Genomic DNA, 108,162 nt, shown 5'->3' with positions numbered 1-108,162 from the left:
GGATGGTCCAGCAGTTTTTGTGCAGTTCACATTACAAAGAGAAACTTTTCCTCAGAAGATGTAGAGCTATAGATGTGACAGCCTGCTTCACTCTGAAACTTAACGATGAGCAGAAGGCATAGAAGAGTTCCACTTTAAAACAGCCTTGCTAATCCTTACTTAGCACTTGGTCCTAAAATAACATCACTCTTCCTGTGGAATTGGGAGAACTGGAGTTAAATAAATGCAGGAACCACAAGACATGAAGGTAGAAGCAGCTGGTTCTATTGCTGGTGTTTCTCCTGCTAACACCTAGCTGTCTGGAGTAAAAATGCATGGGACTGTGTGTGAGCCTCTAGAAAAATTAGTTGCTTTATGGCCTAATTCCTGGAAATCTGATAAATAGGGCAGGAAAGGGTGAGATTAAGAAGACTGGTAGCACTAATGAGATTTAAGAAGAAGCAGCTTTTCCAGGTACCCTGCAGTTTTAATCTCCTGAGTTCATCCACTCAGGATTTTCTCCTTATGTATTTGGGCCATGTTGAGCCCAGCTTCGTCACGGGGCCACACGGAGGTCCTGAAGGTCCATGGCCAGGGGAAGCATGGCATGGTGGTGGCCTGGAAGGCTTAAGGAGCAGTGGAGAGCACAGAGAGCCAGGGGACTTTGCTCTGCCGTTGAAGACGGTGGTAGGGTCAGCAATTCCCCAAAATAAGTTCTGAAGGACCTTCACCACCATCGCTATTCAGGCTGCTGTTCTTCCATCTGCTGCATCCTCACGGTGTGGATGAACCCAGGGGTTACATGAAGATAAAGGGACAGGACTGAGCAACATCATCAGCCCAAAAAAAGCTCCTTCAGTGGAGGTAAGAGCCTGAAAAATTAAAAAGCTTATGAAAAGCACTACCATAGTCTTATCTCCTAACAAGCATTTTTTGTTAGGATATTTTTATTATATTTTTATCTCCAAATATATCTCTTCTTTGCCCTGAAATATCACTATGGTTTTGCTTTCTTTTGGGTATGGAGGTGCAAAGCATTCAGCATCAGTTTGCTCTGCTAACACCTGGCAAAAGACTGATCAGCTGGGCAGATGCTGCTCTGGCTTCAGTGTCTTCAGCTCAGAGTTCACCAGCTTATCTCAAGCACAAAATCCTCACCCAGTGTTCCAGTCAATGTCCTAGACCTGCCAAAAACTGGGAATAAAGGCAAGCAAGGATCTGCTGGAGCCCTGCCACCAGCAAGTCCAGCCTTGGAGATTATGAGTCCGTAAAGGAAATGCCTGCAAGGGACTGGTGCTGTACAAACCCTCTCCAAAGGGAGAGCAGGGCAGGTCAGCCTTGAACCCAGCGAGTTTTGCCTCTGTTTGTGTCAGGAAGATAAACCCAGAGCAAAAATGCCACAAACAAGGATTAGGGATGGTGTCCCTGCCCAGCTGCCAGCCACATCATGGAGTATTTTGCTGGGAAATACGTAGGTATTTCCTATGGAGGAGGATTCTCCTACCCTAAGTCCTCCCCACCTTGGGACATTTGTCCTCTCACAACACACTGCCTTGGCAGCATGAGGGGCCAATGTGTGTCCCCATCATGTCCCCATCCCACACAGCACACTTGCCCAAGGAACAGCTGAACTTTCAGAGCAGGGACTCATGCAGGCAGCAATGTCCCCACAAGATTTATCATAGAAATGGCACAGTTCACAGCAGTTCCAGGAATGATAAGGGAGGTGGGGGGAGAGAGAAGTGACCTGAACTGATCCGGGGGATCCAGGGGAGAGCAGCATCTGCTTTTTTCAACAAGTAGTATCTCACTAAAAATCAGAAATGTCAGTCCCTGGAGCCACACAGGATGGACTGAGGAGTAAGAAAGCAACCCTGGCCAGCTCCATGCCCCACCACAAGAGACCAGAAACTCCTCCAGCCTCTCAATGCACAGCATGTCCAAGAATAAAGATGTCCACAGCTTCACATCAAGCCTCAGAGGATGAGACCGCAGGGGAAGGGGCAGGCTGGGAGGTCCTCTTGCCATCTCCCAGCCTAAAGCCTTTGACACACAGCTCTGACACACAAAAAACAGGGAGAGCATCAGCTCTCCCTGAAGTGTTGGTGTGGGGAGACTCGGTAGAGGCATGGTGAAAATGGGGAGCAGCAGGTTTTGCAAGCCTCCATGGAAACCTGGGCCTGGCCCTGCTCTTGCATCTCAGGACATGCCCTTCACTAACACTCCTCAGGCTGCTTGGGCTGATCAGAGCTGGTTTTAAACACAATTGCTCCCAGGAAATGGTGCTGTCCCTTCCCAAAGACAGGAGCAGCTGTGGATAATGGTGGAAAGTGCAACCAGTTTCTTCTGGCGTGTGCAACCCACCAGACACAAAATGTACACCAAGAGTCAAAACATAAACTCAAAAAATCACCTCATGCATGCCAAATTGCCAGGCAAGTCCTCCCAAGTCCTGGGGCTCTATGAGGGGCTCTGAGCATCATTCCTGGGAAAGCCACATCCCTCGGGTGGGCAGGAGGGGACATCAGGCTGATACATCAATGGCTGAGTGTGGGGAGCCAGCCCCCCAGCAGACATACAGGCTGTGTTGAGTGGATGGAGGGACCTTTTACATCATCCTCAAGGCAGCTGGGGGGACAAACTCTGCCTCTGACAGCTGTTGCTGCAGCAGCTCCACTGCCTGCTCTCCCACAGCAGGATTGGCTGCTGCTGGACCTGGTAGATCCTCGTCTAAAGGGAGAAGGGACAGTCCTCACTCTTCTTTCATAGTTTGTGACTGTCCTTTAAGAAATGGCACTTTGCCCATTCCTAGCAGAAATCAGGGGATTGTAGCACATCCAGGAGGAAACACCTTCAGGTACCCTGAGAGGCCAAGGGACTTCCAGAGGGCAAAATCATGCAAGGACCAAGTGAGTAAGAGGTGTGATAAAACACGCCTTGGCCAAGTTTTTCTGTGTCCAAGAAATGTAATGCGGCAAATGGTGAGGGAGAATCATGACAGATCTCCGGAGTGAAGCACTTCAGAGTTTTTTTCTCTTGAGCACACAGGCAGCTGTTCTGTGCTGCCTCCTCCTCCTTTTTGGTCTGAACCTGGAGGTCTGTGTTAGCCCCTGCCCTGATGGTTCCTCCCTCCAGAGTGATGGGGACACCCTGCTGCTCCTGAGTGGGGATGTTGCAGCAAGGTCCCTCACTATCCCAGGGTAATAAACCACCTTTCAGGGAACTGAGCAGCCAAAGAGTTTAGTGGGGATTCAGAGTTGCTGTCCCATTTTGGACTAGCAAAGATGTTTCCCACCACTCAGGCTCTTAAAATTGTGCTGTACACCATGTCTCCCAGCCTGGGCCACGGTGCTCATGCTGCAGCTTTGTTCACCAAGGAGCATCTCAGGTAACACTTGTCATCACCAGGGTAGGTCCAGAGAACTCGTTGGGTGCTTCTTATCCTTCTCATGGTGGATGGCACGGGCAAGGAGACACAAGCTGGCTAGTGGGACCCACCATCAATGAGACTTCCCTTGCCCAGCACCAGTGGTGGCATTGCCTAAAGCTCCCACACCCACTCAGGACCACCCAACCCACTCCCCCTGTGCAAGGGGAGACCTGAACTGGTTGGTGCCTGCTCTGGGGACACCACCATCTTTCTGTGCCCCAGCATGACCACTGACCTTGTGCTGGTCCTTCCTGGGTTGGGACCTGCCTGGTGGATTCCTCATGGTGCAAAAGAGATGGGACAATTTACAGTGTCCCTGGGCTGGGCTGCTCCCAAAGCCTGGGGGGCTTCAGAGTGACAACAATACACGAAAGCCTTAAGGTAGAGGTGGGGGTTAGAGGCTGATGTGTTTAGAAAATGTGAGGAATAGAAAAAAGCAGCAGATTCTTCCCATCTAGGGACTCACTGTTCATGCAGCCACAAGGCTGGGGAATGAAAGGGAGTGGGACTGAGAGAGCAGTTTGCCCCCCAGTTCAGTGTCCCCCTGTGCCAGTCAAGACTCACTCACCTGTCCACCTTTGAGCATTTCAGCTTTCCACCGTTGAGAAAAGAGAGAACTCTACCTGCCCACTGCCCTCCAGGGCACGATCTGGGCACACCTGAGCCCTGGACACCACTACAGCTGCACACATGGACAGCACAACCGTGACCTTGACTGCCAGAAGAGATCTTAGCCCCAGATTTATGCAGGCTAGTGGTTTCAGGGCACAAGGTGTGGGATGAGGGATGAGCTGGGGCTCACTTCACCCCTGACTGCATTCACAGGGGAGGAGCCTCTGCCCAGCAGCCTCTCTCAACCCTGCCAGCCACTGTGGGACAGTGCCCCTTCTCCTTTACCAGGCTTAACCAGTCTGCCAGAGCAGACCTGGCCCAGCACAAAGTCCCACCACACCTGGGAAAAGCACAAGGGTGTCAGTGAGCATTAGGGACCCATGTTGGGATGGGAGCAGAGGGCTCACACATAACCCATGGCCTGGGGGAATACATTTGCCTTACAAGGCAGCTGCAACTTATAAATGTGAGAGGAGCAAAGCTGGAGGTGGAGTGATCACAAGGGAACAGACACAGCGGGACACCAAATTCCATGTCAGGGTGATCTCCTTATCCCCACCCGTGTGCCTCGGCTGCCTTCAGCGTGCACCCTCCAAAAGAAACACAAAAAGTTCCTTTTTACCTTGCTCGTAGAAAAAGAACATGAAAGGAAAGGACTCTTCGGTGTAGCTACCGGGAGAGGGCATCACAGCCCCAGGAATGAGGAAGGATCAAGCAAGCCTGGCCAGCTCCCTGTTCAAGCTACAGAACCTCTTCAAAGATGAGCTTGAGAACCAAAACTTGGAAGCCACCTGGGTGCTGATAGAAAATGAGGGACCGAGTCAAAGCATCCTCTGCACAGGGAGCTGCAGTGCTCCTGCAGATGTGATAAAGAACCTCCTCTCTGTTGCACCTGCCAGTGTATTGCTTCTCTACTGCTTATACCCTCATTTAATTCCCAAATAAACTAATATTGTGCAGTTATACAGAGGATAACTGCTCCCACTAGGACTTAGCTGCCAGTTTGCTGTGTCTGGCTCAGACCCGAAGTTGTGTTTTCCCCAAAGCTTTTTGCTGTCTTTCCTCCCCTGTTCCCCCTCCATAGATCAGCTGATCATCGTCACCTTTTGTCCAGCTCCAAAATTATTTATCTGACCCCCCAGCTATTAAGGTATTAACTAAGCCTTCAATAATTATTTCCTTTTAAATTTGATTATTAATTTACCTTCAAGGAAAGCTGCCTTGGGCTCTGAGGAGTCCTCAGACAAGTTATACTTCACTGAAATCAACATCAACCATTTTTTAAAGCCTTGCCATCATTCATTGTCCAACATCTCCCATTCCCATCCACTGCTGGGCAACACAACCAAGCTTATTTCAACGGAAGAAGCTTCCAAGACAGAGATTTCTCCCCAGAAATCATAGATAATGGTATCTAGTTAGAATACACTATGTCTCCTTTAAGGGGAAGGAGGTAGAGCCACCAGACACCAATCCAGTAGTATTTTTAGGGGCATTTTAGGGGGGATTTACATGAGCAAAGTTTGCCTGGTACACTGCTTTGTGAAGTTTTGGAGGAAGAGTTTCAGTTCAACCTGGAGAACAGAAGACTCTGTGGAGACTTTAGAGCACCTTCTGGTACCTAAAGGGGCTGTAAGAGAGACAGAGAGGGACTTTTGTCAAGGGCATGGAATGACAGGACAATGGGAAATGGCTTCAAAATGAGAGAAGTTTTAGATTGAATATTGGGATGAAATTCTTCACTGTGAGGGTGGTGAGGCACTGGCAGAGGTTGTCCAGTGAAGCTGTGGATGTTCCATTCTGGAAGTGTTCTAGGCCAAGTTGGATGGGGCTCTGGGTAACCTGGTCTAGTGGAAGGTGTCCCTGCCCAAGGCAGGGGGGTTGGAACCAGAGAATCTTTTAGGTCATTCCAACCCAAGCCATTCTACGATTCTGTGAAGGGGAGGTGGTGTTGGTGCAGTCAGATTTCTTTTCTCTAATGGAACAAGGACATCCAACACGGGATGCTACCACATCACGGCAAAGAGAATTACCTCAAATCCCTGCCAGTTCAGCTGCAGCGTTTCTCTTGCTCAAACGATGGGGCCCTCATCTTTGTAAAACATAACTCAATGGGTATCTCCTCTGGCTTTCCTGAAAAAGAGCTGATGGAAAGAATCTTCAGCTCCAGCATCTCTTCTAGGCAGAGGGGATTTTATGGAGTATACATTGATTTCCTTATTCTGGTTGGTCAAGTCCCCCATTCAAGGTGTTCCGTTTTCTCTCAGTGACTTCTCTAAAACCCATCTCAGCACACCTAGCTGACTCACAGGAGCTTGTCAGAGCTTCTCACTGCTCCTCACCCCCACATTCCACAGGTGCTCAGGAAGTCCTCTCAGCACCAGGTTGGGCTTCTCAGACTTCAGAGTAAAACACCCTTGTCAGATGATACCCAGGAAGTATGATGAACTCCTGCTCTTGTCATCAGCCTTATCATACCAATCCTGAAAGAAAAAGTGATGCTGGGAAGGTGGGTGCACATACTCTTCTTAAACCCACCCCTGATTTTCTCCTCCATATCAGGAGCCTCAGACACCAAACTTTATCTGCAGAGAAAACAACCATCCAAGCTTCCTTCTCTTCTGTGGTGAAGATCCTGTGGTGTAGATCCTGCTTCCAGCCTGCTTTCCAGAACATTAACTATGTCAAACCTGTTAAAATAAGTGGTGAAAGTCACACTTTCTGCAACAGCTTTTAGTGTAGTCACTTCGCTCTATCAAATAAGATCTGAATAATCTAAAACAGGTCAGAGAAACACAAGCCCTTCTTCAAGCATCCCCCTTCATTTCTACTATCACTGCAAGGATCATTGAAACAGCAAGTCAAGCAGAACCAAATAATTAATCAAGGTCTTATTTAAGGTTTCAGTTTTTATTTTTAAAATGTCTGAGCTGACCTGACACATTAAACAAACCCAGCAGTACAGTACAGGAGTTATGCCAAGGCAGCATGGGGAGAAGTACATTATCCAGCAGATTTTAAAACTGCAACAGCCTCTGTATTTCCAGGTGGGACACAACACAAAGACATCTACCAACAGTGGAGAGCTGCAGTCAGAAATCAGTAGGTGCAGAGTAAAAAGCCTTCTTTACAAACACGAGACTGAAGCTGGGCAACTGCTGACGTGATCCCAAAGCAGAGCTGATCTCAAAGACAAGACACTGGTGCTGCAAGGCAGGAGGGAACGAGCTGCTTGTCATCCACAGAAGCCTGTGTTAAATTAGTTTCTGCTGTTTCACACATTCAGGAAATCTGGCCCCTCTCTTCAGTTCCTTGGCACATCAAGGCCATCTCCTCCATTCTAGCTCCACTTTTCCTTTTCAGCTGAATTTTGTAATTTTTCGTGAACCTCCTGGATTAGCTCCAGCTCTTAGCACAGGCTGTGACTCAGAGCCATATTGCTACTCCTCTCTCTACTTTCAGCGCCTTTTCCCTTCCCAGACTCCTTTCTGCTCTCCTCCTTCAGAGATGCTGCTGCCTTGAGATGCAGCAGGCTGCTGGGGCACTCCCTGAATTTCCTCAGCAACTGTGCAACTGAAGTTTTAACCTTTGCTGCATCCTACCCTTTGGACCAACTCTGTCTCCCACCACTCACTGTAGGCTCCACTCTGGCAGCAAGTTTCTGTCCAGCTCCCATCTGTACAGCAGCTTTGTTGCTATTGGCCATTCCCCATCAAAGCTGGCAGCTGCTTCTCCAAGATCCCACCTTTGCCACCGTGAGTTGTCATTAGCAACAAACTATGAGATGCTACAGTATTCATTATACATATGCTCCATCCAGTTGGGCTTATGACCCCAAAATACATTTGCAGGCTCTCTATTACAGCAGAAATAAGAAGCCATTAAAAAGTCTTACCGCTTTGTAATCAGCAGATAATCTGTTCACCTTTAACAATTTCAACACTGAGGATGTTGTCATTCACCAGATAAATAGACTATGCTCTTAATTAAGAGTGGGCTTCAAACAAGTATTATTCTTGGAAACTGGTCAGAACCAATTTTGCTGTCAAAAAAGGAAGGGTGGGCTCTAAGAAAGGAGGCACCGACTACAGACCATTGCAATCCTTTCTCACACAGAACTCTGCTGCAAACGTGCCCTACTTACACCGACCTGCAGCATTTAGAGAGATACATCGGGATACTAACAGAGATCTCAGCTAAGAAGAGCCAGACTTTTATACACCTCACAGTCCTGACCAAGCAACATTCTCAGTACTTTTTCAAAACCAACCCCCTGAAAAGGGGCATCAAGTTGGCAACAAAACACTGCAGCAACTCCAGCTGCTTTGCAAAACAGTGTCTTTTGTGTCGATGTGGTGTCTACCCACCAAACCTCTTCTCAAGCCTTAGCCAGATCGTTTAAGTCAAGTAAGTGTCTCCATGGAAACCTCCTTTCTCAAGGAGCCTCCTTTCCTGGAGAAATCCCTGCACCCCTTTTGTTTAAAAGGGGAAGGCAGTTTGGTAGGAGCATAATGCCTGTCTGGAGAAGTGCCTGTAGCAACAAATCAGTCAGATTTTTGTTCTTTAAACACACATCCACTAAATGAAGACATTTCAGGGACGGCTAAAGGTGTGCTACTGCTGCTGCAGCCAGCCAGTTCTGCTGTACCCTCCCATCCCTATCCTGGCTCTTCACTCTCAGCCTCGCAGAACCACGAAATATCCTTAGCTGGAAGGGATCTGCAAGGATCATTGAGTCCAGCTTCTTGCCCTGAACAGGACAACTCCAAGAATGACATCATGTGCCTGACAGTGTTGCCCAGATAACCCACCTTCTCACATGGTCTCCATACCCCTCTCATGCAAAAACTCTTGGACCCAAATAAAATTTGGTTTGTTTAGAAAACCTCTAAACCCTAAAAATGCTAATAGCTAAAGTAATGCAAATCAATGCCCACTCTTAAAACACAGGAAAAGTCCTATTGAAGATACCAGTTGATACTTAAATAAGATAATCTGTGTTTAAGAAAATAAGATGTCTTTTAGCCTCTCTCTCCACCAAGCCCATTGTAAACTGTAGGATATTAAATTATTTCTGGTATAAGATTGCTTCAGATCCCTCAAAAAAAAATCAATTTTCTGAAAGTTTTCTGAAACTTAATGTTCTAATATGGAGGAGAGAACTTTAATATTAGCAGGCAAATTAATAATTAAGGGCTGTGATTAAAAACGGTTTCAACTCAGGGAAATCAGTTAATAAGAGAAAGTTAGGAGGGAAAAAAAGGCATCAAAAAAGTTGTCAAGTTGTAGTCACTTTCAAGTAACAGCAGGGACAAGATATTCTCGGAAAAATAAGCCCTGAATATTAGATTTTAAGTCAGAAAGTCACTATTTAAGAGCCCTCTGTAGACAGGAGTGTGCCGTAGACAGGAAGGGCTCTTCAAAAGCTAATGGAGGAGCTGGTTCTGGGCAACTCACACACAAAAGGAGAGGAAAGAATGCATTTCAGAACAACAAAATAAACCCATTCTCCTAAGATTAGGCTCATTACACTTTTTTTCAAAGGATTTTCTGAGAACACAAAAATATGATGTGTCTGGTAACTGGAAACTAGGTCCAGGCACACTGTAGCAGTCGCCTCCTTTTCCCACCCACCCAACACGAGTGGGGACAAAACAGCCTGGGACAAGATGACACACAAGCATAGGCACAGTCTTGCAGCTTTTCCCAGCAGAAGGAAAGGCTTTTGGCAACACTCCTCTCCAGCAGCCAACAGAAACCAGGCAGGACCAAATCAATGTAGAAGCCGACGAGACAGAAGCACATTGTAAAAGGAGGGATAAATAGTCACTGTAGATCCCTTTCCATTATGCAATAGAGGATCCAGAAGAGCAGCTTAAAAGACATAAAAATAACCTTTTCTATCTTGTTTGGGGAAGTTTAGCAGAAATCTTGCTGCAGGAAAATAAACTCCTGTGCATGCTCACAGATAGGGCACATCTGCATTAAGGTTCTCATCTCAATGAGATGCAGAGTGGGGAAGGGAATCAAAGAGAAGTCAGAGACATTAAACACATTGTGGATCAAATTGAACCCTGCCTTGTCTGAAAAATAGTCAATTGCCAAATCTGACAGTCAAATGAGATTTCAGATCAGGAGAGAGCTAGACACTAACTCTATTCCTCCCACATATGCCATCCTGAGTCTTCCAGAGGGAATACAAAGTCCTTTTCAAAGAGAATTATTTAAACATAGTGGCCTTCTATTCCACTATCTCCATCTAAGCTCCAAGCAGATGAGCTCATCAATAGATCATATCCCTTTCCAGGTTGCCAGCTGTACTGTTTTGCCCAAGGAACTCATCCTTGGATATAAGCTTTGTGAGAGGAAACCTAACAATTCTGGGAGATTAAATATACATACACAAAGGGAGAGAGGTTGCAAATTTGGGCAATAGATTTCACCCCTCAGCCTTTTGTCAAACAGTGACCACCCTGGAACACAAAGGATGGGAGAAGGCCCCTCAGAAGCAAAAGAACTCACAAAGCACCTATACCCACTAAAGCTGGTGTAACAGCTGTCATAAACTGTGGAGCCAATCAGAAAAATATATTTAATCAAAGCCCAGGTCCAGGGAGGAAAGGGCTGAGCCAGCAGCAGGTCTCAACAAGATGGAATGAATTTCTGTCCAACACAGAGATGAGAGGTTGCTCCAGAATAGGTTTGAACTCCCCCCATATGTGACCAAAGCAGTACAGAGAAAGCAGCTCTCACAGTTACAATGCACATTTTTTGTATCGATTTTCTCTATGTGTAAAGTTACACCCTTGGGAAACACTCACTGTCCCCAAAGGGCTGCAGAAGAAGGGGTAAGAAACAAGGTTAAATTACTTCATCCAACACATTCAAGAACCTGGTGACCATACGAGCAATGACAGACTTGTTTGGTGAGTGAATTCTCCAGTTCTCCTCTAGCCCCAGGTTCAGAAATGCAGCAGTCGCTTTATTAAAAATCAGTATACAGTTGAACATAAGCCCAGTGTTTACAACCAATCCCTCTTCTAGTAGTTCCAGGTTTCCTGTTGTTTTACAGAATATTGGCAACCCAAGGAATCAGTAGCATAAAGAAACCATTTAAAAAAAATTTGTGTCCCCACATCTCCATGGAGAAAGCAGCATCCATTACCAGTTTGTTTTCCATTGGACTTGCTCTAAGAAACAAGTTTTCAACGTATTTTGTGGGCAAATCTTGTCTTTACAATAGTAATTGCTCTGTTTGTTAATCACACAGGGCAGCATCTCTAAAAAGCCTCACAGCACTGATAAAATAACCTTAAGAGTTCCCTGTCATTTATTTCCTAGAACAACAAAAAAATATTCAAGATTTGTTTAACTAGTAGAGTTGCCACTAAAGGGGGAAGGGAGGACAGTTCATACAATTTGGCAAAGAGACCATCCATGAATTAAGTTCTTCAGTGGCTGCAGGAAGCACACAGAGGCTTTGTCCATGCTTCCTCGAAGCATCCAGCAGTGCTGCAGGAGGGATGCACCTTCACCTCCTTGTTCCCCTCTCAGCTGACAGCTGTTCATATTGCTGCTGCCTGCTTCCTTCCCTCCTCGAGTCATCCAAAGCACAGAGAAGCCTCTGTGGTGTAATAGCAGCTTGGCAGAAGCAGGCAAAATGCAGCCAGCAAAAGATTTAATTTATTAAGATAAACATGGTCTAAGGCTCCACATTATTTTTAAAAATAAACACCATAAGAAATAAGAGAACAAACTGGCTTCACTACTTGTAGGTCAGGGTCAGACGCTCTCAGAAAGATCTTCTCACCCATACAAAATGTTCTTCCCCTCTCGTCCCCACCACGAGGATGGAAGTACAGTTCACCCTGTAAGATCAGCCACATCCCTGTTGTGTGCCCTTCCACGTACAGTGAACGATGCCCCTGCCACCCTTCAGGGCAAGTCAAAGTTTTAAGAACACCCCTGTGAAGAAGGAGCAGAAGGGGAGAAGGGCAAATAATTCAGTCTCTGAAATGAACATCTAAAAGTCTTGACATGATGACTCTTGTTGATTTCACCGCTTTAATGGTTGTTCTTGGCTGCCTCTTTAGCTGCAATAATCAGAGGAGTGAGACTGGATAGAGGTTTTGCAATTTTCAAGAACTGGTGCTAGGACAAAACAAAAGAAAAAATGGTTAGATTTTTCAGAACATGCCCCAGAAGCAGCTAGTCTAAACATTTTAACCTAAACCCATATGAAATCTAAGAAACTACTCTAGTCTCTGAACACATGAATCCAGAAGCTCTGTTATTGCGACAAAATTTTGGGGATTGCCTGAAGTAATTAAGAGATTTGCACCCAACACATGCTAAATTATCTAATGTTTGCATATGCTCGAGATCAAACAAAACTCAGAGAATTCCCCGTGGGAATTAAAAGTTGCAAAATCTATAGTGAAATCCAGTGTGAAAAAAGGTGTATTAAAAACCAACCTGTGTGATTCAGACACAAGGCACAGGGCTCCATGCAGGAAACACCTCTCATTTCCCTGTTGTCACAGGTCTGGAGAAAGCATTGCCTTTGCTTTCTACAAGATATCATAAATTTGCAAAGCAGCTGAAATTTAGGAGAGCAGCACAGAGCTTGCAACACAGCACCATTCAGCCTCCTATACAGGTGCTCTTCTTTAAATAAAACAATATTGATTATCAAAAGTCCACAAGCTGTTCTGAAAACAAAAAGCAACTATAACCTGCAAGACTTCTGAGCATCAGAAGGGATCAATCCCTCAAGGCAACATGCTTCAGGATGGAAAAAAAAAAAACAAAAAAAAAACCAAAATGTAAAAACTCAGAAGCCACAAGGCAGTTAAGAACAGGTTGAAGTGTTACAGCCAGAATGTTCTCCTGCTCCAAGGAACAGGACATAACTTCTTTCTGATATTTTAGGAATGAAAAGTCCAGAAGAAAAAATAATCTTTCAACTACTAGCATACTGTCAGACATTTATGTTTCCTTATAATCTGGAAGGCAGCAACACATCCAAGTCTGAGCCTAGTACACAAATTAGTGGAGAGAAAGGAAAACAAAAAATGGAAACTGTCAGATACATAAGGTCTGAGTGTTCCTGATCACAGATATATTTTATAAAGACTTACATATTCCACCCTCATGGCAAATTTTGACAAAAAGAACACACAAACCACTCCTCTCATCCATGTTGGTAAAAATCCTGGCAGCTTGAGCCTCAACTTTCACTGGGAGTTCAGACTAAGACACCAGGTTTTCAGTGAAATATCTAATTATAGGGTGGTGAAGTTGCCCAAGAAGCTGTGGATGTCCCATCCCTGGAACTGTTCAAGAGCAGGTTGGATGGAGCTTTGAGCGGCCTGGTCTAGTGAAAGGTGTTCCTGCCCATGGCAGAGGAAGTGGATGGAACCAGAGGATCTTCAAGGTCTCTTCCAATCCAAGCCACTCTATAATTAAGATATCTCACAAGCTTTGTTCCATCCTCTCTGTAAGGAGTCGTATCAGGCAAAATGTGGTAAAAGTGAACTGCTCCAGTTAATTGAAGCCATGAATATTTCAAAGAGCTTCATGATCCCTCCTCCCAAAAGGAGACAGCCAGAATATCAGATAGCTAGAAGCCTTCCTGCTGTCCACATTGGAACAAGCATGACAAGATTGTGACAACACACAGGTGTCATGGCCAGCCACGTGAAGAAACCATGGGAATCAGGAGGCTCAGCATCTGGCAGGCCTGGGATGCAGCTATTTTTTGAGGTTGGACACAGAACATGCTGCACAGCTGCTGCCAGTAGCCAGTACTGGAAAGGGAGCAATCTGTTATCACTTTATTATAGATTTATGTTTGAGAGCTGTGGTTTTCAGTTGCTTTTTTTCTCCTGAGAGGTTACCTTAGCTGTGCTTGTGCTTTCAGCTGATGCAGTATTTAAGACCTCAAAGAAGATCTCATCACTAAGCCTGGCCTCACTCAGGATTGTGTGATTACACTATTCCAGTCTTGTTCCCCATCACCTACCTGTAGCAGCTCTTTTGCAGAACCTCTCTTTTCCACGTCCATTTCAAGACAGCGATTTAAGAAGTCTCGGAATATGGGTGAAAGCTTTTCTGGATTCTGCAGTTCCGGAGTTCCATTAGTAGCAATGAGATACAGGGCCTGAGACAAAAACAAGCACCCAGGAAACAGGAGGTTATGAAGATTAGATCCCATCTCTGGATTAGAGACACCCATTTCTCCACTCCCTCCCCACAGTTCAATGGGGAGGAAAAAACCCCACCTTATCAGGGTCACTAATCAATGCCTACATTTCAGCCAACAGAATAGTTGCCAGCCCTTTATTGTTTTACCAATCCTTTATTGTTTTACCCTCGTAATCTGGGTTTGGATCCTATAGCCCTCTCAAGGGATTACAAGGACAAAAACAACATTCCTGAAACAGGGACAAAACAGACCCTGTTTACATAGGGAAGTTAATTGGCAGGACTCTACCATTACTCCTCTACTGACTATATCCTCATGGGAAGGTAACCCTGACTAAATAGATTTTTTTTCTGTTGGTACTTTGCCTGAGTGCACAAGGCCTAAAGCATCAACATATTTAAGATGCAGCTGGCTTCTTACAAAAGATGACCAACAGACCCTTTGGCATCTTCTAACATCCTGCAGAAAAAAGCAGTTTTGCTACTGCTTGGGGATAAAGCATTCACACATCCTCCTCTGAGAATCAAGAGACTCAACATTCATCCGTTTCATGATTTCATGTGACAAACTTCTTGGATGAATTTTCAAAAGAAGCAGAATTCTGTCAGAGACTTGTTAATATACAGGCCTTTTGAGCACATCACTCAACACGTCCCATGGGAGCAGTCTGATAGCCTGGGAATTGGTATAAATTAAGTTAAATGAGGCCAAAGTATTATTACTTTAACTTAACACTGTTTTATTTCTTATAAAACATATTCTTATATTTCTTCTTGGCTGCTGCACTTCTGTCCCAAAAATCACTTCCATTGCAAGAGATGGGGAAAAAAAAAAAGAGAATTTTTCTAGATCACTCCAACCCATGTAACTAGGGAAAAAACCATAAACCTAGCTTATATTAAGATCAGTGATGTCCTACATGCTGACAGCATATCTCCATTTGTTAATAATTAAACAAAGGAAAGACATCAGGAGGTTTAAACCCTGTCTAAAGGGTTTTCTTCTAATTTTACTTAGAGTGTGCAAAGAGGAACAATTTGCCCATAAGAAAAAGCTCCTACTAGAATAGAATTGAATAGAATCAGAAACATAGAATTGTTTTGGGTTGAAAGAGACCTTAAATATCACCCAGTTCCAGTAGCCCTGCCATGGGCAGGGAACCTTCCACTTCACCACGTTGCTCAGAGGAGAATTCTCTCATTCACAGGGTAGAAAGTTTCAAGACATGACTGCTTTGTAGCCTTAAGGCAGAACCTCTGCCTCTATTAGCATCCCAGAAAGTGGAAAGTCATGAATGTGCATGATCTAACTCATAGAACCCACACCTCTGCTACCCAGAGCAAACCATGGCTTTTAACTAAGACTATCTCAGTGTTCTCACTATGGCATCTAAGGAGACCACAGAATTGTTTGAATTAGATGGAGCTGCAGGTGAAGAAACCACACCAGAGGATTCACATGAGCTCAGTTTCACCACCAGCTTAGTGAAGACCTGAGGAGAAAAGCAGGGTTACTTACTCTCAGAGGGTTCTCATTGAGGTAGGGGGGCTCTCCTTCAATCATCTCGATGGCCATGATCCCCAAAGACCAGATATCCACTTTGGGCCCGTAAGCTTTCCGTGTCACCACCTCAGGTGCCATCCAGTACGGGGTGCCCACCATGGTGCTGCGTTTGCTCTGCTCAGGAGTGATCTGGGCACAGAAGCCAAAGTCAGCTGGAAAATTAAAATAGGGTGGAGGGAAAAGACATAGGAATCAGAAGGTTTCTCCAAAAACAACCCTTACTGACACCAGAGCTACACTACACTTTAGCCTGCTGCACTGTCTGGTGTGCTGCTGCTGCAACTGTGACAGGAGGAATGGTTTTGTGGCTAATGCAGAAGATGGTGCTTAGAGCAAAGCTTCTAAACCTGGCTCTGAGGTCATGAGGATTCTGGAGCTGCTGACTTGTCTGTGTGAAAGATGGGGATCAGGAAATAACCACACACAGAAGTTAAGACACAACTGTGCTGCAGCATTGCACAAATGTTACATGCTATGTAATGTATGGTCTAAAGACCATCCCTGGGTATGTGAAAACAGGAATTAATGCAAGTATGACCTCCCCCAGACCACACACTCTACTGTCTGGTGATACTTTCAGTCCAAGGGGTATTATTTCCCCTGTAGACATGTCATCCCTCAAACAGCATATATTTTATAGAGCAAAGAGTGTTCAGAATAAATTTCAAGTACCCACATTTATATTGATTGTTTTCTTTGAACGGAGAGAAAGATGCAGGGCCTTCACACAAAGATTGCTGCACCCTATGTCTTATTTGTATTTGGCTCACCAAAAGAAAACTAAATCTGTTCTTGTGAGCCCAGCAGAATCAACACAGCAAGATGCACCGCCCATTCTGACCCGCTACTGCATTACAGGTCTAATTTTAGGCAGAATGATGAAAATTAAACTGATTCCTAGCTGAGTTTTCATCAAGGGTAAATACCAGGAAAGGACATATGGTTCATAAACAGGGCAAATTTCCAGCAGAGCCAACAAGCAGCTCAGATCCAGAAGGTTACTGCATCATATCCACAGGGATTTCTCCAACTTTAAACTACAGTCCAGTACCAGCACACTGTGCTCAAAGAAGTTTTTCCATAAGAATAGAGCACTTTGGCCCCCATCAGTTATTCCTTGCTAATACTCCTAAGATGTGGCTCTATCAAAGTGCAGCTATAGTTTAAAAAGCAATTATCTGCAAAAAACCCCCACCTTCTTACTCAGCATATCGGCGCTCTGAGAATTTTGAGTCATATCTGCTGTCGCTGCTGACAAAAATAGATTTATTTATGCCTGTTGGGCACTAGCCAACAGAACTGAGAGGAAGAAAAAGGGAGCACCATTCTGTTAAAGCCATAGGTGGAAGATGATAATTCACTGGTTTCCAGGCTTATCTCTGCATGGACAATGACAAGCACAACTGCTACCTTAGCTCCCAAGGGACAGAACAGTCTCAAGATTTTCATTACTAGTGATACCGCAAGGAGGAAGCAACATTTAGGCTCTAGTCTGGTTTAGCATTGTAAGATTAAAAGATTTTTAGTTACACAGCTTGCAATTCTCCCTCCACTTCCCCTGTCCCTTGAGTACCTGTAGTATTTTCCAGATTGAAGAGGTTGTTCATAAATAAAGACTTCTAGCCTTACATGTTCCAACTCAGCTTTCTAGACTGGAGTAGCATTAAAATACTGTTATTTTAGTTCACATAAACAGATGGCCCAAAGCTAAACGAAGCCCAAGCCTCACTTCAAGTCTGGTTCACAAGAATTTGTGTTTGCCAATCTCCATTAAAAAAAATGCCACAGATATATCTACACTAGCATTTCTACAGCCTGTTCATCATGACAGCATCAAGCACCTCAAACACCCATCTCCCTAGAGTGCCTGGCCCAGAGCAGATAACTGGCACAGGTTGATAAGTCATCAGCAGTAATGTTCCCTGCATACTTAGTTTGACAGAGCCATCCATTCCCAGCAGGATGTTGTCACTCTTGATGTCTCTGTGAATAACTTGGTTTGAATGGAGGAATTCCAGGGCTTGGAGACACTGAAAAATAATTGAGATAATCTTACTGTGCATGAAATGATTTACCAGTCACAATTAGCCAACTAAAGGACTCAAACAGACTGTGCATTTTTGGTAGTAAGGGTGCAGTGTGTTAGGACCTTTCATATATTCAGTATGTGTAGGGCCACAGAGAGATGTCACAATGGGATCAGCAGCTCTAGGAGGACAAGTTAATCCTGAAAGACTTGAAGTACAGACAAAACCAAGAGGATCCCACCCCCATTTTCCGCTCTAGTTCCTCCTTCTGGGGTGAAACATCTTGTACTAGAATTGTGTGCTGCAACCTCACAAGCGAAATCCATCCTCTAAAAGAATGACTGTCACAGTACAGAAGCTGGAAACATTTCCACAGAGTCTTTGACAGGTTGTGGAAAGCCCATGTCCCATTCCCAACCAGAGCTCCCTGTGAGCGCGAGCGCTGCCTCACCTCCCGGCACACGGCGGCGATCTGTCCCTCGTCCATGCAGGTCTCCGTCACGACATCCGTTAGGGAGCCTCCTGCCAAGTACTCCATCACCACCCACAGCTCTTCTCCTACAAGGTAACTGAAGAGCCCAAGCCAGATTTCAAAATCAGAATGCACAGGGTTTTAAAGCTCTCTTACAAGTACAATAAAAACAAGAGCTGCATTTAGCAGCACTGAGGAACCACAAACTCCTGGTGCTTTCTGTGCACGGGAGCATTCAATCACAACCCGAATGACAAAAGAGAAGAAGGTGGAGGAGAGATATAACGGAAGAGCTGGCTGTGAGTTTGCTGTCCATAAACACGAGGCTGAGTTTTTCTCCCATGGAAAGGATGCAGACTAAGATGGAGACTGGACCTTACAACTGCTCCTGGTGCTGGGAGAGAAGGCAAAGAGCTGCTACTCAAGGATGGTGTCCAAGCCTTCAACCCAGATATTTGGCACACTGCAATGGCTTCTGAGGGCTTTTGCATTGGAAGAGGTGGGCTGGGGGCTGCTTTGTTATTCCTGGCATCCTGCTGTCCTAAGCGAGTGACTGCTTTGCCTCAGCCCAGGGACAGCTCTGGGGGACACAAAAGAGGTCTACCCGCAGTCAATCACAAAAGAACACTTCTTTTTAAAGCATCTTGCATTTGAAAATCACCTCAATCTTTTCCATATTATCAAACTAGTCTGTGATTTGGTTTGAAAATTTCATAATCATTCACAACAGCAAAGGAGTAGAACTTACTGGATGAAAAAGCAATTCTAAAGACTTAAAATAAAAAAAAGAAACCCCCAGAAGGCAGGTCTTTTCTAAAAAAGGCCCTTAGGAAGATGAAGAGTAGACAGCTGAGATGAGAGTGGCTTTTCTCAGTCATTTGGGATATTCCTCTCTGTTGTGTGTGTGTGTACTCATGTCTAAAAGTAGAAGACAGGAGACGAAGCCTTCTGCAATAACTCATTAAAAACAAACCAAAAATAATTTTAAAAACCCAAAAATAATGAAAAACCCCCACAAAAACAAAAAACCACCAACCATTTCTGCCCCTTTTTGGACCCATCAACAGAAACCTCCATGACAAATACATCAGGATGACACATTCCCAAGGAAGGAATAATCAGTTTGAAAACCCACCTTTTCAAATATCCTCTCATATTTGAAATGAGTGGACAGATGAGTCAAAAGTGAAAGAGCAGAGAAACTAATTAAAAGCTTCCTCTGGCATTAGAGTTCATTAAGGATACATTTGCTTTGCTATGAAACACTGATATCCCATCCTACTGAGGAATGAATTTTCCAGGAGCCAAATGCAAGAGCTGGGATAGGTACCAGGGAACAATTAAGTAGAAAGCAATAGTAAAGGAGAAAAAAGCCATTAAACTTGTCAAGAAAAGTAGACAGAGATGAGTGAGACATCACAGGAGTGAGAAAGGTGTGGAGTTTACCCCCAAAGGACACACTGCTGTTGATGAAAAAAATCCCCCTAAATAGTACTAATGGTCTCAGCTACACCTGGATGATAGCAGTGTTACAGTTATGGACACTTTTTAATTCCAGAGATAAAGTAGACGTCTTGTTTTGCTGTTGCTAAAGACTATGTAGGGAAGTGCCATCTGTAGATTCTTCCAGGATGCAAAACCCAAGGGCACAGGGCTGTGTTCCTGCAGCAGAGAGGTCCCAAACTGCACTACAGAATAGAAGCTGATGCACTGGTATTTTGTTTTCCCAGCACTACAGACCCCAGCAACAGCGGTACCACCTGCAGAGCAGCCCCTCTGAGTGAGAGAGGAGCAGCAAGACTGCTCTTAGAAGCACTCCTGCTGACTATGGGTCATTTACTTTCTGTTGGGCTCTGAAAGCCCAACTCCACCCACACTCTTCCTTCCTGAACCCTATGTCATAGCTATTTCTTCACTTTTGGCAAATCAAGCTCTCTGCAGATTTTATCATCCCCCTCACGACAGATCACCCACCACGGACATCACGAGGTTTCCCTTCATTGCCAGTAACACACTCTGCAGCCCAAATGCACTTGACTGTAAGAATAAGGGCAGAATGGGCTCTTTGCATGGCAATCTTGGGTTCCACATGCTGAGAGCAAGCTGGTTTCTCTCTGCAGCCAAAACAGATGGAGTGAGCCAAGAACCACACTGTGAAACCAAAGCTGAGCCATGAGCAGCCACAAACATGTGCCAAGACCCTGGCAATGAAAAAATTGATAGATTTTACATAAAACACAGGGAGGTGAAATTAACAGTGTCTCCCTGACAGCTGCCACCAAAGGAATGTCATTTCAGGGTGGTACTTTCTTGAGGATCTTTCCACTCTTTTGCTAGCTTTAGTCACCGAGCTGCCCACTGTAGGCATGAGTCAAACCCACTCTCTCAGCAGTTCTAGAGACACCACCAGGAAGTCCACACACCTACACGCTGCTCTGATGCGACATCAGGCACAGCATGGTGTCACATATTGTCACCCAGTCACCTTCCAAAGCAAGCTGGCAGTAAGAAAAACCTGAGGAAAATCTTTCGAAGAAGGAGATGGTCTACACCTTTCTCTTCATCCATCTGTAGGAATAGGTAGTGTCTGATCCCATAAGGTGTTCTTCAGCCTCTACTTAGTTACCTTAGGATACCTTGTTCACCAAGCCCTCTGTATCACAAATATACATTCTTTAGTGATAAAACTGATGGAATTCAGAGTTGCCCAGAAGTGCAAGTTCATTCACTACAGAATTTTGCACGAGTAACATGCTTTCTACATGCAAACGTGAATGTAGCCTGGAAAGAAACTGGTGTCTTCTTGTAGCAGGACTGTCTTACATCTTCAGCTTTATTCACTGACCATCCATCCCTACTACAGTTTGGGGCTGGGGTAACAAAAGCTACCACTTATTTGGGGGGTTCATTAAGTTAAGAAGTTCTTCAGAATAAAACTCAAGGGTAGGAGTTTGCTTTGCCTGGCTCTGGGCATCTGATGTCTGTGTTTAGATGGCTGAGTTTAGAAGCAGGGCTCTGAGGGCCTCTTTCATGCAGCAGAAAGGAACTGGCACCCCCAGCAGGTAACTCAGCACAAGTGGCTGTTCGTACAGAAGACTAGTGTCACTGTCTTCAGAGCCAGCTGCTTCTAAATCCAGCTCCCAAGTACAGCTGAATTAGGCTGTCCCACTGTCTTAAATATCACAGCACACCTTTGTGCACTGGCCACTATGACTGCAGAAGAAAAGCTGCTTAACCACAAGCAAGTAGGCCATGCAGTTAACAGAGGACAAAGCACAGGAAACCCCTGCATAAGGGCAGGAGCTGAGAGCACTGGTTTATGCCAGTGACTACCCTGCAAGTCCCTGCATTAGGGACTCAGAAGGAGAGACACCATAACAGAACCACAAAGCAGAAACCAGGACCCAGAGTGACCAGCACATCCTTCCTCCACCTCCTTCAGCAGGAGGCAGAAGAAGCCAGCAAGTGGCATCCAAATATTAGCTTAATCCAGCACTTGGGAAGCACAGGCCTGTTAGGCTGGGCAGGAGGGACACAAGCAACAGGATCCTGCAGCTGCAGAGCTGAAGTAGCATAATCGGCAAAAGAACCCCCATGCTCATCCCAGTTTCTGTTCTGTCCATGTGTACCACTCAAACAAAAGCTAATCCCTATGAAAAAGATTAGTGAAAATGGAGGACAAAAGCAGCAGCTTTTTTTGCTGAAAGTTTGAACAAAAAACAGCAGGACACTGAGCTATCCTGCAGCTGGAATGCACTGGCTAGACAAGACAAGTGCATGCACACAGCAATGCTCTCTAATGAGAAGAGCATGTCTCTCAAACAGTTTTGCCAAAACAAAGCCTCTAATGAGCCAAAGGAAAATAACAGTTCTAGCCCAGATGCAACTCACAACCCCTTGTTTCATTTTACACTGGTAGAATTCTTCTACTCTCTCTAGGAAAGAGGGTGTGTGCCCAGCATCAGTTCCCTGCACACACACCTCTGTCATAAAAATTTCAGGAGCAGACTTTCTGTCTCCTCAACCAAGTAGCTGTTTACGGCTATGCATGGGACACAGCACCAAAATTTCAGCAGAGCAACTGTTGCAGTTTATATAAGTACCACCTTTTTGGGGTAAGACATTAAAAGCCTGCAAAAGAAACCTATCAATGAAACAGCCGATTAGATTTTGACATACACACAGCAAAAAAGTGTGCAAATCCTTTCTCAAATTTCCAGGGATTCTAGGTCACATCCCTTCATTGTATCTTCCAAAAAACCCAAGCTGCCAAGATTAAAGTCTGCAGCTCATCTTATCCAAGCAGTCTTTACCCATATAATAAGGCAAACCTGTGGTTCATCAGAACTAGTACATTCAGATGTTGAGTGCAGCAGGCTGACAATTGTGCTGCAGCTCAAATGGAACGAGCTATAGTTTTAACAAGTGAGTGACACCTGCTTGACACAATGCAGCACCCTGGTGTTGACAGTGAATTCAAACCACCATGGAATGCTTTTGCCTGCTGGGCTTTCGGCATCATGGAATGATAGAATGCTTTGGGTTCAGAGTGACCTTAAAGACCACCTTGTCCCAAACCCCTGCCATGGGCAGGGACACCTTCCTTTACACCGGGCTGCTCAGAATCTCACTCAACCTGGCCTTCAACACTGCCAGGGCAGCTACATCTCCTCTGGGCATCCTGTGCCAGTGTCTCAGAGTAAAGAATTTCTTCATTATACCTAACTTAAATCTACCCTCTTTTATCTGAAAACTTTGTTCCTTCTTATTCTATCACTATCTGCCTTAAAAGTCACTCTCCCTCTTTTTTAAAAGTCCCCTAAAGTACTGCAAGGCTGTGTTGAGGTCTGCCCTGAGCTCATGTTATGTGTCACATGTCATTCACCCTCATTGTTGTTATGCTCCTGTGCAAAAACCTCAGTGGACAGTTACAGGAACAAGAATACATCTAACCCTGGAAGCAGAGGAGTTCTGCTCCTCTGGCAGCAGAACACCAGCACTGCAGAATCAAAAAGGGAAAGGAAAAGAGAAAGGGAAAGAGAAAGAAGAGGAAAGCAAATAGAAATAATACATTTCAAACTGTTTATTTTTCCCCTTTATTAACACAAAATAAATAAGCAGGAAGTTTATTGTGTCAAAATTAGCAAAGGAGAGAGATGAAAAATGGAGTCCTGACAGGACCTTAGCTGCCAGCATCTCTAAAGAGAGCCTAGACATCCCATTAACATTGGTTCAGATACCTGTTTCTTCTCATTCTGGAGAATGAGGCCACCCACACACCCACAATGCCACATGCACCAAGCAATGCAAGGTTGTCCTACACTTGCATTAAGCTGAGCCAGAAGCCCTTAAGAAGTGTGACAAGGAAGTGTTTCCCTTTGTGAGCCCTTCAAATAATGACATACCTGTCCAAGTAGTTGACAATGTTGGAGTTTTTGTTTTCCCTCATCACAAGGATCTCATTAATAATCAGCTCTTTTTTGGGCTGCTGCTGCAAATTCATCTGTTTGATTGCAACCTGCAGTGAAAAGAGATGAAGTAAAGCATTATTGCAGGAATTTCTGAAATTTGTTTTGGTGTTTTTTTCCCTGCTCCCATGCAAATTTTGGCTTCTAGAAATCTAAAGTAGGATGGGTGAATAACACAACCATGCTTAGTACTTCAAGACAGTAACCATTTCTTTTGTGACAACAAGACCTGGGGGAGAGAAGCATCAATAAAGATAGATAAAAGGCTAAAAATAAATGAATTTGAGTCAGCTTTATGTCCAGTCATGCCTGAACAGCAACAGGGATGGATTTGTCAGCTGCAGCCTTTCGGTTCAGTACCTTTCTTCTTGTTTTAGGAGACCTGCTCTGCATGTATGCATGCAAAAAGCAGGAAGGTTACAACATGTTTTGAATGCTTGTATTCAAGTTTCCACACTACCAGTACTCTCTGAGAGCACCTGGCCCTCAGAAGAGCCTTCAAATCAGTAAATCTACTCAGCACAGCTGGAGGCAGAGATAATTCATAGAGGTTACGACTCCAGTGTCTTTGGTACCATATTTAGGCAATTGGAATGAGGTGAAACTATGCCTTTACAAAACTGCTACATGCAGAGAAAGAGGCCTGGGTGAATGGACCAGAGCCAGCAACTACAGTGACTCACAAAAACAAGGACTGAAAAAAAACAAACCACAGAGTGCCAATATAGATAGATACAATTAGCATTTTGATAGTATAGCAGGGAAGACTATACAAAAGTCCCAACACATGAGAAGGCAAGAGCAGACAGACATGCTGGTTTTCCACAGTACTCACAAGGGCTGCCAAACAGTACTTAAAAGAAGACAAAAACAAAAACCCCATGCTGGTCTTTGTACAAGACCAGAGAGAAGAATGAAAGATGAAGAAGTGAGGGAAGGCATTTCATGCAGATAAAGAAATTCCCAGTGTTTCCTTGCACTGAGCTCCTGAGTTCATTGCATTCATAGAAAGGAACAAGCAACAACATGACAAAGTTACAGCAATCCCAAATGCAGATTTAAAAATTCAGGGCCTGATGACACTAGTGTAAGAGAAATGCTTTAAAAGTCTGTTGTAATACAAGAGTTCAAATTTTCATATGGGAGTCACCCAAGGGGTCGAGAAAGAAAGCAGAAAACCATCAAAGGACTTCCCCCTCCTATAAAATTTCTCAATGCTTCAAAATAAATATAAGAACCTTTCCTTAAAGGCTGCAGTTGAACTGTATTAATTCTTCATTAATTAATTGAAAAACGAGGTGAAGGAATTTCAGCAAAAAGCACAATAATTAAATTTACTGGTGAATAACTCTTACACTGTACAAACGCAAAGTAGACACACATTGCTGCAGACCTCCATAAATATATCTGGAATCACACAAATTTTCATCTTTTTAAAAATCCTCCATCTAGAAATAAAGGTTTCCACAGATGCTGCATATCCACCACTATTAGTTTATTATGAAGGCAATAAGCATGCCACTTTTTATTATTGTGAGGGAAAAAAAGAAAAGACAGGCATTCCTTGTCTCACAATTCAAGGGCAGAAATTAAGTGGGCAAAGGGGAGGACAGGAACTATTTTTCTGCAAGTTAAGTAGTATAAGTGTAGGAAGCAAAGGAGAAGAGGGCAAATAAAAGAGTTTGTATGGAGACAGGCAGCAGTCTTGAGGAAGAATAGAGAAACTTTTATTGAAGAACTGCCCAGACCAAACATTTGCTTCTAGCCTTTACAGTCACAGAAAGAATCTTTATAAATCTGAAATTATTCTGGAATCAAAACTTGTGAAGTCATTTTTTCCAGTTCTCTGCTTAGACCACTCAACCATGTATCATTAGTAAGTAAATAAAGACCTCATTAAAAATAAGATGTCATGAATCCCTGAAAGACAGTCTTTATTTTGTAGCATCAACTTGAACTTTTGGGACACAATCCAAAATCCACTGCTGTGGTACTCTGGCAGCACTTACCTCCTGTCCTGTAGCTACATCTATTGCTGTGTAAACTGTACCTGAGGCTCTAAACAAAACAGAGGAAAGAAAAAACAAAATCATTTATTAGTCTCTCAAAGTAAAAGTGAGAGCTTAACACATGCCCCTTCCCACTTGTCTCTCTAAAGTGCTCTCAATCCCATTCCTTTACATGCAATAATTCCAGTGGTAAACATCATCTGAAATATTTCTGAGACAAGGCTGTTGCTGGGGCAGAAGCCAGAGGATTTATGGAGAGAAAAGCTCCTAACAAGGGACACTGTGGTCGTCCAAAGCCTTGCTGCTAAACCCGCAATCTGTAGGACTGAGTTTATTCCATTTCAAGTGGCGCGACCACACTACCCTGGCTTGCAGAATGCCCAACATGGTAACAGAGCAACAGGATCAGCTAAAGTAAAAAAATAGGGCATTTGTAGTGAGGAGAACAGGAGTTTGAGCCTCAGCACATAGACCTGACTGCAGATCTGTGTTTTGCCTCAGTACAGTCTCTCCCACAGCTTCTACCTTCCCCCCTACCTTGCTTAGAGGAGCACAGCACACACCTTGAGAAGACCTTTAGAAGTAAATCTTTAAGTTGAAGAAAGTCTTGCAAGTCTCTCCCTGCTTGTAGCTGTATTTATCAACCTGATTACCTAATGGCATAATTTCTTACAACACAATTGCACAAAAATCCAGTCCCTGTCACTTTGCCAGGAACAGGAGAAGATTGGGGAGAATGTGGAACCCAGCAAAACAACCAAAAACAAGAAATCAAATAAACAACCAAACAAAATAAACTTTCCAAAGTATACCAAACAGCCTTTCCAGCAAGCTAACTCAGCCTAGTTTTGGTGAATTCCTCTTAGCATAAGGAAATGAAAGGTTTAGGACAGAGAAGAAACATATACTAACCCCTGCCCAATCTTCTCAAAATTCGTGTACTTCTTTTTTGGATCGCCCACACTCACGATACTTCCTACAAAAAAAAAAAATTTAAAAAACCAAGAGGATTTTCTTCAAGTCCTTTTTTCATACAGCTACAAAAACTAGCTGCAAGAACAGCTCCATTGACCACAGCAGGCTGTGTCTCATGAACCACTCATCAGAAACCCAGAGGCACAGGGACACCAAGGAAGTCTTCAGTTACTTGTGCACATACCAGCTGCAGCACTCCCCTGTATTGGAACCGCGCTTCAGAAATGATGGGACACAGACATTAAGAACATTTATCCTTCACTGGCAGTCATTACCAGGTGCAGGATGGGAATACACAGGCCAAACACATGGAAAAATAATTATTTGTTGGAAACCTGCTATTTAAAGTCACTCCCAGCTTCAACACCCTGGATGACCCAAGATTCTCCTGCACTGCAATGTCTCTGAATTTGGAGGCTGGGCTCTCAATCATCTTGGAGGCAATAGTCTGTTATAAAACTGGTCAAAGATCTCCTTACACCATGACAATTTTTAGCAGAAAAAAAAGTATTTATGATGTTTTGGTACGAGCACAACCACAACCATTTACTGACCCAGTGACTGAGCTGCAAAACTCAGGAGAGAAGGTAGAGACTGTTCAAAGCCAAACTTCCCCTGGCCTGTCCTGAACAACGCTCAGCTGCTCTTCCAGGAACTGGACACCCAGCACAGGTTTTAGCAGCAGTTACCAGCATCCCTCCAGTTTTGGAGAGCAACCTGAGACCATCTCAGTTCATTCTCCCAAAACCAAAAGAAAGTCTGTCACTGCCTTCCTCAAAGGGAAAAGCACTTTGCCTGATGTTCCACAGCACGGGGCTGCAAGTGGCTGCAAACTTTAACTGATATTGACAACTCCCCTACAGCAGGCAGGAATAACACCCTTTTTAGGGTGAAGGAACCAGAGCCAGCAATTTCTAGAGCTCAGCTGGGAGCCAGTCTCCTCTCGAACAGCACCAGGGTGGTTATAGGATCAAGGGATGCAGAGCTGCATCCGAGTTGGTGTTTGCAAGTCACCCAAGCTGGTGACATATGGTGCTATCTCACAGGGTCTGGGGCTGAGCCTTAACAGATGTATATTGGCAAAAAAACTGCTCATGGTCATTAAGCCAAGAAATCCAGTAGCAAGCAGAGCAAGAGCAGGCTATTTTCAGACACCACTGGAAAGCAGCCAAATCCAGAGGGTTTAGGACAGACAGAGGTAGAGGTAGGGAATATCGCCCATGTTTGGAGAGGAGGGCAGGAAGAGAAATCTGGCTTTACAAAACCCACTCTACAATTACAGAAGCAATGCTGTCTGCCCTCAGGACTGGTATTTCTGTACAAATATTCAGAAATTCTCCCTCAAAGCCTAGCACAAGCTACAAGCTCAGACTGCAAATGTTTCCCCAAGGCAAAGACTGGACAGAATGCTGTGGTGACAAGCAGCAGTTGCCAGTTTTGCAGTTTAATGCTGTTAACTCTAAAATGGGGGGTAGAGGTGTTTCCTACCTTCCAAAGAGTCAGGTGAGTATTCGTTAATATTTGCACCAATGCTGTGTTTCTGCTGAGAGGCAAAGATTGAGCAGCCTCCTTTTAACCTCTGCACGCATTTAGCACACATTTAGTACATGTAAATACAGTTTTGCTTTACAGTTTTAATTATTTTAGTAACATGTCAAACTAAAATGTCAAAAGGCTGCTTGTCTGCACAAGTACAGCTCCATTGCCCTCAGTGAAAAGACATTTTTACTTAGATTAAGACTAAAGATTAAAACTTCATAACATTTTTCTGACTAGCCCACATATAGAAGCTGACACCTGGAGCAAACATGGTGTTAGAAGGTACATCTGCTTCCCAACACTCCCAAAAGTAGCACTTGCATTTCTCTGCATGACTGAAGCGGGTGTATTTTTATTAGACTATCACTTTTTTTCTGCCACAGTTGCTGCTTGCCCTACCTGGTCACAAAAATGTCTTGAATCCTTAATGTAACAGATCCTGCTAATTGAGTGAGTGAAGTTTTGAAACAATGGGTCTGAGTTTTCCAATAGTAAGCAGTCCCAGTTACTAAACCATCAAGTCAATTTAGGATTTATTTAGAGACATGAGTTACTCAGATACCATTTTAATGTTTTTTAAAAAATTTAAAATTATATCCTCAGATGAAGTGTTCATCTAAGTACTGGACTCTTATTCCTAAAATACTGACAAATATACCTGCAAACCAAAGAGGCCAGCCTTAGCACAGAGGTGCTAACACAATTTAAGTCAACTGACAAACAAGGCATGGATGTAACTAATACAGGATTAGTAGTTCAAAGAATTAGAAATGTTCTACTCTAATAAAACCTGGCCCAGGCTGAGGACAGCAATCAATTGCATGAAAGAGCTGGTTCAGCTGTTGAAATATGCCACAGCACAACACAAAACCACCAGGAAGCAGAGTGAAGACTTGTACTGAAGGTTCTCATGTTAAAGACACGAGAACACAACTGAGAGACTTGCTGAATTTTTCTCAGGGAAAAAACAACCAATTTGGCTACCCACAAAATGTTAAAGCACTTAAAAATAACCAAGTCACTTTACACCATGATACCGTGGAAGGAAAACTTGGGGATGCATTAATTTTCTCTCCATCTTTTAGACACCTTATGTCTAACATGGCAATATAATCATTCATGCTTCAGAGCTACAGAATAAGATGTGGAATGATCTCAGACTTCATCGTTAAATAGATGTTATTTATTCAGGGCTTGTTTTGCAGAACCTGAGGAACTATAACTCCCTGGGGACTTCACCCAGTATCACAGGTACTCAGCTTAAATTCAAGCTCACCCCTTACATCTGCCCCCAATTCTGTGTTGTGACTGTGTGCTCCTGTTTTCGGTAAGGGATTGCAAAATGGGGAAACATTTCAGCTTATTGGCATTCTGAGAAACCAACACAGCAGGACCTGGAATTTAACTGTTTTAAAGAACAAGGACATACTTAATTTTTCCAGTATCTCTTCATCTGACATTTTTGGCTTTTTCTTTTGCTTCTCTGTGTTCCTGACCAGCATGTCGGGTGCTGTGGTGCTGTTTTCCGAGGGAGAAGAGATAGGAGAGGTGGCCACATCTCTGGTAGGCGGAGGAAGAGGGTCTATCACCGAGCGGGTGTATATCTAATTTTGTTGAGAAAAACACACAAGTCAGGTGAAGATTTAAACACTTCTATTGTTGTCAGGGCTGCATTTCTATAGCTGCTTTGTTAGCAACTAACACCACTAATCAAGGGCTTGTGCCCTCCCTGCACAACTAGGCAAGTGACAACACTGAGGTACTCTGCCAGAAGAATGGCTCCCACTGCCTCCCTCCTGCTCCCAAGAAGGGCTCAGCATCAAGCCATACAGAGGGACAGAGAGTCACAGGCAAGGTCTGACTGTGACTGCAGCAGTGCAGGCTGAAAAAAGAATTTGTGCTCACAGATTTGGTGTGTTCAGGTCGCGGAGCTATCACAGGGGGCGGCGCTGCATCATCTTCATCATCCTCATCCTCAGACACTGAGGGCACTGCAGGGCTCTCAGAGACAGCCTTCACATTCTGCATGGAGTTGCACAAATAGCAAAAATCAAAACTCAATCACATGTTATAAACAAAATCACAAACACTGGATTAAGCTCCTAACAGAGATTGCAATTGAGCAAGTGCAGAAAAACAATAATCAGAACAGGCTGGTGAGTTAGAGTGAATTAGAAAAATTCAAAACCCAAGGTTTCTGGGTCTTCATGAGAACTGGATATGCAGTCCAGCACTGCCTGACAACTGTTCAGACAGAGCTCCTTATCTGCCTGCGTGCAGCAATCCTCTTCTCAAGGACCTGAGGAGACTTGGGCTCTCTCACTGCTTTCCCAGCATCCACACAGCTGACCAGCAAGTTTTGGGACACCCAAATTTGGAAATATCTGTCCCTATTTATACTGTCTCTTAGGGTTTTTTGCTTGTTTCAAACCCTGACCATTCAGTATGAAGATTTCAGACTTTAAATGCTAGAGTTTGCATCAAACTCTTAATGCTTTCTCCAAAAATTAGGAGGTAAAGTTAACATTGCCTCTGGTACGGTGATTGAGAATTAATTAATTAATGTGAGATTTTGGAATCAGAATCTGGCAAAATCTTTTCAAATATCTTTTTAAATTACTTCCTAACATAAAAAATTATGGAAAAATAGAAACTTATTTTGTTTAAAAACAGTTTTATATGTGGTTAAAAATTATCTGGAATTTTCTGCAATACTGTGATTAGGAATGAAAGTAGTTTTAAACATATACATTTGAAACTCAATTTGAATTTCATTACATACTTTACTCTATAAACATTTCAGAATAAATTTGGTGAGGTCCTCAACTCAGTAGACCAGTTCTGTTTGCACATCATCACTTCTGTAAGAGTGGCAGGGGAAAAGTATTAGAAGTCCTCAGAAAGAGGGGGAAAGCAACACAGTATTTTGCTGAGCCTAAAACACTTGAAGTCACCATCATCCTGACAAATAATTGCCAAAATGCACTTGATATAACACAAAAAGCCTAGCTTGTTAAAAGCAACAAGGAAACCCTGTGTTCTGGGAGCTTCCTGAATATCCCCAAAATTAAAGATTACTCAATGCCCTCCCTCAGGCTATCTCAGTAGACTGGTAACTACTTCTTTTGTCAGGATTTACTTAAAAATCCAACCTCAGATATTGAAACTTCTGAGGACCGACACACGTGTAATAATGAACAATGTCAGAAACATTTTCCTTTTCTTTTTAGAGAGTCCTAAATTATCAGATCTGAATAAGCTGCCTTTGGATGGGAGCATAATAAGCCAGTTCTAGGTAATGACATGGCCATGAGAAAGCAAGAGATGAAGGAATTATGGGGTTTTATGGACCATCTTAAACTGGAAGTTTTTTTCTTCCATCTCACAGGCATGTACAGAAATTTACCATGTCTCTTAACAAAGCAATTAGAAGTGGTGCCTGCCCCAGCAAGGGCTGAGTAAAGGTCAAGCAGAGAGGAGGAGAACCTCTTATTTCCTGTTCTATTAGAGATTAGTCTGGTTAATCAACATTAGCTTTGGTAAATCAGACCTTGCAGGTTAGTAAATAAACATCATTGTATCACAGATGTTTATAAAGACATAAAACCTGACAGCAGAGTGGCTATCAAATTTTAGGTATAGAAAAAACAAACTTCTATGCAAACAGAGCTATTTCTACTAATTAATTCACTAACTTCCATTCATTAATTCATTATTCACTAATAATCCTACTTCCGTCTGCTTTATTCCCCATCAGCTAAAAAAAAAAGTGAAGGAGCCTGCCTGCTTTTATAAATATGTACTGGCTATACAAATATATATAGTTCAGATTTTAAAACACTAAGCAAACTACAAGTTTACATGTAATTGAGTATTTTTTGCGGCTTTTTGAATCCCCAAACTCAAGACACAATGTGAGGCTTACCAATGTATTAGATGAATTGTAATCCTCTGCTGATTTATCTGAAAGACAGACAATAATGCCATTAAAAATGAGTTATAAATGCAGCAGCAGTGGGGAGAGAAGAACGGGACAAACTCTCTTTAGAAAAGGCAGGAAAAAAGGCTGCTCCCAGACTTAGTTCCCTAACTCCAGCTTCCCAGAACCAGCTGAACCCTGGAAGATGTAGGAACAGAGGGTAAATAAATGCAGACAAATGCAGGAGTCACAACAAATCCCTGCAGCAGGAGGGTGGAATTGCCCAGAGCAAAACCTGAATGAATATTGTCCTCCATCCATGTGCACAAAATATTATCAGTGGACTAAGTCCCCAGCAGAGGCACTGCAGCTGATTCCCAACTGCGAAATGTTCAGTCTCAGCCACCTAAACTTCCTGGAATAGTACAGAGGACCTCACAAGCCAATGACGGGCTTCTCATTTGACTATCCAGGCACATATGGGGAATATTTGTGCTTTTATCCCTGCTTGGAGCCTTCCTAATTAGTACCAGATCTGGTGACATGGCTCTATCCCCCTAAAAGAACCAATGTAGGGGTTAATATTTAGAAAGGGAAGGAGCTGCAGTTGAAAGGAAAAGGAGTGGTGCTCGCATATGTTCTTCAGAGGGCAGATAATCTATAGAAAGAGGCAGAAAACCTTGGCAGTTTTGACTTTTAGAGGAATCCAGCCAGCAATTTTCAAGCATCCAGGCAGCTGAGGTGTATTCCTCAACCATGGCACAAGGGAGCAGAGAGACTCATCCCCCAAGTACACAAAAAGCAACGTCCACACCCGCCCTGCAAACTGAAACTGGTGCAAAATTTAGCTGCCTGTTTACTCCAAGGACTTCCATCAGGGTGATCCCAGCCCCAGTAGTCTGGGATCTGCCTTCCAGATGCTGGCTGTGAGCATCAGAAAAAGTATGTGTTTGGGAGGCTCAGCCAGTTGACTGACCTCCTCTTTTGCAGCTATGCTAGGCATCCAGATTAACAGAACAGCATTTTAAAAGAAGGGTTCTTGAGCAGCCAGAGAATCTCATTCACATTTTCCTTGAAAAGAGAGACCTATTTGTTGATTAAACAAAAAGAAACCCCACATGCCCTGACCACGGTGAGTAGGACAAAGCAGCCACATGAGACCATCACCAGGTACCTGTGAAACTCATGTACTTCTGGCTGTTGGAGATCTTCTTGGAGTTATAAAACTCCAACACATCCAGAACTGCCTGGGGGTTCTTCTTCTGCTCTGACTTGGTGATGTTGGAAGTCTGCAGCAGACGTGCCCATTGCTCCGGCATTCCCTGTGGGAAGAGGCACCTTGTTGACACATGGTTGGCCTAACATGCACAAAACATAAACCCACTGTCACAGTTCTGCCCCAGCTCTTGGAGTTACACAGTACTGTGAGGGACATAGGGACAAAAGAGGACAGAAAGGGAGAGGAAAGAAAAAGGTGGTGAATGTGTGCCTCCCTAGCCTCTGCCTGTGTTACAAAGCACACTTGGGCATGCAAACGTCACTCTGCTCTTGGGTCTCTAAGTGACTCTCAGGTCCTTTGCAGACCAAAATTCAAAACCAAGAGAGGAGAAGACCCAATTGCTGCAGTTTGGGAAAAGCCTCAAGAAAAAAACATAACACAAAATCCTTTATGCACAGGTATTCACATACTTAGACAAAGACTACAGAAGTAACATATGCTGCATAGCCTCCAGCACAATGGACATGCAACGCTCATTTGGGTCTTCTGGTAGCACTAGAGTTCTCTGGTAAGAGCAGTGTGGTGCCCATTGTAACCAGAGCTGGGAAAGCAGAGGTGTTAACTTCACATCAGAACCTCAGAATTTCATTATAGGGACATAATTTCTGCCAGAAAATAAACACACCTGGAGAACAGCCAGACTTGTGCCTTTCCTCACTAGCAGGGATAACAGTTTGTACGGACAAAGTGGCAGAGATTGGGATCCATGAGCAATGAAGTTATCCTCCCTGTTCAAAAGGATGGCTGGATACAGCCATTACCCCACTAGCACATGTGGGGTAACCTGGGCAAGTCTAGAGGCTGCCATATGCAAAACACACATGTACACATGATTCAGGGTAGGGAAATATTACAGACAGGTAGAAACAAACAAACAAACAACTCAAGTTCACAACCAACTTCTGCTGCTAGGAAATACTATCTCATAACCAAAATAAGAATGAAAAGATGATGACGATGATGGTGAAATACAACTCTGTCTTTACAGCATTTTGCATGTCAATGACTGAAAAAACCCACCACACATAAAAGCATCTGACATTTAGCCTTAGGGCAGCACATACATGTTCTGGCCTAAGTAGCTGTACACAGCTGTGTGCTTCCCAAAGGAAAACCCTCAGAGCCCCACCTGGGGGACACAGACTGTGCTATAGACCTCTTTCAGCTCTAGTGGAGGGAGGGAAGAGAGGAGAGATATACCATGTTTAGCTGACCACAACAACCAAAAAACCAGAAAGGAAAAGTTTGCTGGCAACCTGAGCTCCTGGGATGTGCCAAGTTTGACAGTCTCTCAGCATGAATTAGTGGGTAACCTCTGCAGACGTGTTTCAAATGAGATCAAAATAGATGATGGTAATAGCTCTTCCAGCATTAATATATAAAAGATTAATGGGCCCTGGCTCCTCCTAGCAATAAGCTAAACCACACAGTTCTCTTTTTCCTCCAGATTCACTTACTGTGAATTCTCCTGTGACTGCATCAAACCCCACATGAATAGTGTGTTCAAAGTCTGAAGGAAGGGAGATCTCCGGCCGCTCTTTCTCTTTCTTCTTATTGGCTGCAAGAGACAAAAACAACAACAATAAAAAAATATCCATACATGCATCAAGAACTGAAATCTCCCCAACAGCTTCAAATTCATCTACATAATCACCCCCCACTTTTGCTAGTCATAGGATTTCAATCTGAAGCAGACAAATAGCAAGTTTAAAAACTTTCTTTCCACACTTAAGAGCAGCCACAATGAAAGAACTACAGAAATAAAAGTCAAGCACAAAAGAAGGAAACTGATATTTTCAGTATGTAAATTATCAACTAGTAGACTAACAGCATGAGGGCTGTTTACCTAAAATATTCACTCAAACTTACACAGGTCAGAGTCAAAAGCTCTACAGTGGCAGTAAGTGGAAGCCAGTCAGTTTTGAACACATTTCCTTATTTGTTGCTTTAAGCAACTTAAATACATATATATATGTGTGTGTGTGTGTATATTATGTGCTTTTAAATATACACTTGTCTCTCATACAAAGCCAGGGACAAAATTAACTACAAATACTGCTTAGAAATTGCTTCCTTCATCCTATTTTCTCAAAAGTTTATGAAGAAACCTAAATATAATGTAGGATTCTGCTATAAAATCTTATGAGTGAAAGCACTTCTATTTTTTTTTTGCTGACAAAATGAACTACAGATGTTTTTAATAACCAGCTTTGAAGACATGAGCAAGATGGCAGAATCTGGCAGGTGAGGAGCTGAAATCATAAAAGAAACAGGGAAGGAAATAGATCAAAGTAGGTGCACCCTGCAAATTTTAAACTGAGGTCTTCACACAAGATTATCATTATGTACTGGATTAAGTTCATCCATATTCATTATGCATTAAGGACTCCACCTTCCTTTTAGTATTTATTGTATTCAAGAAATTGAGATTAGTTTAAGCAAGAACCACATTCTAGTCAGCTTTGCTGCTGCTTATAGTTATGCTGCTTATAGTGGAGCCAGGAGAAGGTGAGCAAACCACTTACATTTCCCAGCTGCTCCCCTTTTTTATCCAATGCCAAACAGAATTTGTTTTGTGGCTGACATTCCCCAGTGCACTTTTGGCAACATAAATGCCAAACCCCAGGTATTTGAGAAGCCTGCAAGGCTAACACACAGCGTAGCAATTCTTTAAGACACTGCTGTGGTTGGCTGTGTAGAGAGGCTCAGGGCTGGCCCCAAAGGACTGAATCCCATTTCCTTCAGTGCCAGCTCCGGCACTGTTCTCTGTATCATTACAGAGCTACAGTTGTACAGAGCAATTTTGGAGAAAGAAAAGGATCAGATGCTCCATTTGGGACACAAAGATGGAACAGATTGTTTTTGATCCCTCTTTCAAACAAAGGGAACGGGGGAAGCTGAGTCACAGAGGAGCAACAGAGTTGCCAAGGGGAAAAGAGCCGTGCTGGAGGAGCCATCCCTGAGAAGGGAGTGAGGAGGAGACAGGAGCAGCTGCTGGCTAACAGATGGTGAGCATCTGCAGCACAGAGACTGCTGCATGCACTAGCACTGGATGGAAAGCAAGAGGCAAAGAGGTGCAGGGAGTGCCATCAGAGCCACCATATTCCACAGGTCTGCCTACAGGATCAGTCCACTCTTCCAAGCCAAAGACTGAGGTGCCATCTCAGCCTAGAAGCCCATTGCTCAGGTGAGGAAGAAGAGGACACCTCTACCAGCATCAGAGTGCAAGAGTTCTGCATGGACAACGAACACCCACACACGGTCCAGGGTGGCTGCCACAGCAGAGTTGAACATATTCCTAAAAAAGCTTAAGGGCATTGAGTTGTTATCCAGAAGTCTTAGGTGTTTTTTTGTCTAACACATCTAAAAGCCTAAACATTAGTAAACCATGATACAACAGCATCCCATAAATTGGGATGAGTCCCCTGAGCCCAAGAAAATTCAAAAAATTCACAAGTCCTGCTAAGAGCAACAAGTCACACAGGCTCTGCCTCCCATTGGGCAGGACCCACCCAGTATTAAGCCAACAGGTTTTTTAAATACCAGGTTTGTGGTTTAGGCTTGGGCAGAGGAAATCGGGACTACAAATTACTTCCTAAATTTTGCAGGCAGAGCATAACACCTCCAGAGCTGTCTGGCAAGGGCTACAGCTCAATGGAAGTGTGCAAACATGCATGAGGCCCTGGACTTATGCCCCTTTGTATCCTTTACACAACACCTCTGCCCTGTACAGGGCTAGCACAGATTTGCTCAAAATTACTTTCCTCTAACTGAGTGGAAACCAACTTCCCTTTTAGTTCAGCCAAACTGAACACCCAAAATTATCTCAGGCACAAACCAAAGTGTCTGAACACTGAAGAATTTCCCTGCATTTAGGCAGCATGATGCACTAGGAATTTAGCTGCCATCATGAGACTAGAAGAAGTTCTCATAAGACAGAAATCAACCAATTTGAAGGTGACAGCATTAAAATGAATTTTTTGCTCAACAGGAATTAGAGGACAGAAGCAACCATTCTCGTTTGGGCAGGTGTATTGCAACAGAAGGCTCTGCTGGGCTTGGCTAAACAAAAATCTCTCATGTCTTGAAGCATCTGCCATGTTGGCCAATCTTCAGTAAACATAGGCAGCTTCAGATCAGTCGCAGTCTGTCTGCTAAATTTCCCCAAACCTTCATTTTTCTCCTTGTTTGTAGTTCTCCTTCATAATCCAATTCAAACCAGCATTTCAGGTTCTACTTCTTTTACTCTTTCACAAGTTTCAGGTGATTTCTTTGATCTCTGAAACAGTTGATCCTGGAGATTTAAAAATCCATCTCCCTTAAGTAAGCCAACACAAAAATTCTGCCACTTTTTTAGGATTCATACTCATAATTACAAGTTCTAACCCAGACCTAGCAGACTTTTAACACTGAGTTCACAGGTTTCTGGACTCCAAGTTCAAAACCCCACATTTGTAAAACAATCCAAAATTGCGAAAAGTATCAGATAAGAATAATACTAATGAATGCCATATTCATTTTGTAGAAAATGATCCACCACCATGCTTATTTAAATTAGTGAAGTTATCATTTCAGTTAGTATTTTCACTAATAAAAATTAAGAGGCAGCCTCCCTCCTGAAGCCCAGGGAGTTGAAGATATTTAGTCTTGGCTTTAGTTACAAAGTGCTTAGAAACCATTGCAATACAGAAAAAGCTGATGTATTACGAAGAGGAACTCCAAAAAATAGGTCAGATATAAAAAGAAACCAGCACATATTAAGGGATGAATTCTTTTTTTTTTTTTTTGCATCACTTCAAAAGATTCATATGAGAGATTTTTTTAAAATATCCTCATCCTAAGAATTAGAATTTCATGTACAGTTCACAGTTCCTATCTCTTTTTCCATCTGTTACAGTCCCTTGAACATGAAAAACTTCAGCGCTCAAGAAATACACAAGAGTTTTTAGTTACAGATTGTTCTTAAAAGCAAGTAGATAATGCCTGACCCAGACATCAGAACACAGTAAATGGCCACAAGGCAAAATATGACAGGTCTAGTAAGAGATTGCACCTTAATCTTGTATAATCCAAATTATTTGATGTTTAAAACAACAAAACAAGCAAAAGACCTCCCTCTCCTCTCTACCAATTGCCAATGTGAAACGACCAAGACAGATGCGCAGGAAACAAACACACTTCTTCTAAAACCTCAACCATCACTAAGCATCAAGTGCTTGACTGTGTTCAAGCAGAGCAACATTCAGACAGGTTTATTAGAAGACATAAAACACTCTACTTTTATCTCCTGGCAAAATAGATCGGTAAAATCGATCCTTCCTCTTCTTTTCTTCTGGATTGGGAGGCAGAGGTTTTGAGCCATGGTTTAAAGTCCCAGGATCTTTGCTTCCTGATCCAATCATAGTGCTGGTATTTCTCATTGGAGGGGCAGGTGGTTTGTCTTCTGTTTCAACTCCATTGTTAGACATCTTCAGTTGGGGAGGCCGTTACTGGGAATTGGAAAAGAAAACAAGTTAGAAGCTGCAATTGTTTATTTAGTGTAGACTAGAACTACACACTATCAAGTAAATCACAAGCAGATATTTGCAGATGGACCTGCAACCTCAGTCCAACCAGTAACCCAGCACTACTGTGTTCACCATTAACCATATGCCCAAGTGCCACTTCCACAGGCTTTTTGAACACTTCCAGGGATAATGATAGCAACACAAACCCAGCACAGAAATTGTGTCAGCACAAATTCTACTCAGGATCCAAGATTTTTTTTCTTTTTTTTCTGTTCATAAGACTGTGTTCAAGCATTTGAGTTATTGATCACTGAGAAAAGCCTGTTTCTGGATACAATCAATTCTCACAAAAACCATGGAGCAGAAGTGCAGAGTGGGAAGGTAGATATGAGGTAGCAAAGGATAAGGATAATTGAGAGGAGCCAACAAGCTGCTGAGCTAATAATACCTCTCAGATCCATGCCAGTTCTCCTAAAAACTATCTCAGAAGGTTTGCATCAGTCTCCAGCACAGCACAATACAGAGACTAAAGTTTGTACTCAGAGTTTTGATACAAATGCTCAGGCTCCTTTGCTAAAAAGCTGCTGAGTGGGTTCAGAGGCAGAGGTGGCCAGGAAGCCCTGAGCTGTACCCACGTCACCTCAGATGCAGCAGCATGGCCCTCGGTTGTGCCAAGCCAGCCCTGGCCTTTCTGCAGAAGCAGCACACTTCAGGAGCAACTCCAACTACCAGGAAGTTGATTGCATTTTGTTCTGATGGGAGGGTCAAATAAAACTAGATCCCAAACACACACTTAAATCCATAAGTAAATAATCCCTGCTGTGCAGATTTAAAGACGGAAGCTTGGGAACAGGGTAATAGATTATTCTGCAACAACTAGCTTGTTCCACCCAAATGAGATCAGCATTACTCCAGGCACAGCCCGGCTGCAGCAAGATCCTTCTGGAAACTGGAATTCATCTGCACTATGTTTTCTTTCAAGAGTAAGTTGGGAGTTAACTGCTGAATAAAGACCAAAGTGGGAACAGCTTCTGTTTGGGTGGAAAAAGCAATTCAACAGCTTTACCAATTTCACAGGCAGTAAGGGAAGATGTTTCACTCAGGGAGAATTACAGGGTGGCAGAAAGTCAGAAGCTGTTTGCTCTCTGCAAGTAAGAAGTCTAACTACAAAGCTGAGATCACTGCTGACTGCCAGGGAGCCGCTTTCCATAGGCTGGACTCTGTGTGACACTGAGTCACACTCCAAACAGATCCCACCAGCACAGTCCTACGGCCACACAGCACCCAGCCAGCCTTCAGAGTCTTCTTCAGCCAAGCTACTGATCCTCAGCGTAACTGGCAAGATTTGGACCCAGAGCACACTGCTCTCACTGCTGTGGGGAGCTAAGGCAGGCAAACACTGCCCACAGAAGTCACCCAGCAGCAATGTGCCAGGTTTTGCCAAGAGCAGTGTTTCCTTGCCACCAGCCTGCCAAGCCATGGCTGGCCTGCGGCTCCACCTTTGCTTCCACTTGACTGATTCCCGGTTTCTTCACAGTCACCCTTAAATGGGAGGGCTGGCAGTGTTGTACAGCCTGTAAGGATTTGGGCAAGTCTTCACACACAGGGAATTTTGTAAAAGGTCTGACCCTAGCCCCGTTTTCCTTCCATTACAGCCATGCAATGGAATATTAAATGACAGACTAGCGTTTGGGGATTGATTTCAATGGTTCTGGCATTTGGGAGGGGTGGGGGGAAATTATCTGTGCACTTGTCTGGGCGCGTCCTCACATGTGCCCTGTGCATGTCCCACCACACACCATTCAGCCTCATGCCATTCTTGGGTATAAAACGCAACACAACTGACAGCTGGAGTGCCAGCCATGAGGTGGTTGGTGCAAATGAACACTCTCCCTGCCTAAGCAGTGGAAAAAAATCTAAGCTAAAACCCAACCAAAATTTTTGGCAGCCACTGCTGCGCAAGTATCCTGTGAAACATGAAGATACCGAGGCCTTCCTGGTAGGATTTGCACATCACAGTGTCAGTGGCTGGAACTGAACTGGCACAAACCAGTTGAAACAACAAAAGCAACAGTGTCCCATAAGAGATTAATTCTCCGCTTTGATTTTATGTAACTACAAGAAAGCAAATTGCCAGGAAGGCGCTAGGAATATACTGCAGACAGGGAAGCAGAAGGAAAAGGAATGTTAGCAGCCTTGTGCCTGCCAAACAGACCTCCCCAGGAGTGGCACATCTGCTGCTCTAACACCCTGGTTTACCCCACAGGGGTTTGAATAAAGGTGCATCCAAAGATTCCCCCATCAGCCAGACTTCCTGGAGCTGCAGGCATGGCTGGGATGGAGACTGACTCATTTCTGGGTCCCTCTCCTACTGAGCAGAGAGGTCAGTACACCTGCTGCCAGAGGCACAAAACTAAGCAGGGGACTAAGAGTATTTTACTAAGAGTAAAGTTTACTAAGTTAGGGCTGGATGAGACTATAATAGAGTAGTATGTGGCTCCAGGCTAGAGAGAAAGAAGTGAGAAGACGAATTAAAAAAAAAAAAACAACACCTAGATTACAGGCAGAGGCTGGTCAAGTGTTGGGGGAAAGAAAAAGAACATAAGGAAAAACCTCCAAAAAAAGAGTGTAAGAAAAATCTCTGGGTGTCAAGCATCCTCCCTCTCAGTTCCACCACTGCAAAACCCCAGGGACATCTGCTCTCAGTTTCTTCAATATAAGAAAGTTTTTCAAAATCCCTCAGTTAGAAAGGATAGTGCACAAGTGAATTACTCTTTTACCGCAGGGATGGAAACTGGCAGTACAAGCTCTTGTTTATCTTACATTATTTCCTGAAAGAGCAAGTTACTGCTGAGAAGTTACATGGTTTTACAAACAATATTGTTTCACGCCTATTTGATAACTGCACCTTTGCTGTAGGCAAAGCCTATAGTACAGCTCCCATTTCCCTCCATCACTTACGCTCACAGACCTTTCTCTTCATCAAAGTCTTGTGTTTGGAGTTACATGAGTTGTTTGGAGATGAGGGGTTTGAGAGATCCCTTGATCTACAAAACTAAGAGACTTACTCTACAGAAGTTATCCGCCGTAATAGCAGCACTAGAATGTTCCCCAAAGCCCTGTGCCACTATATATTTAAAGGGAAAACCAAAAACCTGCTTAAGTGAATCCTCCCACTGCAATACAGAGGTCAAATGCGACATTGTTATACTTTCAGCTTCTATTGCTTCAAAGTAGGCAGATGAAACCCCCTCCTGTCAGAATTATACCCCCAAGTCAGAGCTGCGAACCCAGAGCCATGCCAAGTGGTTACAGAAGTAGCCATCTCCCTCACTGCAGCCCAGCTGGTTAAGCAAATTCTCTTTTTCCTAAAATAATCTCCTGCTAATTCACATGTAAGCAGGCTTTAAACAAACCCCCTCATGCAGGCGCTGCTCAAATTCAGAGCACCAGGCAATCACTTCCCCAGCCGGCAGAACATCAGTGCTAGGCCACTGAAATGAGTCACTCTGCTCGGCACAGTCCATTCCAACAGGAATGCAAAGCATCACTGCACCACTGAGTTATTTCCTTCTTCACACCAGCACGACTCTGCCTTGAGAAACCCATCTTAGGTTTCCACGGTGTGATTAAGTGAACAGTGGAAGCAATGAAACAGCACATGAACTTTTCAACCAGAGTCAGATGAGGGAATACATTTTAGCTGCAGACACAATTATTCTCAACTACTATATATATTAAAATACCAGCACTCAAACCAAACTCCACAGACACCACAAGGAAGGCATAGCTGTAATGTAGGACTATTGTTTCTGCAGACATTTGGGAGTATTGAAAGTTTGAATTGTTTCAGCACACAGCAATCATGAAAAGTTTTATTACATACTGCAATCTGTGACTGCTGCAGTCAGGTTATGGTTGTCTTTAATGCACCCCCGTCCCTTCCCATCAACTTTTGCAGCCCATTAGCTACATATCATTGTCCCAGACCCAACAGAGTCCAACAGCAAACCTGACAAACTCTCCTTTGACTCCTACAAAACACTTCTGCAGTCAGGAAAAAGACAGGCAGAAGACAGAACAAGCAGAAGAATTGAACAGAAGACAGCACCCACAGGTGCCCAGAGTGGCATCCAAAAGCTCAGAGTACATTCACACATGCAAAGATCCATGCAGGTCTGACGATCTTTGTTAAGATGATATAACACAAAAGACAATCACAGAATCATTAAGGTTGAAAAAGACTTCTAAGATCAAGTCTGAGCATTAACTCAGCACCATCGTGTTAACCCTGAATCACACTCTCAAGTGCTACATGTCTTGAGAATCATGAAGTTTATGCCTAAACTACAGGCATAAACTGCAGTACAGGCACAGCCCCCTGAGACATTCACCTCACACAGGGACACAGAGGTAGGTGGGACATTCTGACCCTACTGAAGCACACACACAAGCAGAAAAAAAGAGACAACAAAGACCCACAATGTATGTCATTTTTCCTTCCCCTTAAGCATATCATTTCAAACCTGCTGCTCCACACTGAACTCTAAGTTTCTATCAAGCTTCTTGTGTTCTCTTTGCATTCCTTACCAAGACAGACAGATGACTGATTGCTAAAACAGAAAGCAATTAAAAAGTCAGAAAGGCTGAAACCTACGCTACAGTAGATGCCATACAGATAACTATGTCCAATGCATACTAATTGCAGGAGTCAACATGAAAACTCATAAAAGAGCCATCTATAATTCATGCAGTCTGGCAAGAGAGTAGCTGTAAGTTACTCACTACAACTTACAGATGAATAAACTATATTAAACAAAACGGGGAGGAGGAAGATGCTCAGCAACTGCTCTTTCCTCTCTGCCTACTCCCAGAAGGAAATCTCACATTTTTCCAAGACACTAGTATACTTTGTTGGCAGGGTGAGGAAAGGGGGTCTTGCCCACAAAAAAAAGAGAGTCTTAACCTTTAATTGAGTTGATCCCGATTAGAATAAGTGTTTTACCCCTGCACCAGTAACCCTGCATCTTTCCACCCCATGTGTACAAATTGCCTGTGCACAGACACAGTTAAAATCTCCTCCTTCCCCCTCACTCTGCCCTGGTGAGAAAGAGCACAGGCTGTGCCCTGCTCTGCTCAAATACATTGCAAGCAGCAGATTCTCTCCCTGTGTGTCACGCTTCCATGCAAATCCCAGCAGAAAAAGTAACATCAGAGTTTACCAGCTGGGTTTCCACACAGAATGAAAAGACAGTCATTCGTTTTTTATTGCTTTACGTGGGACTAAGTCTCAAACACCAGTCTCACACTGAAGGAAAGGCACCCCACGCATTCCACCTGAAAATGAGGCAAGAGGTGTCCTCTTCCTCCACCCAACAGCAGATGGGACCTGGAACACATGCTATCACAAAAAAGGCAGCTGCAACACACACACCCCGAGGGAGGACAGACCGATCACTGAATTTAGAGGTGATTAAAAAAACCCTCAGAAACTGTAGCATGGAGCTATCTCCCCAACCAGTTACTGCACATCTGAGCTCTGTGTAAATGTGCCAATTAAACCAAAAAAGCCGGCAAAGCACCATCCCAGACCTGACATTTACATGTGAACTACAACAAAAACAAAACAAAAATATAAACAAACAAACAACAAAAACCCAACAAACTAAACAGCAGGTTTGCATAAAGTTCAAATAAATAATTACAAAACAGCAGTGTTTGCTGATGTCTTTTTAGAACTTACCTGTTAGACCCCAGCAGCTGCTGCCAACACCTAAAGATGCAGATGAAATTGCTCAATTAAATGAAAGTATAATCGCTCAACATCAGTACACACATAGAAGAGAATGCATCCACTGCTACAGCACGGGTGGGTGAGTGGGTGTGAGCAGGGGGAAGGGAGACACTCTCATGGCAGATGGCCAACTACCAGTTGCAGTCTTGCTCCACTGCCAGCTTTATTTCCATAGTGCCAGACAAAGGATGACTGACCACTTAAAACTCAACAGGAAAAGCTGGACAATTCCATGGCTTGGAATTTTAAAAGCCAAAAGTCTGGACAGTCCTTTCAAAAAAAAATCCTTTAATTCAACTCCAACAGTTTGGGCTAAATGCAAGAACTGCTTGGTGGGATTCCCTAGTGCAGATTTTGCAGAAGGATGTGGACATCACTACAGTGGGCAGAAGAGCTGCAAAATCTCTCCCTGGGATCCATGCTAACCCATCTTACTGCACAGATATGCTTCTAAAGAAGAACAGACTAATTATAACCACTCGATTCCTAGCAACAGAGTTCTCCTTTCATTCAAGTTAAGGAAGCTTCTTTCTGTTTTGTTTGAAAGAATCAAGGCCCAGTGTTCATCAGCTTCCACTGTGTGGGTCCATGCACGACCACTGTGACGGTAACCCAGGCACACTGAGGGTTTCAGCAGTGCTGAGGCAGGTCAAGCCCTTTTCACCACATTAGGCTTGAATCCAAAACCACAGAGAGGGAATGCCAGCTTAAATTGCCGTGTTTAGACTTGGCTTCAGCTGTTGCACAAATAAATGGCCATGTCAAACAATAACCATTCCACAACCAATGCCAGCTACACCCAAGTACCTGGAACACATGATGAATTGCCCTTACTTGTATTCCAGTACTCAGGCTTGGAGAACTGCTGGGAGATCGGCTCTGGCTGACCCCATCCCTGGGCAGCAGCCTCCTCATTTTGACCAAGCATTTACCCACTTCTAACAGCACTTTTAAACAGCCCAAGAGAAATAAATTGCATCCATATTCTAGGGGAAAAAAAAAATAAATCCAAGCTGTGACAGAAAGCACCAAGAGTATCATTTTTAAAAGCCCTCAGCCCACAAATCATCCTCCTTGTTTCCTCATCTCCAGAAGTGCTGCCTCCCCTCCCCCAGCTACATGCCTGAACAAGCAAGTTGGCTGTTGCAGATGTCAGAACAGGCTCCCTTTTCCAGCACAGCACAGAGCAGCCTTGGCTCCGGTTCTGCTTTTGCTCACAGGAGGGCAGGGCTTCCAACCACACAAGTCAAAGTAGTCGCTGGAGTCGGAACTTGCTGAGCAGGGTGGGAAAAATAAAGGCCTCTTATGTTAAAGTATATCCAAAGCTCATATAAGCAGGTTTCCTGGAGGAAATCTGTGCTCCAGAGGAAATGACTAGATGAGGCATAAAGAGAATATATTAATGCACACAGTTAAACCCACCCCCACTACTCTTGCCTAAGTTACTTGGCTCAGAGTCCTAACTACACATTAACAGCAACAGCAACTGAGAGCAGCCGAATCATTAATCATTCTTCCATTCAAAAGTTTCCAATGCAGAAGATGGACATAGAGCACAGGGCTCAGAATTAAGCCCTGCTATCTCTTAATGTGGAATAAGTCCCAGTCCAACGTAGTCACACTTTAAATACATGCTAGCATTTGCAAAAACTGTACCTTTTTAAATGCAGAAATCTGTCATTTAGCAATGGAGGTGGGGGTAAGAAATATATAAGATGATGGGAACATTGTCAGATTGAGTCAGCAACATCCCATGGGCACAGAGGACACTGCAATGCAGTGGTTAGCAAAAAGCCATAGTACATAAAAAGATGAAAGTTTACATTAACCTGTAAAAGCTGAGTTTTTTTGAGGTGAGAAAACACTAAGACACAGAGACCTCTGCAAGGAGGAAACCAATGTTCTTAAGAGCAAAACTCATTGAACTCCTTTGTTGCTGGGAAAGTAAAGAGCAAGAAGACAAACCAATTATCGTTAGTGAATGAAGCCACCCAAGACCCTCAATTAGACTGAGGGGAAGATGCCACAACAGTTCAGTGCTAATTGGAAATGCAAACATTTATCATCAGAGTAGTTCTTGCTCCTGTGTATAGCTCCATTGTGTTCATTGCAGCTAATGACAGTAGGAAGCCCAGTGCTCCATAGTATTTATGTAATGACTGGCAAAGCTGTCACATTCCCTTAATTGCTAGTCAGGATTTTCATACTGGCAGTAGTTTTCAATTAAATAAAATCACAAAGACTGGTTCGGTTTCATGCTGCTTTGTTAAAAGTTTTGGTTCTTCAAAGCTGGGGAAAGAGGGAGAGTGACTAGTTCTCCAAAGACAGGATAAGCTCTGCATCAAATATGAGAGGTTTCTGTAGACAAACTGAATTTAGAGTCAAGCACCATCAAGTACCCAGTGCTGCAAGAGCTAATTTAATATCAGTAAAGACAAGCAATTTGAGAACTGCACATAAATCTGCTTCAGGTTTGCAATGATTACTCCTTCAAGTACAATACATGAAATGCTCTATGAGCAGTTCACTTACAAGGCAAAATGAAAAAGCCTAAGGTGGCTTACCGTTTCTCTCCTAATTAAACTGTCACAGCAATCTTCTTTGCTACAAGAACATCACCATCATTATATGCCATCTAGCAAACCTCCCTATTCCATCTGCTTTATGATTCCAGAACATACAGGAGGAGCCATAGTGGCAAGGTCTCAGGTCCCTAGACTTCCTTACTTGCACCAAATGCACTGCAGAGCACTATCTAGTCCATTAAGAATCATCATCGTTTAATTTAATGAGCAGCAGTTTGTTTTTAGGAAGCACCATCAAGCCTTTTATCACATCATTTACTCAGATTCCAATCATACTTGCTGCATGTCAGTAGAGAAAGGAAAGCTCTATAGGACTGGCACAAAGGAACTGCTGTTTCTGCAAGATACTACAACCAAGTCTGCATTAGCACTCAGTTAAATAAAGCCCATGAGCCAAGGGAACTATTTTTACTCCACTGAACAAAAGGAAACATAACATCATTTATTACAGTGGCAGGCCCATTTTAAGGCACCATGTAATTAGGAGTAGGAGTTAATTGCAAGGCTAGATATAGCAGGCAAGGTTTTCCTCAACATCTTTGAGCAAGGTTTTTCTGGGGCACAGATCTTTTCACCCTCTGTTCTTGCTACAGTGACCTAAGCAGCTTTCAGTAGGATGCATGGATCTTCACTGCTACCTATTTAAAACTCATTCTTTCTCAAGAAGCAGCAATTCTGCAGCCATAAAACCCAGCCCAGAGGAGACTGACTGAGCTCCCATTCACAGCCCTGTCAGCATCTGAAGCAAGTGACTTGCTTATTTCCATCCAATTCCCAGTGGACAAGCATCTACCTCATACAATTAGTGACAATATGAACTGCAAATTCAGCAGAATTGGGATTTCACTGATGGATGGATTGCCAGTATGCATGTTTTATTCATCTCAAGACTGCTTTGTCAGGTTTGTTGTTTGTCCTCTGTGTACTTAAAATGCTAAAAATCTTTTGATGGTCACTACTCAGCAGACAAGAAGCTCTATAGACAGTGTTGTACCTTTGCTAAGTAATAGCTAAAACTCAACAGATTTCCAAAATGAAGACAACAACCAAAGACAGATGCTCTAGGAAATTATATGAGTTAAGGCATTTTGTTCAATACAGTATCCCTCTCACTGCTTTAAATCACCTTGCTCAAGATCTACAGCTATTTCCTCCTAAGGCCACCAGCATAAGAATTAGGAGAGCACAGCATGCAGCCAGTCCAGGTGCAGTTTTCTGATCTCCCTCCATCCTCCCAATTAAGAGTCAAGAATGCTCACAGCATGCAGTCATAGAGCTATGGTACCTATTCACAACCCAAAGCTTTCTTAATTTTACTGGCCATACAAACCCAGCACCCACCCCATGTTACCTGATCAAACTCCCGCTCTCCTATCCAGGGCAAGAGAGTATAAAATGATACTTTAAATTTAAGATGTATATTTAAAATTTAAATATGTAACTAGCACACCATATTTTCACCTCTCACCTTTACAGTAACAGCTCTGTTTGCTAAAAACACTCAAGACACAAACAGGGCGGTCAGTTTTGGAAACAGCTATTGCACAGTGCTCAAGAAATCCCAGGTTTGGTCCTTAAGCATACCCAGGAGCAATGCATGGGGATGCACTTCCCAAACCAATTTTCCCCCCTTGACTTTATGTCATTTACACTTGTCTCAGGTAAGCACTGCCTGCCTCTTTACTAACAATTCATACACATATTGTGTCACAGCCTGTCACTCCATCTCTCCTGTTCTTACATTCCTTGCAGAGGGGTACAGTGAAGTAATATACAATTGCTGTGGGAAAGGAGATCCTCCAAATCAATCCACAACAGAGCACAGCCTGATGGCTTAAGTGAACTGTCTCCTTTGCAAGTATGAGGTTGCTTCTTCCACTCTGTCCAGTGTTTCCTGTGGCCCAAGTTTTCATAGAATCATAGAAAAGGCTTGGGTTGGAAGGGACTTTAAAAATTAAAACCTCAAGTCCAGCCCCTCTGCCATGTGCAGCAATTCTTCCCAGCAGATCATGTTGCTCAGGGCCCCATCAACTTTTTGTTCCATTCCTGGTTATTCTTGTACTGCTGGTATTTGCAGGTGCTGATTCACAGCCTCCCAACATGCGCACGTTCGGCTGCTTTTATTTTTAAGAAAAATCTCTTCAGGCTGGAAATAACTTGTTTTCCTGTGAGCACTCTTCAATGCACATCTAGTTTTATCTGAGGAGCTTAAATATTCTACATTGACAAAAGTTTTGTCAGTCTCTGGTACTCCATTAGAATGTTATAAAACAGACATCTAAACTTGTGGCCTGTTACTTTGTAAGGTCCCTTTTAGCTTTAAAAATAGAAGTTGGATTTGAGCCTAATATATATTCTTTAAACCTACAGCATGGTTTGAATTTACATCTCCCACAGCTGAAACTTCCCCAAAGGGTTTCAATTAGTAAAGATAATTAAAAATCTGCAAAAAGATAATGCTTTATTTCTGACAAAATTTAATCAAGACACATTAAATAGAAGTAGTCAAAGCCCAAACCATGACTTTTTAAAATGGGCTCTCAAAAAGTTGTCCTAAGCAAATAAGCCCATAATTCTGTCATTTTAGTATCTTGTGTTGTCAGCAGACAGCTTCCAGCATAGATCTGAAATGATGTATTGTCTCCAACCCCTGGTTCACTGGCTCCTAACCTTTTCTTCCCCAGAGCATCTGTGCTCTGGGTACTTCCCTGGAGAGTCATTAACTGCTTCTTCCTCAAAGGCTGAGATTATTGGCATTTTTCTCCAACTACATTTCTAACTATTTAAAAGACCTGTCAGGACAGAGAAGTAAATACATACCAAAAAATAACAATTCATCAAACTCTCTGTAGAGACATCACAGTAAAGGGAAAACCTAAGTTTTGGCTAATGCCTTTAAAGACCTTTCTCTGTCTTGCATGCCTGTAAATTATTTACATAGCATTCCACACCCTCTTTTAATGCCAGCATCCCAAGGGAGAAGGTGGATTAGAATATTGGTATCTTTAATTTAGAAGGCAATTAGACCAACAATAACAAACCAGAGCTGTATGTATGCTCAAAACAATCTAGTTAGAATTCTATTTTAATTAAAAATCAGTAAAACAATCCCATTATGCTGAGAATTGCTTTAGGCATGGTTCCAACCCAGCACATCTTTTTATTTAGTATTTTACTTCCACACAGAGAAAGTGATTGAAATAACACTGTAGACTACCATAATGGTCCTTTCTGTACAGCAAATTCCTGTTCCAGCTAGAGAGCTTGGGAAGATACAGAAATAAATGTTCCAATGTCAGTCAACCACTTGGTAATCCACTTAATAAAAGAAACAAAAACATCTGCTAAAATAAAAGCAGCCTACATCTCAAGCCACTGTGACCAGCAGGTAGAGGAAGGGGATTCTCTACTTCTGCTCCACTCTGGAGAGACCCCACCTGGAGGGCTGCATCCAGCTCTGGGGACCTCAGTGTAAGAGGGACATGGACCTGCTGGAACAAAACTAGAAGAGACCAGAAAGATGCTCAGAGGGCCAGAGGACCTCTGCTATGCCCACAGGCTAAGACAGCTGGGATCATTCAGCCTGGAGAAGAGAAGGCTCCACAGAGATTTTGAAGAGCACCTTCCAGTATCTAAAGGGGCTACAACAGAGCTGGAGAAGGAGTTTGGACCAGGGCATGGAGTTACAGGACAAGGAGGAATGACCATAAGGCAGAGCATGTTTAGATTAGATACTAGGAATAAATACTTTCCTGTGAGGGTGGTGAGGCACCAAAACAGGCTGCCCAAGAAGCTGTGGATATCACATCCTTGCAAGTCTTCAAGACCAGGTTGGATGGGGCTTTGAGCAACCTGGCACGGTAGAGGGTAGTCCCCATGGAAAGGGGTTAAAATTGGATGATCATTGGGGTCTCTCCCAACAGAAACCATTCTAGGAGTCTGAGGAAAGTGGATTTCACAGTCTTCATCCCACTGCCTGCAAGCCCCACCTCAAAGGTCACCTAATTCCTCATATTTCCCCCTTTTGCCTCCTTTGTCCTTGTCCCCGCTTTGCCTCCTCTGCTATAGCTGCGCAATTTGCATTGTTTTGTTTTTAAAAACAGAAAATAAATATTTCCAATATCATCTTTCATTTCTGGATTTGTTCTTACATGGTCTGTGGGGCCTTGCTGCATAACAAGCATTTTATCCACAGAAAAGACGAGCAGCACAGCTAAATTACCTGAGCCAGTTACCTGCCTGCATCACTGACTGAACTGGAGAAGGGGGCAGAAGGAGCAGGGCAGAGGTCTGTCCTACAGAAGAGAGTGTGGATCTATAAACATGTATATCCACACACATACACACACATTTACATGTGCATGTGTCTATAACTTGCACCACCCAAGTTAACTCACTTATTTTGTTTACTCCCAGACAGTGAGTATGCATCTTGTGATATAACCATTTATAAAACAGTTATCCTCAAGTGAAAGTACTGAAAAGAAAAACAGTTGTGGAAAGTTATTTTGCACAGACTGCTCTAAATTAATGTAACTTGGTATTGCACATTGCCCAATTGCTTCTGTAAGCATTCATACACCGGATCTTTTTTCTATTAACTGGAATCTATATTAAATTATAAAATAAATAAACCTATTCTCCAGAGGCATGTAAACGAGGTTGTTGCCGAGATCCATGCTGCCCTAATGCACATCAACAACTACTACCCACAATACTGAAATGTATTTGGGAATTAAATGAGGGGAAAAAAAACAAAGACACTTCTTGAGGCCATTTCCCCTTCCAAGACACTTGAGGGAGGGAGGGCCCAGCAGCTTAGCAAAGGTTAACCTCACCAATTCCCTCCAGGCTTGTGCTGAAGAAAGAAGAGATTCAAGGTCTTGAAATTCCAGAAGCAGAAATCCTTGTTTGCAGCCATTTTATTCTACCAAATCAACACACAGAAGACAGTGATGGGTCCTCAGACATCATCTTTACCACTCCTTATCCTGCTGAGCTTTCCAGTCTGCCAAACTCAATCTTCCAATACCTCTGGCTTCTTGGGAAGTAGAGAAGATGTTGTCAACAGACAAAGGTAATAAAGTTCCTGAACCACCTGGAGTATTGTCCCATTATTTATTTTTAGCATTTGAACGTAGAAGTCCAAGGAACTGATGGGTAGAACCAGGTTTTGATCATCTTGGCATTTTGTACTAAGACTAAACTTCACTGTGAAGCCCTCTTGCCTCTCCAAATATAATTGGGAAATAAGATAGTATGGTTTTGGGGTGGTGAATGTGTACATGATTATGAAGAACTGGAAAGGTTTTCCTTATTACACGTTTTCCACGGATTTAAACTTTGAAAAAGTCTGCCTGAAGAGACAGAAGCACATTTCTTGCTGCCAGGACAGCAAGGTAGACCCACAGTAGTCTCCATGACTGCGTAACAGTGGTGGACAAATGACCCTTACACGCCTAAAAAAAATCAATACAAAGCAACAAAGTCTTAGTCAGACCTGAGAAATTCTTACAGGACACAAGTCAGGAAGCCAGAACAACTTGGCTTTGCATGCCTGCAGGATTAAACACAGCTATCTGACACCATGCCACGGTCCTGCAGGATCAGGATCACCACTGGGCTACAGCCTGGTGGTCACCAGAGCCAAAGCCCATCCCACCTACACACACAAGCCCAGCACGGAATATTGCGTCATGAGTCCACAGGACCATATGGCAGGAGCACCTCTGAAGGCGGAATCAGGCAGCCATGCGAGCGGCAAGCTGACAGAAGAGGTAATATTTGCTCTGAACCTTTTCTGTATCATTAGTGCTTGTGCTAATTACGATAACCAACAGCAGCAGTCACTCTGATGGGAGGGCTGAACAGGAGTGACGCAGCTGTCAACTCCATTCAAAGAACTAAACCCTTAAAAGTTCATCGTTTTGGGGGCAGAACAGAATCCATACAGCAAGATGCACAGGATTGCAGATTTTTTAGGGCAGAAAGCTTCAGAGAGCAAGTACAGCTGACGCAGATGTTAAAAAACTAAGTGCGTTTGCCTGTTTCTCAGGGGGATTTAAACAGCAGGTGAGTGGGGCTGGTCCATGGGACATGACCCTTTTTTATTTCAGCTATTTAGATGCAAATTGTTCCCCCTTCCTCCCCCTCTCAACACCATCTGTTAGCCCAGAGGTTTAGACTGTGCCTAGGATGTCGGTTTTGGGGGAGGGGATATAGATAAAGCATTGAGAGAATTTCAGTTGATGCTTCTATTTCCTCAAGGGCACAGTTCTGGAGAGAAAAAGAAAAATCACTTTGCAATACTATAATAAAATAACAATAGGATTTTCCCCTCATTCTACTGTATTTTTTTCCTGACCTCGTGGATTTCCTGTCCTAAAAAGAATTCCTTGTCCAGCTTTTGGCCAACAAGCCACATTATATAGTGACATTTATAGCACGTTGCTATGGTGTTAGCAAAGGGCATGAGCTGGTATTGCACAAAGTACCAGAGATTCAAGGAATTAAATTCCTAAATAATAATAATGAAGTCCTTCACTACAAGGCACAGTATTTAATGTTCTGTTAGTGCTAGTGAAGCTGTCTCATCTCTGACTTTCCTAAGTGAACAGCGATGGATTTTCAAGAACTGTTGAGAGATTTGATTCATTAAACACTTCACCCAGGACTCTACATTCTTTATAAAGGAAAGACTAAGGGTGACAGCAGAGAGTCCACTTTAAGGAAGTTTGAAGATGATGCACTATTGGAAGTGGTGGCTAACAGACCAGGTAGGTGTGCTGCCACTCAGAGGGATGTGGACAGGCTGCAGAAATGGGCCAACACCAACTTTTGCACTTCAACAATGGAAAATGCAAAGCCCTGTTGCTCAGGAGCCAAGAGGCAGAAAGGAAGCAGAAAAAGCAGAGCAAGACCTGAGATTCCTGGTGGACCATGAGCCTCCAAACCACCTTTGTAGCAAATAAGGTCAACAGCATGTGGGCTCTATTAGGAAAAACAACTTCCAGCAGGTCAAGGGACGGGATCCTTCCCCTCTGCTCAGGGCTGGTGAGACAAATCTGGAGTGCTGGGAAAAGTGCTTCCTTCCCCAGCAGAAGAGAGACGTAGATATACTGCTGAGAGTCTAGCAAAGGTCCACAAAGATATTTAAGGGACTAGAGTATCTGGCATATAAGGAGAGATTGAAGGAGCTGGCCTTTTCTTCAGCCTGCAGAAGAAAAAGTTCAGAGGGCTCTTATCAATGTGCATAAATACCTGACAAAGGTGTAAAGAAGATGGAACCAGGCTCCTCTCTTGGTGGTATCCAGCAACAGGACAAGGAGTCAATGGGCACAAACTGAAATACAGGAAATTCCATTTAGCTGTAAGAACAAACCCCACAATAAAAACACAGCTTTTTTCTGGGTGGGGATGTGGGGAGACAGACACTAAACCACAGAACCCTGAAAACCACAGATTGCTTAGGAAAGTAATGGGAATTTCCATCCTTGGGCATGCTCAAAACCCCACTGGACATGCCACTGAGCAGACTGTTTCAGCTGCCACCACATTAGGTGGGGAATTGGACTACACTATCCATACAGAGGTTCCTGCCAACCTGCAATTACAAGCCACACAAACTGAGGCTTTAAAGGAGAGAGATACACAACATCATTCAAACTACTTGCCTGAAGCACATTTTTACTCCTCAATATCCAAGCCCCCAGTTTAGTGATGAAGACAAAAGTGGTCATGACAACCTTGAGCAGAAAAATCTGTACAAGTGTTGAGATTAGTACCATAACACCCTCATGAATTTTAGTGTGTGGAGTACAGTCCCAGTACTTAAGAGATGCCAGCTCTTGTCCCAGTTCTCAGAGACCTCATTTGTGATCTTGGAGGTACAAGATGGGGAGAAAGCCAAAGTACTTCTTGTCTGCTCAGCCCTCCTCCTATCAGCCAATCACCTCTTTAAAGGAAAAGCAATTCAGGTAGTTAGAGAGCACGAGAAGAATCCCTTCCAGGAGCTTCTGCAACTTCAGTTTGCACAAGAAAAATTCTCAGGAAGAAAAAAAAAAAAGAGGAAAAGAAAAAGAGAGCTATGTACACAATCCTGATGGGGAACTCAGAGGTAAAGGGGGGCATGGAAGGATTTGAAAACCCTTCTTCCCCCTTGGAGTCCCAGTGATGGGGTAGAAGACATCTGCTGACCTTGAAATATGAATAGGCAGTGACCACCTAAAGGGAAATGGGCAAGAAGAACAACACAGTGTGGGCTTCAGAGCCTCAGCTTCAACTGAGCAAGTTCTTGGGGTGCCCTTGCATAACACTTGAGGCTGACACCAAATTGGGTTCAGTCAGACTTTAATGGTGATGCTTCACTGAGCTGCCAGGAAAGAAGCTCTTCAGCTGGGAAGACCTTCTGCCAGACAAGTTTTGCACAGCAACATTTTCTGAATAGATTTGGGTCTTTTTCTTTTCTTACTGTTGAGATGCTGCTTGATTTTAAGTGTTGCCAACACAAACACAATGTCTTCCCTCTTTCTTGTACAGAGGCAAAGCCAGAACAACATATGATCTCAGTTATTTGGTGATAGTCAGGAACTTCAGGTACCTACTTGCAGACTATTGACTTCTAAAATACATTTAATTCAATTTTGCTGGAAAGCAATATACTGACAAAAATTGCAGGCATTTCATAGAAACATTCCTTAAAAAGAAATAAAAATCAGTTATCTGAGCTAACAGAATTTCAATAAATTTGTGCTGGTGTTTTGAACAAATTTAAAGTTTTCAGTTTAAAATACATGGGGTTATATATTTTGAAAAAAAATTATTTACAAAAAGTAGAGTTTTCAGAACATCAATGTTTCCCCTACAGAATGAATAGAAAATCTTCTTCATACACTGCTCTAAATCACCAGCTAATTTCTGTTTCCAGATCTCTGGCATTTAACCAGCACTACTGAGAATCTAAAGAACAGTTACTGGAAATGTTTTTGGTTAACCAACTTCTTGTTCACAAATCTCAGCACATGTACAAACTTTAAGGGCTGCAATCCTGCAGCTTGATCTCTAGTACAAGACGGAGGCATCAAGTCTCAGTCTCCTTGACTTTTAAAGGACAGAAAGGTCATCTGTAATAGCTATGGGGTACTCGGCCTTGATGCCAGCAAGCCACCCACTGAAAACAGTGGGAGTTTAGCCCAAATTAGGATTTCAGGATTTATCCCTGTAACACCTCCCACACAGTACTACCTGACAGCTTCTGAAAACTGGCAAAATGTGAGGGACATGCCAACACCATCCCAGATGAGGTTTCCAAGGGTGTGTTTTGTAACAATTGAATTCAACCAACACCAGTTTGCATATGCACATATTCTCAAAACTCCAAGGGGGTTTAGCATACTGATTGTAAAAGCACAGTGGCTAGAAACACCTCTCTGACAGCTACTCAATGCCAAACAAACCACACTTTTAGAGGAGGAAAAAACACCAACCCCAAACCACAAAGCAGTTGCATCCAGGATATCATTTAACTTGTGCAATAGTACCCCCACCTTCAGATGCTTTTCTAGAACATTTTTCCAACACCCAAATCCCCATCTTTTCCCACCCAATATCTCCAGAACTGCCCTAAAATAGTCACTGCCACCCCTAATATGACCTGGGACAAGGTGGATGGGCTTACAGCCAGAAGGCACCAAGGTCTAAGAGGCCAGTTTCTGCCCACTCAGTGCCTCTGAACCCAAATCTAATGGTATTGATGCTCAGGAAACCAGTTTACCGCTGGCTGATGAGCTTTCCCATCCTTGTCCCACTCTTAACTATGCAAATATTGAGCAGGTAAGTATGTGCCAGAGCTGAGTGTTTCTCCTGAGGGAAACATGTCTGTGAGCCCTGTTCAACCCAATCGGGCCTTGATCCTGTGGGGAGCTGAGCAACAAGGAACACAGGTATTCCAGGGGCCAAAGGCTTTGTACAGTATCGCTGCTCTGAATGGGGGGGCCTGGGTCTTGCCCAAACTGATGCTCCTGGTTTACAGGCAACAGCATAGGGTCTTGTAGCACCTAATTCTTAAAAAGATCCTTCATTTGGATCCCTGGAGGCAGCAGGGACCCACAAGACAGGGTCAACATGCAATGTTGGTGCAAGTCAGGCCATAACAGATGCACCAACTGAAATACAATAGGTAAGATGAGCAGCCTCTTTAGCTATCACAGCATCTCCCTGACAGCAACCAACAGAAAATAACCCAAACAAATGATAAAAGAAGAGTTTAAAAGACAGTCAAGGACAATGGGGCTTTCAGAGACTGAAACGTGACTCATTTTGGATCCAGAGCACAGCTAAGTAGACACGTTGCTGAAGAAACAAGACAGGTTCCACTCTAAAAGCAGCAATTAGTTATCAAATGACAGAAGACTTCCAGAGGGTGTTCAGGATGCTTGCATTTTTCCCTGAAACTAGTCATTTTTAAGAGGATCCAAATGCAGGAAAAGGAAAGAAGTCTGACTCAAAGGAAAAAAAAAAACAAAACTCAAACCAAATAGCAAAAAAACCCAAAACCCCATAGCTGTCATACTTATGACTTACATTCTCTAGAAAGGAAGTCTTTGGAGCAGCAAAAGCCTCGCTGCCCTTCACTTCACAAACCCTTGATATCATAGTCACATTTTTAAAATATTACCTTCTTGAATGATGCAGATTAAAAGGCGTAAGTAATTCTCTGACATACTATTGAAAACCACGCATCAGCACGAAACAGCATTTATCACATTCAAGGCCATTAAACTATTACTTACAGTGCAATAAATTGTATCCAAGCAGATACCACTGTCACTGCTGAGCACAAAACTGAGGAAATTCCTCATCACTGGCCCCTGGGGCTTGAGTGAGAGAAGCTGAACTGCTCCTGCTTGGAGCAGGGTTTTGTCCTGCAGAAACACTGCAGTATCTCAGCTAACACAGCAATTGTCCTGTCATTATCATGCACACTTTATAGTAAAAAAGGGAAACAAAAGGGACCTTTCACTTCAAAAGTAGTTTTTAAGGCAAAAACAGAGGAAAGCTTTTCAAATGATGACTGTGAAAGGACAAGGAGAGAAGATCATGCGTTTTTATGGGTCAGTAAAGCACTGCTGAAACAAATGTGGCAGGCAATGGTCATGGGAGACCAGGGTTCATTTGCCACCCCAAAAGTGGGTTTATTTTCACAAGAGCTAGTGCACTTGTCAAGCACTCAGACACAGCTCCAAACAAGAAGGCAGCCTGACAAGACAGAACAAGACACCCAGCTGGCTCCACAGTCTAGACAAAAACTTGCTTCTCTGAAGCTTTTATATTTTCCCTTCCTCTTCCAGAGTTAAAATTGCAATGGTATCAGTTCCTTTCCCAAATGGAAAGCCCTCTGAGAGCAAACCTGATTTTGAAGCTTTCTAGCAACTACCCAGATCAGGCCACCAGAGCTTGCTGCTTATGTGTCTGAGTTCAGGGCATCCACAGGGTAGTCTTGGGATCAGAGCAGAGCTACAGTTGGATGCTCTCCAGAGGTATTTTAGGAGAACAGCATCAAATTGCCACACAAACACAATTGCCAAGTTTCCATCTACTGTTTCAGCAATTTGCTTGACACGTTAAATTTCACAGGAGAGAGTGGTAGAGTAATATGTTGGTTTTATTAATATGTCCAAATTCCCTAGCACAGCACTCATATCTTTGGTATGGTGCAGGATTCTTTCAGGTTCTGCTTTTGATAACAGAAAGCATTACAAATTCTTCATGCCACCTCAAAAAAATATTTGGATAGACTGAGCTTAGGACAGTCGTTGAGAAAGGTACAAAGCAATATTCTTAAATTACCTATTTAAACTACCCATCAAAATCTACAAATTTGGAGCAGAGAATTTTGGTCCTCTGCTTTCTTTTCAGAAGTCCATTCAGAAAGCCTGTTGAGCATCTGGTCACTTCTTTACCTACCTCTTTCAATTCCTGTAGCCCACAAAGAGGTAACTCATCTGGGAAAAAAATATTTCCTTGCCTTCTACCCCACAGAATTTAAGAGAGCTCAAATTCTGACCCCTTTTGAAAACACTGCCCAAGATCAGCATGTTTCTATGCTCCCATCACCAACTCATTGTCCACCCAGCTCTTGCCCATTGCACCTCTCCATTTCCAAGCTTACAGACTTCTCACAGCATTCCAGAGAACACCCTGAGATCAGCTGAATGCATCACTATGCATTTGGATCATCTGTTAAACCCACAAGGCAACCACTGTCAGAAGAGCCTTAAAGAGTGGAGAGTGTGTGTATGACTTCCTCATCACCATTTCTTTTAAAAAATATTTCAGTCCCAATTCCCACAGAACCAGAATGTCACCTAAAGAGGACAGTTTGCCTTCAGAGCTACATGAGAATTCAGGTCTTCAAGCAAAGCTGAGCTATCCAAAAACCAGGCTGCTCATACATCTAGTTTCCATTATGGAGAAGTACAGTATCATTTGTTAGACTCTGCACATGTGAGCTGTTCCTCTTCAACATTTCAGAGCAAAGAAGTGAGTAAAGTTTTAACCTGAAAAGTGAGAAGAGATTACAGACCTCTAAAAAAATTACAAAAGCCATGTCATTCTGTAACACTTCACAAGAAGTGGCCTCTACCTGCAGGAGTCTGTCATTTGGATTATTAATTTTTTAAACATGAAGGGGCTGTATCCCAACACTGACTTTCAATCCTTAGAGTGTTTTAGTCTGGAGATGATTTACCACAGGAAAAAAAATCAAGTTAAAGAGTGCAGCAAGTGGCTTCAAACCTTTTTAGCAGGTATATGATTTCAAGCACTAGTTTGATATTAGGTTGACCATCCAAAGACACAGGAAGCACCAACTCTAAGCCAGAGATGGAGCAAGTCCCAACTTACAGTCATACAGAGGCAAAAAAAATTTCCATTTTATTCTCACCAGCTCTCTCAAGTTCTCTTCTTTCTTGAATCCTTGGAGAAGGGCATTTTTCCTGCTCTATTCCACTTCACATGGGCTTCCATGTAAGTTGAAATTCCACCTTTCACATTACTTTTTGACATAATCTTCACACAGGAAAATAGATTTTAAAGAGAGCTTGAGCTTGTAAACACTGCACCTTCCTACTCCACAAGTCAGACAAAGTGCTCCAAAATCATACTCTGTGTAGTAACAGAAATTAAGATTTTACCAGTTTCCTCAGAGCTCTGCAGAGGCTAAGGAAAATAATTTAATTTTTCAAGTCACAAACACCACTGGCCCCATCAGCCTCACAGATTCAAGAGTGGTTTTACAGAGTGGGTCATGCTTCTGCAGGAAATCTCCAAGCCCTGAGCAAGAACAATGCTGGCCAGAGCTGTGACAATGCAAAAGTGACAAGCATCACTTGAGCTGGTGACAATCTGGTCAACAGTTACTGCTTACAGACCCATGAGAGCTCCATTAGCAATATTATAGAAAATATTTTTGTAGAAATCCACTCTCAGGCACAAAGGTACAGCACAAAGCTCTCAAGAACTACTTTGCTTGCTCTTGTACTAATGAGAGAAAGCCACAGCAGCACAGACTTCAGCTTAAGCATGAGCCACACATGAACACTGTGGTCTTTCAGTACCCAAATGCTGTCTACAAGAAATCTGGAGGGGAAGTGCTTACAAGGGCATGCAGGAAGTGATAAGAGGAAAAGGCTTCAAACTGACAGAAGGGAGGTTTAGATTTGATATTAGGTAGAAATTCTCTACTGTGAGAGTGGTGAGGCACTGGCACAGGTTGCCCAGAGAGGCTGTGGATACCCCATCCTTGGGAGTGTTCAAGGCCAGGTTGGATGAGGCTTTGACCAACCTGGTCTGGTGAAAGTTTTCCCTGACCATGGCAGGGGGATGGAATGAGCTGATCTATGAGGTCCCTTCCCACCCAAACCATTCTATGATAGATACCCTGGTTCCAAGGCAGCTTAACCTGGTTAAGCCATGACACTGCCCATGCTCCAAATACACCTCCAATGGCAGTGAAGACTGAGCTACAAAGACAAGCACAAAGCCAGGTGACAAAGATTTCAACATAAGAACACAGTTTCAACAGATATTCAAGCACAGCCCCAGTTTCCTCTAAAAATGAAAGGCTTCAGTGAGATAACTCAAGCAATTAAACCTACACAAACCCTTGAGTCATTTGCTGGGTCAAGATCCAGCTGATTCCAAGAATCTGTATGCAGGCTGCTTACCCAGAAATTAACCTACTGCCTCACAAAGTGTTGCTTAATTTAGAAGAGTGATTACTTACAGCACCTGCTGCTAGCCTCACAGCCCCATACACCAGCTTCTCCAAAATTAATGCTAAGTCTTCTAAAATTATTTACATAAGTAATTAAGGAAAGAACTAAAAAAACTGTGCTAAATGTAAAACACAACAATCAGCTGGGTTATCATCAGCAATTGAAACTGTAATTTCCAAAGTAAATACTGTGAGTTAAGGCAGTTTGAGCTGAAGTTGCACAGCCAGTCCTTGTGGCAGACTCCTTCCCTCAGCTGGGAATAAACAGCAAATACTGCACAGGAGACACACACCAAATTGTGTACGTACATGACACACCATCTCAGAAGCAGCCCTTTACAAAATAGGTGTCCTGGCTTTAAATACACATTATCTGCAGACTTTAAATACACATTATCTGCAGGCTTTAAATCTAAAGTCGGCTCATAAAATTTCAGGACTTTTTTCTAAATTTTAAGCACTGCACAGAAAACCATTCATATACATGCAAGCAAAGAGCTTCTAGCAGTAGCTGAGGGCTGAAATCAGCCCGCAATGGAGAAAGGGAGAGAAGAAAGGAGGACCAAAGAGCAGCTGGATTCCCAAGCCTTAGCCCTTCTCTAGAAGTTTCTGTTCACATCTACAGATAGAGACTCAAAATAAGTAAGCAGGCCCCAACAGGATGGATCCAGGAACGCCAAGGGAGCTGGAGGATGCCACTGTGAGGCCAAGCTCAGTAAATTTTTGATCAATCATGTCAGCTGGCAGAAGGGCCCACAGACTGGTGGAAAGCAAATGTCAATCCTGATGTTCCAGAAGACCCAGGGAAACACAGATGGGCCCACAGGAACCTCATGAAGTTCAACAAGAAGAAACACGAAGTTCTGCACTCAGGGAGGAACAACCACAGGCATCTACACGTGCTGAGGGTCACCCAGATGGAAAACACTGGCAGAAAAAGTCCTGGGGATCCTGGTTGTCACCAAGCTGAGCATGAGCTAGCAATGGCTCCTTGCAGCCAATAGGGCAAATGGTATCCTGGGCTGCATTAGTCCAAGAATTGCCAGCAGGTTCGAGGCAGATGATCCTTCCCCTCTCCTCAGCACTGGTGAAGGCACACCTGGAGTGCTGGGTCCAGTTCTGGGCTTTCCTGTACAAGAGAGAGTCCAGCAAAGAGCCACAGAGATGCTGAGGGGAGCATCTCTTCAATGATGAAAGGCCGAGAGAGCTGGGAGTGTTCAGCCAAGAGAAGAGCAGGCTCAGGGGGATCTTGTCAATAAATACCTGCAGAGAGGATGCAAAGCAGACAGAACCAGGCTCTTGTCAGTGATGCCCAGTGCCAGAGGCCACAGGCACAAACTGAAAGGCAGAGGGCCCCTCCAAACATCAGGAAACACTTTCTCACTGTGAAAGTGACCAAGCACTAACACAGGCTGGCCCAGAAAGGTGATGGAGTCTCCATCCTTGGAGATATTCAAATGCTGTCTGGGCATAGTCCTGGGTAACTGGCTGAGGGTGGCCTTGCTTGATAACAGCAGGTTGGGCCAGATGACCTCTGGAGTTCCCTTCTCACCTCAGCTAGACTATGGTTCTGTGGAGACATGTACCTAAAGGTGTACAGGCATCAAGAAGAACCCTTCCAAGAGGCAATGCAAACTTTTATCTCAATTTTAACTGCTGAATGCATATTTTTATTCTGCTTCAAAAACAGTGATATTTCAGTAATGGTTGCTGAGATGTTGCTTGCTTCTTTCCAGGAGAAGGGGTTCAGAATTAGAGATGTAACCCTTTACCACACAGGTCTGCCTCAGAGAAGAGTCAGGCCACTGGCTTGTGTGCACACAAATTGGAAGCAATCCACATTTGGGGGCTTATTTCTTTTCCTAATCAAGACCAAGTTTATTTGCAAAAATTCAGCTGGGATCTTAAAACCCACCTCCATGCACTCAGAAAGACTTTTTCAGCAGATTGAAAACCTCCAACAGTCTATGCCTGCTTCCTCCCCTGACCCATATATATCAAACTCTAAAAGCCACAAGCAGCCTATAGAGAAAAGTTTGCCTTTTAGGAGACAGAACAAAGAACATAACATTCCTGTCTGAGTGCAACAAAAACAGTTTGAACAAGATTTCAAAAGGTCACAGTCATTACAGCCTCCCAGAACTAGAGACACCCAGTTGCAATTCAAGCTACACAGCTCATCTCTTTCAAGCCCAAAAGCTTGGCTAAGTTTGCAGGTCTTTTGGGGACACTAAGCAAAGTACCGGAGTGCCTCAGCTCCAGACACCGGCTGGCTCAGAAGCCAAAGCAAGCAAAGTAAAACTCAAAGCACTGAGGCTTAGGAGAACTGTGTGGGCAAAATCTGACTTCATCCATTGCTTTGCAGCTGTGTAGCAGGCCCAGAAATCATCACACTTCATATTATTCCTTATGGTGTTCTTATTTCCTTGCTTATGGCTTATGTATTGAAGCATCTTCTAATCTGTACAGCTTTCCAAAAGAACCCTCTATCTGCTGTTTCACTGCACAATGAATTAATGAAGGTTTGATATAAATAAATAGCCTGAAATTATTTTGGAAGAGAAAATGCACAAGCGTTTCTCCAGAAAAGCATACAACTCCTCCTTCCCCCGCCCTCTTGGCCAGCTCTGCCTATATAAGAGGCTCATAAAATTTCAGGACTTTTTTCTAAATTTTAAGCACTGCACAGAAAACCATTCATACATAAAACACTACTCAGTGATAAAATGTTACTATTGTGGGTGAAACAACTTCTGATGTTTCAGAATACCTGAAAGTCCACAGTAACTCCACTACCCTTCTGTAAACTGAGGAGAAAGCTAGAGTGATTTGAGAAAGGTCACACAGGTTTACAGCAGAGAAGAAACACATCTTCCAGGCTTCTGTCTTGTTCTGGTTCTGCACCTGCAACCCTCCAACCCTCTGCTAATTTTGCAAGGCATGGAGCAGGGACCTGCTGCTGGAAAAGGCTGCCAGGCAGAAGCTGCTGGGGCTGGTACCACACTCAGAATGGAAACAGCTCAGAGCAGGAGGAACTGGCAGTGCTCTGCCATCCTTATCCATCTTCTGTGCAACTTTCCCAATCAGAGACATTGGCACTGCTCACTCTCTTTTGCCTTTCCACCTGAATGAGCCTCACAGATTTGTTCTTGTTTTAAACTACCAAGAGATTACAACACTTTACCCTACTCCCTATAGGGCACAAGTTGCATAAAGCAGAGATTTGGATCATTGCTCCTGGAACAGTTTATAGTGTTCTTGTTCCAACCACCTATGCCAGGAATGGAATTCTCATGCCACAGAATCATAGAGTCATTAAGGTTGAAAAAAAATCATCAAGCCCAACTACCAGCCCAGCACCACCACCATATTCTCCATTAAACCAAGTCCTCAAGTGCCATAGTTACACATTTTCTGAACACTTCTAGGGATGGTGACTCCACCACTTCCTTAAGCAGTCTGTTCCAATGATTTACAACCCTGTTGTGAAAAAAAACCAAAAACTAATATCTAATCAAAACCTCCCTGGCATATCTTGAGGCCATTTCCTTGTGTTCAAGTGAAGGAAATGGTCAGGCCTCTTTCTCTGGAAAAACATTTCACCATCAGACATTTCTCTACAGCTTCTGCACTCTGAGTGCTTAAAGTCCTCAGCACATCCCCTCAGACCGACACGACTGGCATTGACCTTGCTCCCCACTTCCCTCACCTCACACCAGGCTGAATCTGTTGACCTCCACTTGAAGCACATGCTCCAACCTATGAACTCACCCCAAAGCAAAGCACATCCAAGCTGTGACATGACCATCACATTCCTTTCCCTCTAGAGTGCATTCATTTAATGTTGCTCTGCTGAACAGCTGAAGGACATCTATTCCCACACGCTTATCTTTGCCCCACCTCCTTGCTCATTTGTTTCCTCCTTCCCCAGGAGATTGGTGGCAGACACCACCTGGGGCTGCAAAGCCCTAACATCACCAGTTAATTCCCATCAATTTTAACTCCTAAACACTTTTCAGATCAATGGCATGAACTGCCACTTCAATTAAACATTAAGAACTGAGCATCAAAACCCTCCTTTGATTCATGTAAGATTCTGATAAGAGAAGCCAAATTTCTAGACACTCTCTAGAGACAGCTCTTGGGGCAGAAACAGAAATAGAACAAAACCAACACTGTCCTCATGCAGTGGCATCATGCCAAACCTCTCTAGGCTTTTGGCATCAGAAAAAATTGCCACCTACCACCAGATTCAGAAGAAATCAAGCTGAAGTATCAGCTGTGCAGTCAGCAGTTCAGTTTCTTCAACCACACTGAGGTTCTGATAACAGGACAGTAAAACTATCTCCAGTATGAGAGACTTTCTGAAAGGGATGCTTGCTTCGGTCACCACAAACAAGCAGCAGGTACTAACAACATGCCAGGTTTGACTCAAACTTTATTAGCCTCTTTACAGAGTTTGTGGTTTGTTTTTCATATTTCTTTTTGTGCACAGTGAAAGAGATAGTCTTTTATTTGTATGCCCCACTGCCAGTACAGTTCCAGCAACAGCTGAGATATAACACCTTTATCACTTCTTTTCTCTTAACAGGAAAAGAAATAAACAAAAGGCCACACACACCCCCTGGATTTTTCCCTCCTTAATGGTACAGAAACATTTTACGTATCTGCTCCCTGTCCCTTTCAGGTCTTACAACTCAGAACAAATTTTAGCCAACAGCATTTGTTTGTGACTTCCAGCACCATTTGTTTTCTTTCTCAGATTCAGACAACCATCTTGACCCAATCCCATTAGAAATGCTATTAAATTAGCAGCACAGCTGGCTGGTGGGGATCACATTTTGATCACAACAGGTACCCCTGTCCCATGGAGATGGGTACACCAAGTGCTGGAATACAATACCCTGAAAACGGCAACAGTGGCAGAGTTTGTCCGTGCCAGCAACAGGACATGGCTGAAAGGGCTGGAAGCAGATTCACATCCCATTTGGCCATTCCCATCACAGGGACAACAACTGCAGGCAGAGCTGCAACAACTACCCCAGTATCTGCCCAGAACCACAAATTAGTGGCCCAAAATAAAAGCTATGAGGAGGCAGTGGAGGCACTGCTGCTGCACTGGTTCAATTCCTCTGGCTGTCAACCAGCTTGGAGCAAGTCCCACAGGTACAGAAAACCTAAGGGATTGGAATCAGGCCTCCCCATTGGTGAGGCAACCCATTGGTGAGGGATTTCACTGGCTTTTTCATCAATCCCTCAGGGCTGTTTTCACTCTCTCATGAGAATCTGGGATATAGTTATGTAGAACAGATTCCTCACCCTTAATTAAAATAAAGTTCACATGCACACCCTGCTGAAAGCAGCATTAGAAAAAAATTATTTCTATGAGGAAGGAATAAGTCACTTATAATTTAAAAAAAAAAAAATCTCATTGTGCACACAAGGGAGTGTTGAACACTTGCCAGCCACCTGGATAATTGCTTCCTATGAAAAACTGCAGAGGAGAGCCCTGGGGAAAGTAAGGGTCATGCAGAGATTTTTGCAAAGGCAAGAGTATTGCAAAGTGCAAGTGGGATTTTCCCTGCACGGGTGAGTGCCTGAAAGCCTGTCACCAAATTCTACCTGTTCTGAGGCTACAGTCACTCCACTGCACTAGTATGATCTTCCACCTATTTTAAACTCAAAGCCCATCATGTTAATCAAGTTCCTTGGCTGTAAAAGCATGAGAGCTGATGGTTGATATTAGCTTTACCTGCTGACTTTGTGATTTAAACCTGTGTTCCTTCCCTACTTCCCATATGGAACAGTCTGAACTATTTAAGCTTCTTCTTGGAAGGTAGCCCATTTCCTTGCCCTTTCTGTAATGCCATCGTGCTCTGCAAGAGATATGGAGACCAGAACTGCACATCACCCACAAGATATGGGTGCATTGAGCATTTATACCAAAGCTAAATGGTTTCGTTCATCACTTTCCCAATGAGGATGGTGGCCTTTTTGGTTGCTGCTGCACTGATGTTTCCCTCTCTGTCATAAGATGCGAAAATGTCCCAAATTTTTTACTTCCTATTATATCCATGTGGCTTTCAAATCATAAAAATGCCTTTCCTCAAAACTTACAGGAGCTAAAGGTGTCGACAGAAGTTTTCTGAAAATCCAAACATCTTTAACCCTTCCTTATTGACACCCCACAGAACTTCATGGGATTGGGCAGCAGGATTTTCATTTTCAGAAGCCACACTGACTTTCCCAACAGTTAACACTTCTCTGCGTATTCAGAGACCCTTTCCATTGCTGGTAGCATGACTTTTTGTTGTGTTGTTCCCAGGATCCCCTCTAGAGCCCTTTTTAGAGTTGGGAATCACACTGGCAGCTCCCCAGTCCTCTGGCACAGCAGCCGTCTGTAGTGATAAATTATACAGCTTGGCCAGCAGTTCTGCAATTTCACATTCAAGCTCCTCAGGACTCTTGAATGCCATCCAGCTCTGGTGACTTATTAACATTTATCTATTTGGTCTATTTTTTCCTTTAGTAATTATCTCAAATTTGTTTATCAATCTATTGGCTACAAAAAGTGCACTTGACACAGGAACATCCCCAACACCTCCAGCAGTTAAGACTCGATATTCTCCGCTGATGTTTTATCATCTTCAGGTAGCATTTTAACACCTTTGACATCAAGCACTCCCCAAAATAAGCAAATCTTACTGGATTATATCCTCACACATATAATATTTATGACCTAGTGGATATAATAAGTGATGTCCTAAGATCTCAGAAGAGCAGTCCCAAGACAGACACTTACCTGGTGTCCCCCTCCCACCAACATGTGCTCTGGCGCAGCTGTCACCCTGCTTTTCCCTCCTGGTGAAAGTTTCAGATACCTCTAGAGATCAGTGAGATTAAACTGTCACCATGGCAGCCAGCTGTAAGGCAGGGTGGAGATCTAAGCACTAACAATCCAAGTTTGGGACACGAGCTATTGAGGCCTAAAGCAGAGCTTCCTAAAGCTCCTCCTGTCTGGGAAGGCCAGCACAAATGGACAGCAGCTTCTGTGTGATGTGATGACATTTATAGATGCCAACCAATCTGAGGTGCAAACAACTGCAGATTTTAGTGGTTTCCCCTGACTGAAGTACTAAAGTGGGCACGTTCCTTGCTGCCACAAAGTATTTCTGTTCCTCACAAGCACATCCCTCTAACACTCACAAGGTTCTATGAAAATTCTCCTTTTGGATGAGGCTGTGTGTGAAACTACCTGCCTGCACAAGCACTTGCAGAGTAGAGACTCAGTCTCCTTCTTCCACACCCTCCATTCCTTGGCATTTACACCCTTCAGTATAGCAGTCCTGCTCTCCTACTCCTTTTATAAAAACTACACAAGTATATAGCTTTTATCTTCTTCTTGCGTCAATCCCTCCAACCCCAAAGTCACTTCTGTTGCTTTCCTTCAACTTCCTTCTGTTTATCTACTAGAAAGTAACAAAGATCAAAGGCACCATTACATCACAATAAAAAAATCCCCCCACCCTTCACACTGATTAGCAACATCAGACCCAATTTTCAGAAAGATATTTAAGAGTTTTTTAAAATACTTTACCAGCTTAGGTGCCAAATCCCAACAGTTTCCGAGGGAATCAAGCGCCCACGCGCTTTCTGGATTCCCACTAGATGCCTACCCACATCTTTTAGTACGTAACCACATGAAACACTACTTTTGTTCTCAAGGTTAGGCTCTCAAGTGCTTCTAAGACAGTCCCTGAATGTTCCCACTGAAACACACAGGCTACTGAGAGAGTTATGCCTCCTGGTTAGCAAGAAGAAAAAAAAAGGAAAAGGAAAAGAAAAAGAAAAAGAAGGATGATGAAAGATGAGAAAAAGGGAGGGAAAAAAAGAAAGAAAAAACCCTTCACAACTTTTAGTTTTTGCTCTTTCATGCCAGGCAGATCTTACCAAATACCTGCTGCACTGTTCCTGCCAGATGAAAGCTTTGTTTTCATCTTGGCTATGAATTCTGAGGCACAGATGTTGCTGAAGTCTTTCTGTACATATTGCAGGGTATTCAGAGATAAAATGGCATCATGCTGTATCAGAAATGTGTTCTCCTACTTCTCCTGTGCCTGCTGCTTCTCTGTTTGCCCTTTACACCTATATGACAGAACTAAGCATATTATTTCTCCAGCACAGTTGCATTTTATGCTCACTGCGAGCCTTTACTGGCAGTGTTTAGGTGGAAGGTGACAAGGAATCACAGAACCTCCATGAAAAAGCCATCAAACATTTGTACAACTCCTACACTATAGCACTTTGGCTATGAAGTGGAGGACTGCAAGGTAGCAGGGGAACAGCAGAACAGTAGGATTATTTAATTTTGTGAGACTGGCTGCAGCATTAGCAACTTAATTCTGTCTCGGAGTAAAAATATAGTTCAAGCTGAACACCAGAAGTTTGGGCCCAGCTTATAATCATTCTTTCAATTCTGAAAGACTTCTCAAGAATACATATAACACTTACACGACACAAGGCATTATCCAGATAGGTGATGGGAAAATCCCAAAAGTGCTCTGCTACACTAACAAATGAACCCACTAGGCAAAGTACGGAAGTCCCTACAGCATGACAGAGCTTACAAGAATTATTCCTCATTATGGAATCAAAGCAGAATTCAGAGCAACAGAACAGGATGGGGAGAAATACATGATCCAGTTGTGGTTTTTTGTCAGGGTCTTTCTCACAAAGACATTTATTAACCACAGAGAACCAGCTAGAGAACAGTCAAAATCAAAAGGCTGAGAAAGCTGGGGCAGTTCAGCCTGGAGAAGAGAAGGCTCCAGGGACACCTTAAAGCCCCTTCCAGTAGGTAAAGAAGGTTAGAGAGGGACTTTTGACAAGTGCATAGAGTGACAGGGCAAGGGCCCACCACCCTGATGTTTTTTCCCCCTGATGGGGATGGTATTAAGATGAAGGAGGGTAGATTTAGGTTTGATATTAGGAAGCAATTCTTTACAATAAGAGTGGTGAGGCCCTGGCAGAGGTTGCCCAGAGAAGCTGTATCCACAGCTGTATCCACAGCCCCATCCCTGGAAGTGTTCAAGACCAGGCTGGATGGGGTCTTGAGTAACCTGCTCTAGTAAAAGGTTCCTTGTCCATGGCAGGAATGAGAAATGAGATGATCTTTAAGGTCATTCCAAACCAATCAATTATATGATTCTGTAAAATCCATTCTGCACTAAGGACTTTCAGATCTGCAGCATAAGCAGGTCCTGCAGGAGCTGACTGAGCAGGTGCTCTCTGAGGTCCAGAGAGCTTGGGGACAGAGGGAAATATGAACAAAATAAGCAAACTAAAAAGCTGTGTACAGCAGGTACCACAATGACAGAATAAAAAGGCACTTACTTGAGTGTCAGTTCTGAGGAGCCACTAGATCTCATCACATGTCTTCCAGACCTTACTGCCAGCTCTCAGACCTGCAGGCAGCTCCCTGATCTTTAATACTACACCATAGCTACAGTCACTAAATACTGCTTTGCAAAGTTTCCTGCCAGGTCAGCTCACAGCCAAGTGCTGAAAAGGAAAAGCACCCTTGCCTTTGGATGGCTGTGTGCCATGATGAGCTCAGCTTTGTCAAGCTTCATCCTCCGATCTCAGTTCCTACGAAACTCAAGTGAAGAGCACACTCCCAGCAGGTGGAGAGAGATCCCTCCCATCCTTTCATCATGCACTCAGTCTCCAAGAAAATGCAAGTTCAGAATTATACTTTTAATGTTAATTTTGAGTTGACCACATCAAAAGGAAAACAACTGCCAATGGCCACATCCTTGCTTTATAGTCTGGGGGAGGAAGGGATTGCAAGCTGGTTTTAAGAAAAAAAGCAAAACACAAGCTTCTCATATGCTAGTCAAGAAGAATCTTAAGTCAACCACACTCTCCTCCAAAATTTGTAATTAATTCATTAGGAATTTGAGCCCTCACAGAAAGGGTTTTTAATGCTGAAACTAGCACAAGTTATGCCTTATAGAGAACCCTTTCCCTGCTCACCCCATTCACACCCCGGAGAAAAGAAAAACAACGCTCACAAGAGCCCCATGACAGAAGGGAAGCACACGAATTCATGAGAAAGGAGATTCAGAGCACAGAGATCAGGCATGCTCATCATCTTGGATTTCAGATGATTTACCTACAGCTACAGGAACTGCAAATGGAACAGGATTTCAAGCCTTCAAAAACAAATGCAGCCACACCACACATTGGATGAGATCACCTTGTTGAAGTCACTGCTCCTCGATATTGAGCCAAAATAACAGGGTGGGATTCAAAAAGCAACATCATCAGAAACACAAAGCATACACTGTAACACTAAATTTAAAGTAGGTATGATGTAAAAAGCAGAAAGCCACTTGCTGCTCAGGTGAGATTCTTTTCATATTCATGACCATTACATCCTAAACTGCACATTTACACATTTAATGTTGCCATCTGTCATCATGTGATGAAATGTTTTTGAAACAAACAAAAAAAACCCACACAAGCACTGTTGGTGGCATTTGGACTAGGTCCCAGGATGAATAAGTATTGAATCAGAAGGCAGGAAGAGCTCCTGCAGGATGTACCTAGTGTTAGAAAGAACTGGCTCTTAAAAAAGACACAAAGGTCATCTAGAATAAAATTGATTATGTAAATTAAAGAGAAAAAAAATTATCCTGATGATCATCTAATAAACTGCAGGAGATAAAGGAAATCAAGACGAGAGAATTTCAACATTAGCATTTTTCTAAAGTAGTAAATGAACTTCAAAAGAAGCCTTTGCTTGCAAGAAAAGACATTTTGGTTGGACAAAGTAAATGAGTAAATTCTTACAATTTTTTACAGCTCATCACTTCTGAATGTTTTTCTTTTGCAACTCAAGGACTTGTTTCAGAGGCACACAGAACAAATGAAAAGCTGTCATTCTGAAGTCTACAAAGTAGTGAGATTTCTGATCTGCCCTTGCAGCCTTCTTCTGCCCTGACACCTCCAAATCCCCTCTTCACCATGAGTAAATTGGAAACAAGCTTGGGAGGGGGGACTATTAATATGAGCTGGCAGGACACTGTTTCAGCAAGTATAACTTTGATGTGAAAGCCAGAAGCCCTACTATGACAGTGCAGTGAGTCACTTGATGACAAGTCACTGAGGCATTTAGAGATGGATTTTGAATTCTAACAAGTACCACTGTTTTGCCTCCTCTAACGGAAGGATGTGCCTTTATTCAACCTGGAATCCAAACACCGCCTGTGACCGTCTGCCTCCATTTAAAGACAGCCTACACAGAGGAATACACTGTTGCATATTTTCTGTCTTGCAGGAGAGCCCTGAAGGAATCTTGAGTTGTTTGCTTTCTCCTCTTGAATCCAGTCCTTCTTTCGTCATTCCCAGCCCTACCCTTACCTCCTCAGCCTAATTAAATCTACAGATTTAAATATTTCCAAGTATCTCATCACCAAAACTATCTGCTTGATAGAGGAAAACAATGGATTTCTTCCCCTATCCAGTCTTCATCCTCCTCCCAAGCCCCAAAGAAGATGCTTCTTACTGGGGTGGAGGACAAAATGTTTTACTTCCCTGCTGCTCATCTGTGCTTGCCCAGTATCTTCAGGATCACAGAACTTTGAGCAATCTGTTTCTCAACAGTCTTAGGAGTGGCTGGAGAAAGTAAAGATAGGCAGGAGATGGACAAGGTTTCTGTAGAAAGGCAAAAGGAAAACCAACAAACAATGCTTTAATAGATATGATCAAGGAATGGAGGCAGAGGAAAGAAACCAAACAGGAAGAATACAAAAGTTAGCTCTCCCAGACACACTGCAAGTTAAGTTCAATATTGTTGTCTGGGCTCACAGAAACAGCAAGAGACAAGTCTGACACTGGAGGTTACAGATCTAGATAAAATGTCAGTTTAATTTTATTCATACTCTTTAAAATCTGGTTTAAGAACATATGCAAAGGAATTAAAGCAGGCCTGGAAAAGTACTTCCAGCCTCAGTATTTCAGAGTCTTCTGATAGTGGATGAGACTCCTGCTGATTGCTGTGAATATGGTACAGCCCTTTTACTCATTCTCTCTGCCACCAAGGGAGTCAAAATTGCACAGAAGAATTTTATAGCACACACAAATGTAAGAGACTGCAATTTTCCCCAGACACCTTATTACCAAGACATATAGGCTGATGCAACAATAAGAAATTTGATGAGCCAGAAACTGAAATGCAGATTTTTATATTAGATCAAGATAACTGTGAGACAATACTTGTTGCAGGTGCTGCGGTTTCCTCTCCTTCCTTCCCTCACAATTTTTCTGGCTTTCTGTAAGGCTACTCAATAAAGACTTTGGTGATTTTGGAGAATTAAGTTATAATGCTAGTAACTTACTGTAAAGAGGTAGTAGATACCGTCACTTCCTCACCCAAAATTAGGAACTGGAGGCTCAAATCAAAGCCTCTGTGTGCTTAAATCTCTTTATTTAAGTCTTCAAGGCACATTTGGATAAAATTCTGTCATTTCTCTCTACAGATAGGAGTAGGAGAAGTCACTTTTATATGAGACATATTTTTGCATAGCTTTTACATCTCCAGAATCTTGGAGTTTAACAGAAAGCATCAAACACCTTAACACACACCCACAACTGCATACATTTTACCAAAGAATCTTACCAATGAGTTAGGTAATCAAAAAGGCAATGGTTTTGATGAAGGACTATGTGGTTTTATCAACATTTCATTTCTGGGTCTCTCCTTTGAGTTCAGCTCCCAAAGTTTTTTTTTGTTATCACCTGTGATCAGCTGTGATCATGAGATCAGAGAAGCAACACTTCTTATTCCACTTATGTGAACACACATCTTATTTCAAAGTGGGACTGAAGATGAGCACAATGGCAGGGTAAAACAGGGATGGGAACTATAAGCTTGTGGTTAACATTTTGTGGTTAAACAGGAAAATAAGCTCTCCTGGCAGTGTGGCAAAAAAAAAATTCAGTCAAACTTCTGTAGAAAAAAAAAGTAACAATGACCACATCCATGAGACATGTCATCCACTTGGCAATCACCCCAGGATCCTAGTTCTATGACTTTATATTCCTCCAGCCTCTTTCTTGCATGGAAACTGAGTACTCCTAGAGCAATTTCAGTAAGAATTACCACAAGTGAGGTGGCTCAAACCTTCTCAAGCGAAGGGTTAAAAAACAAAACAAAAAACAATACTTAGTAAAACACAGAAATTCACATTGGAAATCCAGTTCTAAGTAATTTAAGGTTCCATAAGGCAATTAGATCTGTAGCTTTAAAAATTGTGTATTATTGGAGACTATTTACTTATTTCTGAAGAATTGGGAAAAATTTTACTCTTTTCACATTTAGGAACATGCCCTTTCAGATATTTGATGCTTGAGTTCCTGAGCTTGAGTGAAAATCTGTGTGCTGTGTTTTGAAACAGATTTATCAATTTGCTAAGATTGGCCAATATATGAATATCTGCCATTTAATTTTTGACCCTACCTGAAACATTAGCCCAATTATACACTAATTTAGATCACTCTCAATAAAAGAAACTTTTTAGTACTATGCCTTCATCTTTCAGTCTATTAAAAACATTGCCCTACCAAAAACAATGTTTAACTAAATAAAACACTGACGAAGTTGGGCTCTATTAAAAGTCAACACAATCTGTGGTTTGCAGAGGAAAATTACATCAAAATTTGCCTTGTATGAGATATTCCTGAAAGGATGAGGACATATAAATTGTTCTATTTCCAGAAGAACTGCAAACTGTAATGGGACTTTCATAATTGAGTGTCTTATTAATTTTAATGAGCTAATCAATATTGCATTTCGAATCCTGATGTGTCTGCTGCTAATCCCTCTTTGTGCTATGCGCTCCCTGGTCTTTGCAGCTGTTACCTGACAAATCTACCTTCTATTGTGAAGGAACATGGGAGTTCAGGTTCAGGTGACCAGTTTAATGAGCAAGAAAAGCAGAGGATACATTATGAGCCCGGCCTTATTATTTTTCCTCCTCTACCTTGACACAGCTGGCATTAGAGAGCTCCATAACAGCTTCAAGCACCTCACACAGGTAAGCACAGGGCCTTGAGATGAATGAATCTAACACCTTCAGTAGTATGCAGAGAATTGGGAAAGAGGGGTTGGAATATCTCTCCCTTCTGCTGCTGAAGGAAATCAGCTTTTGCTTCACCTCCAGCAAGTATGAACTCAGGAAGCGCATGAATTCCACATTCAGCTGTGACTTCTAGACTCCCAAAGCACGGTTGAAATAAGATATTCTTGAAATACCTACTAAAGGCAAATTGTAGAATCATCCCAGCACAAAGCCTTCAAGCTGAACTTGTTGGCAAAACTGCATAATGGTTACTTTACAGATAGCTGGGGAAATTAAATACAAGTTTTACAAAAGGAATCACTTCTCTTTCTACAGAAGAGATTGCATTAAGAGGCCAAGCCACTCTTATTTTAGATTATTATTTGTACCTATATATTCCCAAATGCACATTCTCTGCTGATCCTATCTTGTAATTACTTTATGCCAAATAAGTGACAAGGTATTTTGCATTTCACTGTATGCAAAAGAAGAAAAAAATCCACATGATGCAAGCCTCTGGTTCAAATAAAAATATTTCTCACTCCAGCTCTTACCTCATGAATAGAACATCAGTCCTGAGAAATGGGCTTTGCCTTGTAAGGGAAGCATCATCTAAAATACTGGTGTGCCCTTACAGTCATTAAGAAAGGTAAAAGTGCAAAGCCCTACTGATGCTTAGAGAAAGTAACTCAAAGTGGTGCTGTGACCTTAGCAAGCCAGGCTGTCAAGCTGTGTCCTAACCTTTTGTATTTGATTTTCCTTCTCTCTGCTGCCATCTGGAAAGTCATCAAATGCCATCAGCTGTAAACCATGGACAGACACTGTAACTACACAGAGAGATCTTGCAAGGGCAGGAAACAAAGCCTTAAGGTAAACTTGGAAGACTTCTCCATTCCCAAAAGACTCACAATTTGAATAGCAATTATTTTCCATTCCTGATTTCCTTTTAGATTATAGATGGACAGATTTTATGGAAAAAGTAAAAATAAGGCATGACAGAAGTCTTTATGCCCCATCTGCCTGCAGCACACACTCCCCACTTGACTTCCTCACAGTCTCGCAGCTAAAGGCCCACCAAGATCAAGGAATTGTTTGCAGCTAGATGTCATATGATTCAAGGCAGCCACAGTCTATTTTGTGTACCATGTCTCCCACATAATAGTTGGGATTACAAAGGGCTATTTTGGTAGAAATTATTTCTTTCCAGAAAGTACCTTTGGTTACTACTTCTGCAGTCTTATGATTTGGCCCAATTTTCACAAATTTGGACTTTCTTTTGTACACCAGTCACCCTTTTCTCTTCCTTTCGTTAAACCTAAGATGATACAAGGTTGCCTGATTCAGCACCACTTCTGACTTTTGACAGGAAGTAAGAAATAAAATGGCTTGAAGGAAGTTATACCAGCTTAAGAGTAAAACAAACTAGTTATATGGCAGGTCCAAAGAGTACAGATTGCAAGAAGGAAAGAAACTATGGAGAGGAAGTTATTGTTTAACCTGCATCTCAGACACACAGGAGATTGATAGTGCATGAGTGGAAGCCAGAACACTTGGATTGCTAGCCTGAAAGAGCTAGCAATTAGTATTGTGTATTAGTACACAAACCAGAACTGAATACTTGGACTTTTTCTCCAAATTTCCCTGGAAATCCACTTCTCAGAGGGCTCTTTTTGTTTCCTCTTCCCCCATCCCAACAAAAAAATGCTAAAATGAAGAGGAAAAGTGAAAGCCACACAACAACAGTGTTTTTGCAGGTGGATTTGTTAGCAATGCTGCCCGCATCCCCACAGTGAGAGGAGCAGGTAAAACTCCTTTCAGCTGCTCAATATAGAACATAACACATGGGAGACAGAGGAGACCAGGGGGACTACAAGAGGAATCAGCATTTTTAAAGTGCAACTCCCTGAGCTATTTTAAAAATATCTACAGGAGGGTAGAGGCGCATCCTAAAAGTGCCTTTTTTTTCTGCAGTTCATAGTGGGAGCCTGGGGAGACACATTCATCTCAGAGCAACCATGTTTTGAGTTTGGAGTCATCCATGTGTTCATCAAATGGATCCCATGAAGGGCCCTGAAACTGTGACATACACCCCAGTGTCATGTGCCAAAAAGACGACAGACCATGGAAGGACCCAAAGACATCCACAGTTCAGAGGATGTGCCTGAGGTGTGATGGGACAAAAGGCAGCTCCCTTTCCTGCACAAAGCCAGGAGCAGCCATCACCACTGGAGCAATGAGCATTACCCCTCACAGCCACAACATCCACATCTGCACATGCTGTGCACAGCTGCACCCAAGTGCAGGAATTTCAAACTTGAACTTCAGTTTGCGTAAAAACCTGATTAGTACAAACAGCATCTGGCCCTTTTAACCTATTCATCCCCAAAGAGCAGATTAAACCTCAGATGGGAAGAACTGATCACTGACTTTTGTGCTACATCAGTGAGCACTGGCTGACAGTCCCAGTTCTGCTGCCATCAAGGGGAATGGACTCAGCCATTCCCATCTCTGCGAACAGGGGTCCTCCCAGGTGAGAGCTGTGCAAATGCATAAGAAGAGTGAAGAGTCACACACTGGACTCTTTTCTCTGTAAAAGCAAGCCTTCAGCATCAAGCAGAACATGCTGACACTGTCCCCAATTCCTACATAAGCCAAGGCATCAGGCTGAGAAAATTAGTTCAGCTCATTGCCAAGTATAGAAAAACACTCTTTGACACAATACAGTTCTGGCACACAGTATTATTTTGCCTTCTCACAGAGGTAAAAAGCCAACAGTACCTGTCAGAGAGCTAATGGCTGACTGTGCTCTTAAGAAATATGGCTGATTTTTAGTTGTCTGGTTTCAGTCTGTGTCTTGCACATCCTCATCAAGACTGGTCAGTTCCTTTACAAAGTCTATTTTCTTCTGTTATCTGTTGTTGACAGGATGAACTGTAAAACCAGAACACTTTGAGGGTGGAGCTCTGGATCATTTCTGTATTTTTCAACTGAGAAAAGTTTATTTCAGCTCTAGGTTGTTCTGTACACTCTTAAGCACTTAAGGATATTGGACCATAGCAACAAGCTTTTGAAATTACAAAACTTCCCACACCAAGGAAGTGAGACAGGTGCACAAAAAGGAAAAATAAGGAAAGAAGCCATACTGCAGCTCACATTTATAAGAAGACAAAACCCTTGTCAGCAAACTGGTAAAATGCATGCATTGGAATCAAAGCTGAGAGAAAAGGTCTCTCTTCAGAGACTTGGAAAAGGATAATAAAATAGTTCTTTGACCTCTCAAGCAAAGAGAGCTAGCATCAGTTTTCAATCCAGTGCAAACAAGGCAGTAATAAACACAATAAACGAGCAATATATTTTCACTTGTGGCAGTTATATTGAACTTGCCACATATTATTCCAATATCCTCATGATGCACAGAAAAGCATTAACTAAAAGCTTCCCTATTTTTTTTTTCTGAGCAACATAGTATTTCTCAAAAACCAGTAAAAGCATTTTTGCTGTCATGCCACAAGAACATTTTCCTCTTCAAGTTTATTTTTGGCTTTCATTTCCAAATCAAAGAATGGTAGTTATATCATCCCATTTAAAGATGTGAGTCCTTCCCCACAGGACTCAAAAAAGGCTAAAAAAAATCACCTGGCACTTTATTGTCCAGTCTTAGACTCCAGCTTTGTTACACAGTACTGCTGAGGACAAATTCTGTTCTGTGGCACAAGACAGGCAATCCAGAGTTAAATCAAACTGGTATTTAGACATACTCAAATTCCCACCATACCTTCTGTTCTCTGTGCAGAGATGAGCTTCACTTCTCTGACTTATCCACCAAAAAATGCACAGGGAAAAGCAGTCTCCAAGCATCCAGTGGACACACACGTAAACTGTTCCACAAGGAGGAGTTTTTCCAGCCCGACCCTATAAAGCTGAGAGCAAGATCAGCACACCCACACTTAAGAGATATTGGAGCAGCAGACAGGAAGGTGCTCCCTGCTTGGCCAGGTAATGTGTGCAGCACCAGGAAACTCCAGCTATGGAGAAGGAGGAGGTGGTTCAGTGAAAGGCATTCATAAGCCACTGGGCAAAGAGTAATTGCGAGCAAAGAAAACAAACATTCTTCAGTCTGTGCCCAACACAGCCACTTCACCCAGCCACAATACCTGCTTTCACTTTGAAAATGAAAAGCTTGGCTGACTGACCAGCTTTTATGGTTGTTCTTACACACATACACATATACATGTCTCATACATAATTACCACGGAAAGTACACGCCTTACAGCCAGTCCCAAGCAAGAGCCAGGTTTTGACACCTATTTATAAATCTTGCTCCTGAAGAAAAAACTCCTAGAGGCAATGTCAGAATAAGAATCAAGTAATGCTCAGCAGGAGCAGATGCACCGTGACACACATACGGATGGAGCCAGCTATTCCCAACAATCGTGAATTCTAAGCTCTCTGGATAACAAAAGCAGCAAGACCAGGGATTGCAGGCATAGGAGAGCTGTGGATTGGGGCATTTCCATGCACAGCCGAAAACAGAAGCGCTACTGCCTCTGAAGTCTCGTCATGCTGGTGCTGCCTCCTCCGAGCTCCCAGGTGCATTCAAGAGCACCCAGAGGTGCCACCCGTCTCCGATGTCCCTTCACTGATATCCACTCCCCAGGCAGAAGCCCCTGCTTTGAAGGAGGCTGGATTAGAGACCACCTGACGTTCCCTCCAATCTGAATTATGCCACCATCCCGAAGTTCAGCTTTGCTTTTAAGTACTTTGCTAGCAAAAAGCCACGGTTTCGTACACACACGCGGGCGGAGGGGTTAAAATACAAGCTCCCACCTTTCCATCCCTTCTTCACCAGCCACACAAAGCCCGAGGCTTCGTCACCCCATCGCCCAGCACGGGTCCAGCTCCTCAATTCTTTGTGTTTGCCCAAAGCGCCCGCCCCTCCAGCCGAAGCCAGGACGCGGTGCTCGGCAAAAACTGAGTGCTGAGCCCCGATTGCACCCCAGCCTCTGCGCCGGGACCCCAAGCATGCGGCCCCGAAGGTCTCCCCGCTCGCAGAGCCCGGGGGCTGAGAGCGACTCCCTTTGTTAAAATGAATGAGCCGGGGAGGCAGGAGGGGGAAATCAGGAGGAGGGAAGGCAGGCTCAGTACCTTCTTCTAAAACAAAATTTCAAAGAAGGAGGCAGAAGAGAAGGACTGAAGAAGAACGCACCCGTCCGTTCAACCCCTGCGCAAACTTCCCGGTTACAAAAGGAGCGAGGAAATCCCCTTCCCCGGCGCGGCGGCACTCACCTTCCGCCCGCCGCAAGGTGCTGCCCGGCTCCCCGCCCGGCCCCGCTGCCCACACCGCCCCTATTGTGGGCCCGGCACCGCCCCCCGCCCCCCGCCCGCCGCGGTGGGGGGCCCCGCGGGGCCCCCCGGGGGCGGCCCCCCCCCCCCCCCCCCGCCCCCCGCCCCCCGCCCGCCTGGCCGCGGCCATTGGCTCCGGGGGGCCCGCCCCACAGCCCCCCTGCCGCCAAGGTGGGCAGCCGGGCCCGCCGGGCCGGGCTGCGGAGCGGAGCGGGGAGGGGGCAGGTCCTTCCCGCTCCGCCGCTCGGCGCCGGCCGGGGCGGGCATCGCAGCCCAGCGGCCCGCCGTGGAAAGTTCTTTTGGGAGGGGGGTGGTACCTTCCCGGCGCAGCGGATCGGGACCCCGGAGCTGGCTAAGCCTCGGCGCTGCCTCGGGAAGCCGCGGGCTGTGCTCCGGCCGTGCTGCGGCTGCGGGCGGCTCCCGGAGCCCCGCAGGGCAGAGGGCGGGAGCGGCGCTGGCCTGTCTGGGACGCAGAAGTCTTTGGCGATCACGCCATCAGCGGAGCTGCCACGCAAGGAGTGGATGGCCGGCAGCTGCACCCTCGGCGAGCGGCGCTGCGATGACTTTATTTGTGCTGCCCGTATCGCGCTGCGCTATCGCGGAGCCGGCTCCATTGTGCTGAGGACTGTGTGCGTGCAGATCCAAAAAAGGCAAGAATAAAATGGGCTCTGCTCTGCTGCTGTGCTGCACGAACCGAGGCGTCTATACCTTATATTGCCGGGATCCGAGTGTTCCCTCTCCCCGTGATGCAAAGCTTGCTGGAAACTTGTCACCCTAGTTAACAGGAGTTTTCGGCTCAGCGCTTGTGCTGTGCCTGGAGAGAAAAAGAGGAGGGGTTTGACTGCATGTACAGCGCAGGGCTCTCGGGAAAAGAGCACGGGCATGCTGAGGTGTTCTTGGGAAGTGCTCTCTAGAAGTACCAAGGCGGAATGTTGAAGTGAAACAGGTAGATAGAGGCAAAGGGAGACAGGCTGTATACCGAGACAGCATGCCCCTACACACGACAGATTAAAACAGCGCTGCCACAGTCTCGCCCTTCCCCCTTGTACCGACATTTATCAGTTCCCGTGATAAGTTTGTTCGAGACTTAAACCAGCAGAAAATTAACACCGCAAAAGTAAACAAATGGAGGAAGCGAGAATTCGAGTCTGGGACTGATAGGGAGAGTGGGAATGCCACAGAGTTGATTTCAGCCAGCTGAACCTGCTGTGGAATTGCACACTTCGAAGCGCTTCCCTCTGTCGGATACATGTAACATTGGATTCAAATCCACGCACACCCGCAGATTGTATGCGCTCCCTCAAGCGCCGTCTGGCCGTAGTCTGTTTGCAACATAAAGGTTTTTATGTAGTTCAGGGTAATAGGTATCAGTCACATCACTTCAAAGACAGGATCAGACCGTGTCCAGAATCCCAGAGATACACGGGAGCTTACACGATTGCTGCTGGGGGGGTAGGGAGAAAGTGAGGCAAAAACCATGCAGCTCACCTTAAATGCTGGATCCATAAAGGGGGCTCCATCAAAGCTGGAGTTAAAAGCCAAGAGTTACCCTTTGGCTCTGAACTGAGAGCTGAAGAGTGACTTCCTTTTGTAGCATGCTTGAAATCCCAAAGCCTTTTCAGAAACATGGATGCACCCTGACAATTTTTTAAAAAATGAATTTTCAAGTCGGGCGAGAGAGCAGCCCAAAATACTCCATAAACATTCCCATTTTACACGGTGTTTTACCAAACATATTCTTTCAACCACAGGGATAAGTCAGGTAACGGCAGTATTTGACCTAAGGCCTGGTCCATATACACCTGGTGTACCTCACTCTACTGTGCCCTGGCAAAGTCCATCTGGAGTGCTGTGACCAGTGCCAGGCTCCTCAGTCCAAGAGAGACATGGAGCTCCTACAGTGGGTTGTATAACTATAGTCATAGTGTTTGCCCAAAGCGCCTGCCCAAAGAGCTACAAGTATGATGAGGGGACAGGAGCATCTCTCATGAGGAAGGGCTAGGCATGTTCAGCCTTGAGAAGAGACAACTGGGAGGGAACCATCAATACACAGGTTAGCTCAGAAATTCTTTTAATTAAACCTTTGTATATTTGCTCCCAAGGGATCTCACCAAAACTTTTAAGAATCCTTACGTTTTGCTATTTTCCTACTCTGTAGTAATGTGGAATCCTAATGCGATGTCCAGGAATTACAATACTTAGAGTTTTCTGAATTCATCCAAAATTCAAGACTTTGTCTGAAACTATTGCTGGATATTTCAGAGGGAGTTCCTAAACTAAAGAAGGAAGGTGTCCATGAACAGCATAAAATAGGATAGAAAGCTATCACTGAAAACCAGAATTTGGTACTTGAGAAAAGAACAAGTGAAATGTAAATAATTTTATTTGCATTTCTAAGCACCCAGAGCTAAGTGTTCAGGTGTTTTCAGGGAAAGGATCCATCTGAGGCCTTGCCCTCAGGTTAAAGTCAGATGGCCCTTTCCCAATATGGAGGAAAAAGGGGATTTCTTACACCTCAAAAGGATCTCCTGTGTTCTGTGGGAAGAAGTCTGGCACCAGAGCCCAGGCTCAAGGACCAACTCTGTTGAACAATCAATTTTACAGTGATCACATAGGAAGTGCATTTTCCTCCCCTTCAGACATACAGCAGAACAAGCAGTACAGCTGCCGTAGGGCCAGCCTGATGATTTCTTCTTTGTCAGCAGCACCAGTATCAATAGTTCTTACTCTGCTGTCCATCTCTGTTCCTGAGCTACTCCCTGCACTGTGCCAACACAACTATTTGTGCAGTATGTAATGGAAGGGATCAAAGAACTGGTCCACCTAGGAGTTTTCCCTTTTAGCCAGATCAAATCCTCAAATATCTTGGCTGACATTATCCAGGAGGAACACAAGAGAATGTGAAATCACAGGAGCTGAAGCTTAGCTGAGGGACATTAACTTGTTAGGATGTGCCCACTTAGTCACCTGCATTAACCTGTCCACTCATTTAGTCTGCTCAAGCAAACAGAGACAAATTTGACTCAGCCTAAATGGAAGAAACCAGAGTTCATGAATGACTTGAAAATTAATTACAGGTCTCTAGGTCTTAGTAGCAGTGAAAGGAAAAAGACACAAAAAGAAAAATGGAGTCCTATAGTTATACAACACACAATTACCAAGTTCCTCAGCCAAATATCTTACTGTGAAGATGCAGAAACGGCAAGCACCAGCAAGCGAAAGGTGATGGTGGGTCAGCACACTACTGCCTAGAGCTTTCTCATCCAGTAAATCAAAAGTCAGTCCAGCAAAGTAAGGTTGTTATGGTAGTGTGAAGTGAAGAAGAAAACAGACTATGATTCATCACTGCCCTACATATCATGTAAGTTTGTACAGCTCTGAAAAGATATGTAAAACACTTTAAAATCACAACTATTTCCTTTTCTTTCTGTCCAGATAATACAGTACACTAAAGCAGTGAGGAATGTGTTTCTGGACACAAATCTATGATGCACAAATGTTTTTGCTAAACAAACACACAAAAGCACAACAGCAACAATCTTTCATTTCCTCAGTAAGTTTTAGGGAGTTTTAGTGCCAGAAATGCAAAGTAAAAAATAAAAAAATGGCCAGAACACCTGACTAGCAGAGAGCAGCATCTGGTTCCTATCTTATATATCCTGATGTTTGATGGTGTGTAATACTCATCACAACAGAAGTTAAGATCACTTCCAAAATGTACACAAATAGCACATTATTTCTGGAGAAATGTTTGCTATGATTTCTCTGCCTAGAATGAGTTCAAATACAGGAGTAAGAACTGGGGTCACCATTCTAGCAAAGCTGGCTCTGGGTTACACTGTTTTGATCATAGCACTGAAGTAAAAAATCTAGCTTATGCAAAAACATTTCTCAGCATTTTACTATATGCAGTTGTTTCACTCCAGATGAATGGTTAAGGCATCATACTATACACATTCCCACTTGCCACTTATTCCTCCATTTCTGTACCAAGAAGCTCACAGTAAAGGGTCAGGATCTGTCTGGTACAATTACAACAGTAATTACAACTTGGTGCATTTTTAAAATTTTTTTATGTTTAAATCCCAAATAATTCTGTTTCTTCTTATGGGTTACTTACTTGTTGGTTAAGTTACCCTATAGTTGGTTGAAAACTCAGAGGAACCTTCATGCCATTCCAATTTTAAATAATCTCTTACCGCTTCATTGAAGTCCTGGAATCTTGCAAAACCTCTGGTGATGAATACACTTTTACATTCCAGATCTCCTTCAGCCAGGAAATTGCATAGAGACAGCTAAGAGCACTCAGTGCTTTGGTGAGCAGTCAGCAAGTCGGGGAATACAAGGGAAGCCACAAATGACTGATTCTGGAAGCCTTGTGTATCTCTGGAAGTCATAAAATACAGATGGGCAATGGCTTAACAGTGAGATCAGTCTTTGATTCATTAGCTAACAGCTAAATTTAAGCACAAATATCTGAGTTTTGAGGCATGCTGCTAATTCAAGCTTAAAAGCAAGGGGGGAGTTTTGCCCTGCGATGTGAGTTTCTTTGGAGCTGTACAGAATCCCAGCTTTGGCTTAGGTTTTATATGTTCTCTCAATGATCTAAATAGTTTGGGGTTTGGAAATAATATTACTAGGCACTGGTAATCTTAGATAAAAAACATATCTAAATGCTGTAAGCTCTTTTTTGTGGGTGGAGGTATAAACTTCAAACACATTGGGTCAGTCACTGGAGCAATAAGAATTCACACCACAGGCTGACCATTTGTATATAAATCCTACATTGTGCAAGAATCTGTGGAGATGAGTGCCATAACAGAAGAGTCTGTTTTCAGATATTAAGGACAGTACTGATGTGCTCCAAAAACAAGAATTTGGCTCAGAATTTCATCTTTCAGTCTCCCAACTGCAGTCATAGCTGTGGTTCCCTACATCAAACTTCACTCTGCCTGCAGTCTGATAACCCCCTGTTCCTGCCTGCCCCTAGTCTTCTCCAGCTGTATCAAGAAACATCTACTCATTCCTACTTCCTCTCCTTTCCCCTTCCTCCCACCTCCCAGCCTTTTTTAATGACTCACCTCATTTTGAAAAAGCCTTTCCTCCCTGATTCCACCAGCCAACGTAAGGCAAGGATGTGAATATGGTCTAGATACTCTTTTAGGGATCTATGTCCCATCTTGACTGGAAATTATCCTAGAATGGTTAGGGTGGGAAGGGACCTCGAGGACCATTTTCTTCCAACCCTCCTGCCATGGGCAGGGACACCTTTCACTAGACCAGGCTGCTCAGAGCCTCATCCAACCTGGCCTGAAACACTTCCAAGGGATGGGATGTGTGCAGCTGCTCTGGGCAGCCTGTTCTAGCGTTTCACCACCCTTGTAGTGAAGAATCATGTCAGCAGCTCTGCTTTACAAAACACAGGCAGCAGCAGACAAAGAGGCACCCAGGGAGAGCAAGAGGGGCACTGCTGAGAGGGAGGGGAGGGAAGGGAAGGGGGAGGTCATAAATACTGCTCATTCACTTGGGCCTTTGGAGCATGAAGGAATTGCTGCCAGTGAAGGAGGTGTAGAAAGTAGCACAATAACAGCAGGCAGGCAAACATCTCAAGCACATGAGAGGCTGTCTCCCAAGTGACAAAATACCTACAGAAATCACAGAACAATCTATGTTTGCTGGCTTTTGTTCAGCCACCAGCACAAGGACCTGGACTGATACTGTGTGGCACAGCCTCCTTAGAACTGCTCGAGTGACTGTCCTGGCCTCACATATGAACTGGTTCTATGCACTGTCTCAGAACCATGACTCTGATTTTCTCTCCTCAATATAAAGAAATCAGAAAAAAATAACTCAATACTGCCCAAATGTAAACTTGCTACCTAGAACAGGTTTCCCAACAGACAAGTCTATGACATGTTTTCCTTCCAGGATTCAGCTTACAGACTTGCAATGGTTTTATAACAGTCAGATTCACTTTTCCATTAATTTAATTGTGGTTTATTGTGGTTTAATTGTAGACCTATGATGAGAAAAATCCTCCCCTGTGAGAATGTGGAAGAGCTGTGGAAGAGCACAGTAGAAATAGATTTACGCATTTCTTGGGCTCAACAACTCCTGCTGAACCAGTAACAAAACAAGAATAACACTACTGAAAGTTAAAACAATCCAAATTATTCTGAACCATGCTATATTTTTTAAATTTTCTTTTACCCATAAGTGGGGAGAAATAAAAAAGAAAGCATAACATCAAGGGGACACAACTCCAGAAGTGTGGAAGAAAAAGAGTGTGCTAAATTTACCTTTCATTAGGGACTCCCTAAGTTTAATGGGCTACCATGCAAAGAAAATAATAATAAAAAAATGTTTAAATCAATTAGCTTTTCCTCTATTTATTGACTTTTTAAAGAAGGCCTCTGGAGAGTTTTCCTTTCCAGTATCAGGGCTTAAAAACATAGCTAGGCAATGCAAGAGATAGTCTGAATGAGACATCAGACAGAGACTACTAATCCACGGTTATTTATTACTCCAAACCTAACAAGAGCAGCCCATTTTTCTATGCAGAAAGTCATAGTTACATGGGAGGATGCTGTAAACAGTGGAGGGTGAAGCTGAGAGACATTGTAACAGCCTAATGGCATCACAAAAGTAGATTATTTTGCCAGTTTTGCTGAGCTTATTTAAACCAAATGACTCTGAAGACCTGATCCTATTTTAACTGAAGCCAGTGAAAGATTTGCCACACATTTCAGAGTACAAAACCAGTCCTTCAGTCATAGCACCTCTGCCAGATTTTGTTTCACACCCTGCCAAAATGTCATAGCTTGAATTACTTCAGTAGCTTGAGCCATTTAAAACTGGACTGAATAAAACCCTGGAGAATAAACTGCAGAGAGAAATCTTCCCCTGTTCTTTCCCTTATCTCTGCTCTTCTGCCTCACTGGGTTACATGAATAGCAACCAAAAACTGCAGAGCACTGACAGACATGGTGTCTCTGGGCATTTCGGATGTTTCACAAGCAAGCTTTGAAAGTGTGAAACCCCCACCCTCCACTTCTACCTATTTGTATTGTGTCCAAGAGGGCCTAAGTGGATCATAACAGAAAGATTATAGAGTAGCTGACTTCAAATGTTTTGGAAAAACTGCATTGAATTTGAGAGATTTCATGGTAGCTTCAAACATCAGTGCAGTAAAATTTTATTAAAGTCCAAAGTAAAGGTCTTCAGCAACATAATCTGAACTGACCTGGAGCAGACGAAATATCATAGAAAAGGCAAGATAATTCAAGTTATTAACTCCTTAAAAAGCTGGAGAGATGGAACATCCGTTTTGCAGGGTAGAGAGCGACTTTGATAGTTAACCCAATAGTGGGAGCTATACAAGCTCAGGGGCAATTTGGCTGAGGACAGTGACACTGACAATTTAATTATGCTGGTTGGTCACACTATAACCAGAGTTACACTAGAGATATAGATCACAACAAGCCTGCCAAGAGAGCTGGCCCTGCAGAATTCTTTTGATATGATGTACATCTCAGTGCCGTCCAAATTGCTGATGAGTCACAGATTGTTCTGCAGGACACAGGAAATCTTAATAAATTATTTTATTGCATAATCCTTTCCTATTGAGTCCTTGTATATACCTGCAGGAACTGCTAAATAACAACATACAACCCCCTGAGCTTTTTCACTGGCTGCCTCAGCAAACCACAAAACTGCCTGCATAAAACAGGTTTCAGGAACATACCAACCTCTAAGTTTACATGCCTGTCAAGTTGCCTCTGCAATCAGAGGAATGTCAAGTTGCACTGGCTGCAATTTGCCATAATATCTCTGATGAGGTTTCTATCCTGAATCTCACCATCTTGTCTCAGTTTGTTAATTAACAGGTTTAGGAATGGCTATTTTGCCGGTTTTTTTGCCACATTTCCTGGGTTATGAAGAGATCCTTATCAAATTATTACATACTTACCAAGTAATTGACTTCATCAGCAAAATTAATCACCAAACCATCTTAGGAGCTGTACCACAGATGAGGAAAATGAGGTAAGAGCTCAATCTGTAGCCTCAAGCTCTGCAGCAAAACTACTGAAATAATACTTTTTGAATTCAGGAGTTCCTACTTCTCATTTCTGCTCTCAGACTAAATCAATCCTTTAAGCTGCCTCTGAAAGCTTCCAATTGCAGCAAATATAAACCTTGTGGAAGGGACCTGGGCCTGCAGTCATACAGAGAACTAATCTTCAGCAGACAGGTGAACTATAGGGAAGAAACATTTAATATTGCCACTTGCAATTGGCAGCCTCTGACCAGAGGCTTTGTGTTCGAAGAGAGCAGCCCTGCAGGAAACTGTGATACTGAAACCGATTCTCTGGTGACAGTGGCCTTTATCACAGAGATGAAGGTGCAAATGGCTGTCTAGAGAAAAAGGGTCGAGAGATCCAATAAACAGTGCAGAAAGTGAGTCAACTGCTGATGTATGCAGACCGTGTTTGAAAGAGGAGGGCAAAGCTACTTGCTGAAGAGAAACTGGGTTTGGAACATTTAAGCTTCAGGATGGACCATGCTTTGTTGTGAAATCTGTGTATTGAGAATTTCTTATTTTGCCTGTACGGCTCGATTTCTAAGAAGAGCATTTTCCATTAAACCACATTCAAGAAGCCCATGCTGAAGTAATTCTTTTTCCCCTTTAGTTTATAAGTGGTTACAAAACAATGAAGCTCTCAGTTCTTTACACTTCACAGGGGAGAATGTACAAAGAGCTGCTTAATCTCTTTCAGTTCAGCTCTTTAATTCTCATGGGTATCCAGTTGCAAGGTATCTGTATCAGTCTCTGAGTTCTCAGCTGTGACTGTTGGCTCTTGTTTTAACATGCTGGTTTAGAGCTGACCAGGTTTCAGCATGAACTTGTGAGGGTTGCTGTGCCTAAATCCGTTTGACGTTGGCAGAGGAGCAGCATCACAAATCCAGCAGTGCTCGCTCTGGTGATGAAATGCCAAGTAAGCACTTTCACAGTGCCAGGCTAATCTCAACGCTGAGAATTGCCATCCAGAAGGAAGCAAGCTGTACAACTAAAGGAGGCACATCACCAAGGAAGATTTGAATGCTTCCTGATTGGTTTCCCAAATAATTATGTCATTTGCTTCTAACGAGGCTAGCTTGCAATTCAAGTATTATATAGTTTCCTCAAGTGCAAACTGCAATTAAAGAATCAGAAGGCAAGATGCAAACCAAACCACAGGATCAGCTAAGAAAAAAATGATGAATCCAGGAAAATTAATTTTCAATTTATTTCCTCCTATTTTTGCCAGACAATGTCAAATGCAAAGTGAAAAAAAAATACAAACATATTTATAGCTAATATAATAAATTAACACCTGTATGCTATATTAATGTGTGAAATTCGCTAAATTAAAATGCAAAACTAAAATGCTATATTTGGCTCAGTCACTTAGCAACAGCTGCATCAGTTTAAGACGTTTCCATTCTGCAGCTGTAAGCTGGTACCTCAGGCTGGCGCTCCCACAGAATCATAGAATGGTTTGAGTTGGAAGTGACCTTAAAGCTCATCTCATTCTAGGCCCCCCACAATGGGCAGGGTCACCTTCTACTAGACCAGGTTGCTCAAAGCCCCATCCAACCTGGCTTTGAACACTTCCAGGGATGGGGCTGCCACAGCTTCCTGGGCAATGTGTGATGGTGCCTCATCACCCTCACAGGGAAGAATTTCTCCATGGTATCTAATCTAAATGTACCCAGTCTCAGTTTAAAGCCATTTTCTCTTGTCCTCTGACCTCATGCCCTTGTCAAAAATCCCTCTCCAGTTCTCTTGTAGCCCTTTAGGTACTGGAAGGTGCCCCTCCAGGAGACTGGAAGGTCTTCCCAGAGTCTTCTCTCCTCCAGGCTGAATAACCCCAACTCTCAGCCTGTCTCGACAGCAGAGGTGCTCCAGCCTCCTGATAATTTTTGCAGCACTACTCAGATCCATGTCTTCTCTGTGCTGAGGACCCCAAAGCTGGATTCAGTACTCCAGGTGGGGTTTCACAAGAACAGAGGTGCAGAATCCCCTTCCTCTACCTGCTGCCTGCACTGCTTTGGATACAGCCCAGGACATAGTTGGGCTGTGAGTGCACATTGCTGGGTCATGTCCAGCCTCTCATGCACCAGCACTTCCAAGTCTTTTTCTCAGAGCTGCCATCAATCCATTCATTCTCCAGTTTTTATTGATACCAGGTGTTGCCCTGATTCACATGAAGCATCTTGCGCTTGGCCTTTCTCAACCTCATGAAGCTCCCACAGACCCACTTCTCAAGTTTGTCCAGGTCCCTCTGGATGCCATCCAGGTGCATCAGCTGCACCACACATCTACAGACTTGCTGAGGGTGCACTCATCCCTCCACCAAAGTCAGCAGAAGGAAATGCGTGCCTGCATTTTGCCTGCTCCTCTCCAAAACCAAGTGTCTTAATTCAGATACATTTTTATCAGCTATCTACTAGTTTGGTTTTGTCATCAGGTAGAAGTCTCAGCACCTGCTCATTCTGACAGCTCTGAACTGAAGCAGTAGCCCACACCAGAGGAGCAGAATAAGCAGCCACATCTTAAACTATCACAACAATACTCACCAGAGTGTATCCAGCAGTGTCTGAAGATGAAAGTAAATTGTGAAAAAGCATGAAAGTGCCCAAGGAAATAATCACAAGAAAAATCGCTACAGGAATTTTGTCACAGTGCAACAAACTATTTAGAAATTACTATGCCAAAAAGAAGGAGCATAATGGTCAGAAGATACCCCAGGGGAAAGGGATATCTAGTCTTGGTCCAGGCTATCTTGACTACTTAACTGCAATGCTGTAGTTATTTATTTACTTGTTTCCTGATGTGAGTGCTGTGATGTGTGTTCAGGTCAGTGCTGTCCTCTGTGAGACAGGTGTGCCTGGGGCACAGCTTCCAGATCACAACCCTCAGTGGATGCAGACAAAGGAATGCCTACTCTGAAGTTCATGCATAGAATTAAGAGCTGTACAGGAGTTGAACTGCTTGCCAAGAAAAATTCAGAAAGCAAGAAACTTTGCCAGCCAGAAAGAAATCACTTGGGCTAGTGATTTTGAAGGGCAATTTTGAATCTGTACACCTAAATTCCAATAGAATAATGCTTCAAAATTAATATTTTGATCCTTAGATATTCCTGCCAGAGAACACCACTGTAATAAACAAATTCAGTAAGTTACATTAGCAGAAAGGTCATATCTGTGGGATAGTGCTTACATTTTCTTGTTCAAAAGGATCAAAGAAGTTTCTCTCTAGGAGCTGCACCATCTCCAGCTTCACTGAATGCCCTTGGGCAGGGTGTCATGGTGTACCTGGAGCAACAGGGTACCAGGTATCACCAGGTGTCATCTGCTATTCATTAGGCTGGAACTCCCTTTAAGCACAGGGATGCTTTCTCACAGGCTTTCCTTTGGCAAGAAGAGCTACACAAAATCTATAAGACTAGCACTGCAGCCTCCATAATAAAATTTAAGATAAGGAGGGTGCCATCATGCTCAGTCACAAAGAAGCAACTGTTATGCTGGAAATTCTGCTTGTTTTATTAACCATCCTAATTTTTCATTGTGTTGTCTCTCTTCACAAACACAAAGACAGGAAACAGCTATCTGCTTTTAGCCTGTGTATAATCTGCACAGTCACCAGGGATGCCACAATCTTTGGCTGATGCATTTCAGTTTTAAAAACTAAGCAGACAAACATGCACACAGCCTAGGCTGTACAGTCATTAAAATCCCATTTAATGCCCATACATGAAAATCATACCTGAACCACATCTTACACAAGCCAAGATCAATGCCTCCATCTGAAGGTTTTATCAGTACACACAAAAGCAAGGACATGGCTTATAGGCACCACTATAACACCAATTATGAGTAATCATTTCCAGCCTAAATGATCTGGTAATAATTTGCCAAGCCTGAACTCAATAGCTCCAGCATGACACACACACACACACATCCAAACCACCCACTGGTACTGCAAAAGGCAAGAGTTACTGTGCTTATTTATTTATTTGCACTGGGAGCAGCACATCCTATTGTAGAAATGGAGGAAAACCACCCAGCATTGCAGATACATGACTAATCCCTGTAACAAACAGGCACTGAAAATATACCCAGGAGAAGAACCTAATGAGCTGAGTGGGCCAAATCCTCCTCTGCTCAGTATCCTTGATAGTCATTTATGTTTTGCCAGGAAGTAGGATAACAAGAGTTCATTGCCTCTGTTTTCTTCTGCACTATGTACATGTTCTGCACACACACACACACACACATATATATATATGTATGTATATATACATATACACACATATACATATAGCTATTAAAAAAAATTATCTTCAGCTTATATGGTACTATAGTCAAACCACTAGTAAATCCACTTAAGCTTTTGTTAGCCTAGGTAGGAATTGCATGTGGTTCCTTCCTACTACATGAGCTTAATGTCCTTCAGCAGATGGTCCTCAGGCTTAATAAGTAAATATAGAACTGAAGATTTGTGTTGAAACATGAAAAAGAAGTAAGCAGGTCACTATTATTAAACAAATTCCAATCAGAGACTGCCAGTGCCTATATCTTTTCCTGGTTTTCTTTCCCAAACCATGGAAGGTAACCTGATGACTGAGAAATCACAAAAATAGCAGGTTACAAGGCTCACTTAATAAGGGAAAATAAACTGAAATGCATTCCCTTAAGTGCTTTTAAAAACTAAATCACTCAGCAAGCAACCTAAATTCTCAAAACCTATTTAGGAAGTTCTCTACTTCCAAAGCGTTCCCCCTCTTCAACCTTCTAGGTCTGTTTTGGTTTTGTTTTTTTTAACAGCACAATTATTTGAAGGTATTCAGGGTGAGCAGAAACGCAGCTGAAATTAATGCTTTGCATGGTGTGAGGAAGGAGAAATTTCCCTTTTAAGTCGACTCTGCAAACTACTTCCAAAACCAATAATTAAGTCTTGATCTACTTTATAAAACACTAGAAAAATGATGTTTTGTAGGTTTACAGACAGTATAGAGAGCAGAATTTGCACTTGCCCAGGACTTACCAGCAGACCATGTCATGCACACAGTCATAGGCAATTTTGCATATTCAAATAAGCCAAAAAACCCTCAGGCACAGCCTACACATACGCAGTGACAACACCCTGACAGCTGCTAGTTGTCAACCCAGACAGAGCTTGGCAAAACCAGAGTGGGGTTTGCCCCTTTTGCTGTTTACCTGCATATTTTCCATGAGTCTTTCCTTCATGACCTGTTAGTTTAACATACACAATATGTCATAAAGCAACCAGTTTAATGGGCTCACAGGATGCAATCACATAAAATCCCAAATAAGCAGGGAACTGTGACCTCACCTGTTTGTGTCACCCTTCTTGCCCTAATCCTCACTTTCACCTGTTTAGCTCAGATTTCTTTGTGGCAACACACCAGCAACTTCACTGAAGTTCCAAGAGATCCCATTTTCCTTGTCAAAAATCAGTTATTTCACAAAATAAACATACTCTTGTTGTGATACTATCTATTTTGGTTAACTCCATTTACTTCCTACCTTGATCTCCATTTCTTTCTAAATTCTCCAGATTTGTTGTAAAGCCTCTGCTTCCATCAAGGCCAGATTAGTTCTCCTGAGAGGCTTACAGGCTAAGCTGCAGTTTGCTGGTTGCTCTGCAGGATGGCCAACGAAGAAATAGCATACTTGAGACCTCTGCTCCACAGAGATTTGGGTTTTCTTTAAAGTAATTCACCTTTTTGCTTGCAATGCAACTCCAAAGAAAGCATTATATAGCAATGAAGTCATAATGTCAAAGTGCTATTTACACTTTAATTGCAAGGGAACTGTTTTTGTTAGCTATGCCCACTATTTTTGTTAGCTGAGGTATCACCTTCTGTGGCAGAGGGACGTCATTAGGAACATCTATACCAGCTCTTCTCCCTTGTCTAACAAAGTAATCATTCAAAGTGTTATCGCTGGTACTTACTGCAGATCAAAAGAAGGCAGCTGATGAAACCGAAGTTTGTCTGAGCGCGTGAGATGACTTTTCTTGTTATTCCAATTGGAATGGAAAGTTCTGATCCTGCAGTTCACCCACATGCCTGCAATCTGAGCCAAATTCTCCTGTCAGTCACAAGTTTGCCACACACATGAGACCAGAGACCTTCCAGGTCTAAGTCTACAGACTTCCATGCAATCAAATCACTACATATTTAGCCTACTGTTGTCTATTTTTTATTTTCACAAAATCTTTTGTCCAGGCTTCTAGGATGCTGCAGAAACCAAAGTGTATCACACAACCTCCCTGTATTAAACATACCAAATGAGTTTAAAGAGGAAGAGTGAGACACAGCTACCAAAGAATGCACTGACTTCCAAGGTCTGCACCAGGAGACCTGAAGAAAGCTGGAGCGGAATGATGGCTGGCATCCACAGAGACTGAGCTCCTCAGATAAGTTCCCTGACCTGAGAAAGCCTGAATCCCACAGCTCAGTCAGAGGGGACTGCTGGGTGAAGAACACGACAGACTGACTGTCCCTGATCACCTGCCTGCCTGCCTAAGGCAAGGACTGACACTCACTGAAGCATTTTCAAGGAAGACAATTCTACCTGGTTCATGTGTTACAAAACCAAGTGGCTTATCTAATACTGTAAGAAATGCATAGCAGCCAGAAACTTTCACAGTCATTACTGCATGCCCAAGTCACTTTGAGCTCTCTGGGAAGGAGAAGAATAATGGATGTCTTCAAAACCACAAGCACTTACAACAAAACAAAATTACAGTCTCTATTGTTTGTTAACAGCACTCAGCCTGCAACATCCAGCTGGGGAGCTCTGACATGCAGCACCAAGGCTTAAGGATTTTAAAAGGTTTTATATTAAAAATTATTACTAACCATCTTTATCAGCACATAATTTAGAGTTCTAAGGTGGAAACAAAGGACAGCAGAGATTGTGCAAAGAGAACATGTCTCCAGTTCAAAAAAGCGCACAGTCTAAGTAGACAAAGCAGGGACTATACACTACTGTTCATGCTCCCAGCCAAAGCTCATACATCCCACTTTTTCAAATGTAGTCCAAGTCAGTAGCAACTGAAAAATCTGGGCTTCTGACAGCTATTCTGTGTTGTGACTGCAAAGCCTTAGAATCCTTGCCTAGGGCTTCCAGGCTCTATACAAACAATACACAATGTTAATTAAGCACACAAAAAAGAGGCTGAAAGAACACTGATGAAATTTGCAAATCTAAGCATTTGAAGGCTGCAAAATGCCAAAGTGAATGTCAGCTGCACCACCTTAATTATTTCCCTTTGCATATATTCCTTATGGTGGATTTTAATTACCTGAGTTGCTGCTGTTTTTCCACAGGTCACAGCTTCCTCATTTGATTCACAAAAAGAGCACTCACTCAAGAGAAGATTGATGTCATTTGTCTTTATGCACAAAGTTTATGCAATCTTAAGTAAGCTGAGCCTCCTTTGGAAATACTTACCACAATGAACTTACAAAACCATAATTTAGATAATTCATAGATATGTCAGTAATCCACCTTTTAAAGCAACAGCAGCTCAATTCCTTTTTTCCCCTAATTTCCTGCATGTTCCAAAGTCATACTCACAGTAAGCTGGCCAAACCTGGAGAGGGAGAATATTACTTTATTATATAGTTTCCTATGGTTTCCTATGATTTTCATCATGATAGAACCTCAACATTTCTTTCTTATTATTATATTATCCTAGAAGATGGAGGAGTTAATCTCTCCAGTCCTATAGGGAACATCTCTTGCTCAGTCTCAGTTTCTCACTTCCCATACATCCTGTCATTTCTGTTTTGTTTGTCCAATATTTTTGTCCCCACGCACATCAAACTGTTTAGGTAAATCTTCCTCTACTCCCCCACAGCCAATTCAACACCTTCATAAGGCCAGTCCTAGTTTCCTGTTTATGTCCCCTCTCTCCCATCATCTCATCCAGCCTCTGTCATTCTCCCACCCACTGTTTTATTTTACTGTTGAAGTTCAGCACAACTCTCTAGAACATGAGAAGTGAGATTCTTTTTTAAAGGCTCCTGACTTGGCCAAATTTAGGTCAATTTTCACAGGCACAAGAAGTACAGACCTGACGCATATCCCATCCTCTTGCCAAACAAAAAGAAGCCCCAAAATCAAACTAATAACAAAAATCCCCACACCACAAAAGCATCTGGGCTTCTAAGATATTTTAACACTAAAAACCAACTTATTCTTCTCTTTTCATACTGGGAAACTACTAAACATCTCTGGCTGAAATTTCTGGGGGAGGTAGGGATGAGTCAGGGCAAAACAGACCCCTGGCTGAAAAGCATCAGAGTTAATTAAAACTAAATAGGTAGTCTCAAACAGAGGCCCCATTACAAGTCATTAAAGGAAATTGATTATTTTTTTGCAAGTTATGCTTTTTTTGTGGTCTGCATATGAGGTGTGCTTACCCTAGTAAAATATTAATCATATTTCTGAAGAAATTTGCAAAGTTATGGTCTACTGACCCTTAACATCAGTTCATTAGATTTATCTCAGATTATAAACACTGAGGGAATTAGGTTTTCACACATTCTTATTAAATACTTTGCCCAATGGGATCCATGCAGCTAATTAATACGTTTTGAATATGTTTTAAGTATGTTTTAAATGCATTGCATGCTTTAGTGTATAAAAGGCAACTTTTTTTTCTCCATACTGCCTTTTCTTAGAACCAGTAGGATTCAGTTTCCATGTAGTATTACCAAGTCTAGTTCCCTGGTTTGTTATAGGTCTGTGTCTTGAAATCTTAAGCATTTATTATCCTTGTTATTGGTGGTTTACCTGTTGGAGATTATGCAATTGGTCTGGAGTGAGCACATTTGCAAACACTGATTCAGAATCCTACATAGCCAAGATTTCTTTTAAGCCCTAGCTCATGCAAAAGGGGTCAGGCTCTGTCTTTTTAAGGTATATTTACTTCTGGAAGTAAACATATGTCTTTCTCACTTTCCTGACCTTCAGTTTCAGTTTTGCTCTTACATCCAAGTCAGTTTTCCCCTATCCAATTTGAGTCCAATTTCACTTTTCAGAGATTGGGCTGAAGATTCTGCTGAGAGCAGACTGGGAGAGACATTGCATGACTGAAATCCTCTGTTTGATCTTCAGCTTAAATAAAACCCTTCTTCCTGTTTATATTTATTGTTTAGACAAACTGTGCAAGATCAGTGGTGCTCTGGCACAGCCTAATGAACCCTGATGTAATTGGTAACTGGCTTTGCTTTAAGATTACTTCCCAGGTTTCTTGGAGGTTGTTGTATTTTAGCAAGGAGAAATATTACTGACAGTAAATGAGCCTGAACATTTTTCAGCTGTGATTCTCGGAACATAACTGATAACATGACTGGAAAGGAATCCTTGAATCATGAATTTGTGTTCTCTGCTACTAGGAGCATGGGAATCAAAGCTGAAAGTAAGTGTGTTTGGTTTCTGGCTTAGCAATGATCACCTACTTCACATTTCACACATCTTTCCATTCGTTCCTGTGTCAATATTGTTTTTTACATTGAACAGGTCATCTCTCTGTGGAGCTTTAGCTTCTTCCATGTATTCTGAAGTAGCAACAAAAGACATTTTAGGATTTCATTTGCCTTCATCTAGGCATGTCTTACAGCTGCCAGTTGGCAACTGAATCCAGATGTTTTACCTCTACTCTTTCTGTAAATCTCCTCTCTTCTATCAGATTTTTTCCTTAGTCCCTAGTACATGACCATATGACTTCTATTATTCCAGTCCTCAAGGTTATGCAGGCTTCCTATATGATGTTCCACTTCTTCTTTGCTTTGATTTTGTCTTCCAATTTTATGTCATTGCTAAATTTAATTAGCAAAGTTTCTGCCCCTGAAAATTAGCCCTGAAAATATTGTTAATTTATTGCTTTTGTAGGTTTTTGTTTGTATTGTATCACTGTTTTCTTCACATGCATATAAACACTTATCTCTTTACTAGGTCTAAGTGATTATCTAAGTAGTTAGCACAGTTGTTACATTTTCTGTAAACTTTAAAAGTGACATTTTTTTATGATTACTTGGCCCCTAGGTGGACTGGGAAATTGTGATGGCATTTCAGTCCAATTCCTCAATAATATGGTAACTAAAATGAGACTATTTCATTTGTTAAGTTCAGAAATATTACCAACTGAGAAGAAAGGCATCTGTTCATGGTTCTCAGGACTATTTTTCCCAAATAATTCTGAAAACTCATTTAAGTCGCATACTGAATTGTTTTTTTGAAATCCTGCGGGGTAAAAATCAAAGAAGGTGGGAGAAAATGGGTGTTTATAACAAAAGCTTCAGTTCTGGGAAACCAGTGGCATTACAGAAAATCAGCAGCTGTCTGTGGTTATGCACTGGCTGAATCTGACCCTAAATGATCTTTTCTTAAAAGTCACATGGAAGTTCAGGCCTGAGAGACTTCAACGTGGCACCCTTCCACAGGTTAAACCTCATAGAAATGTAGATTAGCTGAGAAGTGGCAGGCTTGTTTCTAAGATCTGGTGACTCAGTGTTATACTTGAAGTTGCCTACTATTATCTGTCTTGAAGTATGATGCCTAACATGTCTCTGAGGAAAAAGAGTCTCTTGATGAGATGAAGACTCAGTGCCCTCATCTCACCCTCATGAAAACTTTCAAAGCTCCAGGTGATTCAGCTTGGGCCCAGCATGCCCACAGCAAATTGCAAACCCATTTCTCACTTTTTAGGCCCAGAACATCGGAGTAGGAGCAGTTCAAGATAAAGAAAATGCAACAAAATCATAGCCAGTCCCCTGAGCACAGACTGTGTGCTCTGCACACAGGAGCTCCATTATGCTTTCAGGTGTCACAGTTCTTGGGTTACCAATAACATGAAGTGGTTGGAGGGAGTATCTGTTAAGGGTGCCAATACTTTGATTTTATGATCAAAGTTGAAACCTGGGAGTCATGAGGCTCCACATAACCCACAGCCTTCCTGTCATCTCAGACAAGGCATTTAACAATCTTTTGATTTACTGTCCAGTAAAATGAGCAATGTTTTACTGCATCTTGTAATAGTGCTTGTAATAGTAGAAATACACTTTTTAGTGCTCATGTAATATTCCAGTATCATTGTTGTTTCTAATTAATTGTATTACACGAGGGCTGGAGATCCCATCTGAGATGTGACTGCATGCCACTCGGCAGTGATGATCCATACAGCCAAGTGTTGACACTGACATTTGACAAGTAGAAGGCTGCAGACAGGCTGAGCTGGATTCAAAACAAGTCCACAACACACGGTTATGCAATAAGGATTAGACTGCACCTCTCTTGACTAGCAGCCATGCTTTGCTACCAGATTACCTCATCTCTCACAAATGAGTTATGATTTGTCTATGGAAAGAATCAACCACTCAACACTTCATACGCTGCAAAAAAATACATGATTGAAATATAAAATATAAGCAAACAAAATAATCCCCTATAGAAGAAAATACTGTATCTGCTTGAGTGAAGTGAAAGAAACTTAGTTGTGTTAATAAATCCTGAATCTTATTAAACTTTCAAAGCAATTATGTGAATGCAATGATAAACAGGCATGAGATGTCTCCTAGTACTAGAAGCAGCAGCTTCACTAACAAACTTTTGCCACAAGGAGTCACTCACTCGAAATCTTCCTGTCTGACACTGAAGTTCTCCTTTGCTTCAACTTCATGGCATCAGGAACAGACAATGAGCAAACGTGCCTTATCAACAAGAATTCTAGCAAAGACAAGCTTACAAAATGCTCTCTCTGAAGGAAACCACAATGGACATGGGCATGGTACAGCTCAAGGTGAAGGTGCAAACATAAAAACAGGCATAAATTAGAATAATGCTCCTTTTCCACAGTTCCACAATCTTTCCTCTGGCACCAGAGGCAGACAGCATCAGAGCCAACTAAAAGTTGTGATCGTTCCCCTTTTACCTGGTTCTCCGCTCACCTTTGGTCAAGCTTGCTGCTGCAGCTGTCTGATTCAAATCCTTCTCAGATGGGCTGCCTCCATCTCTCAAAATCTTTCATCACCTGTTCATAAAGAAAAGCAGAGCTACCCTTGCGACTGGTATTGTACTTTTGAGACTGTAAGCAACATGAGTCACTATCAGTAACAATTGAGAGAGGGAGAACAAAAGAACTCACTTCTTTCCCACAAAGAAGTTTCTGGCACGTTTTTTGATAAATGTTTTCATACATGTTGAAGGAATGTGATGTCTGATTACTGGTTCAGAAGGACACTTGGCAGATGTGCACCAACATCATACGGAGAGATGATTTACACTTGAATACACAGTTTACCTACAATCAAACTCGAATTCAAGAACTTCTTTGCCTGGGCCAAAACCAAACTGCTTTGGTAACAAGTGCAGAAGGGAGCACCCCTAGCACAAGCCCTCCTTCTCACAGAGCACAGCGAATGCCACTCACAACCCAGATGCATGAAGGAGAAAGACAAAACTGAGTGTGAACCAAGTTGAAAAGTTTCCAGAGTCTAAAGACAGTGTGCTATAAAGACTGCTGGATTCCAAGTATCTAACCCAGCCTTGCAAAAAAGACATACTAAATATATTGTGGTGCTACATGAGACAATGCAGTCCCTAAAAACTGTATTTGTAAAAATATATTCATTGGAGCTATTCTAATTCACAGTGGTAATTTATTTGTTGGGTTTGTTCCATGGTACTTCATAAAGAGAAAGCTAAGTATTAGTGAGAGCAAGCAGAATTCAGTAATGTATCTTTCTTTACAAGTTCAACAGAATATTGTATTTTGCACTTACACATTTCTTTTTCCTGGAAACAATCACAGGTAAAAAGAAAATAAAGCAATAATAATTTTTGTTGATTTATGGCACTATGCATATTAAACAGAAGCAGAGATTTCAGTTGGTTCTTTTGGAGATTGTAGTCCTAAATATACTTGAAAATTAGTAATTTCAGCTCAGGGCTTTCTAACTGGTTTTTCAGCATTTACAGTTCTTAGAATACAGTTCTGTGTTATTTCATATAATCAAGTAAAGTATGTTCATAAGCAACTTAAAAATTTTTTTGAAAGTTGGGTGTAGCAGATCTATTGAGACAACAAGCATTCACTTCATGGGACTCCCTGCTCAATACAGGATCATGTTTTAAGGCTGGCAGTTTGATTCTGGAACAAGCTTCAAACAGATGGAAAGCAACATGATGGGAACAAAAGATTAAGGACTGCACACTGTGCAATTTTTGTTAGCAAGTGTCTTTACTACTGTGATTGGACTATAGCAGTTAACAGCAACACCTAAGAGAGGCAATGCCAAGGATTGTTTTGTATTACATAATCCAGAAGTGGGGGAGGGGGGGGACAAACAAAAAATTGAGAAATGGCCTTGAAAAACAAGAGCCTCTGAAAAATGTGAAGCTTCTTCTCTGCCTTTAGCTTTTTTAACTTCTATCCTTTTTGATGAGAGTGGATTTAGTGGGCCCTTGCAAACCTCATGAAGTTCAATGAAGTTCAAGGTCCTGCATATGAGTCAGGGTATTCCCAAGCAGTAATTTTATTTAATTAATTTGTATATGTCTAGTTACCTCAGAGATTATGAACATCAGGTGGTTTAGAGATTTCCTTTGTCCATGATTCACCCCATAAAATAACACTGCTTGTTACACTTACAGGAAAAAAAAGTCGTTCCCATCAAAGCCAACAGCATGATCAGAAAACAAAAATCAGTGGTCTAACTCAGTGCTAGAAGTGCAAGGTGGTCAGTCATAACTGAAGACCAAATAAACCTTCTGGCCCTTTTGTACTGCCCTTTGGCAGTAATCTTTGGAGGCAGAGTAGGGGAACAGATGGAAGCAACCTCCCTTCAGTTCCTGGTGTCTATATCAAACAGGGTTTGCAAAAACAGATTTTCAGTCCAGTGGCTGGGCCTAGTCACTGTGATTACACTCACACTAGTAAATTAAACAAGTCTGGGACCAGTCTCTGTCCCTGAGGCCAGCTGGCACAGGGCATCATCCAATGTCCAGTACATGAAAGCCTCAGAAAGTCAGTGAAAGTACAGTCTGCCTATTTGTAACAGCAGGATGTATCCTCTAACCCACACCCTGGAATATTTTGGGATATTGCTCATTGGCCCCGGCTAAAACCACGTAAGGATTATGAGAATCAGTAGAAACAGCTGAGTTTGGTGCTCAGGAACATCCCTGATGCTGTTTAATCTGCCGGTACTGGCAGAGCTTTAAAGAGTCTGTACAATTTCCACACTTCGATCTGTGCCTATGCCCTCACCAGGTCCTCGTGGCAAGAGCCCTCAGTGCCATTTCTTGCCCTGAAATCAAAAGGCTCCTGGGTGTACTATCTAAGAGCTCATACTCTGTGTACTGAGCCATTCCCCTGCTGGTGTGATCCCCGGCTCTTCCCTACTGCCCATGCACCGGGATCTCTGCACACCAGGGCTTTCGGCTGCCCTCTGGTGCAAACCTTGGCTCTGGCATCCAACTGCTGTGAAAGGGGAAATGTCACAAACCTCCATAGCCACTTGCTGAGAAAAGCTGTGCTGAAGCTGTGCCTGAGCTTGCCAGGGCCTGCTCAACAAGGATTTTCTGTTTGGAGGCACTATGACTACTTTTACTTTCTGTATTTTACTTTCTGTATTTCCAATGCAGCTTGAAATGTCAGTAGAAATCGACTAATTTTGGGGGGAACCATCTGAACTACAGGAGAGAAAATGGGGCACACAGATTCCCTGGTATATTGTTACCTGAACCACAGAATCAGCTCCTCTGCAATTATTCAATAACATTAATTTGGATGGAAGCATTGGCCAGCATTTTGTAGCATGGTAATGCCCAGTTTCACCCCTGCAAAACCCATCCAAGAATTCTTGGCATGTTGATACCCTCTAAATGACTCAGCCTGCCATAGAAAAAGGAAGTAGATGAGGGAATTTTAGGAAAGAAAGAAGCTGAAACCATACACAAAGCTAAGAACAGTTAACTGTGTACAGAAAATCAGGAAATTTAAGGGCTTGGGCAAAGAAGGAAAGTAGGAATATGCACAAATAGGAAGGAAAACACAAAGACTGATTTGCATGGGATGGAAAGTGGGAGAAAAGGATGTGGAGGGACTCTGAAATGAGGAGAAAAATAAATGGGAAAAATCAGACAAAAGGGAAATTATGTATGTCCTGGTATAGAGCAGGCAGGAACATGAGGGAATCTTGCTCAGGGAGGAGAGAGCATACACAGGGACAACCTGGAATGAGGCAAAGCCACCAATGCCACCAAGAAGAAACGGATAAGCCTAACTAATTCAGTACCAAAAACTATATGTTGTAAAGTTAATTTTAAGAGACATTTCAGACTTGAACACTCGTTTTTACAAATTACAAAATTAAGAGTTTGAAGTTGTTCATAGGAGATCTACTATTCTCTATTCCACTATTCCTTGTGACAAAACACAAAATAAAGCTCCTATATGAGCACACCAAAGGCAATTGTTTGGAGTGGCACTACCCTCTAGTGGTTAAAAAGTACAATTATATGTACACCAGGAAGTAAAATATTCACAGCTGGTCATGCAGATAACTAAAAGATGCAATAAATTCCAATCCACACTCCGGTAATCCACCAAGAGACCGTGCTGTTAAATCAAACATCTACCTTATTAGTCTGTTTTAAAAGAACATATTCATGATTGGTCATACATGTAAATAAATGTTCAAGGCTCTGAAAGAGACTGGGGTTTTTTTTCTTCCACATTACATATATACAACATCATTGCTGGGTGAAACAGTTGTTTCAATGCATAGTTTTCATGGAAGTGTTTTGACACTTATGTAATGACTTAACACAGTCATGTCTCCTGCCTTGCCTCACTCAAGCTTTTTGACATCTAATCTTGTACAAATGGTAAAAGCCAAATATTAACTCCTCTGTCATTTTCTCTTTCCTTTCTTTATATCATCAGTGTTCAACTGCTGTTTTTCCCCTCTCCTGTTAAAAACAACCCTATTTCTCAAAGTCAAATGCACCTTCCAAATACCCATTTATCCCCAGACTTCTTAGGCACAGATGTCTCAAGGGTCCTACATTTCTGCAAGTGAGGAAGAGCTTGTCATGTCACTCCCTTCTAGAGAAACAATTCTGTATGTTTCAACTTTGATCTTTATGGTAGGTTGACCTTCAACTAAAAGCTTGCTGTTGTTGTTTGGAAGTAATACATCTGTGTATCGCTTCCTTGCAAGAAACACTGTGCGGACCTTGATCTGGCAGAAGTCATTCCTGCGAGGTCTGATAAACTGTCATTGATGCCACCTTGTGGCAAAACTACTGAATATCGGAATTCTGTAAAGACATTCAGCATTTGCCCCTCCTTGCAGGTGCACTGAACTGCAGCACAGTGGTTACTGCTGCTTGCAGCACTTCAGTTTCAGAGTTCATAAAACAAGTATCTGGACACCCCTAAAAACACATCACCAGCCAGTGACAGAGAGGTGGAAAAGTAGGAAGAAGCACCATAAAACACTTTTATTTTTGACTTATTAGGGTGAAAACTAAATCAGTACACCAAATGATACATTATCCAACCATTCATGTGCACAGAGCTTGGGCATTTTTTCTCTTTTCCCACCAGAAAAACACTCTGGCAAGAGGTACAACCCATTCCAACTACTGCAAAATAGCACTACAGGGAGAGACTGAAGGAAAACTCAGCCCCAGCCTAACAGGACAGGAAGCATTTCCCAATTTCCCAATTACCTCACACTGGGCTCACCCTTCTTAGTTACCAGGCCAAAAGAATTATCCTAAAGGAGCCCATGACTATTTTTCCAGGACAGTCCTGATGCCATTTGGGCCCTGCTATGAATGCCAGCCTTACCACATTCAGCAGAATGAGGCTGATGCCTATTTTTAGCATTGCTTCCACCAGAGAAGCCCGAGAATCACCACCTGCTTCCTCTGGGCATACTGTCAAACACCCTTCTCCCAGCAAGCGAGTGGGAGGAAGAGGCTGAGTCAATCTGCACACCTGCGTTTTGCACCACCAGATTCTCAAAAACACAGGAAAGAAACCCCTCTCATTACAAAATGTGGTCCATGTAAAAATTACCTTAAAAAAGGATGTTCTGTAATGTTTGATCTTTGTATATTTCAAGTCTGATCAACAAGAAAGGTTTAATCCATGAAAGCAGCCAAGAAGATCTAAGTGATGTCCAGGTGTCAGAAAAGCAAATTGTCAGTAGAATTGTCTTTTTAAGGTTTAGGGTTCAACAAGTTTCAATGAACTCCGGCCTAGAGGAATCTTTGGAAGAAGGATGTACCACAGCACAGAATTTACAGGCCACAAGGACATTTGGCAGAACTTACATGATAAGGAAGAAACTAATAAAGAGAACTCAGCAACTGTGCAGAATCAGCTCCAACTGGGTAAAAGGTAATTCTAGCAGGGTGAGATCCCGACCACCAACTCATGCACCCCTAAACCAAGAAACACACTGACTCAAAAATGATAAACACTGAGCATGCAGACTAATTAACATGAGAAGTGAGGGAATCATTAACCAATAGAAGATACAGTACTAATAAGAGAACTATGTAACTTGTAGTCGGTGAACAAATCTTATGAGGAGTGGCTGAAGGCGCTGGAGGTGCTTAGTCTGGAGAACAGGAGGTTCAGGGGGGTCATAATCTCTCTACAGCTCCCCGAAGGAAGGCTCTAGCCAGCTTCCAGTGAGGATGAGAAGGCATAGGCTTCAGCTATGTCAAGGGAGGTTTAGGCTGGACATTAGAATTTCTTCACAGAAGGGGTGATTAGACATTGGAATGGGCTGCCCAGGGAGGTGGTGGAGTCACTGTTCCCGGAGCTGTTTAAGGAAACACTGGATGTGGCACTCAGTGCCATGGTCTATTGACATGGTGTCTGGTCACAGGTTGGACCTCACGTCATGCTAGAGGTCTTTTCTAACCTAATTGTTTCTGTGATTCTGCAATGCTGCTACGTGATTCTGTCTGCTACAACGTATAGATAGTAACAAAAGTTCTGATAGTTGGCGTGCTCCTTTTGCTGAACACCACCGAGCACGCAGGCTTGCGCAGCTCTAAATAAATAACCAGTGTCTCTCTCTCGAGCACGTTGCAAACCGCGGGGCGTGGGATGTGATCTCCGCGGGCAGCCGGGCCCGGGGCCGGTGCCGAAGCTGTGTCCGGAGCCGGAGCCGTGTCCGGAGCCGTGTCCGGTGCCGGTGCCAGCCCGGGCGAGCCCGCGGAGCTGCCCCTGCCCGCCCCGCCGCTCCCTCAGCGCCCCGCCCGCATGCGCGGTGCCGCAGCGCCCGCCGGAGGGGGCGGCGCGGCCGAACCCGTGCCCGGCTCCGGCTGGGGCTGGAACCGCTCCCGCAGCCACGGACGCACCGCAACGCCGATCGCGCCGGGGAAATCGGCTCCCCTCCCGTTCCCCCGCGGCCGGGAGCCGAGGTCCTCCCTCTCCTCCCTGTCCTCCGGCAGGCTGAGGGGACAGGGGAGCCCGATCCGTCCCGCGGCGGAGGGGCTGAGGGGGCAGCCGAGCCCCCTCGGCCCCGCTCCCCTCCCCGTGCTTTTCCACCGCAGGGAGAGAGCTTCCCTGTCCTAACCCCTGTCCTCAGCCCTGCCCTTTGCTCCGCCGAGCGCAGGGTGAGTCAGGCTCCTCGCAGGTGGGAACAGAAGCTGGTTCCTACCTCCAGAGGAAAGCGGCGGCATTTTCCCTCCCTCTCCTGCTTTCTTTCTCCCCGCAGGTGGTGGGGCTGGACCTTCCGCCAGCCGTAGGGCCTGTGAAGCTCCGGGCATGGCTCTCGGTGGGCTCGGCAGCTCCCTGCTGCTGATGTCCGGCGTGGTGGTGACCGTGGGGCTGTGCCGGAGGCTGGCCCGGCGCCGGCTGCGCTCCAGCCCGCTCCTCTTCGCTTTCCTTGTGGAGATGTTCAGCACCTTCCAGATCTGCGCCTGCACGAACGAGCTCACCC

At 43.2% G+C, this 108,162-nt stretch overlaps 2 protein-coding genes across 10 annotated transcripts in view; one reads left to right on the top strand and one right to left on the bottom strand.

Annotated features, from left to right (window-relative positions):
* Positions 1 to 7,377: 7,377 nt before the first annotated feature.
* PAK1 (p21 (RAC1) activated kinase 1) lies at positions 7,378 to 81,935 on the bottom strand. Of its 9 annotated transcripts, none has more exons than XM_015618362.3 (16): positions 81,424 to 81,803; positions 54,626 to 54,707; positions 38,758 to 38,968; positions 34,937 to 35,037; positions 33,375 to 33,522; positions 32,207 to 32,244; positions 30,187 to 30,303; positions 29,711 to 29,885; positions 26,680 to 26,743; positions 25,768 to 25,816; positions 23,696 to 23,808; positions 18,270 to 18,387; positions 17,722 to 17,821; positions 15,747 to 15,943; positions 14,046 to 14,183; positions 7,378 to 12,172 (listed from the first exon to the last, which is right to left on the bottom strand). In XM_015618362.3, the coding sequence occupies exons 3-16, from the start codon at positions 38,945 to 38,947 to the stop codon at positions 12,086 to 12,088; spliced, it is 1,635 nt and encodes a 544-aa protein (XP_015473848.1). In that variant the 5' UTR covers positions 38,948 to 38,968; positions 54,626 to 54,707; positions 81,424 to 81,803; the 3' UTR covers positions 7,378 to 12,085. The 9 variants fall into 9 exon arrangements, with proteins under 9 accessions (XP_015473848.1, XP_015473841.1, XP_015473860.1 ...); XM_015618355.2 differs by lacking the exon at positions 81,424 to 81,803 and adding an exon at positions 81,050 to 81,067; XM_015618374.3 differs by lacking the exons at positions 54,626 to 54,707; positions 81,424 to 81,803 and adding exons at positions 78,542 to 78,694; positions 79,539 to 79,847.
* Positions 81,936 to 107,519: 25,584 nt separating this feature from the next.
* The window catches only part of AQP11 (aquaporin 11), a 13,424-nt gene continuing 12,781 nt past the window's right edge, over positions 107,520 to 108,162 (top strand). Inside the window, exons 1-2 of the mRNA XM_033516538.1 lie at positions 107,520 to 107,836; positions 107,938 to 108,162. The exon at positions 107,938 to 108,162 is cut by the window's right edge and continues 420 nt beyond it. Of these exons, the coding sequence (XP_033372429.1) occupies positions 107,988 to 108,162 (175 nt within the window). The 5' untranslated portion in view covers positions 107,520 to 107,836; positions 107,938 to 107,987. The remainder of the gene's footprint in view (positions 107,837 to 107,937) is intronic.

Source organism: Parus major, chromosome 1, assembly GCF_001522545.3.
Source record: "Parus major isolate Abel chromosome 1, Parus_major1.1, whole genome shotgun sequence".
Taxonomy (NCBI): Eukaryota; Metazoa; Chordata; class Aves; order Passeriformes; family Paridae; genus Parus; species Parus major.
The sequence above is the reverse complement of the archived record's forward strand: the minus strand, read 5'-3'. Positions and strand labels throughout refer to the sequence as shown.

What these genes read in the sequence shown, in the direction of transcription:
- PAK1 (XM_015618388.2), bottom strand. Translation starts at nt 38,947, where the DNA reads ATGTCTAACAATGGAGTTGAAACAGAAGACAAACCACCTGCCCCTCCA. An exon ending in AGAGATACTGGAAAAATTAA is followed by an intron (nt 26,744 to 29,710) that starts GTATGTCCTTGT and finishes TTTTTTTTGTAG; the next exon opens with GAAGTATCGTGAGTGTGGGC. An exon ending in ATGTAGCTACAGGACAGGAG is followed by an intron (nt 23,809 to 25,767) that starts GTAAGTGCTGCC and finishes TTTTCACTGCAG; the next exon opens with GTTGCAATCAAACAGATGAA.